The 144,179-nt window shown below is 40.6% G+C and overlaps 3 protein-coding genes across 3 annotated transcripts in view; all 3 read left to right on the top strand.

The window, feature by feature from the left end:
• Nucleotides 1-10,515: 10,515 nt before the first annotated feature.
• Nucleotides 10,516-38,530, top strand: smad3a (SMAD family member 3a). Its single transcript, XM_031744494.2, has 8 exons — nucleotides 10,516-11,257; nucleotides 30,201-30,394; nucleotides 30,751-30,885; nucleotides 32,204-32,329; nucleotides 33,199-33,411; nucleotides 33,581-33,718; nucleotides 34,531-34,675; nucleotides 35,751-38,530. Exons 1-8 carry the CDS (start codon nucleotides 11,055-11,057, stop codon nucleotides 35,872-35,874), a joined length of 1,278 nt encoding a protein of 425 aa, XP_031600354.1. The 5' UTR covers nucleotides 10,516-11,054; the 3' UTR covers nucleotides 35,875-38,530.
• A 26,875-nt stretch (nucleotides 38,531-65,405) lies between these two features.
• Nucleotides 65,406-123,755, top strand: map2k5 (mitogen-activated protein kinase kinase 5). Its single transcript, XM_031744574.2, has 22 exons — nucleotides 65,406-65,869; nucleotides 66,042-66,090; nucleotides 66,927-66,994; nucleotides 73,036-73,105; nucleotides 73,877-73,917; nucleotides 75,186-75,253; nucleotides 75,361-75,409; nucleotides 76,499-76,563; nucleotides 82,459-82,498; nucleotides 82,639-82,707; nucleotides 83,241-83,322; nucleotides 84,272-84,333; nucleotides 87,515-87,563; nucleotides 87,673-87,746; nucleotides 88,702-88,752; nucleotides 88,855-88,926; nucleotides 90,160-90,189; nucleotides 95,085-95,111; nucleotides 95,456-95,488; nucleotides 104,016-104,077; nucleotides 105,015-105,060; nucleotides 121,073-123,755. The coding sequence occupies exons 1-22, from the start codon at nucleotides 65,771-65,773 to the stop codon at nucleotides 121,181-121,183; spliced, it is 1,317 nt and encodes a 438-aa protein (XP_031600434.1). The 5' UTR covers nucleotides 65,406-65,770; the 3' UTR covers nucleotides 121,184-123,755.
• A 13,376-nt stretch (nucleotides 123,756-137,131) lies between these two features.
• LOC116323969 (SKI family transcriptional corepressor 1 homolog-B-like) overlaps nucleotides 137,132-144,179 on the top strand; it is a 7,764-nt gene continuing 716 nt past the window's right edge. Inside the window, exons 1-9 of the mRNA XM_031744476.2 lie at nucleotides 137,132-137,157; nucleotides 138,070-139,945; nucleotides 140,484-140,574; nucleotides 140,660-140,731; nucleotides 140,894-140,956; nucleotides 141,752-141,826; nucleotides 142,064-142,138; nucleotides 142,821-142,886; nucleotides 144,032-144,179. The exon at nucleotides 144,032-144,179 is cut by the window's right edge and continues 716 nt beyond it. Coding sequence (XP_031600336.1) covers nucleotides 138,182-139,945; nucleotides 140,484-140,574; nucleotides 140,660-140,731; nucleotides 140,894-140,956; nucleotides 141,752-141,826; nucleotides 142,064-142,138; nucleotides 142,821-142,886; nucleotides 144,032-144,129 — 2,304 coding nt within the window. The 5' untranslated portion in view covers nucleotides 137,132-137,157; nucleotides 138,070-138,181 and the 3' untranslated portion in view covers nucleotides 144,130-144,179. The remainder of the gene's footprint in view (nucleotides 137,158-138,069; nucleotides 139,946-140,483; nucleotides 140,575-140,659; nucleotides 140,732-140,893; nucleotides 140,957-141,751; nucleotides 141,827-142,063; nucleotides 142,139-142,820; nucleotides 142,887-144,031) is intronic.

Below are 144,179 nucleotides of genomic sequence, written 5' to 3'. Positions count from 1 at the left end.
AGACGACAGGAGAAAAAGGCACATGGATCCAATTTACTTTCCACCCGCTGCGAGAGGACCTCTCCCATACCAGAGTCAGAAGCGTCCACCTCCAACACAAAGGGTTGATTTAGGTCCACCTGGATTAGAACAGGTGCAGAGGAAAACAGTTGCTTCAAAAGCCCAAAGGCTTGCTGCGCTGCTGACGACCAAAGGAACTGCTGTTTGGGAGAAGTAAGTTGAGTTAGAGGTGACACAACTTTACTGAAGTTGCGGATAAACCGTTGGTAAAAGTTGGGATATTCCAGGAATCTCTGGACCTCTTCCCGGGTCTTGGGTTCCAGCCACTCTATGACTGCCTTCATTTTAGCAGTGATGGCCCTCAGTTGTCCCTGCTCCACAATAAAGCCCAAAAATGAGACTGTTTGAACGTGAAACTCACACTTCTCTCCCTTTACAGTCGATTCTCCAGTAGCCGGTGCAGAACCAAACACACTTATTTCACGTGTTCAGCTCGAGTCTTAGAGAAGATGAGGATGTCGTCTAAGTAGACAATGAAATCCCGAGGAACGTCATCTACCATGGCCTGAAACACAGCTGGGGTGTTGGTGAGGCCAAACGTCATAACGAGGTACTCAAAGTGCCCCAGGTGAGTGTTGAAAGCAGTTTTCCACTCATCCCCTTCTCGAATGCAGACCAGATGATAGGCATCGTGGAGGTCCAGTTTAGAAAAGATTGTGGCACCCGCTGTAGCTCAAAGGCGTATGCTAGCAGCTAGCACTTATTCTTAACAGTTTTTAATTTAACCCCTGAAAATCAATGCAGGAGCACAGGGTTTTATCCTTCTTCTCAACAAAGAAGTATCCTGCCCCGAGGGGAGATGTGGATGGCCGAATAATGCCTGCTGCAAGTGAGTCCGTTATATAGTGCTCCATAGCCACGCGCTCAGGCTTTGAGAGACTGTACAGACAACTGTTGGAAAGGGATGGCTAGGGAGAAGATCTATACGAAAGTCATAGGGACAGTGAGGCAGGAGTGACAAGGCCCGATCCTTACTAAACACTTGGGCAAGAACATGGTATTCAGTGTGAACCGCACAGAGGTCAGGCACAGTGATAACCTCTGCTGGGTTAGTGGCTACAATGTTAGGTACAGCCGACCTTAAACACTGCTTGTAGCACCTAACACTCCACCCTTGCTCCTTTAGGGGCATTTAGTACTTACTTTCGCCGAATAATAAAAAATAATCAATCAAATAAATACAGAAAAACATGGATTTGTCGTAGTCAGTGCTATGCTATCGAGACCTGCTGCTGCTACTTGCAACTGACTGCTGACTGAAGGTACAGTATCTGGGTTGGGTTGAAATGGTCTTCAGATGTTCCAGCTTTAATCTCTTTGACTAGATGACCCTCTCTTTACAAGCAGGTCACATGTCAATATTCTTCGCTGTTGTTGGCAGACTCTTCAGTCGGTCTGTTGAATGTTTTTGTCTGCTCAGTGTAGTGGGGAATGCAACTGCTTGACACTGAAATGTTCCTGCTTCGATTCTTGCTGGAGGCACAAAAGTATCCAGTCAAGCACGTGGACTGACTCCAGTGTTACAAGTAAGCACCCAAAAAAAGCTGCTACTATTAATCGTATTTATCTTAAAATGGTTAAACATCCATCTAGAGGAAAATATTTGGAATAAATTGCGATGAGCTGTGAAATCAGTTTAATGCGTTCTTTTTTGCATGTTTGTCAGTAATGCAAAACCCTTATTAGGCAGATGTCTTTTGTTTGTGTCCCTGACTTATACGTTACACATTGTTAAAGGCTTGTGGAGTCTGATAACAACTCCAACAACCAGAGTGCTCCTTCCTTTCCCATTGTTCAACTGCAGCAATACAGTGGTAGCCCAGGGACATTCTTTGCATATTGTCATGGGGTGTGTGAATGGGGCTTAGGCGATTGAGAAATGATATCAGCCACAAAGAAAAGCAATGGTCTGTGACCAAATGCTTGCTCTTCTATGCATATGTTCTCTGAGATTGAGGGCTTTAGTTGCCATATAAATGCAAATGACAGGCTGGTATATTTGACATAATGTGCAATTATGAGTCAAACTGGGATATTACTCAGTCTTACTGTTTGCAAAGTATGATGTGCATACTAGAGCATACTAAAATCCCACATAGTAGTAGGACTTTAGACATAAAGATGGCTGTTCGTCTTTAGGAGGAGAAAGAAAGATTAAGACTCTGATGTCCAGGATTAATGAGCTTTAATTATTTTATGAGATAAAATACTGACGATGTGTGCTGCTGGTAAAGTTTCAGGGCTGCCTTTCCTCATAACAGCCATCCCTCAAGATTCTCTCCATATAAAGCAATGCAATATTAGGGACTATAACATCTAGTCCTTTTACTGAATCATGAGATATATAATATTCTATTTGGTTGAGTAAGTAACCTACATTGTCAGAAAGATGATTTATTAGGTATATATGATTGTAATAAAGGAAAATAACCTCTGGGTGGTGCAATTTCAGCTTTTTCCACCCTCTGGTTAGAATACTCAGATCCCACTCTGTGTCAGGGATGAGTTGCTGCCCGAAGCGGGGAACTTTAAATAAGAGGGGAGCGGGAGATCGACAGACCGATTGGTGCTGTGGCTGCAGTGATGTGGATCCTGTACCAGTTCGTCATGGTAAAGAGAGAGCGAAGCTTTCAATTTAGCGTCGGTCTGTGTCCCGACCGTCACCTATGGCCATGAGCTTTGGGTAGTGACCGAAAGAACGAGATAAGGGATACAAGCGGCGGAAATGACCTTTCTGCGAAGGATGACTGGCCACTTTTTTAGAGCTAGGATGAGGTGTTCCGGGCATGTCCCCTAGGCAGACCCAGGACACGCTGCAGAGATTATATCTTTCGGCTGGCCAGGAAACACCTTGGTGTTGCCCTGGACAAGCTCGAGAAGAGGGCTAGGGAGAGAAATGGTCTCGGCTTCTCTGCTTAGGCTATTGCCCCCTGCGACCTGGTCCTGTATAAGCTGAAGAAAATGGTTGGATGGAATTTGATGGTTTGATTTTGTCAGATCCCTAAAAGGCCAACCCTGAGTTTAAATCCAAGAGCAGTGGGGCTGACTGAAGGATTCATCCATTAATTTACACAGACTCACCAACATTGGATAGCAGGAGATTAGAAAAATGTTATCTGATGTGATGAGTCTCGATTTCTGTTCACTTGCTACTGCATCTCAGTTCAGTGGGGAGCTTTGAGTTGTGGTGGAGTGGCAGGTTCACTTCCAACCCACAAATCTGTAGCAACTCTGTCATGCTGTCAATATGAAGCAAAATGTCTGAGGAAATGTTGTTGAATCTGTGCCACTAGCGTTCAAATGGTCGTTGAATTTAAGTCCCAAAGTCTATAAAAACAGATTTTTTTCTTTTAGGCAAAGCCAGTTAGTTTGATCATTTATTGCATTGTATTTTCCCATTTCTGCGCTACACTTTTGCTCTCCTGGTGCCTTATTTCTGGTTTGTGGTGTCCACATATGTTGTCCACATATACCTCACTGAGGTGTCACTGTTGAGTAAAGTTGAAAAAAGAGACTTGGTTGAAGCAACAGCTGTTCAAGTGTTAATTATTAAGATTGCTGTGCTAAGGGCTCAACAGTTGCTTTACACTGGAGTAAATTTAGAGTCATTAGCGAAAGGAACTGATGATAGGAGGACGGGAATCATGCTGTTATACTATATGCAGCAGTTATTTTAGACACATAGAGCATTTAAAGCTGTTTAAACAATGTGAATTCGCTGACTGAGTCACTTCAAATCACCTCATGAGTCACAGAGTTAAGTTCATTTAATGTGAATAAACAAGTTCAATAAAGTGAAGGATGACTGAAAAATTGTTCGCTTTACTCCGAGAAACATAAAATGCCATTTACTTCCTGTTATTATATCAGTTTAATGACCTACTTTTACATTTGCTACAAAGTACTTACTGCCTATTCTTTTTTAAACTACTTTATAGTAAGTACTACCTATTTACTTCTACTTGTCTAGGTGAAAAGTTCCTGCAAGAAACTGACTAAATGGAGAATATCACGTTCCCTTCATCCCTTTTGAAGTTTTCTGGAGAGTCTGAACCCTCAAAATACACATCTGTTAATATAATCATCATGTTTCTTTTGAAACAGTACAGCTATCTGAGAAAAATGAGTTTAAGGATAACTGAGCTTTATACATTGTAAAGGAGTATGAAAATAAATCAGAATTCTAGATTAATCTGATTTTGCTCAAAGTAATAATTTTAGACTTAATTAAGAGAAATGATTAGTTCCTTCATTGAATATCCAGTATATGTGTTACACCGTGGATATGTCAATATGATGAGAAATCGGTTGTAAAGCTTATTTTAATCTGACTTTCTGTCATCAAATATGCGTACGTTCAGTGGATTATTCTTCCAATTATATTCAGTCACATACTCTGCTACTTATCAGGTTTAGCACATCCCGAATTACAAGTGAAAGTACTCTAATAAGGCTGGTAGAGGATACCTAATGACTCCATGTGTCATATGGCACAGTATTCAGTACTCTTTGCCTCCAAACAGTGTCTCAAACTGAGTGACCTTAACTCAATATCCTGTCTGCTATCATTGAGATTATGCAGGCATGCTAACAAAAGGAAATTTGCTCTCACAGGGATTGACCAACAGCCATTTATAGTGACTCATGACTCAGAGGTAAGTCATGGCAGCGCTGCCTCAGACCACACTGTACAAGCTTGCATTTTATAATAAGTCATAGTAGGAACAACGGGTTATCACCAGGGCTGTCGTTTTATATGGTGAGTCATAGCTCGAGTGGAGATAAACTTTTCACTGCAGTTACAAAGACTAGGTTTACCACAGCTATATAAGGAAAGAGAAAAGACCCACCTGGACTGTGAGTCATGTGTGTTCATGTAGTACCAGGGAGAAGTCGTATGAGCAGAGTCACACTGTGCTGATGAGCAACAAACATATGAGTCTGTTGTACCAGTCAGGACACTCACACGGACCCATTTCCCTGCAGGGTCATCCTGTCAATCCTCCTTGAAAAGCTAAAAGGATTTTTTTTTTTTTTTACTGGGTTCCTATCCTTTGTTTTTCTGGTCATATCAAACAAATAGTTTAAAATTAAATATATATAATACTGAACTTTTATTTTGAGAAAAATAACAGCAGCTGCTATTGGGCAGTAAAGTTCATAATTCAGCGGGCGTAGGGGGTAATACAAGCAGTTATTACCATTTTACATTTGCGCTGAGAGGAAATCTATCTCAGGAAGCTCGGCTTTATGGGAAATGTTCTTTGCTTCTGCTTTATTTTACTAGTTTGAGTCAGCGTGCCATCAGACAGTGAAGTTTGATTCCTATTGCCCTTTTCAAACAAATAACATGCATTCAGAATGCTGTGACTGGCAAAAAGAGACATTACAATGACTTTAAACTTACTAATTTATTTACTTTTAATTAATAGCAGCAACATTGGTTTATTTTGGAGTTTATTTGCCATCTAATTTAAGCATTCTGTATCATAAAAAACTGCTTCACTGGCAATGCAAAAATAAAGAAAGGCAACACAATTTCATAAGTTTTGGATGTTATGTGGAGCACTGTTGCCTCATTAGAAGGTCCTGGGTTTGAATCCACAATCTGGCTGTTACCTTTCTGTGTGGGGGTTGCATGATCTTTCCAGGTACTCGAGCTTCCTCACACAGTCCATAGACATGCAGTTAGTGTGATCGAGTTAATTAGTGATTCTAAATCACCCGTAGGTGTGAATGGGAGCGTGAATGGTTGTCTCTCTCTATGTAAGCCCTGCGACAGACTGGCAACCTAGCCAGGGTGTACCCTGCCTCATGCCTTATGGTAGCTGGGATAGGCTCCAGCCCTCCTGTGAGCCTAAATTGGATAAACAGAAGAGAATAGGCAAGCAGTGTTGTTGAACATATTGAGTAAGAACTTACAGTACAAGATATTAAAAAAAAAAGGCATTGTCGCAACAAATGCCCCTAGAGCTACTTGGCAGTTTTTCTAATTTAAGGAGATGAGATCAGACGTTAGGATTGCAGAAGTGTCGTTATAAAAAGGTGTCACTACAAAGCGTGCTCACTAAAAAAGTCCTAAGACCAAGTATATGGTTTAACATGACTTTATTTGGAGGAAAAGTGGGTCTGCACACTAACCCAACAAAACCTCATCCCAAATGTAAAGCACGGTGGAGGGATCAGCATACATGCAAAATTGTGTCCAGATTTTATTTAGGAGTATATGAGAAGCCAAAAAAAAGCAAAACCCGAATGTTTTTGAATGATCAAGTCAAGACTAAATTCTGACCCCTTAGCCCAACTAAGATACTGTTGCTGGACCTGAAGACGGCTGCTCTATTAAGGCATCCCAGAAATAGTGAATTGAAACAGCTCTGCGAAAATGAACCTTCCTAATTTAATCATCATCAATGTGCAATTCTCATAAGCAGCTACAGGAAATGGAGGTTGTTGCCGCTTTCTATGAGTTATATTGGCAAGAGTTCACTCGTGTGATTGTTTTTTAACCTGCATTGTGTGTTAGTTCACTCAGATTGAACGCTGCAAATATTTTAAAAAGAATGCACTCTCAGGTTTTTCTTGCAATTGTATGATATATAATTCTAGTAACTGCAAACAACCAATCAGGGCATGCTTATGAAGACTGACTATGAAGATTTAGCCTAGTGACAGGCAATTAGACTGAGAAGAAAAATAGCTGTCTTCCTGTTATTCATAGCAGAGTGACTTGCGCAACAGCACTAAGTTTCAAAAGATCTGTCACAAGGGATTTGGACCGAACACCATTTCCTGTGTTTGAGTAGATGAGCTGGTAAAAAGAGTGGCGTCATATACAAAATAAGTGCCGGAACAAAACAATCTGTATACTTATGTGGAAACAGAGTCACTTTTGATGGGTCTGCATACAAAAGTGAAAGCACAAGAAGGCACAACGAACTGCCATTTATAGAGTAGTGAAGTGAGAAAGGAAGGGCCTACTGCATGTGGAAGGGTGTGTGTGTGTTTGCCTGTGTGTGCGTGATAGTTATGATGTTGATTGGTACACCATGTGCTCGCTCTACCGTCCCTGGAGGAGCTGTCATAAGCTGTTGAACGATTGATGGCTCTCTCAGAGGGAAAACACAGCGTCCTGTTATTGCCAAGAGGATCAGTGTTAACACTTTTATATGGCACCAACGGTTTTCCCTGAGCTCTGTTCACTCATGAACTGGTATATGTCAAACACACACAAACAAACGCATGCAGGCAGTCACGCCAACTTTGTATATGTTAGTGGTTCCAGGGGGAGAAGCTGGTGTGATGGATCAGGAGAAGGAATTACAAAAAAAAAGAAGTCAAAGAATATTGCATCTTTTTTTTTTTTTTTTTTTTTTACTAAAATTAAACTAGTTCCTTTTTTATTTTTAATTGACAGCAATAGGTTTATGGAGGAATATGCTTTTTTTCTCTAGCAGGGCATGCCAGAAAAACTTTGAGAATCTGTGGTGAAACATGATTGTTTCTCATGAAGAATGGTGAATGGTAGATTTTGCACGTTTAGTTTGAGAAAGATTTGTATAATCTTCATGGCAAGGTAAAATATTGTCCTTTAAAATCACTGAAGTTATTTATTTCGTTTTTAAGACCTAAAAATGTGTAATCTTCTGACATAATAATTGTGGATTTTATTGTAAAATCATACACAGGGTTGTTAAAAGGTGATCTTCTTTGACAAACTATGAACCATAAAATATGTAACATTTGGCGCAATCACTCTGTTTCATGGTCTAGTTTTACTAGTTTCATTAGTAATCCATTACGTTCGAGCTGCAACACTTCTGTGAGGGGTTTTTAAGCAGGATTTGTGACATTTACCTACATTTTTTTTTTGTGTATTTTTGTTGCTTTTCAAACATCTGTAGCAACTGTCAAATACAAAATTTTATATGTGATTATCCAAAACCAGGACCTTCTGAAAATGCTAAACAGTATATGTTACAAAAAGTTGCAGAAAATAATCAACAGAAAAAGATCTGTGTTTATTGTTGTATCCAATATATAACTTTTAAATTGATTATTTTTGTATTTACTGAAATAAAAGTGTGCGATAATTTTAGATGTAGTTGGGGTCGGTACATATGAGCGATGAATTAAACTTTCTGGTGGATGCTGACTGTATTTAAGCAGTTATTTACATCTAAGTTCAAATGATATAATCTTCAGCATCTGTCTTTTTTAAATTGGCTAATAACTGGTCATCTGCTTCCTTATCACATCTATCCAGAGTCCCACAATTTGAATGGCTCTCCACTGGGACATTATGACGTCAAAGACCCACCCACACCCACACACACACACTGGACCAAGTCCCCTGAGGTTGCTGCCAGCACAATGTCATTATCATCCATCGGATTGCAGTGGCCACTGCCCATTGAGTCTCGCTGACGTTCCTTTTGTGCTCAGTAATTCTTCTCACAGAAGCCCACAACCCCACCCCCGACCCCCACCCGTTCACCCCGTCCTCCCGCCTGTCTACAGCGGCCCATCTGTAATCCCATCCCCCCGCCCCGCACCCCCATATCCGCCCCGTCTCGGCCTGCACTTCTCCAAAACAAACCAGCTGTCTTGGCCGGTCGTCTCCCCGGGGGCGTAAACAGGTGTCGAGAGGGCCGCGGGGCCTCAGCGTGTGACACACGGCCACACGCTCCTCCAGCCTTCTCCTCCAACCTGCCAACACACCACAGAGCGAGAGAGTGGTGTGTTTTACACTTTTGTGGACTTGATTGTTACTACAGACAAGAGGCTGTTGATAGCTCGGACTGCACATAAAACCTAATCTCTACAGGTCAAAGCTGCTGCTCGCACTAAGTGCTTGTGATAGTTTCTTCACAGTGATTGATCTGAGAAGTCCTTTGTTTATTTTTTAGAAAATTTTTGCTCAGGTGTGAGAATTCATTTAACAAAGATGGCGTGTATGAAGAAAGAACCTTGACATGCCTGTAGCAGATATAAAAATACACACTGCTGTGCAACCAGAATAGATGAAAGGAGAGGGGTATGTCCTGCTGAGCTTAAAGCCAGCTGTATTTTTAGCACAAACTTCACACTGTGCATAGGAGTGGAGGAGGGGGCTTGCTGGCTGGATGCAGGTCAATGCGCCTGTACACACATACCAAAATGCTAACAGCAGGTCAATGCCACTATAGTTGTATAATTCTGAACAGTCGGTGGAGTCAGTGAGCAAAAGTTGGCACCTCACCACCATCACAATCCTCATCTATGTGTCCACTGTGGGCCATTTGAATTCCAGCTGTGTGAGTTCTTCTTCTTCTGTGTGACTCTAGAAAATTTGCAAACTGAATTCAAGCAAGTGCACCGGCTTCTTTGTGAAGAGCGTTCACATTTTACGACACTTTTTTATGTGCCTGCTAATAAGATACCCGACTTTGAAAACTGCTTGAAAGGAGTAAAGTCTTTCTTTTGAAGCTGCAGGAACAAAGGCAGCTTCACACCCTAAACAGTCCCGCTATCACTCTCTCTGCGGTGTGCTCAGCGGCACTGCACGGCCTATTGTACATCTGCCACTTGACTCCTTGACACTGAAACAGGGCGTGTGTGTGAAAGGTGGGGTGGTGGGGGTGTTTAGGCCTATGTGCATGTGTCAAGCTGTACTTGTGCTTTAGTGGAGCTTAGCCAAGCTGCGAAGCCAAACTACCACCTTGTTGATTCCTGTGTTCACGTGTAAAACAAGCTGAGGCAAGTGGCTCATCTCTTGCATTCATGTATGACTCCTATCACCTTCCATCTTTACAGCAGCTCCAGAGTTATTCACCCATCTGGAGACAAAACAAGCCAGTGGCAATTACTGGAAACCCTTTGCTCTAGAGATGCTGAATGTCAAACCTCAAGCCTTTATTCAACAAAAACACAGGCACGGCTGTATCCTTACGCAACCTCGGTTATGTGGCTGAGAGCCAGGCAATTAAGCATATGTGGATTTCTAAAAGTAAAATGGAAAAGAAGCATAGAGTATGTTTTCCAGCTGAAGTTGGAAACCTACACTTATTTTTAAAAAGATCACGTGGTTGGAGAAAAGAACAGCTCTTTTGATTATAATTATGTGTCACAGATAAACTGAAACACAACAGAGGCAACGTTTTAACGTTTTTATTTTATTTAGACAGGTCCACTATGTCCTATACAGTCTACTGAAACAAAAGAAAAACAGAAGGAAAACAAGGACCTAATTTCATCAGAATTTTTCAAGTGAAGTCACATGCAAAAAAACAACAACTGCCCAGTGTTACATAACTAAATCAAGTGATCTGTTGTGACTGCTCATTTAGACACAGCCACATGGAGGTTTATCAGCAATAACAGGGAAAAGGATGGAGATTGCGCAATATCAGCGAAACACATTTGGCCAGCTGCTCAGACTGGCCTTTCATGGGTCTGCTGTGCAGTCTGAAGTCTGAATGGAGACTCTCAGCAGCAGCTCATGCATTTGCATTTGATGCAGACTCTTAGCAGACTTCAGTCGGCGGATCCAGCACCCGCGGATGACTCTGAACTTAACCAAAAACTTTGCTCGTGGAAGGCTAGAGCATTCAGAGACGTAAAAAACCTATCACGACGCTTTCGTTTCTGCCTGCGAGCTAGCGACGCAGTTTTGGGTGTGAGTCAGTAAGGTCTGTTTAGACTAGCTCCGGCCTGAAAGAGTGCAGACGGAACTAGGTTTTCTGGCGGAGTAGCACTAAATCCACAGCGCAACAGACTACCGGTGCACAGTTCACCGCTGAGCTCGAGACAGACGGAACGAGTCCGCTAAAAGTGCTCGGTGTGACTCCGAGATGTGTTTTAAACTTTAAAAAAACAGCAACAGCAGTTTGTCTTTAGCGCCATACCGCCGTCGTCTCCACTACTCGGAGCGCTTTAGGGACACTTGTTCCTCCGTGTTTTGTCCAAACTGACGGACTTCTCGACACTGGACGGACTTCAGCTGAACTCAAAAGATGTCAATTTTGCCTTTCACTCCCCCCATTGTCAAACGACTTTTGGGCTGGAAGAAGGGAGAGCAGAACGGCCAGGAGGAGAAGTGGTGTGAAAAAGCGGTGAAGAGCCTGGTGAAGAAGCTGAAGAAGACGGGACAACTGGACGAACTGGAGAAAGCCATCACCACCCAGAATATCAACACGAAATGCATCACTATACCGAGGTAAGGAGAGTTTGAGCGTTGATGTTGACCGTGAAATCAGCATCCTAGCTAGCTGTACACTTAGTAGCTCCCCCCGGGGGGTTATTACTTTAGCTGATTTCATTACAGCTTTGTTACAAAAACTCAAAAAGGTTTCCTCCCTGGTTTCTGTCATCCTCGGCGCCTTGCACATGTATGGCATCATTGCTCGACTTGAGAAGTTGACATTTCCACTTCCTTTCTGGCGTCAATATTTCAAACTGTTGATTTCCTTTACGTGTTTATTGTGCAGCAACATGGTGGCTAAGGTGCTGCTTAACGAGCTAGCGTTGGACCATGAGCAGAGCTAGCAGATCATGTCTGAAACATCTCGGCGGCGAGCTGCTGGGGCATCATGCTGTCATCATGTGCACACTTCACTTTAAGCGAGCTGCCTTCAGCACTTTCTTATTATCACATCAGCATTCAGCTGAGAGTGTTTTGCTGAAAAAAGGGTACAGTCTATGCATTAACTAGCCAGCAGAGCACATGCAGTGCAAAAGCATTAATGGAGTCCAAGTTATATAACTTGGCCTTAATCTGGGACGCTTTCTAGCGTTCTTAGTGCGTAGGCGAGCCCATGGAGCTGGCTTCTTCTTGCTCTCAGCCTGCACAGCCATTTGTCCATCAACACATTATTTAGAACAAATAACCAACACTGGCATTTGTCAGCAAATCACAGCTGGTAGCTTCTGTGAGTCACTTCTCTCCTGAGCAGTCATTCTCCTCCCCCGATGGGAGGCTGTGCTTGTAAAAGCCTCGGAGGTGCACAATGTAAACACAAATCATGGATTTTACCCGTGCCACTCTTTAAAATGTGTGTGTGGTATTACTGCAGTGTTGATTTTTCAAGTAACTCCCAGTTGCCGGTTATTTTACTACACCTTAATCCACCCAATGTGCAGAGATAAACTGATTAGTCAACTTGAAAGTTCTTGTCCGTTACATGGGTGATCAATTTGAGTCATTTTGCATAGTTACATGTGTCAGCTTTCATGTGGTTTTTAAGGGGCATCCCTTTGAGATAAGATACTTGGCATATAATTAACACATGTGTCAGTATCTACAGATGCATCTTCTGTTGTGCAGAAGAAGCCAGTGGTCTGCAACCTCCAAAATAGCTATAAAGAGCCTGTTACATGTCCCTGTAACAGTTCTAAAAACAGAACATTATACATTTTGCTTTGGAGATGTCATATCAAACTGAATTAGTTTTAACCAGGTGCAACTGCAGCAGAAGAAAATGGATGGATGGACAGGTGGAACTTGTATTAAAGTACAGTGTGTGTGTACATGTATTTTACTTCTTCTGCTTTCTCCACTTTTACAAATAAACTCTCCAGACTTTTGCTTGCATCCGCAAAATCTCACTAGTGTTTGTCGGTTATTCAGATTTAATAGCATACTGTCAGATGAAAATTGAGCCTCAGTGGGGCACTCCCACATTCTTCATTGCCACAAGTGTGCATATCACGGCTTGCACAGGCCTGGGCCAGCGTTCAGAATTAAGCCTACCCAGAAAGTTAAATAATGTTTGCCATGATCCAGGTTTCATATTTCCCACCACTAATGCAGAGGGGAAGAGGTGGAGTGCATTAAGATGACCCCAGATCAGAGCTGGCTGTCAGTGTTGGCTAACGGAGTCCCTGGAGAGCTGCTGTTTCTATTAATTCCCCCACGTTTTGGCTTGCTGACAGCAGCTGCTTGCATGTTCAGGCCTGCCCACAGGGAGGTCAGCTTCTATCTCTCTGACACATGAACTCCCTGTTCAAGCTCATTGCTAACAGTCTTAATGGTGGTTTGCAGTGATGCTGAGGTGAAGGAAGGAAGCGGGCTCTGTGTATATTGATTGAATCAATAGTTGTATATGGTGGGGGAATAGCAGGAATATTATATCACATGTCAGTGGTGTACATTGAGATAGTTATGGGGAAAGAAAGGATCAGATCTCTGCAGGCCAAGTGACAGAATATTATATTGAAATCTCAAGCACACTTATTTCTTTTTGTGTATGTGAGTTTGGCCTGTCAGATGAATCTTAGAATCAGCTGGGGAGCTTTGGGAAAGACTAGTTGTTTTTGAATGGCTGCGACCTGCTAGATAACACTTAAAACAATTACAGGACTATCTGTGGAAACTATATAACAGCTTGGTGAGTTTAGTGGTTAAGTTATTTTTGGGGTGGAGGTCAATGACGTGGTCAATGGGGCTGCATGTGGGTGTAGGTGTGCCTTTATCTTATGAAAAAAACATTAGTCATGTTCTCAGTTGAGGTCAAAACAAAGTATTGCAGGCTTTGCCTGTTACTCAGGGAGTGCCATTGCTCCACTTGCCTTTTAGTGGTTTTTGACAATGAGCAGTTTTACTCATTTAAGACGTAAGTAAAAGTTTAAACCTCTGTCCAAGTTCAAGCCTGACTCATTCAGCAACGAGCAGCTGTGGTACTGACCTACCCTGTTCTTTTCTCCGTTGGTTCTATTAAAGTCCTGTCTTCCTGTGAGCTGTAAACTTAGGTTAGCCGAAAACACTAGTGTGTAAAGTGCGTCAAGCCACTATGAGTTTCTGATGCATGAGGGATGGATGTGTAGTGTGACAGCCTGCTGTGTGTTTGAGTGTGACAAGATGACTAACAGATGTGTGTCCTGTTGTTTACCAAGACCTTTATCTATAAACAGGAGCCAAGATATGTTTCCGTTATACCAGGGTAAACTGGGAGCGGAGTTAAATATAGTTACAAAGTCAGTATGGGGAGGAGGTCAGGTTGGTTGGATAGGTCAACAAAACCTCAAACTTTAAGACCAAACGTGTACATATACTTCCTGTTTCCTAAGCATAGTAAATGTTGTTTTTTTTTTTTTTTCTGAGCTATGACCATGATTGTTTCCTAACTTCAACCAAGATTACGTAGGCTTTTTAGCCTTAAGGAAGTAGTTACTTTACCCAGACCACAGTTTTAAAGCAAACTATTGCATTTTACAGTTTAACCCAAACCCCTGACCTTTTCCCAACCCTAACCAGGTCACTTTTTTTCTCCCAAACTCCAACCATAGTGGTGTCCATTCTTGAGTGGTTTTCTGTTCAGAGAAGTGACTTGTTTTGTTACTGTTCTGGGAGACACTACCACGTTTCACCCCCCCCGCCAAATGAAAACACTTTGTCAACTATTGCCACACAGTCAAACTTAATGTAAACATCTAAACTTAAAGTTTTTGAGGGTGAACTTTAGGTGCAAAGTAATTGGGAGGCAGTGGTTGGGCAGCACGGTGGCACGGTGGTTAGCACTGTTGCTGCACAGCAAGAAGGTCCTGAGTTCAATTCCACCATCAGGCCGGGGTCTTTCTGTGTGGAGTTTGCATGTTCTCCCCGTGTTTGCGTGGGTTCCCTCCGGGTACTCCGGCTTCCTCCCACCGTCCAAAGACATGCAGTTTGAGGGGATAGGTTAATTGGATAATCCAAATTGTCACTAGGTGTGAATGTGAGCGTGAATGGTTGTCTGTCCCTGTGTGTTGGCCCTGCGACAGACTGGCGACCTGTCCAGGGTGTACCCCGCCTCTCGCCCTATGACAGCTGGGATAGGCTCCAGCGCCCCCCGCGACCCTGGAAAGGATAAGCGGAAGCGAATGGATGGATGGATGGATGGTTGGGCAAGTAAAACAGTTGCAAACACTGTCACAAAAAATGTCATATTGATTAAAAACAATATACTCTCTTCCTGTACCTCCTTTAGAGATGTATATCTGTAGACGGTATAAAAGAAGGACATTGCAACCGTGACGTCACCTATTAGTTGCTTTAAACCCTTTTTGAAGCCTTTTGAGTGTTTGCTTCATTGCCATCTTGGTTGCAAAAAAAACAAACAACAAAAAAACCCAGATGTGATGAGGACAGGGGGATCTTATAGTCTAATGCTTTATGATTGACAAGTTGTGCTACTTTGCATAAATCATGGTAAAGTATAGAAAACTCTGTGCTTGTCATCTGTGACTGGGAATACATTCATAAACTAGAGAACACTCCAATGTATACAATTCCATATCCTAAACTAGCTGTTACTTTGAAATTTATTATTACTACAGCATCTTTTTTTGTTTGTTTGTTTGCATTTTTTATGGATCACATACATTAGTCTACAAGCAAACAGTTGACCTTCACCACACACCATTTTTGCTGTTGTGAATAGGAGGATCTCTGAGACAGACCTTGTAAAACACGTCTTAGTAAATTGGCAGTAAATACTAATTTGTGACTGTCAGTTAGGTCAGCCACTAATAACTGTTGCCGTGTTGATCATCTCTAAATGTTTTGGTTACTCAAGTAATTAAGAAGATTTATAAAATGATAGAAATAACAAATATACACAGTTTGTGCAGTCCAAGTTGACACTTTCAGATAGGTTTTGTTTAAAAGTGTATAGCATACAGATTATAATAATATAAATGACATTAAGACAAAAAATGTTGCTTTTTGGGAAGCTGGAATCAGATATCGGCTTGAATTTTTTTTGAAATAACCAATTATACAAGTTGTCATTGGAGAAATCAGTAGTTCCTGTACTTACAGTATAATGTGTGAACTAATCACAAACAAAACTTGTAGAAGATAGTGCTGTTTTTGACCTGATTTTACTTTCTGTATGATAGTTGTTGTGACAATAGGTAGACAACATCACACTAACTCAATGTGTTGTCTAGTTTTTTGTGCCAAATGTTTAATAATTATGACACAATCATGCACCTGTCCATAAAGGGTCTGTCATGTTTGAGCAGAGGTAACATTTCAATGACAAAACTTAATGGGAGTCAAGTAATCCTTAGAAAGACACACCCATCATCAAGTTGCATCTTCTATGTGTGTGCTTAAAAATATATTTGGGGTTAATGAGTTCCAACAGTTGCACTGGCAGTAAAAAGACATTGAGACATTTTCCATTGTCTTAATATCATGTGTGATGCGTGTACTGTGGACAGTGTGAGTTTTATATTCACAGAGCCTGGGGGAGTAGATTCTTCACCTTTTGTCTTAATTTTCTCTGAATTTGTGCCAGGGGCGGTGAGAGGGTTTGTCTTATGTACACACATCCCTCCTGGCACTAAGGTTACAGTCTGATTCACACCGCATGTTGGGGCAGGAGGGAGTGTAGAAGCTTCAAGTTCAGAAGTAAAAGATGGGATGAAATGAGAAAGACAGGGATAGAGACTGGACCAAGAGTGAGAAGGACTGCATCCACACTGATGTTTCTTTAAACATCACTGTTGAAAGTACTTCAACAATACAGTTCTTGATTAAGGAAATTCCTTTTGTTGATTTTTGTCAGACCATCATGTTGTTCCACCTTATCAGTGTGCAGCAGTTATGTAAAGATGGCTTTGTGATCCACATCAGCAGAATTTAATCCTGAAATGTAGACTGAAAACCAACAGATTTACTTTTGCTGTATACTTGGTGTCTTTTTATATTTGCTACTTTTGGTTAATAGTCCTTCTGGTTAGTCAATAAAATTAAAGCAGTATTTATTTTTTGCCTCATTATAAAAGCTGTGGACACTTGCACTGAAAGAGAGATGTAGAGGAAAAAAGTGCAAAAGAGATAATATGGGAATCCAGAGTGCAGAAGAGAAGTGTGGAATTCCCAGTGTTGGAAGGAAGTTGTTGTTATAATGGGAAAATGTGCTTTAATGAGGGAAGATGAGACATTAATGGGTGACCAAAAACACAGTTGACAAATGAGAGAAGTATGAAAGAGAAAGGTAAACCAGAAAGCCAAGGGATGAGATGAAAGAAACTGAGGAAGCAGACTCTTTGGCAAGCTGCAGCATCTTGGATTCTCAGGCTTATCAGAGGAGACAGTGGTTAGTGTGGTTCACACACACACACACAAAATATACCCGCTAATAGATGAGATAGAACTGGTTTGTTTACCTTCTAGACAGCATTTGAACATCAAAAGAGATGTGTCTGCATGTGTCTGGATGACAGACTAGACTTCATTAAATGCACACTGACACACACTGCCAAACCCATACAGTGTGCACAGCGGCCCTGTCATGCCATTGTGCCGTTGTCAGACTCAGAGTTAATTTTGTCTCAGTCAAATCATCTGGTGATTTTGTAAGCGTAGGCCAGTGTCACTACAGAGGAGCAAGCATGTTGATGATCAGTCAGATGTGTCTGAGGTGGGAGCACGAAAGTGAAAACATAATGAGCCTCCGTGGTTTGGGACCTTGTCTGTTAGAGAGAGATGTGGTGCAGTTTTAAAGTGGAACAACAACGGAGCTGGTATTTGCTAATTCTTGTGCTAATTATGAGCAGAGCAGGCAAAACTACCCTAGAAGCATGCTAAAGGCACTTTAAGGAAGTGTCTTAAACAACTTTACTGCTGCACACTTTGCAAAGATGATATAGAGCTGCCAGACACCTGAGCAGAACCAGGGAGATCTTTTCATGAAATTAACAGTCAGTATGTTGCTTCATAATAAAAGTTTGAGTGGACAGCTACCCTCCAGAATACAAAGCACGCCAGGCTACAGAATTGTGCAGTACATTTTTCCCCTCCTACAAACAACTTGTCCAGATTTCCTTGAGACTGGATTAAATAAAACAGCTAAAATAACTAAAGCTGAATGGACTTGAGCCTCTTATGAAGGTTCTGGTTGTTCTATTCTGCACCTTAGTGTGATTGCCTGCTCAATCAAATCGCAGCACAGGGGAAACCCTAACTAAAGGGTATGAGTGTGAAAGCACCCACAGAGGTTTGTGCCTGCTAAATTTTTTTTTTTTTGGTAGTTCCGTTCTGATTCCTCCCCCCTCCCCCTCGCCCTCAAATAATAATTTTGTAATTTTCTGTTTATTTAGCTACTTGTGTTCTCACATAATCAAATCAACTGTGTGGTTTGTATAATTTCAGAACTGTAAGAAGTTCATCTTTTTTTTTATGCAATCAAAAATCCAACTCCGCCTCAAAGAAATCGAACTTTTTAGAAAGTTATGAGAATGAAGAACACCAAGTTATCAAGGTAGGAAGCTGAAAGCTAAAATGACAAATGAATGTAAAACATTAGATTCATATTCAAGTCAAGTCAAGTCAAGCTTTATTGTCACTTCAGCCATATACAGTTTGTACACAGTGAAGCGAAACAGCGTTCCTCCAGGGCCAAGGTGCTACATGCAACATAAATTTACAACATAAATTAACAGAAAATCACTAAACTAGCTAACTAGAGACAGGACAGACTGACCTAACATAAATTACAACATAAATTAACAAAAAAACTAACTATCTAACTAAAACTAACTATCTAACTAGGTAGGTAGTGCAAAGGAAACCGTAAACATACTTGGTAGGTAGGTAGTGCAGGAACAGTAAACATAAAAATATTGTGCAAAAAGAGCATTTACAGGTTGATGTGTAACCTGTATTGTAGGCGTGGTTTAACAAAATGCGTCATCACTTTGTTAAATGAGCACACACACTTTGTCATTCACTTTCATGTCAACTATCACACCTTGGTCACCCGAGACGGTGTTGTTCAACAGGACTCGGTTCAAGACGGGTCACAGAGAGTTTATGTGTGCTGTCTGTCTGTGTGTGGTTGGCGTCTCTAATGACAGTGACAAGTCTGCCTCTTCAGGATTGGGTTCAGGATTCCTGTCATTGTTTGATTTACTTGACTGAAAGGGAATGCTGCTGTGAGTCATGACTGAAGTCTGTGTTTGTAGACAGTAGTAACTGTGTTGTTTTGCTTACTTTTTGTGGACCTTAAAAACAAGAGTTTAGTGTCCTTACTACTGTTGGGCATTAATCTCTTAGTTAAGTCACATGGTGATGTCATCCTAATATTGTTGCATTTTTGTTGAGGATATCATTGATTGTACAAACAATAACAGGATTTATTTTGGTCAATTATAGGTCTAAGATGTATATGCCATGCCTGAAGCTTGGTGTTCATCGTGCTTCTGTTTTCTGTTCCTTCAAAGAAAATAAACTGACTACTGACTGTAGAATTCAGGCTACTTAACCATACGTTAATAGATATAAATATATTTATCCCATTGTACATGTGTATGCGTGTGTGCATGTAGTTAGTCAGCTTAGAGGAATGCTCTTTCAGACTGCTGGGGCCTTGAGGAGGGTGTGGGCTGCTGTTTGGTTTGTGGCTTGCACCACGGGTGGAAGGGTTAGAGACACAGCTCTGCCTCGACTTGGCCCTAGCCTGTCTCACTATCTGCGGGGGAGTGCACATGCAGAAACACACACACACACAGACACAGACGTGTTCTCCAGACAACAAATGCTCCTTTGTGCTCCACTGGCCACTGCCACTGCCACCACCACTGCTGCCGCTGCTGCTGCTTCAGGTGCTAGGGTAAAGCTGGGGGTGTGGGGGAAGGCCAGTTGATTGGAAGGAGTAGGGGTTTTTAAGCAGGGAGAGGAAGTACAGGTGAAAGTCATAAAATACATAAATTACGCAATGACTTTTTAAGGAGGTTGTGTGATAAGTGTTTCTTACTGAAGTTGCCATAGTCGTTCAGGACTTGCTAAAAACACAAGACACAGGAAAGAAACATGAGTCTTTCTTGGCCACTGGGAAACAATTTGTAAGATTTGATAGGCTGAAACATTTTATCACAATGAGCGGTGACTGTGAGTTCTTCTTACACTTTACCGTCAATGACACCTGAAATAGTGACACGAGAAACTTTGGGCAGAAACATGATAAGAAATGCTTTAGATATTGTATTGTCTGTCTAGATGGATATATTACACTATACTTGTACCAAGTGTTGGGAAATGATTATACCACAACTAAATAAAGTAAATACAATATAGAAAAAATCAAAATACATCTAAAAGATAAAAGTTGCACAAACAAAGATCAGTTACAAAGTTAATAGTAAAGAATGAAGAGCTCATTAAATTAATACCTAGACTGAATGTTCTAGGGAGATTGATAAATAAAATCTACCAAATAAATGCAAGTGGCATGAGGTGGTTAGGATTTTGTCGGTCCTGTTGCCACTAGGACAGACAGATTTTGGAGAAAGTGTTCAGGTGCCTGTCCTGTAAGTGGTGCAGATGTGGGCCAGGTTATTCATTTATTATCTGATTTTGATCTCAACCTAAAGTATTTATGAATTTACTTAATGTTTGGTGTTTTCTTAGCTTTCTTTCTTTTCTTAGCTGTTTTTTTTGTGCGATAAATTAAGGTCATTGCGGAGCATGTGTGTGCCGTAAACCCTAGATGCTTTCCTCGCCACAATTTAGAAACCTGTGTGCTCGAATTCATACATGTCAGAATTGTTTAAAAGGTGCTGGAGTGTTTGACTGTTATCCTGACAGCTCATTCTTTATTAGGCTTTTGATTAGAATTCAAATTGTGTCATTTAAAAACTGTTGTCCTGTTCCTCAGCTCAGTTAACCAACACTAGAAAGCTTACATACACACTTAAATCCTTGCTCCAAGGGTAATAGCAACTGTTTAGATTAGGCATTGAAAAACGAGAACTAACCCAGTTCTGAGCTTTAACGATATCATCATTTGGATTTTTGCCACTGAAGAATCAACAAGTTAAGGTCAGTTGTGAAATCATACTTTGACTAATTTTTTTATAGTGGAAATTTCTCTTTGAGGGATATCACCTCCAGTCGGAGGCTGACACAGCATGGGGGTATCTGTTTTTAAGAATAAACATTAATTTTTCATGAGAGATAAACCAGCCTACACTCTGCCCTACCCTAGGAAAAAATGCAACTGGACTGTGGACTGTAGAGAGAAATTTATTGATGACTTGCATCTGGAATATTCTCTGTAATTCATCATCATGCTTCAGAAAGAGAGAGACGTACTGCTCCGCTCATTGACTGTTTGCAGTAAAACTAATGGCTCCCAGTCCTCCATTGTCTCCCCAGATTTTTGGAGTCCAGACTCTGTTATTTGTCGTCTAGCCCTGCCAGTCGTTTGTCTGTTGGTTTCGTATTACACTTTAGGCCCTCCTTCACTGGTCCCAGCACACTTCAGCCCTATGATATCACCTATGGGCCAGACACCCCCTCCTTTCCTCCTTCCTCCACCTTTGTTAGAAATAGAGAAGTCTGATGGCTTTTCCAGAGAGAGTGGGAGGTTGGTGTGTGTCTTTGTGTGTGCTCAATATGTTTTTCCGCCCGAGCCTCATCACTGCTGGAATGCATTTGCAAGCCCATATATGTTTGGACAAAAGTGATTAAATATATGTAAACTAAAGCATCTGGATGAAGAAAAACTCATCTCAAGAAAAAGTTCATTTACAACAATTTCTGATTGTTTTCACTTAATTGTTTAGGCTATAAAATGTCTTGTTTTGTAGCTCAAACCACTTTGCAAAGCATAAAAGTTACCAGACGTTACAACCCATTAATGTTCAGAGATTTAGCTTGAAACTGAAATTACTGGTCAGCTATGGAATTAGTTAGCTAACACATTTCTATTTTCTGACTAAAAAATTATTATTTCAGCTGTACTAAATACACTATTTAGTCTTGATTTAAAAAAAAAAAAAAATGGTTAAATCTGTTTCTGTAGTTTTTAAAAAATTTGCAGCTGACAGTTGTTTTAGCAAACCAGAATAGATTACAACCACAGAAAGTATTATGTGGCAAGTGGGGTCAGATGATATCAGGATATGTAAAGCAAAATAAGGAAAACTTTTTGCAGAAGTGTTGCACTACCTCCAATGTCGACACAGTTCACATGGTTGCATATATTGTGTTTATCTGGGTGATTAGAGCATATCCACTACTGGAGAGATTGGGACTTAATTATCCCAGTCCAAATGTGAAATATCTTCCATGTGAACACTGGAGGTTGTTGCATTATTGCTGATGTGGAGATGGTGGCAGAGAAACTGGGCGTCTCAGTTATACATGAACTTCTCTTCCAAACTCTACAGTGATCCAGAATCGCTGCTTTTCTTACTTTATAATATTGCCTGCCCTGGTCATGTTGTGAGCTGTATTTTTAGCAGTTGGCATAAATTTTTCAGGACCTTAGCAACCACACTCTCAAGGAATACCATTGTGCACATGCAGGCTTGTAGTTAAAACAAGTGTATTAGTGAACTAGCAACTTAGAAATTTGTTGTTCTGGATGATCCTTCATGGACTATTTAATTTTCTTTCAGTTATCTAAAACATAATGCTGCATTCTCCCTCGTATCGGCTGGCAGTGGCCGAGAAAGACAAAGGGACTTTACAAAGAGGTTGGTTGCAGAGACAGTCCAGATTGTAACCAACTTTATTTTCCCAGTTGTGTTATGTTGTTGACTCTGTGTGATTCTGCAGTTTCAGATCCTTAAACTGTTGGGATAGCAAAGGATTAATCTGTGATGACGCTTGCACAGAAACAGCTCCTACAGGGAGAAGCAAATTAAACAATTTTTCGCTTTATCACAGGGCTAACAAAAAAATGATTTAAAGGTCACAGACTGCTGAGGTAGTCGTGTCTAACCGAAGGTAGAATTGGCGAATGATTTCTCTTTACATGTTGTTGTTGTTGGAAGGCACCAGCCTCTGCTAAATGTCACCAGATTGTAGCCCTGTTGGTCGGGGTTCAACAGACTGGCCACAGACTTTATGAAAGGCACAAAGGCCATATCAGCCCAATAGCCCCTCACCCCCACCGCCCTCATCCCTCACTCAGCACTGCAATGGCGGCTGTGAGATCAGGATAGTGGGACAGACGGAGGAGAGGGAAAGGGGGGGTTTAGGGGTTCAGTCACAGACACTCTGAGCTGCCCTGAGCTGTTGAGACGGTCTGGCAGACCTATTGTGCAGCTGCAGCCCTCCTTTCTTTATCCATCACCCACTTTGTCCTCTACCCTTGCATGCTTTTAAAGGACAGACTGTGACTGATCCTGATCTTTGTGATGTGTTTGTAGGCACCTTAAAATGGTGAAAATATTCTACTTTTAAAGTTAGACATGCAAGTTTAGTAACATGATTAATAACCAGCATTGGATGAGAACAAATGTTTCTCCAAGGCCTTCAGTTTCTGACTGTGTGTGCTGGCATCTTCTTAGTGAGGTTAGGCTTTCATTTGAGCTTGTAGCTTGGCAGAGAGTAAAAAAAGTCCATGTTAAGCCCACAAGGAAGGCGTGTGTGTGTTCAACACTTCTCGGACTATTGCCAGCCTGGACACACACACAGTGTATATGTTTGTGTCTCTGAGCGTAACTGGGTATGCCTCAGGGTGTTTGTTTTGCCCCCTCCCCCTTCCCCAGCTTAGTGAAGCTCAATCTGCTCTGTCTGAGTCTGTATAGTGAGTCAGCCAAAAGCACACATATTCAAAATTTATGTATGTACTGACCTTCACAGCCACTAACATCTGCTTATATTATTTTTTTTTTTATTTCACTACTTTTGCTACACTGGCAAATGCTGAAGTAATGCATACTTCAAATGTAAAGTTACCTTAATTATTTTATATCCCTTCTGTTCTTACATTTCTCTGTACGTGTGTCCATCTGTGGAGCTCTACCATTCACGCAAACATACATGCCGGTTGGATGTAAAGCTCATGTTCAGTCTCAGCTTTGGGTCATGGGCCAAACCGATGTTGACACATTTACCCCTCTGGCAAAAATCTATACCAATTTACCCCTTTATTTTTAGACATCAGTTCCGGTCTATATTCTGAGAGCAACATCAGCTTGCATGAAAAAACACAAATATTGCCCCAGATTTCATGGGGCAATATTTGGGGCAGATGAAGTGTAGGCAAAGGAAGAATACATATTGATCTGAATCACTTTATTTTAAATTTTGTGCTCCAGGATTGGCCTTGCTGAAGGAAATGCTCCTCCTCTGAAGTTAACTTTCAGCTGAATTTTGTTTTCTCTCTAAAGAACCAAAAATACATTATAATTTTTTCATTGTACTTCCTTCAATAGAAACCTGATTTGAGGATTTGCTTGATTATGTTATGTAACAGCAAAATATACACCCACTGGTTTTATTTGATTTTTTTTTTTAAAAGAGTTATCTAATACTTAATAGACCAATGTAGTTGATACATTTAAGAAATCTCTTTCAATTCACATTTTGGTTTTGTAGATAAAATCAGTCAGTGCTGATTTGATTAGTTTCTGATCCTGTAGAGAGAAGCTGAAGAGTGAAAAATGTCTTGTATAAAGTCTTGAAGGCCCCGCCCATGTACTTCAGATCTTCAGTCTGGAACACACACGCAGAGGCCAGCCCAGCTGGGAATTTGGGGTCATGGTTATTCTCCCCTCAGCTACCTCCTGCCTCATGTCTGGAGTATTTTGAGGTCCAGATCATTTTTTTTCTTCATTTTTTTTTCTCTTCAATATCTGAGGTTGGCTGTTTAAATAGAGCTACTACTGCCACTAAACAACAAACTGAGGCTTGATGGTTTCACAGGAGTGGTTTTTGCTGTCAGAGCAGGGTTTCTCATCTGTCTCATTCAGTGGGCCACCATAAATCTCTGAAGTGAGTCACTGACATTGAGCAGGATATAATGTGTTTTGACTTGTCTCATACGCAATACTGTCTGTTGCTGATAGTGTTGGTTTACTTTTAAATCAAACAAACACCTTTGTAGGAGAAGTAGTTGACCTTGCCTGTCAGCAGTGCAGAGTAATGATCTAATGCTTGTTTACTCTCAGTTGTTCATCTGCTAAAGAAGAGTTTGCTGATCCTATTTCGCTGACCTTTGTTCAAGTAAAATTCAACCTGGATCCCTTGTTTATTGTTAATAATTTATATAAAAACTGTGGAATGTGAGCTTTTTGTTCCGGGTTTAGAAGAAGCGAAAGGTTTGAGAACCACAGAGTTGAACTCAGTAGTCATCGTGGACTAAATGATTCATCACAGTTTGAAGTACACTGACTGTGATTTGGTGCTCTCCCACATGTATAACCTATCTGACTTACTCTTCATGCAGAAACTGGGTAATAAACTCTCTGGTGTAGTAATAGAGATAGTGAGAGCTATGCCCATATAAATAATTCACTGATTAATTTGGTAATTAAACAGCAGATCAGGTGACAAAGAAATTACTTTCTTTTATGTGGAGATTGATGTTAGACATAGATATAATCATTTATGATGTAATGTACTATAATGATGTGGTGAGTGTGGTGTTTGGGTGAGGTGCAGCTCTGCATAGACTGTTTGTGGCAAAGAGAAAAAACACTGGGGAGTTTATTTCTTAATTTACAGCCTGTAACAGCAAGAGGGCATCAAGTCTCAGTTAATGTTGTTGATGGGTAGCAAAGAACGATGCAAACTAACGTGATTAGTGGATATACAGTATCAGTCAAAAGTTTGGACACACCTTCTCATTTAATGGTTTTTATTTATTTTTATTAGTTTCTACATTGTAGATGCGTACTAAAGACACCAAATGTATGAAGCAAGATATATGGAATAATGTAGCAAAGAAAAAAATGATTAATAGCTCTAAAAATGTAGTATATTTTATATCTTCCAAATAGCAGCCCTTTGCTTTGTTGACAGTGCTGCAAACCTTTGGCCTTCTCTCAATGACCTTCATGATGTAGTCACCTGAAGTGGTTTTCCCTTCACAGGTGTGCCTTGTCAGGGTTTATTTGTGGAATTTCTTGCCTTCTTAATAGAGTTGGGAACATCAGTTGTGTTGTGCAAAAGTCAGGTTGGTAAACAGCTGACAGCCCTATTTGACAAGTGCAAGAATCCCTGTTATGGCCAGAACCAATCAGCCATTTCAGGTGACTACCTCATGAAGCTCATCGAGAGAATGCCAAGAGTGTGCAAAGCAGTAATCAAAGCTTTTGGCTGGCAGTGTAGGTGGGTGGAAACTTGACAAGTGAAACAGCATCAACTCACAACTACTGCCAGATATGGTTTAGTATTACTCTTTTAAATCTCTTGCTTCATTTTTCTTTGAGGTGTATTTGTATGTGTAAAAAAAGCTGACAACAGTAGTAGGTTCATACATTTCGGTGGCTAACTTAACAGTTGTAGCTTCTGTATTAGGAAAAAAATCCCCAGTGTTTGAGTACTGAGTATGCGAGTAGGAGGTCAACTTAGACCAGGATGGACTTGGCGCAAACTTTGATCTGCATCTGATTTCAGTTCTTAGTTGGGAGGTGTTGAGGCTCCTGTCAACAAATCGTGCATTTTTAAATGAGAGGTCTCGGGCTCAGGTGGGAGATAATTGTCCTGGTTATCCAGGCTGATTTGCCCCGTGTCTTACTGAGCAGATATGAATCTCTTTCTCTGGCCTCTGTGAATGTAAGTTGTGATTACACATTTCTAGTACATATGTGCCCACTCCAGGTCAGGGATGAGTTACTACTACAGATGGAGAAGTTGGGGTACCTTGGGGTCTTGTTCACAAAAGAGGGGAGAGTGGTGCTTGAGATTGACAGAAAGATTGGAGTGGTGCTGTATCAGTTTTGTTATGGTGAAGAGAGAGATGAGGATAAAAATGAACCTGTTGATTTACTGGTCAATCTACGCCTCAACTGTGGTCACAAGCTCTTAGTAACTGAAAGAACAAGGTCGTGAATACAAGCTTCAGAAATGGGTGTTCTTTAAAGGTGGCAGGGCTCTCCCATAGTGACCCGTTGAAGAGCTCGGTCATTCGGCTCAGCGTAAAACAGCTGCTCCTCCACATTAAAAGAACCCAGTTGAGGTGGTATGGGCCTCTGCCTAGGATGCCTCCTACTGGTCGTCAGTGCTGGGAGAAAAGTTATTTAGTGGCACATGTAACAACCACAAGATCATCATCTCAGCACAAATCAGCAATTGCACTGTCTATAGCAGTAGGAAAATCTATGTTACACGTCTAAATAAAACTGGTTAGTTTATACAACATTGTATCATCCAGCCTTTTAACTTCAGGGTGCTAAATCAGGATGACGTAGAGCCATAAAAAAGTGTTATTCCTACACCAAAAGCCATGCACACTTTAAATATAGAGTAGAAGCCAGTGTTAAAAGTTATATTAAGGGTGTTTTCACAGCTATAGTTTGTTTACTCTGGTTTTAATCAGTTGATGAGTTTGTGAACTTGTAGCTTTTCCTTATGATTTGGTTTGTTTTCACACAAAGAAAATTCCAAGTGGACTCCAAGCAAACCAAAATGCGTCACTACAGACAGATTGAAAATATTTAGCGTGCTTATTGGCCAGATGTGAGCACTAGTGTTTTTTCACAAAAGACATAACATGCCAGCTCATAGTTTAATTCTAAGTTTTTCATTATGTCTCTAAAAGCCTGCCTGACGTTTTTTTCTTGTCCTGACTTTTATTACTCCACTCCTTTTTCTTTCTGGTTTATAAACTGTTGCTTTGGCAACTGTTTATGATCCATGTCCATGGACTCACAATGTTCATGTCACTGAGACATTGTTCAGCACATGTATACTATAAATTTAATAACTTCAACTGACTATTAGTTAATGCCTGCCTATACATAGGTGATGTCAGTTGTAATTACTGCAACATAAAGTCATATTCCTTTTTCCTGGTTGAAGTTATTACTGTGGCTGATATATTATTGTACATTATAACTATTTTCTTATTTTTTAAAAAAAAAAAAAAAAGCTGAATGGAAACGGGGACAGTAAGTAGGGCACCAAATGACCAGTAGAGTTTGTATGTCTGTCTGAGCCCACACAGTCCCACCCACTCAGTAGCAGAGACCCAGCAGACATACCAGTGACATCACATCAACCCTCTCACGATTCAACACATCCACAGTGAAAAATGTTTTGATCCAAAAACAAATAAAGCAGCACATCACAAAGTTATTGTAAAGTTACATTAGTTATTATTCTAACTTCTGTTCTAACATTTTGTGTTGTTATGTTGTAAATGTGTTCTTTTTTTTTTCTTTTCTTTTTTTTTTTTTTTGCCTACATGTGAATGTGGTTTCCTTGTAGATGCACTTTCCATGCATTTCCTTCATGTCATCATCGCTGTTGGTTGATTTACAGTGATTCACGATTTCAGCATCCGGTGCAGCTCTGTGTAACATTAAGTTTTTCCCAAGTTGTTTACTGAATGACGGTGCGTGGTTAAGTAGTTTTATAGAGGTCTAATGGCAGTCTAAGTGACTTCTTGATGCGTGGCTATATGCAGTGTGGTAAAAGGAAGCAGCCACAATAAGTCATGACAATAGATGCCAACACAGGAAAACCGCAAAAGAAAAGAGGAACTGTTTTGCAAGCAGACCCCCGCAGAATCAAGATTATGCAACATCTGTCTTAACATTACTATAGGTTGCTATATATATATTCTTTCAGCTGCTCTCTTGTTCAGGGGTCGCTCCAGCAGATTTGAATTGGCAGATCTTTACACCAGATGCTCTTCTGGTCACAATCCTCCCGAGGATAGTTTCCTCCAAAAAGGGGATCTTTTACATGTTGGGCGGATGTATTAAACAGTGCATCGTGGAGCCACCCACTATAGATCTTTTTGACTAAATGAACACTGGTATCTTCAGAAAGAAATATAGAACAAATAACCCAGAGATCTTTGTTTGCTGTTTAAATCGCCAGATCTTCGTAATGTTCAATGTTTAATTCACAACACTTTTTAAAAAGAAAGTTTTAAAAGTTATTTGATCAGACATTAGCTTCATTTCATGGCTCTCGACTTCCGCATGGGGAACAATAAAAGCTTTTGTCGTTGCTTTCCCAGTTCCAGTATGATACCAGTACCTTCGCTTTGGGTATCTGCGAATACACACCACAACATCACACCATACACCATTCACTTGATCAATGTGCAGTGGTTGACCTAGATGAGGCACAACTGAGCTTTCCGCAGTTGGGCGTGGCCTTGTTTTTATTTAGAGAGTCATATTTGTCCTTCTAAAGGGCTTTATCTTAAGCCTTTGACCCTTACTCTGTGTGAGAGAGTGAGTGGGTGGGACAGAAAATGAGGGGACATATGTGACTGCTGCCTCTTGCGTAATATGTTGTGCAGGGATTTTTGTTTTGTTTTTGTTTTTTGTTTTGTTGTTTTTTCCTCTGTCAAAGGTTATTGTGCTCCGAGATTACAGCCTATAACCCTGTTATGTCAGTCCACAATGTCAAACTGTCGCTCATTACTATCTGCCGGCCTAAATCATCATCCTGCCAGAAGCATGCCAGATGAGTGCAGATGTTATACAACACAATGAAATTCCTTTTTAACATACTGTAATGTCATTGCCGGTTGTTTATTATTAGACATGACCTCATATCGCCTCTGCACTCACAGCTGGGACCCTCATCATGGAGAAGTAGTTGCATAGCACAGTAGTGAACACCAAATCTAGCAGTTGATAACATTTAGAGGACAGAGCTGTGTACAGTGAATTCTAGCTTTAAGACCAGTTAAAAAATTGAAGAAATATATTTTAGTTGTTCAGGACTGTCAAGGCAAAGACTGTATACCCATAATTTAGATATCATCAAGTACCAAAAATACTGTAACAATCAATCAAAAGGAGCGGTGTCACACAATCACTAATTGACAACAACAATGGATGAGAATATTTAATTTTAGGTTCATGAATTTGTTTTTATAAACAAAAGGTCACAGTAGGGCAAGGGACAGGCGGATCAAACCGTAACCAGCCTCAGAGTGCTAGTACCGACATAGCCCTTTCAGGAAAATGACATCAGAGCCAGATACTATCAAGAAACAAATTCAGCAGTTCTTCTTTTTAGTAACTATTCTATTTTCTGTTTTCAGTTGCAGGTTTCAGATATTTTTCTGCTGGAGAGTATAAGGTCGTGCCCAGGCACACTTCCCTCTCATTTTAGTTACAACACACAATCACAAACACAGAGCGGAAAAAATATAAGCCTACACAAAAAGGAAAAAAAAGCGGTGGATAACGGGAAAGTCAAACCAAATGTCTCAAACTTATGCTTCTTCTTCCTCTTCGTGTATTTGCAGATCTTTGGATGGCCGTCTTCAAGTTTCCCACAGAAAAGGTCTGCCCCACGTCATCTACTGCCGTCTGTGGCGCTGGCCCGACCTGCAGTCCCACCACGAGCTGCGGGCGGTGGAGCTGTGCGAGTATGCCTTCCACACGAAGAAGGATGAAGTGTGTGTCAACCCATACCACTATCAGAGAGTAGAGACACCAGGTACAACAGCTCGGAAAAACAGAGTGCTTTCTTCAAACGCTGTTGTGTTGTTTGAAGAAAAGAGAAATAATTCATCATCAATCATCAAATAGTTACATACATTTTGTCCAGTGTGCTCTAATGGCTCTTGGTTAGTGGAATAGGCTTTATTATTTTAGTTTTTTTTCCCCACTGGATGTTTTTATAGGTTTTTTTGTATCCACAGGGCTTGTTGATCAGCTGATCAACTGTTTATTAATTTCTGTTCCAATAAATATTTATTTTACCCAGACATGAAATCAGTCATTGCTTTATTACTATATTCTGAGAAAATTACTGTGTGTGTGTGTGTGTGTGTGTGTGTGTCTGTTACTTAGTACTCCCACCAGTGCTGGTCCCCAGACACACAGAAATCCCCACTGAATTCCCACCTCTGGATGACTACAGCCATTCAATCCCTGAAAACACCAACTTCCCTGCTGGCATCGAGCCCCAGAGCAACTATATACCAGGTACCAGCGTGTCTCCCAGCATGACTCACACAAAGTACCTCCTTATGGTTTATGCTTTGTGAGAACTAGTTTGTAAGGTGGGCTGTTTATGCTGTACTGAAGAGTTTGGTGAAAGCTGACTGTCATAGAGAAGGAGTAGTAGTAATGTAGTTAAAATATGAGGATGATGGTGCACACTTGTGGGTTGTTTGTCACAAAAAAGGCAGAAGTACAGCTCTTGGAAGAGACCTACCTAGTTTGTGATTGCAAAGGTGTGCGCTGACCAAGTGTGTAATTAAACTAGCTTTACTATAATTTTCCTTTTGAATCTTGAGTTGGATGAAAAGCTTTTACAACATCGTCCCAAGACAGGGGCATCAAACATAGGGCCTGCGGTCAGAATTGGCCTGACAAAGACTCCAATCTGGTCCTATGGAAAGCTTTGGAGTATTTGAAGGAGGGCACAAACATTGGACTTCTTCTTCTTAACTGCATTTTCATACATTTAACAGCTTTTCATACTATTAAGGACCTCCCCTTTAATGAAGTTATAGAAAATGAATTAATTGACAGAAGTTTTTGTTTTTTAAATTTTTAGTCATTTCTTTCTTACAATTTAAGTCCAAAGAGTTGTGCAGTTTAATGTGTAGTTATACTCCTTTATATGGAGCGATCAGGCAGCTGCATGACTGGCCCACATAAGGTCAAAGTGTGCGTCATGTGGCCCACAATGTAAAAAAGTTTGGTGTTCCTGTTTCAAGATCAAGCTTATAACATTATAAAAGGTTAAATGTGGCTGTATGTTTATTAATTAGTTGGAAATTGTCAACCGGTAGCTGTTGAAGTGTTATTGATCCTTTCCCTTACTTTTCTTTTGGCTTTTCTGTTCAAAAGTCGAGTTCTGATGGATTGTGAGAGAACTGAGAAAATGGCCTTTTGACTGTGAATTTAGGAAGGGATTTACTTGCATAAGCTGTTTTTCAACAGGTTAACCATTATTAAATTAGCGTGGTGTAAACACACTCCTTTCACTCATTCATTTGCTGACTAGAACCTTGTTACTATTTAGGAAGTTTTGTGTAGGTGATCGTACGGTCACTCTTTGCATCATTAATTATGTTGTACTTCAGAATAATTAAAGCACAGCAGGCCAACTGTAATAATAGTAGTAATACATACTGGATTTAATCAAATTATTAAATGTCAGTACTTTTGGGCTGCTCTCATTCCTCATCTCCATCTGTTATTTTTCCCTCAGTGCAGCTACAATGCTAGGTTAGTGATCAGGGACCACCAACATGTCAGTACGAGTGATTGTTTGTGTCTTTGTTTGTCTCAGAAACACCTCCACCAGGCTACCTCAGTGAGGATGGAGAAACCAGTGATCACCAGATGACTCATAGCATGGACACAAGCTCCCCAAATCTGTCACCTAACCCAGTTTCACCCACACACAATAACTTGGGTAAGAAATGCGTGTGTCTGTTTGTGTACTTTTCTGTTCGTCTGCCTTGATTTGCAAACAAATGTTTCAGGAGCGTATCTCCCCAGTGGGAATTCTGTGTTTGGTTTAACTCATTTCTGTAAGAGGAAACCAGATGATGAAAGAAGCCTTTGTGTTCCCCGCTCACCATGTGAACTTTTGAACAGGTCAAGACACCACGCAGCCCACACTAACATCAATAACAATATCCTAGGTTTATTCTATCAAGACGGAAAAGCGCCAGGAGGCTTGGCTGGAACGCAGTTGGTGAAATAATAAAGCAACACCAGTTTCATTTGGCAGTGCTGTCCGGTTGTGTTCTGGACTTCAAAGCAAAGGACAAAATGTTTCTCAGCTGGTAGAGGGGCTGTGTTGTGGGGAAAAAAGGAGCAAATTACCAGAAACAGTTGAATTTACTGATGAGTACCATGGACAAGTCAGTACTCTGACCAATTGGGCTGCAGAATCCTTCAAGTGAGGGTTGAGTTTCCACATTTTGTCTGGTTAAAGCTTCTGGGAAACCGTATGGGTTTGACATTTTGTGACGCAGGCTCTCTCTGTATTTTTGTTGGTTTTCTCTTTTTTTTTTTTTCTCTCTCTGCAGCCGCTCAGCCCTTTTCTCCATATATTTGCCTCTTCTTTGTTATCATTGCTCTTAATGTATGTTTTCTTTACCATCTGTATGGTTTTCTGTCTATTAATTCTGTGATCTCTGTCTTACTATTCTACTACTTTGACTTTGAGAATAAGTTCAAACATTGCATTAGTTTAATTGTTCTGCACATCTGGGCCTGTATTAGCAACAGTATTGAACTCAGTTCTTTCTTTTTTGGGGTCCTCCTCTTTCTCAGACCTCCAGCCAGTGACGTACTGTGAGCCGGCCTTCTGGTGCTCCATTTCTTACTACGAGCTGAATCAGCGAGTCGGGGAGACCTTCCACGCCTCGCAGCCCTCGCTGACAGTGGACGGCTTTACGGACCCGTCCAACTCGGAGAGATTCTGCCTGGGTCTTCTGTCCAATGTCAACCGCAACGCAGCTGTGGAGCTGACGCGCAGACACATTGGTAGGCCAGGCCTTATGACTCCATTCGGATAATAACTCACGTGATTTCTTGAAAGACTATTAACAAACATGATTGCGTATTGCTTTAGACCTGTTATACAACATTGTACTTTTAATTATTGTCGTTGCTGACTTGTTTTGGCTCTCTGTCTCTCACTCTTTACCTCAAGGTCGTGGTGTAAGACTGTATTACATTGGTGGAGAAGTGTTTGCAGAGTGTCTCAGTGACAGTGCAATTTTTGTCCAGAGCCCCAACTGTAATCAACGCTATGGTTGGCATCCTGCTACAGTCTGCAAGATCCCTCCAGGTATGTGTCCAGCTAACACTGGGAGCAACGAGAGACCTACAGATAAGGACAGGAAAAAGAGAGTGAGACAAATGAGTAGGACGAAAGACAGTGTAATAGAGAAAGACGAAAGTTCACTTTTCACAGAATTGGCAGTTCGATCCCCAAAACGTGTGTGTGTGTGTGTGTAAATGGTTGAATGTAAAGTACTGGGATTGAAGTGCTATATGATTCCATTCAGTTTTCCAAAGAGAGGCAGAGGCCAATGTACAAAAAAAAATTGATTGATGATTCAGAAACGATTCCCTGAGGCTCAATCATCAAATGAGGCCACAACACATCGCGTACCTCATCACCAGCCCGTCAATGTCTCCTTTGGCTAAACTGTGGTCGGGTTAAAAATAAGGGTTTTTTCCTTTCCACACTGGTCTCTTTACTTTTACCACATGATCGTTTTGGAGTGTTAAAAGCTTTCCTCAAGCACATCTGTAAATGTTAACAGTTTGTTGTCTGAAACAAGATGTTTATACAATCATTGCAGCATTTAGTTGAGTCAGTAACACATTCAAGCACGCATTTCTTTAATTTGGCTGTTTTCATCCAAGTCACTGCAATCTGATTCGATAGGACCACGAAAGATATTCCTCCACTTTTGACACCGGTCTGAGTCGAAAGCCATCAGATTAATAACGTTAGTTTGACTCCTCATGTAAGATAAATTTAAATTGTTTGTGTTTTGTAGAAGCTAGAGATCAGCTTCATCTTGATTTTTTTTTTGGGGGGGGGGTTCCAGCACCTCTAATTGATCTGTCCTGGTTTGTTGTTCTCATCAGGATGTAACCTAAAGATCTTCAACAACCAGGAGTTTGCTGCGCTGCTCGCACAGTCAGTAAACCAGGGCTTCGAGGCTGTGTACCAGCTCACCAGGATGTGCACCATCCGCATGAGCTTTGTGAAGGGCTGGGGAGCAGAGTACAGGTAAGCTGCAGCTCTGAGTTAATGCTAGCCACTCTCTGCTCTCCTGTTTCTGCAACAGTGTAGCAGTGTAAAATCCATACGAGGTCTGCATGTAAACGCAGACAATAGACACAAACAGACTGTGAATTACATCCCAATCTACCCGCCCCCGCTCGCTGGCGTGTGCACACTGGTGAATCTGGTCAATGATGTCACAGAGCCCTCGTCTATAGAAACGGCCCCAGTTGGCAAACCAGACTATTTTTAAGCAAACACACATGTGGTGTGTCAAAAAGAGATGTCAGACTTTCCCTCTTCCATTCCCTCCCCTTTTTCCACACAGTCTGACTCACTGATAGTAAGAAAGGAAGAGATGGAATTGAAGGCAAGCAGATGATTGGCTCAAGGTTGGCCGTGCTCAGGCGGTTTCCACAAGGGAGAAACCTTTGAGCTGGGAGTGACTGCTCAGCAGTCCTGTCCAGACCAAATGCCCACATGTGGAGACACTTAAACACAGGATTCAGGTTACTGGAGCAGCCAGGCCCTCCTTCTCTACCTCCACCTTCACCTCACTCTCACTGCCTGTTTCCATTGTTGGCTGTGTCTGTTTAACTCTTTAATCCCTTGTGTTTCTTCACTTCTCTCTGCTGTGAGAAAAGCAGTAAAGGAAAATTTTTTATGGCCCTTTTTTTGTCTTTATCAAGAAAAAAAAAAAACTAAAGAAAGGAATCTTAAGAAACTGCATCATTTTGTAGTTTTTGTTTTTTTGCAGTTGCTGCAAGACTTCCAAATGATTTCTTTATTTCAGCTGTACAGATTCAAGAAGTATGTGTCATTGATTAGAACTACAAATACATATTTTAAGAGGTGAAAATCAATAGTTGCTGTTGTTGGTTTTTCAGTCACTAGAATTTTTGCATTCTATCTTTAGTGGCACAGTGTGTTAAAGTGTAACTCAGAGAAGCTGTGAAAACTGTCTGTCTTACATCAACGCTGTAATGAAAGCAGAGCAATGTGACTTTGTAAGTTTGCTCACACTCTTAACAGCTGTGTCTGTTTACCTCACATCCCTTTGTGCCTCTTTGGTCTCTCCCAGGCGACAGACGGTGACCAGCACCCCCTGCTGGATCGAGCTGCACTTGAACGGGCCCCTGCAGTGGCTGGACAAGGTGCTTACACAAATGGGCTCCCCAAGTCTCCGCTGCTCCAGCGTCTCTTAGGGAGACCGTTCACCTGCTCATTTCCTGTCAATGACTAGAAACATACAAACTGCACATGGACGAGAACGGCTACACAAGTACTGAAAGATGATGAGCCCCCTCATTCAGCCACTGTTACTTTGTTCTTCCTCCCCACCAGCTGTCAGTAGCACTTTTTATTTACTTGTCTGTTTTGAAAGGGGACGAGTGCATTAAAACAGTTAAATGTTAGAAGGATCTCTGAATTTGACACAGCAATTATCTTTTGTTACCTAAAGGACCGAAGTTATTGCTACATGAGCTTCTTTCTGTCTGGTCTTGTTTGTTTAAACATTACTCTCATGGTTTTTACCTGTTTTGTACAGATGTTAAAGCAAATGGCTGATTTAAGAGAAAAAAAAGTTTTAAATTTTAACCATTACTTTTGAATTTGTAATGCATGTGTATGCGTATGTTAAATGCATTTTACATGATTTAGTTTCTGTTTTTGGGCATTTAATACTTTATGAAAATGTGACCCAGTCAGAGGGCTTAAAAAAGAATTGTATAATGGGAATAGTCAACCATCATTTATAAACCTACAGCGTGAAGGAATAGGAATATATTTAAGCTTCTGACTGGATGAATAACAGGATGTTTTAGCTGCACAGTCAAACTTCAAACAGAAACAAAGGAAAGCAAAGCTTCAGTCAAACTTGCTGCCGTTCAGGTGGTTCTTAATCAAGCGCTGATTTGAACCACTACCTGAATCACAGTTACATATCTCACATGTGGGATCATTCAGGATGATGCACTTTTGTAAAATGTGGATTCTCTGGTAAAGTGGTGTTGCAGCAGCTGCAGTGGTGCTTGTCAGTGAATTATATCCTGCATTCATTTCAGGAAGCTTTGCCAATTTATATTGTAGTGTGTTACACATGCAGACTTGAAAACGTCTCACATACTGTACATTTCTGCATTGTTAAAGAGGACCCGTTATGCTTATTTCTGCCTCCAGGTTTTTATTGTTGAGCTCACTGGTCAAAATAATCCTCATTTTTGTCGCTCTGATCCTGCATCCAGCAGCTCTGGTTGTGCTTTGACAGGAGGAGACTGTTACCTCCTCTACTCTTGAGGCCACCTTTCTTCTGATTGGCTGACCTTTGCAAACTGAAGGTTTGAATAGGAGGTGGAAGGCGCTTAAGAGCTGTCTGCTTGAGATTACCTACTGTGTGCTCTTACTGGCTTCATACATAGCTGAACATGGTTAAAAAACAACAACAACAAAAAAAAAAACAGTACAGGATCTGAAGTAATGGCCATGTTTAATAACAGCATGCAGCACTGTAAAGGTACGTGTGTGTGTATAAGAAAAATATAATAGGTCCCCTTTGAACTGCAGATTGAACAGACTTGTGTGTCTTATGTATGTATCTGCAGAATGCTTTGAAGTGCAAGGAGAGCAAAGGATGCCTTTGCTTTTGCTAATATTCTCAGCCATCCATAATATTGGTCTTAAATTTAGCCATGCTGACTTTGTGCACTCAGGACTGTAAAAAAACAAAACAAGAATAACATACAGAAACCAATGAAAAGAAGATATGTATGACCTTTGAGACTTTTTAGTCTATTTTGCTATCAATTAGGTTTGTAACATGATACAGTGGAAAATAACTGCTGGCAGATCTGGGGGGGTAGTAGCCCTATATTTTTATTTCTTAATAATCTGTGAGGATAAGACAGTTTAAGTACAAAGCACAGCTTTTAACAAAGGGACATGTTTAGATAAATAAGAGGCGTGTAAATACCAATAGCTTCTCAAAATCCCTTTTTTTTTCTTTTTTTTTAGGCCTGTACATATAGTATATACATGTGTTTTAATAATGTGGCCATTAGCCTTTATAATGTTGATCGTTTTGGAAACAGAAGAAGAAAAAAAGATCAAAAACTGAAGAAAAACAAATGTTGGGAAAAGCGATCGGAGAAATAGAAAGACAGTCAAAGCTTTAGTCCCGTTTCCTTTCAGCCACCCACTGTGATGGAAGTGGAACCATTTCCTTCTTGTTCTCTAACACTAGACAAAGACTCAGTGGGTGAGCATGAAAAATATTTTAAATGTTTTTACTGTGCTTATTTACATTGTCCAGGCTCTTGATGTTAACGGCAGCCCAGTGGTGCTACTCTTTAACATTTTAGGGACTGAAGAGTAAACAACAAAGGCCCGAGAGTTTACCATCAACGCTGGTAGAGTTTGATCTCTTTGGAATGATGATGACTTTTAAACCTGCAAACTTTAGTGGGATGGTTTCAGAAACAGTAGCATCTACCAATCTGAGACGAGCCAGCTCTTTGTAGAGCTTCTAGTGTCCTCGAATGCAGTAGTCTCGATTCTGATGGGCTCATAGTCATTGTATTTACCCGGTAAGGAATATTTTTAAAGCAAATTTGTCATTTTTATACATTCTGCAAGTGGTAGTGCTTGTGTTTTGTTTTGTTTTGTTTTTTTATCCCCTTTGTTTAAATCCCACTCAGTAATCTGTATTATTAGTTGTGATTTCTGCTTCTGTGCTCTGAATTGGTCTTTTTAGATGTCTTGTACAAAACCCTTTATTTTCTCTGCTTATAAAGAGTTGATGTGATGCTTTATATTTCTGTGTATTATTGTTGTTTCGAAAATAAAATATATATCTTGTGGTGATACGCGAGCGTACGTGCTAAGTACGAAAGAAACTGAGGCTGGGTGGAACTAATCTTACATGACAAACTGCATCTTTATTTCTTGGCTGTGCATAATTATTCAAACATCGGAACAAATCAACATTATGAATCACAGTTAGCTGACTTTTGTAGTTAAATGAGATTTGCTCGCATGAAATGTACTTAAAGCCCTTTATTAACATTTCCTTCAGTGTGGGGAATTCCTCGTCTGCGGTGGATAATTTCATACCGTCTTCAGAAGCAGACAGAGACGGTAATTACAGGCCCACAACAGCCCTCTCTTGTTTCTTTACTTACTGCTACGTTACGAGCTAATTCAAACCATAAACATTTGTGCCGTCACAGAGGCGCGGCGTGGCTTTGAACATGAAGGCAGGCTTTGTTGTTGATGCCCTCAAGGGGAAAAGGGCCGGAACAAGCTGCTTGTCGCTGCAGAGACCTCGCCGCTGTGGTGACAAATAGTTTGTGTGGAAGGACCAAAGCTGGCTCACAAAGGTCTCCTGTATGTGCATGCATTTGAAAGGCAGTCAGCGCAGCAGTGAGACTTCATTATTAATTGTTTCTTCACGATTGTATAAGAGGAGACAGACAAAGAGCTGAGTGGATGTCTGTCTCCACCATAACCTTCTACCTGAGCAGGAGAGGAAAGTGTGTGATACAAAATGAATTTGTGCAGACAATTAAGCCCTCTGCTAAACATCCTGTTTCACATTTATCTGAACTATACCTGAAGGCAGATAATTATAAACTAGTTTCAGGTCAAACCACGTGAAAAACTGAATGGATTAATATAGAAACTAGAGAGTGCTGCTCGTGTCTGAGCACTGATAATCACTTTTCGTCATGATCATCGAAGTCATTTAAACAGAAATGAAGATGTGTGAGCGTAACTTAGAAAGTTTTTTTGTTTGTTTCAATAGTAAATTTGCTGAATGTACAGAACATACAGATGAATGGAAAGACTTTCTATTGCATCTTATTATAAAAGAAGAATTGGGGAAAAAAAGATGAAAGGACATTCAAGAGAAGACATGAAAATCAAAGGTATGTATTGCAAATACAGTAAAACATGGACATATAATATAGATATAAATAATATAAATAGAGCAGTTTGTGAGATGTACATGGACAGTGGTGCGAATGCTTGTAGCAAAGTGCCAAAAAAACCAGTCTGCAGCATCAAAAGATTTGAATGTTCTGGGTCCTTGTGTGGAACCAGCTAACACAGAGTTGTGGTAGCGTGTTACAGGTTAGGGGGCAGAGAGGAGGAAGCCATCAACACAAGATCCATAGAGGCTGGGGTTTTCCACACCAGGCAAGACCACAGGTGCAGGCTGTGTAAAGATGGCCCTGAGACCATCCAGCACGTAACAGCAGGGTGTAAGATGGTAGCAGACAGGACATAGAATGAACACCATAACCAAGTATACTTGAACATCTGTGCAGAGTATGGCCCGGAAGGTGAAAATGTGACTACCAAGCTGGGCGAGTGGCTCCAGCAGATCCCAGGAACAACATCCGAGACCTCTGTCCAGAAGAGCGCAGTCCTAGGAATAGCAAAGATACTGCGCAGGACCCTCAAGCTCCCAGGCCTCTGCTAGAGGACCTGACAGGGGAATTTACATTTTTTTAATGTGTAAAAAAATAAATAAAATAAAGCTTTCACAGGAATTAAGGGTGGTAAGTAGCAACCAGGGGTTGCTAACCAAGCACCTCAATAGAAAAACTGAAGATCTGGGAGTCTGCTGGTGTAAACATTCAGATGTGTTACCACAATTATCCCAGGAGTGAAGAGTGAATATCCAAACAAATTCACCCCAAGGTCAGACCATGTTCAGCAACACTACAATACCCAAGAGCTGCATGTCAGACTCTACAGTGCTGTGTTAAAAGGTTAAAGTTAATGGAATTAAAACTATGGCTTCTTTGAGTCTCGTGGTAGCACGGTTTCAGTTTACAAAAGAGCATCTGAACAAACCACAAAGAAATGTTACGTGTAGCCACCAATGTTGTGGTGGGACCTTAGAGCTGTGCCCACAAAGAAGAGCGGGCCAAAATGAGTTTATATGATCTCATCACACACACAGAAGAAGTGCACCCATAATGAAATGAGTACCCTAACAGATATAATAAGCGGTCACAGTGAGACTGGAATATTTTAAGATGTACTCTCCCTGTATGTGCCGATCTTCACATACAGGCTCGGTAATAATAAACTGTTTTAGCTCAACACTGCCATCTATTGCTCGCACAGAATAATAGCAGGCCAGATACATTGTTCTATTGATTTATTTCAATCTTTTCGCCTTTATTTGCCATCAAAGAGGTGGAGTGTGCACAAAAACATTTTTTGTCTCTATTTATATAAAACTGATCAGGAGATTTTGCACTTAACTATTAAACCTTTGAACTTAAAACAGCTGGACGCAGTCTGCTCGCGGGGCACGGCAAACCACGTGACTTTATTAGGCGGGAAAGCAAAGGGCACTTACTTTGCATGTGATAAAATTAAGGCCTATGCTGTGAGACAGCAGACAGGACATAATGGTCATAATATTCAGGTGCAGATTAGTGCCACACTGAGGTCATTTCATTCAGATGTTGTTGGGGAAATGGATAGTTTGGGGCTGCGTGCTTACAGCTAACAATGATTAAATGAAGATGAATACGTTCAGCAGAGAGGAAGGGCTCGGTACATCGACCGGCACAGCAGAAATGAGGTGTCCCGTTGATTTAGGAAGACTTCGAGCTGACGATTGGGCGCAAAGATGGGAACAGATGAGTGGCATCAGCTCCGTCTCCGCGTGAAGGTCACCGTGACGCAGGTTTCGACAGTGTGAATGTTTGTTGGTAAACAAATCCATCTTGACAAAGGTCACCATTTGTTTCTCACTCTCCTTCTTTATTACTATTATTATTTTTAATCTTTTCATCCCCCTCACTGTCATGTACTCACTCTCTCCCATCTCTGGCTCCTGCCCGACTTCTTTCCACCCGTTCACTGGCTGCCTCTCTCTGTAAAGAAAAGCGCAAACCGCTTTATTATCAGCACTCAGAAGCCTCCAACCTGATTGCACGGCCACGGGTGGCTACGCTACAGCTGTCTCTGGACAGCAGCAGGTACCCAGAACTGCATGCCAGCAGAGATGGGCACCCATTTCTCCAACTGGCTGCTGTTGGCCCTCTGCCTGCTCGTCACCCTGCGTGCAAAGCTAGCCAGCACTCATCCCCCGCTCCCCCGTCAGCTGTGCCACCCTATGCAGGAGAGAAAACTGTCACACTCCCTCAACTGAGTAGACGCTTCATTCAAAAGCACCTGGCCAACACTTATGTTCAGTGAAAAAAAAAAAAACATGCATATAAAATGCTCAGATGCAAGCTGGCTGTAAGAGAATGTTTGGTGTAGAAGGAAACGAGCGAAAAAAGTTTAATTTTGTGCCTCGAAGCAATTTTCTGCTCCTTGGCGCAACGTGGTTTTTCTGCCAATATGCTTCAGTTTGTCTCCCGAAGCCAAACTTTGCACTTAAGAGCACAAATATCTGTTTGTCTGTCTCGTGCGTGGAAGTTTCTTTGTTAAACCCTTTGTTATAATTAATAAAAAGTCAATGCTACATAGCGGGAAAGAAGCGCAGGGGAGAGAGTGGGGAAGAGAAGTGGCGGGAAAAGGAGGCGGTGAGGGAAACATATTTACTGACATCCATGGGCTGTCACCGCTCTGATTAATGGTGGCTGGAATCCCTGCCTGGTGAAAAGGTGTTGTTGGGGTGTAGAGAAAGCCCGGGCTCTGACCCAGAACTAATAGCATTCGACTTGAACAAGCTGTCCAACCTGAGAGAGTGAGTTTCTGCTGCTGCCAGTGTGGGCTGCAAAGAAGCTGAAATAACAAAAGTCAGAAATGTGGAGGGGGGTAGATACTGCATCTAAGTTTACACTGCAGCCTTTGAACTTGGAACAGCTGGCCTCCATGGCACGTGCCTGGCCTCACTTTGGTCCTAACTTAATACATTAGGAATAGTTCCTCAAGTTTTGAGCAACAAATAAAAATTTTGGATACTTGGGAATTAATCATTAGACACTATCTAAGGCTGAAAGAAAAGGTGGTGTAAAGGCAATAACATGTAAACATGTAAACCCTTTCAAAGCCTGATTTGAAACCAGTAACCAGTATTCTCACATGTCATCAAGATGAGTTGAGAACTATACTTTTTATTGCATGGCAAAAATACATTAAGTTCACAGTTTCACAGATAGGCTGTATCGAGACACGGCACTGTTCTGGCTTAAATGTTGATTCACGTCAAGTCAATTCTTTTATATAGCCCCAAATCACAACAACAATGGCCTTAAGAAGCTTTATACTGTAAGATAAAGACCATACAATAATACAGATAAAGTCTCACGCAATCAGACGCCCTCTATGAGCAAGCAATTGGTGACTGTGGGAAGGAAAAACTCTCTTTTGAAAGGAAGAAACCTTCAGTAGAACTAGGCTCAGGGAGGGGGAGTCATCAGCCACGACTGCTTGGGGGTGAGGGGACACGACAAAAAATACACCATGGAAGAAATTTAAAAAGTGAATTTGCTGGGGTATAAATTGTAGTATATTTAACATGTGTGCTAGCATGTCAGCACCTTAGCACTGGCACCAAACAAAGCAAATCTGAGGCTGCTGCGGATAATTGACTTTTCCAGGTGTGTGATTAGAAATCCAAATATAGGTTAAGTTAAACCTTTTGACCTTGGCCACAAGGGCTCTTTTTGTACGCTGTTGACATGAAAGTAGAATGTGGGTTGTGGGTTTGTTTAAGCAAGAATACATCATCTGCCTGCATGGTTCAGACCTGCACCTGACCCATGGTATGTGCATTAATGCACCTCAACACAATCACAGATTCTCGCTTTTGAAAGTTTGGCTTTAAAGTGAGAGCTTGTGCTTTCTATGAGTTCCAAAAACTATTGAACATTTTTATTGGTTGGGACAGTTTTCCAACTCACCATGGTCCTTGGACCATCCTAAATGGATCATACTAATATCTGGGGTTTTTTGTTGTTGTTTGGTTGGGGTTTGCATTGTCGTTTTTTAACTTATATTTTGGATACGTTTTTCAGCATTACAGTAACTCCCACTACAGAATTGTATCTGATTTTAATGCAGTGCTCCCTGAAGGGTCACAGCCATTCATTAGTCGTGGTCTTTTGGCCTTGAAATCTTTTAATGCTGTTATGTACCGTATATAATGAAATCCTCTAACTCTCGGCTCTTTCATGTTGAGACATATAATTTGCTAAATAATTTGCCCTCACAATCTTCAGACTGACAAACCCCCTCCCTGTGACAGTCTTTTTGCTTCGGAAGATTCCTTACCAATTGAAATAACGTGAAAGTAGCAGCTGTGTCCTGGTTGAATTCTCTAAATGCTGAGAAAATGTGCTTCATTGCTTCCTTTCTTATGTCCTTAAGATCCTGATGAATGGGCCATCCTTTAAGAAAGAAAAGGAGATAATTAAGTTTGCCTGACTAGCAAATACTGTACTTGTATTCTCTTAGTTACAAGGCTACAATGTATTTTCCTGCAGTCCTGAATTCTCCTTTCATCTTTCCTTGACCTCAGTGAGTAACATACAACGTGGAGTGTTTAGGAAAAGACAATGAATGCAATCATTGTTTTGTTTTGTTTTTTTCCCCTATATAAATTCAATCTGAGCCTTGCAGGGATATTCTGTTAGTTAGATCTGTATGTTTTTGGACAATGACAGCACCACAGAGTATTTTAAGTCAAACAATCTGCATGTGATTGAAGTACCTTCAGGTTTTATTCAAGGATCTTCAGTTCTTTTTCATCCTTAGATTTATATTACTATGTTGAATCACTGCCATTTTTGCATTTGTACTTTGCATTTATATATTTCAGTTATTACCAGCAAAATAGTTGCATGTTTAATTATCTGGGAATTTACCCAGATTTTTTTTTTATTTATTTAGACAGAGATCTTGACCCCCCCAGTGTTCAGCACAAAGTTACGCCAATGAGCTGGTTACAGTTACAATCAATTTATGTTTGTTTCAAAGTGCTATATTACTATCAAACTGATCCATCGCCATTGTTGAAGTCTGATTTGCACGTTAGATTACAGTGTAAGGTAACACAGTACTAAATGAGGAATGCATGTGGCCAGATCTTTGAACCCAAACCCAGAACCATTGCAGACCGCTCTTGATTTTTTCCACAAAGAAGTATTTCACACAAAGGTAACTTAACAAAGGGCATTAACAGAGCTCTGGGAGAATGCACGGGTCATGGAGGTGAGTCGTCTACGAAACAGGTTAATTAATCCCAAAACTATCCACAGAGAATTGTCCACAAAGATGAGAAGTGACTGATCCAGATTGCTTGATTTTTACAGACGCAGATGTCCAGGAGCGGTTTGGGTCCACAGGGTTATGACTGGAGTGGTGAGTATTCAGTGAGGGTCCAGATTATGAGGTTGTGGAAACAGGTGAGCATTCGGCAGAGGGTCCACTTCCACAGCCAACGAGGAGATGGAAGTGGAAGAAGAAGGAATGTTAAAATACATAATACAGAAATCCTAAACAGTTAATGCGATATTTTTGTCACATCCCTTTAATTAAAACCAAAATCTGCACTTTGGTCACATGTTGATTGTTTGACCTGTCATTAAACCTGTTGCCTGTTAATCTAACCAGCTGTTGTGTCTCACCATGATTAGGGTTTAAGGATTTGATATGTGTTAGTGTCACAAAATTCAGAATGAGGTTATAGTATTTTTTCAAGATATTTTTGAAATTTTCACAGTAATATGAGGTAGTGGGGTTGCATTTACTGTAGTTTTTATTTACATTGCATCAGTTTTTAGGAAATAGGGGTGTATTTCAGTCAGCACTATCATGTGGGGTATGATGTCACTGGCACTGCCACCCTTACAGTGTAATGTTTTTGAACAAAGCACTGGGACTGTTACATTTCTGCATTTTGTTTAAAGGACTTGGGAAGTGAAAGCAGTCGTAGCTACCTCCCTGTTCTCCTCCTACAAAATGCCACATAAAAAGGGTCTTCGCTTCAAATAATCTGCAGCATACTTGCCAGGAACATCATCCTGCCGAGGCTGTTTTTTTGCTGAGGGTAACAGCAAGCCCAACAGCTGGGACATAATGAAGCTTTCAGGCACTTGTTCTCCCATCGTGTAGCACCAGCCCCTGTCTGCTTCCACCAGATGTTCCCTGCTTTCCTTCCAAAAGGCTCTGCTGCCAAAATGGGCACAAAAACTAGCTAACTCCACAGTCAGTTCATGATTGTAGGGTGATAGTTGGGTTAATTGCTTGTTTCGTGTCTACTGGGCGGTGCCCTGCCACTTTGTTGTCATCTTGTATGTAGCTGGGAAAATTAGTTTGATGGTAACCCGAGCTGCTGTTGTCAGGCTCTTTGGTCGGGAGTCAGCTGGGAGCAGATAAACCCAATGTTATTGACTTACTTTCGGGGGAGCTGCCATTATGAATGACTATATTGTCTGAGTTTTGATGGAGGACGTGTCACCGTGTGTCCTAAAAAGCACACAGTCCTCTTTTCCACCAAATAAAATGAAGATGTTAGGGGGACATGGGTGTGACTGAGCACTGATCAGATGCTGCTCACCTCCTCGGAAGCCTCGGGAATATCTCTTCACCAACTGCGCAGTTGCTCAAGAATCTCCACCTGCAATGAAAAAGAGGCCTCTGAAACCTTATTAGAGGTTCAAACAAGTTTATATCTGCATGTGTTTGGACATAAGCAAGCTCCCATATGCAAACAACCAAATTTCAGGTTGAAGAATTGGTCTAAATGTATGGCTAGTTTCAACTTAATGCCTTCTGAAGTAACGAAAACACAATTCTGTTCCCGTGTGTGCATGGGTGTGCCGTTCTGCAGTGCATTTCCTGTTAATTGCTTCCTCTGATGTCACCCTTGCCAGTGGAATCATGTTGCAGGCTCACAGAATTAATTGAGACTAGATGTTACATATGTAATTAAATGAACTCGTATCATTTATGCTTCGCTCGGTTCCTGTTAAACTGGTAGCACTCGAACCTCGCTTTTCTTTGGGGCAAATGGAGAAATCTCTATGGGCCATCCTGTCACTGATCAATGCACATTTAGATGTTTAACATCTGGCAAGCCACTGGAAAGTGGCTTCTATGGCAACACTGCGTTGCCATCATCCTCCCATCATTAGCTTTCACCATTGCCCCAGGGTTCATAATGTCGTTAGAGATGCAGAAAAGTGGCGTTACATGGCGTTTCCCAGCTCCTTTTATTGAAGAAGCCTGCTATGCAGCCTGCTTGTCCTATTCCACGGACACCACAGGGAAATAAGACATGACGAGAGCGCACAGACGCGAGGTTTAAAATTTCCTGCATCAAATCTATTTTTTGGGGTGGGGGTGGTGGATTTGGCAAACAAACGGGGTCACACAAGCTCGTGGAAAAAGCTGTCATTTCTGAGGGTGCTTATGGGAAGTGGACTATAAAGGATTTAATGTTGTTGACCCAGTTGGCGCGTGCAAACATCAGTACTGTAGATTTTCGGTCCCTCTTTTACACCCAGAGCCTCGGTCCTCTACATTTCCTACTATCAGCCCAGGAACCGGGGCCATCGCTGCACTAGTTTTAATCGAATGTGCAGTCAAAATGATCAGCCACAACGACTGAAATTATGTAGTTGTAATTACAAACAGATGGGAGGCTTTATTTGCACTTAAGGCGGTGGTGTGCATGGGAAATGCAGTGTGAACAAGCATAATTAAGAAGTTAAAGTCCTGTTTTTGTTTTTTTGTGGGGTTTTTTCCCCAAGTTGTGTTTAAATATCAACACTACGATGTACATTTGTTTTAAATTAACGGTATATTAATGCTTGGCCTGGAGCAGCCCTCACCTTCAAGCCTTTACTGTGAAGATATAGATTTTATTCTATTTATATATTTATTTTCTGAGACTTCAGTGTGTTTATTTGTTTTGGAGGAAAGCAGTGTGTTAAGGCTGTGGTGCCCCATGCAGGAGATGCTTCCTGATACCTGAGGACTCCCTGGGGAGGAGACAGCAACTCACTTTCTGCTTTGTGGCCTCTTTGTGGCGCATATAGGAAAACACTGTCACACAATGGGCACTGCTAACATTTAATATAATGACAAGTTAGACAAATGTATGCTCATTTTGCTCCGTTATGTGGAACTCTCAGGGTTGGCCTTATCTTATGCGGTGTAAAGAACACTGCAAACTCTAGAGGCTGCTAGTGGACTTCAGACTGCATTCAACCTATTAATGAGAGCAATTATCAATTAACTTAAAACGGGCCATTTTTAATCTTTAATTTGGATTATGTGCGCACATGTTTTGTGGAGCCATATGGAGCACTTCGTATTTTCTAAATATTCGGATATCTTAATTATGCAGCTTTGTTTCGGAGTGCTTTAGAGTAGCTGCTTCATTGCTCAGGACTCCAACTGTTTGCAGTTCACTTGCTGTCTGTGTACAACAGAGGTCACCAGAGGCTGCTCCTGCACGTGAAACCGGTACATCTGCTACGTCCCGAGCTGTGAACCGAAGTTCCCAAAATGTGTTGCAGTTGTGTTTGTTGTGTAGTGTGTGGGTTTTTTTCCCTTCAGCTACCATTCTGATTCAGCAAACCTGCAAGCGCAAGAATGCTTTATTTACGATGCTTGATTTTTATGTATGACAGTTTTGCTGAGAAGAAGAAGAGGAAGAAGAGAAAAAGTTCCTCCTCCCCGTCACCCCCGTGTTTCCCCTATTGATTTTGGAGCTTGGTTGATGTGAATCCGCGCCAGAAGTGTCACTTAGATGAATCACTGTTAGCCCAAGCTGGCACAGCTCAGCACTGGTGACAGAAGGAAGAATTCCACGAGGATCAAAAAAATACAGATGTGAAGTAATTAGATGTATTCCCAAGAAGACCATCGCGGGCATGTTAAAGATGGTAGGGATCAGCATTCCCACCATAGCAGCTTTTATCAGTTTAAACAGGAGCAGAAACTAAGCGGGTCACAGCCCAGGAGCTGACTTTTATTTTGGAGGGATTAGCAATAGAGGTGGGCGGATCCATCCTATTATCGATACTAATGCTACTATCGGTACTGAATCGATAATAACGCGATAGGATCAATACTGTTTTTATCCAATTTCAATGTTTAGCTTAATGGACTGTGTTAAATTAATTATTGAAAATGACAAAATATACCCCAAGACCAGAATTTAGAGTAGCACAGCACTGGTTAGCAACGAACGGGCTTTCAAATTTTTCATATTAACCAAACATTATGTTAACAAATCAAAAAGTTTGTTAAGGTAAAAGTATAAAAGCATAACTACAGCTCATGAATTAGTATTGTATTGCTAAACCTGGCTTTATATTGAGTTTTTTGTCACTGATTGCTACATTTAACCTTGATCCAAATAATTTGAGACAGATTCTTATATTTAATTTTTTTTTTTTTACAGAGTCATCCTGCAGGGGCTGACAGAAAGGAACAAAACACATTAAAACACGTCAAACTCCAGGAAATGTCATTGCACAGAGAAAGATATGGACCTGTACCCAGCCTACGTATGGCATTTCTATAAAATCAAACAAAGGCCGTTATCAATTCGATTCCAAGAATGAAGCAAAGTACAGTATCCTGATGGCCCTGAACAGATTGGATCTAGAGGGAAAATGCTATTGCTTTGGTGCGCTGTAATATTGTGAACGGGGCACCGCATCTGGGGTCGGGTGGGGGCCCTCCACCAATTTATGTAAAACACACTTTGATCTTCAACCTAAAAACACATTTGAGAAAATCGCTGCTTTAAGTGCAGCATCTTATAACAAAGGCGGTGTACATTTGCCACATAATACTGCCATTACAATTAATGCCACATCCCTGTGAAATTGAACCCCACTTTTTTTCTTTTTTTTCCTCCTCTCGCAATTATAGGCCCCTTCAGGAGGGGACGTATTTATGTCCGGCAGTTAGCAATGCATTGATTTAATACGTTTCTAATCAGGACATGCAGCTCCGGGGCCTAAAATGTTAATTTTTCCTGCTGCTTACAAAGTAGCCTTTGATTTTCTGTCATGCCAGTAATTACAGCATTTTGCCACTAGACAGGGGGAGAGCTTTGTCTCGTCTAATTATGAGGTAATCATTGCTGTAGTGCCAGCATGTCGTTCTCACCTTTTTTTTTTTTTCTTTTTTGGTTAATACTATTTTGATTTTATTTTTACAGCTTCCAGCTATTACCTTCCCTTCACTGTGACACAGTTAAGACTGTGTGTGTGTGTGTGTGTGTGTGTGTGTGTGTGTGTGTGTGTGAGAGAGAGAGTGAGTGTATATCTGGAGTGTAGTAGCCTAGTGACTGTAATTGTTGTGGTATGGGTGCTGTTAATTACTGGAGTAAACGGTTGAATCACGGCCAGGGCCCTTTGTGGCTGCAGAGTGGCGGGCAGCAGAGGAGAGAGACAGAGGGCTGGAAAATTGTTTTTACCATCTGGGGACCGAGGGATAGAGAAGGGGAAGCAGAAAGGAGAAAAAGGGGAACAGCAGCAGACAGAAAGGCCCAATTGGTGGCCAGAGCCTAAGGGTCCGGGGGTCCATATGGAAGGCAACACTTTGCCTTGCGCTTTATTGCACACCTTGCTGTTTTAATCAATGGCAAGCCTGTTCACAGAGCCTAAAGCTGCAGTGGTTGTTTCTCATTGTCATAGTACTGCTTCCACTTTTCCTGCTCCACTACGCCCCAGCACGCCTTACCAAATCTCAGAGGAGCTGTGCGGCAGCACTTTCCAGGTCTCTCTCTCCGGAAGTGAGAAATGTTTGCACTTTGTGTGAGGTTAAAGCTCCTCTTTGGTAATGATGATTTGATACGCTTTAGGCTCCTGCCTGTGCAGCTCTAATTTCCCAGCAAAGCGGGATAAGAACGCAGACGCCCGCTGCGCTTGGAGTCGTTTCTTAAAATGGACGACACCATTCCATCTGAATTCCATTTGAGTGCTGAACATAATGGGATTAGGCTACAAAAGGCGGCGAGACAGTGGGATATGTGCTAATAACGCCATAAAAGTGCCAGTCAGCAGTGGGCTGACTCCCTTGAAACCCCACACTGGTTGGAGGCAGTTTAAGCACGTGGTGAGGGATAAAGGCCTGCGTGGGGGGTTGAGTGTTTTATTTTATCACAGAACTCTTGCAGGAACATCAATATTGTATTAAATTAGTCCACTTTTGTTAAAAAAAAAAACCCTGCACACACAGAAAACAGGTGAACGCTGTTTCTCTAAAGTAGAAGACCAAGTGTATTAGCAGGAGCATCTGATATTATATAATTACTGTAAAGGACATTCAAATGCAGATTCCCTCTGTTTGATCTGAGCATCTCCACACTTCAGCATATATCCCTGCATAATACTGGAGTCTAGAAAACCTCAGCTGGTCAGTAAACTGGTCGGGTTACATTTCTTTTCAAATATAATGTTGCCACTCTCACCCTCCCTCATCGCATTACAAGTAATGCGTTACTGTAGTCTGATTACTTTTTTCAGGTAACGAGTAAAGTAAGAGATTACTATTAAAAAAAAGAAATTAGATAACTGCCGTGATTTTGTTTGTGAGAGTGTCTCATGACAATGACGCAACAACAGACGTGTGCAGATCAACAATGGATAATATGGAGCGCGGGAGAAAGTACGACCATGCAGCGCTTAAAGCTTGGAAGTACTCACATTACTTTGAGTTTGATTCTGTAAAAAGTGACAAAAAATTAGCGTGGGAAGAAAATTTCTTTCTACGGTGAAAAATTTAGCTTCAAATCTGAGCAAGCACCTAGCAAGCTGCCGCGGTAATGTGAAATTCACAGAGAAACCCTGGATTCCCCCGCTGACATGACCGCTGCAGCACCGGGCAAACCTCCACCCGCCCCACTCCTGCTAAACAGGTGACAATAGAGCGACAGGACTTAGTGCCGCTGAATCTTTGATTTTATTTATTTTTTGCTGTGTTTTACTTGCATCTATTTGAAAGAGTGAATGTAAACAAAAAAAACCCCCATTATTTTATATGCTGGAATATGCAGAAAATAGGTTTAAATGTTAAACAATTTCTTCAAGTCAAAGACAGTTGCATATAATTTAATTTTTTCTTGATGCAATGTGCATAAAGTTAAAAGATTAAAACTAATAAAACAAGTTTTTTAAAAAGAGACATTTGATTATTTGATTTTATATGTTGGATTATGCAGAAAAAATGGAATATTGATTTGTAACTATTCAGCTTGTGTATCATGTTGTTAAAAAGTAACTAAGTAATAAAGTAACTAATTACTTTTGAAAATAAGTAATCAGTAAAGTAACTGGATTACTTTCTTGGAGGAGTAATCATTAATTAGTAACTAATTACTATTTGAAAGTAACTTGACCAACACTGGTCGTCAGTTTATTTTGTTTTAACCTTAATAAACTCATGAAAGGGAATCACACTAATGACCCCAAACTTATGAAAATGGCAGCAATAACATGTAGAGCCTGTATCCTGTTCAGCTGTCAACACGTTTCCTCTGCAGCCAGGGCTGGACTGGGACAAAAAATCGGCCCGGGCATTTTGACTAGAGACCGGCCCACCAGGATAGAGATTGAAAATGTGACGTCATTCAGGGGTAAAACCGCAAAGGATTCTGGGAACTTGAGGCAAGAGGTACTAGCGCACGCAGGCTTTCAATTGAACTCAGTTACACAGCGATAAAAAGAAACCCAAAAAATGGCAAGAAGCTGTTGTATTATTAACTGCAATAGCCGGTCGCATGACAGCCACGGGAAGCCGACGGGTAAAGAGATCGGGTTTTTTTTATCGGATTATGTCGTTGAAGAGAAATTTTTTAAGCCATGTTTCCGAAGTAAGAGCCAACGGATGGTCTAGATATACCAAATATAACGTCTCAGAACACTCCAGCTCACATGTTAGTCTGCTCCAAGCATTCCCACAAAGGTCAGTGTTTTGTAGTACTTAATACGTCATTTTTCTTAACATAATTGGTGATATAGGTTACAAGCAAGTCTGGCGCTGAACAGAAATTGTCACGCTATGCTTCTTTATTTATTGTATATAATATTGCGTTTCGCTTCTGTTATTACCAGGGTACATTGACAAAAACATATACTTTTATTCACAGGATAAAACAGTTGTTTTGTATCACTAATTGTCCAGTGCGATTACAACATACAATATTATTGTCACCAGAAATTATTTCCACTACTAATTAATTACCGTTGAGCTCAAAGGTTATATTAATAAACGGTTAACGATTGTGTATTTATGAAGACGATTTGTGAGACTGGTAAACTTACCTTTGTTTGTACATGGTCTTTCGTTCTACACGGTGCATTTCAAGGTCCTGTACCCATCCGTCGGTAAACTGTACCCGGGCTTGTTGCAGTGACCTGAAGTTACTAAAAACTTCATGAGTGTATGCACTCACTCCAAGATCCATATAATTATAAATCTGAGCGTGGTGAAAGTTGGGCAGCACGCTAACGTCTTTTGTCCACTTTGTGTGCTCGTAAGGGTCTGACCCTCTCACTCCTTTGATTTTTTCCTCGTATCTTTTCTTTGCCTTTTCGTCGAGTCTGTCTTTGTATGGTCCGGCATTGTTCTCCTTAGTTTTGTACATTCCTTTTTTGTGCGGCAAAGAAAAACCAAGAAGGTATTGGAACCGGAGAATGAACGTTTTGCGGTGCTGCAAATGCTTGCATTTGATGCGGTATTTGGATTGTTTTGCCACGAGTTCCTGGCATGCAATGCGCGAAAGTCACGTCATCTGTCAATCGCTATAGGAAAAACCATAAAGCCTTTGCATGAAAACAACTGCTTTGATGTACACTGCCTTGTTGGTATATATGTATCAATCTAATAAACTTAAACCTACACCATCCTCCCTATTCTGGATTTTAAACAGTACATAGCGGAAACAAAAAGACTGCTTGGTCGAGTTAACCTCCTGAACTATCTACAACACATGGTAGAAACCTTAAATTAAGACCAAGAACACTAGAGGTGAGACATGATCATTAATTAATATTAAAATTAATAAATGACAGATTTAGTGATATTTTCATAAACACCTCCTTTCCTTTTTTTGTTCTCCATTTTCTTTAGTTCGTCTATAACAGTGGTTCCCAAAGTGTGGGGCCCGCCCCCTAAGGGGGGCGCAGAGCTATTGCAGGGGGGGCGCGGCATGAAAAAGGAAAAAAAACAAAAACAAAAACAAGGCTTGGACAATATAGCACGGGGCGCCCACACAAACGCAAAGCAGGAGATGAAGCATTGCTGAATATGTTTCCAAACCAACTTCATTCTAAGCCAAAGACTAGAAAATATGGTGAAGCATATCTTCCCTTTGGTTTCACCTACACAAGTGCTGAGGTAGGTCTCCCTGCAGAATTAGTTTTCCCTGCACCGGGAGCAGCGCTGGGCTGTTCAAATCACGGACAAACAGTATCCCACAGTTGTTTATGTTTTTGAACCCATTTTGTAGAGGTTTTTTTTGAAAAATGTATTGATAGCAATGTTGAACATTATTACACAGGAAAAAAAACAACTACATGTAAAATAATTACACCGTGATGCCTCTGCCTTTCTAAATGCAGGGACAGTAATGGCCTGTATATGTAAGCGTGTAAAACCTGCAGAGTCAGATTAACAGTATTTTGTCTCTATCTGCCATTCTGCAATTCATCTCATGTAAACAATAACGTGGCGCACAGTGTGACGTGAAAAAGGCACATACCTTTGACATTGCGTGACAAACTCTGTATTCCTTGTCCACAGGTAAACGCAAAAAAAAAGGAGTTTTAAAAAAATCTCCGTTCTCGGTGATTCGATACGCCGTTTACATGTGCCCGAAACAGCTGCGCGTTCAAAAATACCCGTGTAGGTGCGGACGGAGCGTAAAAGAGTTGGTAGTTTATTTTCTTACTACCTGTAATTTATTGCAGATTATTTGTATTTGCTTAATTGTTTAATAAATGTTTGAGGTGTGAAATAAACCGCAATGGAGCAAAATATGGGTGTGTGTGGTTGAAGGATGTGTTTGTGCGTGTGCGTGCGCGCGTGCACGCGCGGGGGTCGGGGGGCGCGAACATTTTTCTTGTTAAACAAGGGGGGCCCAGCAAAAAAAGTTTGGGAACCACTGGTCTATAAGATTGCTGAACAAGGGGGAGGGTGCATTCGGCCTCCTCGGCTGTAATTGGTCCAGCCCAGAGTCGATCATGACCAATTGGCCAATCCAACACCTTTCATTATATATACCCTTCCTAAAAAAAAATAAAAAAAATAAAAAAATCCATCGGCCCATAAAAACAAAAAATCGCCAGCGGCCCACCGGGCAAATGCCCGGTATGCCCGATGGCCAGTCCAGCTATGTCTGCAGCAACAAAAGAGACTGCAACAAGGGGAGGTGATTGTGGCAAAAAACCAACCTTTCTTTCATATTTTTCCACAATTATTATCTGCCTCTTGTCTTCAGATTTGGCTTCTCTCCATCACTTACTCTACAAAAGGCACCGTTGCAGTTGCATGTGTTGAGAGTCAAGCTCTACATTTGCTTTGTTATGGCTGCCCATGCAAGGAAAACAAAATATTTCAGGAACTAACATACATGTTCAGGGCAATCTGACTGTGGAAACTGGCAGCCTCTTACTTTAAGACAGGGATGCCAAACACATGGCCTGGGGGCCAGAATCGGCCCGGCAAAGACTCCAATCCAACCCAGTGCACCGCTTTGGAAAATGTGAAGGAGGGCAAGGAGGACTTTTGACTTTTAACTCTAACTCTACTCTTTTATGTTAGAGTAAATGTCTTCATGCGGACAGAAAAGGAGAGTTTCACTGTTCTGGCTCACCTCAGAGCGGTGTGCTGTATGTGGTCCATGATGTAAAATGAGTTTGATATCCCAGCTTTAAGTCTTTAAGGATTTACCCCCATATAATTTCAATAATAGGATGAACTAACAGAGTTACATAGAGCTAAAAAAAACCCAACATGTTTTTATACCGGGCTGTAAACATGCTTGCAATATTAACATGGGAGTGTGAGGAGACCGACTGTGTTTTGAGAGCTCGAATCGCGCTGGACCTTTCACTCTTGTAACGGGCTCTCACTTTTGATCATATTGCTTGGGAGGCATCTTAAAATTAAACATCAGAGATAGGAGTTTTATTGAGGCTTAGCGTTTAAAAATGTTTGAAATAACCTACATTTTATCTACCCTGTGGAGAGTCTCTGCCTTTTTTGCGCACAACAAACCAAATCATCCCTAAGAATGCTGACTGGCGTGTGCTGACACAGCTGCATGATATCATCCAGATGTCTGCATTGTGCAATTAACAGCATGTTCAATGGAAACAGTCCCGCATTATGTTTTCCCTACAGAAGTCAGACTGCAACAGGCTGCACTGACTCTGCTGCGCTGACACCGTTGCTGCTGTTTGGCTCTTTCTATTACACCCTCTGTCGTTACTTGGATTTGTGATTAAATTTAGCAAAGTGCTGCCGATAGCCGAATTGTCCAGCCACTCTCAATTACTGTCTGGGGAAGGTACCTGAGAAAGCTTAACACAGCAATTAACAACTTAATTAAGTGCCACAGCCATTGTGGCATTTCTGGAGCCATGCAACAAGGGGCATATTGATTGCAGGGGATTGCCAGTTGGTCCCCAATTGATCGCCCAATCGATTGGCTTGGATAGGCACTCCTCAGTGACTCGGGGAAAGGAGTTGGTGTGTGTTGTGTGTTTTGTCTCAGAGGAAGTAGCCGTCATGCCACTGCATGACACACTGATAATGACCTGCCAGACTGGCTGCGTGGCCCCTACCGATCCCCCTGGGTGCAACACACGTGTCTGGTGTCAATCATTCACTCGCTCACTCACTGTCTCTCTCTCTCTTTCACATAAACACACACAAAATGAGGCCTCAGGACTCTGCCTGAATCCTAAGTAACATCTGCAGTCTATTCATTCTAAATACACCTGACAGGGATGCAGTGACACAAGCGCAGGCATAGCAGAATGGACTGAAAACACTAGATACAGGTATGATACCTGAAATCACAGATACATGTTAGTATTAATTTCTATTGGGATGTTCAGAATATGATTAAAATTAGGTCAGAATATCAGAGGCTTTTCAATAAAAAAACAAGATCCAATGGATTCTGTTGTAGTAAAAAAACACAGAAAATGACAACACAGGACTGAACAAGGATGCACCAGCCAGCCTGCACACATTCACACAGATCCAGTGCTCCCCAGGGAGCAGTTAGGATGCAGGACGGGGGTGGGGGGTGAGGGTGAAGCGGTGGTAAGATGTCAAATAAAATGTCATCTCTTATTGTGTCAATGAAGTAATTCCCTTTTAAAGGCTTGACCCTTCGACCCTGGAGGAGCTCGGCCAATTGCCCAGTGCAGCCATGAGGTGATAACAAATGACTCAAGCGAAGGGGGATGGAGGGGGGTGCACGGTGTGCAATGCTGGACTCACCTCGGGCCGGTCTTGCCAAAGAGAGGATGTGTCTGAATCAATTACAAACCACTTACTCTTTCAGAATCACTCATCCTACAATTTGGATAATCTACAGAATGTAAAATGCATTTTTATTATTTTTTTTAAATGGATATTGAACCATTTTATTTTCTTGGGTAACTCTTGGGTAAGGTCCTACTAATTAGCAAGCCCCCTTTCAGTTAAACCTCATAACACTCTGTGCTTTAGTAGTTTCTCATTTTGCCACTGGGGGGCAGTATTATATGGATGAACTTGAAGGTTGCACCCATTGAAAAACTCTAATTCCTGCTTTGGGACTATGCAGCCATGCTCTGCGGATGGTCGTACAACTCGCACTGTAATGTTACTCGATTTTGAGTGAAAAAAGTGTGTGTGTGTGTGTGTGTGTGTGTGTGTGTGTGTGTGTGTGTGTGTGTGTGTGTGTGTGTGTGTGTATTTGTGCATGTCAGAGTGGTTGACAGGCTCAGCTCTGCCCGCACCCGCTGCGGTTCTGAGGTGCTCAACTTATGACCTGTAATTACATTGCTACTTTGCTCTCAAATCTCAACAGAGCAGGTTGGTCTCAGGCACTTCAATTACCACCCCTCAATACCTCACTTGCTCTCACATTCCCAGCAAAATCATAATGATAATCCAGGGAATGGACTGATCCAAAGTTTATTGCACATAACATGGAGAGAAAGAGACAAAAGATATGTTGCAATTAAACAGCAAAGAAAAAAAAAAGAATATCATAGGTGTTATTCTTATTGTACGGTTTTCCTAGTTATTATTAAGCATGATTTTCAGGGGGAAAAAAGACCTGTGACCCCTCTTCACAGATTTGTAAATTCTACTAACCATTTAAACAGGAAGACTTTTCAATACTTAAAGAAGCGCTTGTGAAAACAGCACGGCAAGGCCAACAACAATACCCCCCACATGTCCCATAGATTCTTTGGAAGCGGTCTGCATCAATTTGCATTCAAACTTGTTGTAAAATAGAGAAGAGCAAAAGATCTATCTATTGGGGCACATTTGAAGGTTGGGTCCAGGTCGCATATGTTTGCCCTTGCATAGTTCTGGCACATTGTGGTGTAACGGAGCCTCAGCTGCAGGATTGCAATTTTTAATGAAAAAGTGGGGGGCCCCACATCCAGGTAAGACCCCTGGAGGTTGTATTTCCACGGCTTTGTTGTAACCCACAATGAGGCTGTGTGGACGAGCGCACGCATGTACACACACAGACACACACGCGCGTTGGCGCTCACGCACACAGATTTAACCCAACAATGATGATGGCTACAGCAGCGGCTGATAAACACTCATGTATTTCCCTGAAAAAAAGCAAATTTTGGATGTATCCTTGATCATCTGAAAGACTCTATCAGACATTAAATATTAAATGTCTCCAAACTTCCATTAAGTATATGAGGAAACAGCTGAGGTTATTAAATGCCCACCAAATACAACTTTGGAAATGAAAGAATTGCTGTATTTTTTATTTTGGTGAAAACCTGAAACAGGCAGTCAGATATTTTAGGGTTCTTTGTGGGCATTCTTTGCAGATCAAGGACAGTCTTATCGCTATTACCCATAAAATATTTAAATATTTTCTCAGCGGCATAATTATAGTCATTTTTTGTACTCATTTAGGCTTAGTTCAAACATCTTCAGTGGATTTCATCAGTTACGGTGAATGGTACAAAATGAATCTGTGCTACTGAGCACTGATTTAAGCTTACAGATAGACTTACTTTACCGTGTGTATGCAATCACATGTATCCAAGAAGCATCTCTGAGTTTCACCTGCAAAAAAAAAAAAAAAAAAGTAAGGAAGCTCATCAGTCAATGAGCCATTGAAAGTGTTTGCTCAGCTGTTCAACTGGACGGCTGATCCTAACGGCCTGAAATAGTCTGCCTGGAAAAAAAAAGTGCAAATTACTGGCAAGCGTAGCAGTAGTATAATCTGTCTTGCGTTTTATAAGAAACTGAGCTCAAATCTGTACTCTTGTTTCCAGCCAGCTGTTTATTACCATGCGGGACTTACACACACACACAGACACACAAACACAGATCTTATCTCAACAGAAAGATTATATTCCTTTCATGAGCCACCCCCAACCCCCCCCCCAAAGAAACAAACACAAATCTGCTGGTAGCAGTAGTACCACAGGGCGTACCGTACCTTGTGTTATACCTATCAAACTATAAATATGATTAAAAAAAATATTGCAAATCAGTTTACATTAAGGACAGCACGCAGCAGGCTAACAGTCATCAGGGACCTATTACAAAATGTACTAGAGGCATATAGTTTAAAAAAAGTTGTAAGTGATAAATAATTAAGAGTGTGAATGCTGTCCTCTTTTGTTCACTTCATTTCATTTCAATGCAATTTTACTTATATAATGCCAAATCACAACAACAATCACCCAAGGCACTTTACATTGTAAGATAAAGACTCTACTATAATAGAGAGAAACCCCCAACAATCAAACAACCCCCTATGAGCAAGCTTGGTGGAAAGAAGTGGAAAGTGGAAAGAAAAAAACGTCCTTTTAACAGGAAGAAACATCTGGCAGAACCAGGCTCATGGACGAGAAGCTCTCTAGTTATTGAGGACCTTTTACATGAGGAGAAAGATCTTTCTACTCCCTGTCAGGACTCTTGATGCAGCATTTTGGATCAATTGAATGTTTTTCAGGGAGTTTTTAGGACATCCTGATACTAAGGAATAACAGTAATCCAGCCTAGAAGCAATAAATGCATGAACTAGTATACGATTGTGCAAGGCAGCAATCTTACATATTTATATTTACACATGAGTCTCCTCTCTGCACATCGGAAGCCACAATGGACCAGAAAACACACAGAAATGTTTTTAAGGATGGTAACACTGAACACTTTCACTCACAATAACAGAGCAGACGTACCTCTTTATGTGGGACTGCATAGCATTTTTATTGCTTGTCCCCTCCGTCCCACTTCTTGAGATGAAATGTCCCACATTTTTGCTGGCTCTCAAGGACGTGCACTTTTCTAAAGTGTGGATTGCATCAAATGCATGCAAAGGGACAGCTTTTTATTAGCCCGTGTAATGCTATGACCATTTGTGAAATTTACAAGTTACCAAAGAATCACAAGCTTTGCAGATTTTGGCAAATATGATGAAAATTATCACAAAGAAAGTAACTCAGCAGTATATGTACATAGTAATAATGTTTTTCCCTTTTTTTGCTAGTTATTTTTATTTGTTATTTTTCAGTTTTGCACAGGAAAAAAATGTGTGACACACAGTACATGTGTGCCATAACTATAACCTAATATTTATAGTCATAGTTATTGCATAGAATTAGTAGAACAATAGAATTCATAAAATAATCAGATATGGTGCAGAAAAGTTTTACCAATCTCTGGATGAAACACAAAGACTGTCAATAAAAACGATGGTGAAATGAGAAAATATGAAGACTAATAAAACCATGAGAACAAACTTCAGCTTCATTGTATTCTTATTGTATTTATTTAGCAAAAGAATTGTGAAGCTACATTCAGATATAATATATTTGACCACCTCCAGCACAGTTAATGCATCCTACTTTGTCCCCAATCAAATAATGTTAAAGATGTTTAGTAATTTTTATGTTACAGGCAGTATTGCATTAGTATACGAGAGGCTGTCACCTGGAAGGAAGGGCCAGCACACACACCAACGTCACTACAGCTTTCCACTGATTCACCACAGTATTGGGTTTGTCATCTGCTGTGAACGACTAGTATATGTGAGTGACGATGGCCCACTTGACATGTTGCCACCGCGCATACTGTTAGCACAATAACACGTTAATATGAATTTGATTTGATTCTACTAAGAAATGTTTTCCAATCATGGCAGGTCATAAGTCAGGTTAGAGACTATTTGTGAAAATTAAATTAATTACTGAGCTTTCAATCGCTCATACACAGACAATAAAGGCACTTAGAGATATTATCCAGTGTGAGCACAAAACCAAACCAATGAATTTATCAATTTCATCGTAGCATTTATTTCCTTTGTTACTTTCATTGCTTAGTTCAATGCGTCGGTCTTTATATGACACATGCTCGCTCGCCGTGATGAGTTCTTTCACACAACAAAGGTCAGAGGCATCACTTACAGAAAGAGAAGGACCCCCACAAACACTCAGTTGCTCCTCTATCAATTATTGAGCCGCAGTTGTCAGTTGAAAAGCCAGCCAGACTTTCCGTTGATCTGTTTGATGAATATTTCAGCTGACAAACCGGCCACCTGACACTCCTCACCAGAGCAATGTGTGGTTAGAGAGAGGTCACGCATCCTGGCCACAGTCATGCACAGGTGCATGCACATGTATATACAGTTACAGTGTAGCTGTTGTTGCTATTCTATTGTGAATGCTTTTAGTTACTGTTTGTTTACATTACTTTCCCCCCAGAGCTCTCTGTGGTGGTGTTTGTGTTGTCTGTGTTGACTACAAACAAGCAAATAATAACATATTTCCTTTATATATGTGGACACTACACGTTGGAGGAAAATGCTACTATAGCCTATAGCCGGTATAGAATTTTTTGGCCCAATACCAACATTTGCAAACATTTATTTACTTTTTCAAACTCTGCCCGACTCTGCTTGGATCAGCTAGTTATTTTGTGGCATTCCCAACAGGAAAGTTGCAATGTACAATGTACTCCGTTGGGCTAACTATGCAAAGTGAACTTTATGCAATGTCAACACTTAACATAATGAAGGGTGTCCTGTCTGTATGGCTGTCTGCCTCTGCTTGTCCACCACTACCACGTCAGGTTGTTCTTCCAGGCCATACTTGGCACAAATGTTCCGATGCCAGCCACTTGGTTATGGCGTTCCATGTATGCCCTGCCTGCTAGCATCTTGCACCCTGCTGTTATGTACTGGATTGAGTCAGGGGCATCTTTACACAGCCTGCCTGGTGTGGTAGACCCCCATCTTTATGGATCTTGTGCTAAGAGCTTGTTCCTGTGCTGCCATGATAAGTGCCTCTGTGCTGTCTTTCAGTCCAGCTTTGTCCACTGGTAGAATTTATGGATGTCAACCAATGCCGATGGTACACACCATGCAAGAGCCTGTCCTTCCATGATGCTTCTTCTCTTGCTCCTGTTCTCCTTGCTCCTCTGGACGATGGCTCTGGCACTCACTAGTCCCCGGCCTCCTTTCTGCTTAGCGTATGGTCTGAGGGTGCTGGTTTTGGGGTGAAACCCTCCATGCATGGTAAGGAGCTTCCTTGTCTTGATGTCAGTGGCTTCTATCTCCACCTTTGGCCAGCTTCTTATCCCATCGGGGTATCTGATCACCGGCAGGGGGTAGGTGTGGATTGCCCAGATCTTGTTCATTCCATTCTGCTGATTTCTCAGGACTTGCCTTAATCTCTGCAGGTACTTGGTGGTTGCGGCTTTCCTTCCTCCTTGTAATTCTCAGGTATTCGTAGCTGTCCTCAGTGTCCCCTCAGCTCTGGGACAATCAAATTTCTAGGATTAAACTATCAGCTCACTGCAAGAATGTTTCATGAAAGGGAAAAGATTCACCAGTTTGAGCATTTTTAATTAAAAAAAAAAGAAGTCATATTTTGCATTCAATTTAATGATTTGACCACAGCATGAAAGAAAAGCCAAGAGAGCTTGGATGAACTAGTGATGTGTTATTTATGTGGGGCTCAGCTCAGATGCTACCTCACTAAAGGAGACATACCCCATAAATTTTTCTGTGGCCACTATGAGCAGGTCAGGAAGGCACCAATATTTCCTCTTTATTAGAAACAACAGAAACAACATACAGCCATAAAAGGGGCCCTCTGAGGTGAATCTGAAAGACTGGAAATGGCAGGAAAAGCATGCAGTTCGAGGAGCTGAGAGGTAGTCACACAATCCATTTCTCTCCAGTCAGTTCATACGTATCTTGGTGCATTTCCTCATAACTCTTCCACCAGTGACTCACAAACTCCTCGTGCTTCATCACAGGTCAACTTGGAGATGAACTTTAAAGGAAGAGGTAACAAATGATCACAGCCTCTCGGGCAATTCATATCTGCTGAAGTGCCATAACCGTCTACGTATCCTGACCTCAATTTGGAGGCTGCGTGTTGTGAAGGCCCATCTGAGTGAGATGGTATCGATCTGAGCGGGGGCTCTGGCAGCATCAATAAACAACAGGCTTCAGGCTTCAAGGCTGAGGAGACACATCTCTATTTCAGCTGGAGGGTTTGCATCTGGATACCTGAGTTGGGACGTGGCCCTGGGACAGATGGTCGGACATGTTTTTCTTGCTGAGCTCACAGCTCACGTTTGTGAGACCAAGCCAGTGATATTTAGCCCACCCTGCTGGATCTATGAAGGTAAATAAGGCCCTAAACTACAAGCTCACACATTTTTTACTCTAAATAATTACCATTAAAGTTAAGGGGCACAGTAGATATAGAAAGATACCAAGTAGCAGCCAATATAGCAGAGAACGATCAATGCTTAACGGGCAGACAAATAGCATTTCAAGATCTTCTATATCAGCAGTACAGCAAGAGAGGACGCTGCTGACTTTGGCTTGTTAATCAATAAACACAACGAGCCGCCCAATATGTTTGACACAGACTAATGAAATGATAATCATCAAGAGAAAAAGAGGATGTGAACAAAGGCTGCATTTCTTAATCACGATAAACAGAAGAAAACAAAACTAAAGTGAAAGGAATTTGGCGGTCCTGCCAGGCAATTTTGTTGCTGTCTTGTTTACTTGCTTTTCCCTCTTTGCTGAGAAAGTTAAATAAGTGTGCTTCATATATTTAGAGTCAAACTGAGCTCTCTTTGCGTTAAGCAGCTTGTCAATAGCAAGAAAAGAGGCATGGAGCGAGAGAGGAGGCCTGATAAAACGGCTTTTAATTACCAGACAGTGAATGTTGGCCTTCCTCGTCCACTTTCCCCTCCCAGCTAAGTCAGGAGTTTGATTTCTGATAATGTGGATTGCTGACTGGGCTTCATCCTTGTTGTCCCTAAAGCAGAAGGATCTAACGTCACGTCCTGGGAGAGCACGTCTGACAAAGTGCCATATAGATCCTCTGCTTTTCATCAGAAGTCAGTGCTGGTCGAGGCATTAATCTGAGCGCTTGATGGCCTTGCTTGTGTTTCCCCTTTTGTATCCAGTTGCAATTAGGCGGAGTAATAATTTCAAGCATTGCATGGAAATCAGTGGGTCTTTACCCAATTGTTGGTACAGGTGTAAGATCAGGAAGGATCAGTGCAATGAACTTGTAACATCCCTCTGGGGGTGTTTTTTAAAGGTTCAAATACAGACAAGTAAATGAATATATGGTAGATTCAGTGTTTTACATTTCCTTTTCTTTTTAAATGAGATGGTAAACACTGATAGAGGAGTTCATCCTCTGGCCAATATGGGGTGGAGACATTTTTTGTAAGAGCCAATGAAACCCAGCCTAGCGCAATGGCCAGCACAGCACACACACCACCACTGAAATTGTTTTCAACTGGCACATGTATTGTATAGCCAAATTTGAGCCATGGGCTTTAACAGCTTCTTATCATTACACAGAACCCAGGTGAACAGACTTAGGTATCAAGGCTGTGGGCAGAGCAATGTAAATGAACAACATAGAGACTTCACTTTACTCAGGGATCAATGTCTTTTTTCCGTGAACTGCAATCAGAGCTGTTTATAGAGTGGACAGAGCAGCTGCTCACTCATAGGGCCGTGATCAACAGAGGTTTTAAGAGCCCTTTTGTTTTACACTCAATTATATGCTAATGGCGAGTGCAGAGTGGAAACCTTTAAATACTAATGCTGTTTTAATGTCAAGTGAAAGAGGGAAAAAACACTTTTTAAAAGACTGGGGTGGTTTTCATCTCAACAGTAGTAGATTTCCGTGTAAGTGAGGGCCATTTACGAAACATTTACAATTGTGATCTAAGGTCATGTTTTTAAAGGAATATTTATCCATAATACCTCAGAAAGCTATTGTATTCTCAGTATTGTACTCAACTTATCAACCTTGATCTCAGATCAGTGTTATCTACAGCAAAAGCGGTAATAATTCCTTTTCAGTGCAGAAACTTTCAAAAACTGTTTAAACCGTATGTATATTTCATTTTATAACATAGAAAAAAAACCCTAAGATCCATAAGAATAGCAGCGTTCTCTCAAACTTTGCCTATTAGAATTTGACAGATTGATATAGATAGTGTGCAAGTCTTTTATTTTGAAAAGGCCACGAGCGGATGTTGATTCGGAAGCGCTGTTGTAGCAGTTTCCTCAAAACTAGCTACACAGCTAAACACCTCCGTTAGTACAGTGTAAACTTTGTCTCGTGGAGCAGTGGTGTACACGTTCACACTTCGGGATAAGCCTTTCATACGGTTATGACTTGACTGTGGTGTCGGCGGTGACCGACCTCAAAACCTTTTTGTTTTTTTAAAAAGCTCCGCATCACTTAAATCAAGAATCCGGACTGAGCAGGATGCTAGCATGTGTCGTTAGCAAACTGCTGCAGGAAATTAGCTGGTTAGCTTCCACATCCAGTCAAGTATTATGAGGCTGAACCTTCCCTCTTATTGCTCTCACTGAGGTTAAATACTGACAGCGCAATGAACACCGAGGCGATAGTGATCCGTATAAAAACGCCGTCAGGAGACATGGACTCGTCCGTGGACTGTCCGTCTCTTCTGAACTTCAATGACTTACTCGTGAGTCTGCCTCATGCCAACTATCACTTTTCACTCATAGACACACTGCACAAGCCAAAAACACACGGACTGTTTCTGACTCCGCGTATCGTAACCCTGCCTCATTAATATCTGTCAGTCTAATAACCATCCTTAGCTGTCTGGTCCTAATTCAACCTGTCAAACATTACAGGTCGCAATCAGAGATGTCATGCCTGAAGCCACTGTCACGGCCTTTGAATGTAAGTACCTGCTTTAGAGTTGGACTGCTGTAATGCTGCAAGAGGAAATGGGAAGCTTTGAATGACTGTGTTTACACACCAAAACAATAGCCCTGTAATGTAGGGACTTGTAATCAGTTATCGGGTTGGTCTGAAGGAGAGGAGATCTCATGCAGCTGTGTGGGACACTTGTTTATCCATCATATACTGTAAGCACCGATCCCTGCTGTCATGGGCTAGACTCTAGCCATCTTGAACTGGCTTCATCTATCTGAGAGAGTAAAAAGCTTCACACATTTCATTTTCATTGTGTTAGCTTCTCTCTTCTCTGTTCCCTTTTTTACTACCCGTGTTAACCTCTACCTGCGTTTTATCCAGAAATGCCATAGCTGCTGTACTGACTGACTGATTGACAGGAACAGTTGAAGTTTCTCTCATTCAATCAAATTAAGATTTAGGGTCTTGGAATAGGCACCATTCAAGCCTGTTTATGGATAGAACATGCAAAGAGTTTGATTGACATACAAACATCAAAATAACGCTTACTGAGTGCTTTTATATGTTATATTTTATTGTATGATTTTGATTGTATGTTTTGGCTCCCCAAATTTTGCTATTGCATTAATACTTAATATGGAATGATATGCTTTCTTGTTTGCTTGCCTTTTTTTTTTATTAAATGTTTATTAAATACATAATAGTGTTGTTTTACAGTATCCTCTGTTTATATTTATACCACACTTGTTCTGTTTTGAATTTTCTCTGTGATTTCCCCCCTTCCCCATTATTAGTATTTTATTTTTTACAGTTGTACTATTTTTGTTTATGTGTTGTTTTTGTGTTTTTTGTTTTTTTAGATGAAGATGAGGTGGGAGACAGAATCACAGTAAGAAGTGATGAAGAACTCAAAGCCATGTTGTCATATGTGAGTACATAAATGTTGCATGCAGTACTTTGGCCAAGTCAGGCAATAATACCCACAAATTACAATACTGTGCAAAAGTCTCGAGCCACCCTTGCTTCATCTTTATATTTTGTTTCCAACAAGCTGAACTTTGTAAGTCTTTAAAGTGCTCTTGAGCATAATTCTCTAGGCTATCTGAAGGTCAGGATATTGGCTGATTTTTATTTTTTACTCATTTTTAGTTCAGTCCTTCTACCTGACCATTTTCAGAGGACTGATGTTTGTTGTTTTGAGCTATTAGTCAAAAATCACATATCTCGGCAAGGTTTGTCAAGAAATCAGAAATGGAGAACAAAAGAAGATGTGGTAGGCCTAAAAATATTATCTACAGTAGATGAAAAGTATCTGAAAGCCCAAAGGAGTCATTAAGACATGGGAAAGCGAGGGTCAGATCAGCATGAAGAAAGGTAAAGCAAAAAAGAGACAGAGAATTTTTTTTAAAAAGGGTGGGAAAAAAAGACACAAAGGACAATAGGTCACCAACTGCTGCATCTGTAACAAAACGCATTCAACAAATAAACAGCACCTGATAGGGGTTAGATACGCAAACTGAATATGGATATGGACTGAAACTATGTGGCAACAGGTCTTATGAAGTGATGAAGCTAAATTTGTTTAAAGTTGGTTGAGTTTAGGTTAAAGGTAGAACAGTGAGTTTCTACAGCTATCTGTTAAACGCTGTGAAGGCTCCGTCATGGTTTGGGGCTGCAGTTAAGCCTGTGGTGTTGGAGATCTTGTCAAAGCTGATGGAATCTGAGTGCAGAAAAGTGTGGTCGAACTTTGATACACCATGCAATCCCATCTGGAAAGTGTGTACCTGGGAACAGCTTTATTTTTCAGCATGACAATGATCCTAAACACACTGCAGTAAAACATGTCTGCACAGAAAAACACACAATTGAACACAGTCAGTCATGGATTGGCCTCCCCGGAGCCCAGACGTCAACATTATCAAAACAGTGTGGGATCATCCTGACAGAGAACAGAACAAAAGGCAGCCAACATCCAAAGAAGAGCTCTGAATGTCCTTCAAGAAGCCTGGAGAAATATTCCTAAAGTCTATTTAGGCAAATTAAAAGACAGATTGTCTAGGAGAGGTCACACTGTTTAAGAATAAATACGGTCACACCAAATATTGAATTTCAGACTTGTTAGAATTATACAAGCTCTATACATATGCTGTATTTCCAGGTATGTCTGCACATGTGTCAATAAATCACTGCATCTATGTCCTAATTTCCTAGAAAAATATAAAGAAATGAGGGGTTGATCAAGACTTTTGCACAGCACTGTACATGCCAGGGTTGTGTTTTCCAGTTATGCTGCTGTATTGTAGCATTCTTACTATGTGCCGATTCCTCATTGGAAAGTAGTTCTGACAGAAACTGTTCACATTCAATCCTTTGTGCAGTTTAGATGAAATGGCCAAGAGCATGTCTGAACTACATTTGAGCATTTTGAAAGGTCATCCTCCTTTATGTGTTCTGCACTATTTTGGTTAATTTTTTTTGTGCAGCTTTTTAGAGCCATTTAAGTGTCTGGGTTTTTTTTATATTGTATCGTTTGGAAAGCTCTCTGAGGCACGTCAAATTGACATGACACAGTAACAAGGACGTTGTTCAGATTTTCTGTATTTTTTAAGTGCTTTGCACAGCGCGATAATAAAGCCACTCACCTCTCTTTTCATTAAGCAAAACCTTAGACCCAGGCAATCCTCAGCAATCCTGAACTTTCAGTTTGAGTGTTTACCTTTCTAGCTCGCATGGACTTAAGGTGTAAATAACAAGTCATTTTAAGAATGGTTTGAAAAAACCTTTAATATTAAATATGCTACACCAAAGTTTTTAATGTTAAAATAAAAGGGGTTCTTCGATAGCCACCAAAACCTTGGTGGCATTCAAAATGACCTCATCAGTCCGGTATATCAAATACTATAAAATACTTGGCCTAGAACGAGAAGCACCATTTTTCAGTTAGCAAAAAAGGAGACAGTAAGATGCTGATTTGATGGCAATCTCCACTGACATAGTTATTTATAATATAACATGAAGAAACTGAAGCCATATAGCCTCATCTAGTAGCAGTTAACCTATGGCAATATTCAGCAGCACACATGCAGACACACGTCCCACATCCCCTTCAGCTGCCTCAAATACTGCAGTATATTTTCATATTCGACCATACTTACTGTTCATGCCGCGGACAGTAAGAGTAATGGCGTGTAATGGGTTTTCTGTATGAAGTACACTGTAAACTAAATGAACTGTCAATTTTTATTATTTATTATTCAGTACTTAAAGTTTTGCCTCATTAAAGAGCAGCCCCCCTGGGCTGCAGAGTTGTTCAAAATCTACTTTCATCTGTGGATGTCTTTTACCCCCCATCAGCTCACAATGATGCTACTAGAGCCACAGGCACAATTTACACTCCCTGCTTTTTTTTTTGTCCATTTTTGTCATGCATTCACTTGTGGTTGCTTTTTAATCATTAAGTAGCATAGGGTAGCAGGGTGATTAAGCAAAAAGAGACAGATGTTGTGCCAAGAAGTGTTGTTAAACAGACGTGGAAAAGGCTTTGACCTCAGCAAGTTTTGTTTTCCACAGATCCAGCGGATGTTGTTCTGTGCACTGTCCTGTTAAAGCTGGAGTAATGGTTGAGAAAGGGGCAGTGTTTACAGTGGGACAAATTATGATTTGATCTCCTGCTGAATTTGTAAGTTTGCTCACTTACAGTGAAATCAACAGTCTGTAATTTTTATGGCAGTTTAATTTTAATGGAGAGACCAAAATTCAACCAACGTCCAGAAAAAAACCTGTTGCATAAAAGTTCTAAATTGATTTGCATGTCATTGAGTGAAAAACCATTTGATCCCCAAGCAAAACAGGACTTAGTACTTGGTAGAAAAACCCTTGTTGGAGAGTACAGCAGTAAGAGGTTTCTTATAGTTGGTCTTCAGGTTTGCACACATCTCAGGAGGGACTTTGGCCCACTACTCTTTACAGAAACTCTCTAAATCCTGTAGGTTTCTTGGCTGCCTCCTGGCAACTCAAAGCTTCAGCTGCCCCCACAGATTTTCTGTAGGATTGAGGTGTGAAGATTGGCGAGGTCACTCCATGACCATAATGTGCTTCTTCTTTAGCCACTCATGTGTTGCCTTGGTGGTCATTGTCATGCTGGAAGACCCATCCAGCACCCACTACCCATCTTCAGTTTTCAGGGAACGTTATTCTTGTCCAAGAGTTTAAGGGTGCATGGCCCCGTCCGGTGTCATCTTGATGTGGTGAAGTTGTCTTTTACCCTTAACAAAAAACAGCCCCAAGACATAATGTTTCCACCTCTGTGCTTGACGTTGGGGATGCCGTTCTTTGGGTCATACCCAACATTTCTCTTTCTTCCTACACGGTAGGTCGATGCCAAAGAGGTCAGTTTTGGTTTCCACAAAATTCCACAGCAGCTCCAGACTTCCATGATGCTGACCAACGTCGACTGATGGTCATTTTATATTTCAGATTTCAGCAGCTATTAATTTCTATGTAAATTTTGGGTGTTTCTATTGTGATGTCAGCCCAAGAAGTCATACGTCTGTGATTTAAAAAAAAAAAAAAAAAAAAAAGTTGTCATTTGTCATGGCCTAAATGTTTAGTTGTATGTTACATGGAAAATATCACAATTAATTACAGAACCGTGCAGACTTGTTTTACTTGTTAGATAAAATTAGGCCGACACTGTGTTTTTGTTTTTTTTTAATTTCATTTTTATTTGTCTAAAAAATACATGTCCAAAAACCTTGAGTTCCTTGTAATTTGTTGCAGATGAAATGAAAATGTGTTTTATTTTGAGCAAAAATTGATATTTTGTTAAAGAAACATTGAAACGTGTATTTGCTGGCAGTTCTACTTTTTGTCTTTATTCTGACATGCCTTAGGTGTATATAAATTTATGACTGACCCCTGCCTCTTTCTACAGCACCCAAAAGAAATATTAAGTATCCACAACAGTGCACAGCTTTTCCCACAGATTTCAGACCCCATTTGTTCAGTGAATTTTTGGCAAACAAATCTCGGAGCCTCATAATGGCTTTCTACTCATGGGACTGCCAGCTGTACAAAAAGCTGCTGATCACCTGGAAATACTGGGCTCACTAGACTATAATTTACGCTAGCCGTGTACTTTGAATGTTTTATGCAAGTGTTATGCATTTCAGCTCTGGATTGCATTTGTATTTAGGTTTTTTTTTTTTTTTGCCCTGTTGTTTGCTGCCTTTTGGCCTCCGTGGAGACTCTAGTGGGGTTTTGCTTGAGTGTTATTAATTCCAGGTGAGCAGACAGCCATTATATGAAATTAATAGGAATTAAGGGAAGCAGCATGTTAGGTGAAATGTGGGATAATTCAGTTTCTTCACGGTTGCTTTGTGTGTGTGTGTGTCTGTGTGTGTGCGTGCGTTTGGGAGGGTGTGTATATTTTTATTAGGAAATGTATAATCAGGCTTTTAAATACGCTGTCAGTGCACGATGTTTGCTTTCTTTTTTTTTTGTCTTGTTCAAGATCTTTGCTTTAACATTGCCCTGCGAAAAATTCACGCTCGTGATTACTGAACAAAATTAATGCTCAAATTCAGCACTTAATTAACATCAGTCTACAGAGGGCATTTATTGTGAGAAGTATCCCCCAGCACTAAGAACATTGATTGCTACATGCTCCTGCGAGACCCGCTAGACTTCCAGGCATTTCTAATCATTGTTCGACACCTTGAAAGACAGACGCCCCCTGTTCAAAGTTAAAGACCAGCCTATGTCAGGTGCTAAAAAAAAAACAAACATGTGACCTCATCCCTTCCTCACTCAGCTCCCCCTGGAGGTAGTGGCGCTAATTCCACCGTTCCCATTTGCTCTTGGTCTGCTAATGATGATGAGACTCACACTTTCTCTCTCTTGCACTCTGGCTTGTCCCTTACGGCTGAGCGATGGTATTTGGGATCGGACACTGTTTAGTTATTGGCCAACAATGGAGAATGTCTTTTAATAACACACCTACTACAGATTAGGTGGTAATTGCAGCCTTAATCAATAAGCTAGCTGAGCGGAAAATTAAAGGTACGTGAAGCCCGAACACCCCCAATCGCCCCCCCAACACACACACACCACGTTTTTTTGCTATTAAGACCCATTGTTCAGATGCGGCCTATTGAGAATGCTGGAGGGCGAAAGCAGAGGGCTAGGAGCGAGGAGGGGATCTGACAGTGATAAATAGGCCTTTTAATAACAGCTGTGCCACATGGGTAGCCATTCTGATCCATTCCCATCCAAGCCGTGCCCATCGTCCTCCCTCCTGCCTCCTCAGTGAAAGAGCATTTACATTGTGCTGCAATGACTCGGTACTAGTTTGTAAATGAATTACAATAAACTCGTGTATGTGTGCACAATATAAAGACATCGTCTCAAACTCAACCCCTTCAAAACCAGAAGACATCAACAAAACGCACATAAGTAAACACACACACTCTCTCTCTCCCTCCCATGCTCACACACACTTGCGGTTTAACAGATGGTTTGGTTAACTGAAACATCAATTATTGCATTGCCTTGGCAAGCAACCGAGAGGCTCCAGAGTGCGTGCATGCACGTGTTAGTCCTGTAGGATATGAGTGTTTGGTGAGCTGTTGACCTGGAGGAGAAAAGGGTTAATGCTACACTCCTTCAGAACAAGCCCACAGGGCATTGGTCCTCGTCTGCAACAGATTTCCGCACAGCATGCTCACGTTTTTTACAAAAGACTGTGGATTAATTCTGGTGGCAGTTAAATAAACATTTTGTGTGTGTGTGTAATACTCTAAAATTAGGCCATGTAGTGTAGGGTCAGATCTTCAGATTTAAGGTTTTTCTCCCTCTGTCGTGTGCCGTTGACATTCTTGTACAGATATTATCTGTGAACTTAAATGCATGTAAAGTCATTTAAAATTAGTGTCACACTCGACTGTTTGTCATTTTCTTTTCCCCTTTTAGTACTGCAACACAATGAATGAACAACGCATGAATGGACTGCTGCCGGACCCTTTGCAGATTTTTCCAAGAGGTACAAAAGTGAGATGTTCCATTTTTATCATGGGCTAGGCGATGCTAAAGGCTGCTTTGTAATTAACTTGGTGACAATTAATCACCAGCACCATTTAAATATATAAAAATATTCACTCTTTAATTGTAAACGCCTATTTTACTAAAATTAGTGTACATGACCTGTGCTGTTTTCACAAAAATGTGAGCATTTGGTGAGTAGGAGTAACAGTAGAGCCTCTGGATAACATTAAAATTCAGCGGCTGGCTTTGTTGTTGAAAGTCATTCATAAATCTACATTTCTTTTGCTCCAAGGGCATTCAAAGTGCATGCTTGTGTTCAGCTCAGGCTAAGCCTTGCCTGCATCTCCGGCATTGTGCAGTTTCTGTTCCTGAACTGGTTTTCATAATGAGGGCCTTTTCATAACATAGTTTTTCTATATTTTCAGCTAGTTTTCACACCGCTCAAAGACATACATAATCTCTAACAGGCCCTAGGGGAGATGTGATGAAACATTTTATTGTCTCCCTTTAGCTCTCTGGCTCACTCTGTTTCTCTCTCTATCTGCCCCTCTTTCCTCTAACGCTGTGATTGTTTTCTTTCTACCTAACTACCAACCAACCATCTCAAGAGACCAACAGCTCAATCACTCTCTTGTCCACAACTAATTTTTTAGTAACTCTCATTTCATTTCATCATTTTTTTTTTCCTTCATAAAGAACTGATTCCTTTTCACCACATTTGTAAATGGCCCAGTGATGTGTTCTACAATCTAGTCAATTACTGTTTCAGCCGGCAAGACTCCAGGGATCCGGAACATACATGGCCTGAAGGTACCTATCTCAATAATTGTTTCGGCTGCCTTACACAGAGAATGAGGGGAGGGGAGGGTGAGAAGTTGAGTCAAATGGATTGATAATGCTGTGTTCCACTTATTGAAATGTCAATTGAAGTCAAGGCTCTCCTTCTCTTTCACTCATTGTCTTGCTCCCCTCGACTATGTTTATGCATTAGCATATCTGGCTGCGGCTGTAGCAGGGCCTGTCTCTCTGCTTTTCCATCCGTCTCTCTGTATTCTTGATTCTCATGCTGCGATAGTCATTTAAGAACAAGGTGTTATCTCCCCTCCAGAGTATTATGATCCTCTCATTCCCTATGATAGAAAGAGTGTCAGCGTTGGTTAGAGAAAAAACTAAATCGGGCAATAAGAAGATGTCATTGTTCAACCATGAAATTGTCATTACAAGCCCCCAAATGGCCTCTCGCAGACCTTCCCATTTTATGTTAGGCATATGTTGCTATTGAAACTCACTGCTAATTACCATGGGTTAAATGACTTGACACCTCCTCCATCTCTCCAGATGATCCATATTATATCCATCTGCATTTCAATGATAAAATCACCCCCCCACACACACACAAATACTACTTTATGTATCCTCTGAGGAGCTTTGAGAAATGCTACTGAACCGAGTCAGTTTTTTTTAAAGGTCAAGAGTCGGTTTTGAGAATACGATGTTCTTTCCAGAAAACCTTTAGTCTTTTGCTAATCTTTCCCCGCTTTTCTCCTGCTTTAATACAAAAGTAATTGGCCGAGGGAAGCCCTGTGTGCCTTTTTAAATGAGGTTTTCTTGGGCACTAATTAAAGAGACATTCCCTGTGCTTTAGTGGACCCAACGCATTGGCCTTTTGATCTCAATTAATATGCTATTTTTAGTATCTCCTTTACAGGGTCTTGTCTCTCCTTTTGTGTTCATATCTAGGTTGAGTCTGAAGGTCTTTGGAGTAAACATAGATGCAGATGCAGATGAATAGATGTAAAGAAAAAGTCTCCCACGAGGCACGAAAATGTGAATGTCTTAAGTTTTCATCTCGACTCTCCCAGCTGATTTTTGCTGTCTTTCTGGCTCTCGTACATTCTTGTGCTTTTATGCAAATAAAAATTTTCTTCTTCTTCATTTGGATTTTTTTTTTTTAAACAGCCAATTGACTTCACAAGCTGAAGCGAGAATCTTGTGTTTTATTGTCCATGTGACTGTGTGCCGTTTTTTGTGTGTGTGTGTCTTTTTACATTCTTATGCCTGTCTTTGCACACCTTCAGGTTAATACAAGGCCTAACCCAGCAAATGACTGCAGTCACGCTGTCCCAGACTCTATAGCTAACAACAGGTGAGCTTTCTGGGGCACATGGATCATGTTACACTACCTGGAATAAACAGCTAAACCTCTGGTTGGTACATTTGGTGAAGTCTGATATACTGCTTTCTGTCCTCCAGCTTAAAAAAGTCATCTGCTGAGCTGAAGAGGATCTTGACAAATGGCCAGGTTAGTGTGTGCTTTGGGGTTTCTGTACGATTCCAGCCTGTAATCTTACTGCTGTTGCTCTGATACCTACTGAGGGGCTGTGGGCATGTCATACAGGGTGTGTATTTGGATGTTGTCTCGTCACGCTGACTGCACCCAATATATAGACTCGCTCTCTCCTTTCTCACTCACACACACTCTGACTCTGTAACTAGTGTACGCATTCAGACACAGTGGCTATCATGTAGGAAGAAAATTAGACATAAAGCCTTCCTGGTTTCTGTCTGATTTTTGGGGTTTCACTGTATTACTGTAGGGTCTTTATCTTAAAATATAAAGTGCCTTGAGGTGACAGTTGTTGTGATTTGGCACTGCATAAATAAAATTGGAATTGAATCCTCCTTTCTCTTTACCTCCATCTTCTCACCTTGCTATCACATTAGTTGTGGTTAAATTAGGGAGGGTCCATTATCGCGTGTTGTGTGCAGGCATGTTTACATGCTTACTGCACAGCCTGAACCTTATCAGTACAGATCCACAGTCTAAATATCAAAATAAAGGAACTTTTTGAACTAATGTATTGTTAGTCTTTATGGATCTTATTCTGCCTTCTTCAATGCTTCGTTGATATTTATATTTACATGAGCTCTGCCTCAATCAATTATTTCATCGTCCTGGTTGGAAAAATCTACAAAATGTACAAGAGGAGGAAGCTACATTATCACACTCTGACTTTAAAAAACAAAAATCAAATAATTATAAAATGACTGAAAACAAATCATCATTAAATCCTAAAACATTCAGTGTCCCACTCGCCCAAACACAGTATTGTTTCTTTGTTTTAAATTGGACAGCAAAACCTTGTATTGATCTCTTCTCCTCCCTCTCTTATTTTGTTTTTCACTCCTTATGTCGCTGAACTTGGACTGACCTGAATTCTTGTCTTGTTTATTGCCTTCAATTACAGTGCAGTCCCATCTCCCTCACGTGCTCACATCCCTGTCTCTCTGCCAGTTTACTTACACGTGTAATCCAGCGGTTGCATTGCTTCTCATGTTATAACATCCAGTTACAATCAGTGTAATCCTGGGTGTGTTTCCTTCTCTGCAGATAAATGCCCAAGATATCCACTATCAGGAGCAACTTGGCCATGGAAACGGAGGCACAGTTTACAAGTAAGTGTTTGTTGGCTCTCACAATGAGGCACCAGCATTACAAGGCCAAAGCACTGTAATGGATAGTGACACTGAAGAGATTATGGTGTATTCAGTAAGCCAGAAAAAACTGTACCTGGCAGATATTCAACAAAAGTGGCTACTTTTAGATTGAGTGTGACTTTTATCATCTTTCTGTCTACTTTTTCTAACAAAATAGGACTCAAAACTGCATTTTGTGTGAAGGGTTTTCATTCCTCACGGCACTCTTTCTGTTCAGTTGTGTCTCCATCTATCGCTCACTGTTTGGTGGGACATCTGTCAGGCTGGTTTTTGTCTGTACCTTCATTTTTTTTTTATTCTGGGTTGAAGGTTGCAAACATATATGATATCGATTTGGGGCTGTAAGGTATGACAGCCATTGACTTAATTGGCCTATAGTAGAGCACATAACCTACCACCAAGAAGACCTCCATCCTTTCTGGCTAGACAAATGTATGACTGACCTGAAAACGTTGTGACAAGGTTGGCATTTGTGTCGCTCCTTCTATCTTTCTTTCCCCTACCTTGTGCTTTCTCTTTCCCATCAATCCTCAGCTATTGAGCTGTTTTATTGAGATATAAGTATTGATCACTGCGCAGACTAACCTTGGCTTGACGGAGTGCTCTGCTTCTGATAGTCCAACAAATCCAAACGTCTGTCTTTTTTATTTCTTCATCCTTTTCTTTCCAAACACCTTTCACTGTTTTATGATTTTTCTGAGGTTTTTTTTAAATATATATATAAAGCAGCAGTTTCTTATAGTTGTCATAGAATAAGATTGTTCATCAGTTTGGCACCAGAAGTGGTTACACTGCACAGGGGAAGGCCAATACTGCAAACCCAACAACTTTTCAGTCAATTTAGCCCAGCAAAAAATCTATATGCAATGCTGCTGAAATTTCTAAGGTTGAAAGGAGATGATTTTGAAAAAACAAAACAAGTAATGTTTGTTATTTGTGTTCTATGTATGTGTTCATCTCATTTTAATTTGGCTTTTATTAGTATTTAATGAACATGTTTTAATCATTTGACAGATGCTTTTGTAGGTCAGAATCATCTAGACAAGCAAAGGAAACCAAGTGTACTGAAAAATGTGCATGTTGACTGCTCACTCTCATACCATCTTTACTATGTATGATGCTAATTCCATTTAGCAAATTTTGTGACCTCGAAATGAGGCGATGCTGTGCCCTCTTCAGGATCTGCTGTTCATTCCAGCTTATATTGGGCCTATCACTTGTGAATAGCACTACGATAAGCTCCCCACCTTTTAACCTCTTAGCCCATTTATGACCTAGAGCCATTTAGACTCAATTGGATGTTACCAACATCTCAGCTCTCCATAGCCACATGCTGACCTAACCATCCATCAATGTCAGCCTTTGTTTTTTATTACACACTCTTTCAGAGGTCCATCTTGTCCGCCACTCCTACTGACTCTACGCCTTATAAATACAATAACAAGGACACACAGGCTGTACTTGTGACTCGTGGCGGTGCAATTAAAAGAAGCACATTTGCCTGGCTGTGGTGACATCTACTTAGACATCCACGGCTCCTTTAGTGTCTCAGCCCATTTTCTCCATTGATTTTATTTTTCCCTTATATTGATCATTGCATTTCAAATGGCTGTGCTTCACTGGTTGATTGCTCTTAGATTTTCTAGTTGTCTGAAGAACCAGAGGCATTGTGTTTCCATATATCTGTCATTACAACGACCCTTAAAAAGGAACACCTTTTTTTAAATTTTTTGTTTCCTTTATTAAATTTGGTCCAATATATCAATTTTTGCAGTGATGGGTAAGAACTAGAGCCTTAACAGGTATATCAAATACATTTTGGGGATGGATGACTTCACCTGTAAATGCTCAAGCCTTCTCTGAGTGAAACTGTTTCCAGCTGTGCTGCAGTGTTTGCCGTGATTCATGGATGTCCCGCTCTAAACACTTCATCTGCATTTTTACCAAACTCGAGAACAGTGTTGGTCAAGTAAACCTATTTAAACCTATTTTCTGCACATTCCAGCATATAAAATAAAATAGTTGTTTGTGTTTACACTCACTCTTTCAAATAGATGCAAGTAAAACACAGCAGAAAATAAATAAAATCAAAGACTCAGCGGTCCTGTTGCTCTATTTTCACCTGTATAGCGTGAGTGGGGCAGGCGGAGGTTTGCCCTGGTGCAGGTGTGTCGCAGCGGTCAGTGGAAGGATCTGGGAGTTTCTCTGTGAATTTCACATTTCTGTGGCAGCGCACTCGGTGCTTGCTCGGAAGTTTAGGGGTTTTTTCGCTGTAAAAAGAAATTTTCTTCCCACGCAGTGAACAGCGGACGCTAATGTTTTTGTCACTTTTTACGGAATCAAACTCAAAGTAAGGTCAGCATTTCCACGCTTGAAACACTGCACGGTCATACTCTCTCCCACACTCGTTATATTATCCATTGTTGATCTGCACACAGCTGTTGCCACGAACGTCACGGTCGCTTACGTCATTGTCATGAGACACTCGCGCAAAAAAATCACGGTTTTAGTAACGCAGTACTAAAACCGTGATTTACTGTTACTTACGGGAAAGTAACAGTAATCTAATTACCTTTTTTGCTATAGTAATCGCTTCCTTTACTCGTTACTTGAAAAAAGTAATCGGATTACGCGTTACTGCCCATCTCTGCTTGAGAATAAAAAGCACCTTTTGCACCAATCTTAATGTTGAGGTTGTTGATCCAAAGACCAAATGGCAGTATCCATTGGAGGAGCCAACAGTGGCTCATAAAGTGTGCGCAACACTTTTTTTAAGCATTCAAGGTGAGGGTCAGACTGTTGGTCGTACTATAACTTCCTGAATCATCTAAATCAGATAATTTCCCGCATTTGACCTCAACTTTAGTGCCTGCAATCATACCCGGACCTACTGCACATTAAAAACACAGGCGTACTTTTTGACTATACCAATACATTTCTCACTCATCGCCTAACCTTCCTTCAGGTTTAGCTTCCTATCATCACATCCTCTGTCCTAAAATCAAATTCAACTTGATGGGTTACCTGTGTGCTTTGTGCATGTGCTGAGCCCAGGACGTCTATGGAGCAATGTACAAGGCTGATTTTGAAGTGGTGATTATAATTTAGATGAGTTATGGTTTTTGATATTTGTTGATATTTGTATATGAAGACCTGTTAAGCTAACTTGGGTCTCATTAATGCACATCTATTTCTGTTTCATCCACAAGAGGCCTGTCCACAAAAATAATGACCTTTTTCACACAGTGGCAAAGAAACCTTTAAACACTTTTTATTTGAACTTTGAATTTCTGCTCATAATGTTTTGGATAATTAGGGAGCCTTTTATGTCTCTGTGTTTGGGTTTCTGTCAGTCTGTGGCACTTGGGTGACCGATGAAAGCAGTATCAGGTGAGGGAGTCAGGGAGAGAGAAAGGCAGCTCGTCGTCCATGTGGCAGTGTAAGCATAGCACGTTAGCCCTGATCCAGGAGGCCGATCTCTAACCCACGGCCCCAACTTCAGAGACACAGAGAGAGGCCCTATGAATACTGCATGATGAAGCTTTTATTACAGAGTGAGCTGGAGTGTAAATAAGATCCAGGCAATGGGGCACGTTTACCGGGGTCAGATCAGGGGGAAGTGGCAGGGGGTGGCTATGTAACCTTGTCCCCATGTCTCCTGCTGTCACAAGCCTGTCACTGTAACTCATACAGGGATGTTCGGCCCTGAGGCAGTCAAGGACAACCTCAGAATAAAGCTTCAGTGCAGTAGAGGTCCTATTGTGTCTCCACCCCTAAAACATGCCCTGAACGTGCATTTCTTTAAACTTGGAGATTAAGAAACTATTCACTGTTTCTCAGATTTTCTGGCCTCCTTCAGCAGCAAAAACTGCCATCGGATGTTTCCAGTAGTTGAGATGTTTGTAACTTGAGACTTGCATGATAAGGAAATAACTTGCAGAGGACCACTCTTCCTCCAAAACCATGCAAGTCCATCAATATTTCCAGACTTCATAGAACAGCTCTCTTACAGCTTGCTATGCATCATAATTGGCTGAGGTTAAGATCATTGTAGAATTTGTACTTTCTTTATTATTCCTGAAAAGCAGTGTTCAGTTTTCAGCATTCTTAGCCTCCTCAGTGAGAACAATAAGTTGTTTAGCACGGTGAAGACGTGGTTTAATCTCCTTTCAGGCTGCCAGACTTACACAGCCTGCCCAGTCAGTATTTAACATGTCTACCCCTGCAATCTTGCCTCAATTAACATCTTTGTCTTAATTAAGAAGCAGCAGTCATGCTTAACTGATATTGATTGTAGCTTAAAGGAAGACCGAGACATCAAAATGAAAACAAGGCTATCAGCCTTCGTGTTCAAAGAGCTCTGGTCTAGAAAGATGACGCTTAAATTCTTAAACACTGTATCCGTCTCAAGGCAAAACGAAATGACAGTGTGAAATCAGAAGAAGCTAAGGGAAAAAATATTTAACAAAAAACAACAAAAAAATCTGGCCTTCTTGTTTTATCTGTAAAATTTGGCTCATGGCAGAAGTTTGTCATGGGTCCTGCCACAAATTGAAGTTGTAAGTAATTCAGAGGATTATTTAAGCAATACTGACTCTACTACCTGTAGATTCAAGTGTAGCTATCAGTGAATTTAATAAATTGTTTAATATGTGAGGTTACTGTTTCTTCTCTCGACAAATGAAATAAATGACATTCTCTTAAATGTCTGAAGTTTGTCTTTAATTAGGGGAAAAAGAGAAATGTGGCATGGCTGTAGTCAGAAAGCCAGAGCCAAAGTTAGCTCTAACTGTGGGTAAAAACCTGAAAGGCACTAATAGGTGCTATTAATTAAAGGCCTGGGACAGTTTAGAGGTATCTGTCCGAAGAGAAATGCGATCCTCCAATCTTAGACACATTAATCACACCTCGTGCAATGCACATTCTCTCTGGATGACCCACAGACGGTTGAGTAGCCAGGTATCACATTTACTAAGCCTGTTTGTGAGCTAACCAGCCTGTGTGATGTACACTGAAGCCAGCTCATCCCCGTCACCTGACAGCTGTTGGACAGTATTTGTCCTTGAGGATTGTATGTTGAGAGGTCCTGAGGTATTGTCACCGGTGCCGTAAACTAACCTTCAAGGGCTGTAACTAAAGCCGATGTTTGGCATTAAGGAGTTTGATAATTAAATCATTATGGGGCCAGGTCGGTGGCTGCTGCTTTACTTGCAACTCAAAACTCTGTCTGGAGCAACTAGACAGAGGGCTGACTGCATCGGGTTTTGCGTGATGCTCTCTGACCTTGAAGAGAAATAACAGCGGGATTTTGTCAGTCTGGTTTAGACTCTGCTCAAAAAGTCCGATGTGGATGATTTATAGTCAGTTCTGTTGGTCAATAAAACATTATTGAACTAACTGTAGCATTACTCGCATCATCACAGCTTGTGGTGGTTTTAATCAGATAGTGTTGCAGGTTTTTCTTTCAGAACAGAGTCTAGAGCAGCTTCGTGTAATAGAAGTGTTAAAGGGAGTAAACTTTAATGGCAAAATATGAATTTATGAGCAAAGTATGGCCTCACATTCACCAGATATGAACATCATTGAAACTCTATTAAAAAATGCTGTAGAAGAATAAGAAGCTACTTTCGGCTGCTCCCTTATTCACAAGGGGTGAATATGGGACTATTTGTATGAGGCAGGTTTATTAAATACTGAGTAACGAGGGTGCTCAAATTTGTATAAATGCCACATTTCTTTCATTTTATAAGTTCATTAAATAAAAAAGTAACAACATATGACTGTCTGAGACTGCATTCCCTCTTTTTTTCAGTGTTGTTTTAATGTTATTGTCTTCTCTTTTGACCCATCCAGAGCATACCACGTTCATGGCAAACGGGTTTTAGCTGTCAAGGTGAGAATTCCTTCCATTTACATAACGGTCATAGTACTTACTCTTTCATTTAGTCCGTCCCTTTGAAACATCAGCGGAATTTGTTGGTGTCGAGTTTATAATTTGGCTGCCCCTTTTGTCTCGCCCATGTGTGATTGCAGGTCATTCCCCTGGATATCACGGTGGAGTTACAGAAGCAAATCATGTCAGAATTAGAAATTCTCTACAAGGTTAGTTTTGAGCGACTAGTTTGCCTACTCTTCTTCACCAAAACATTTTTTTTCTCCACTGATGTCTGATGTCCTACCGCACCTACATTTTTAATTAACCATGAGTCTAACTAATGAAATGCCATTTATCACCTCTGGTCTTACTTACTAAGCCAGGGATCAGTGATACATGAACAAACACAGACACACACAAATGTGTGTGTGATCTGAGCAAGAATATATACTTAGTCTGTGTGTGTGTGTGTTTGTGTAATTCAGTGATGAATGTAATACTTCTTTCAGCAGTTAGACTTGCAATGGATGCTGCAGTGATGCTTTTGAATCATGGACTGAAATCTTAAAATCTGATCACAAAAAGCTTTTGTGCAATTGTTGCAACTTAACACTCAAATTCCTGATCATTTTTCTTTTTTTCTTTTCAAATTTATTTATTTGTATTTATATTTTTTATTTTTTTTTATTCTTTGTAATCCTGATTAAATATTTTTGGCATGCTCTTATATGATCACATTTTCTGTGCTCTTAAATTGCAGTGTGATTCTCCCTACATCATCACTTTCTTCAGTGCCTTTTTTGTAGAGAACAGGATATCAATATGCACAGAATTTATGGACGGTGAGTTTCTTTGCGACTTAAGCAAGTAGCTCCTGTTTTTTTCCTTTGCTAGCTACAGTTGTATAAAAGAGACTTTGGGGAAAAGTCCTCTTTCTCTGCCATGTACCCATTTACACTTCTGCAGATCAAGAGAATGTCTGATCGCTGTAAGCTGTTTAGCATGGCTGTGTGCTAAAAGCTACAAGGGCGTGATAAATCCTGACTTAAGTGCAGTTGTAGGTGTATTTGTGTGTGCCTTTGCTGGTGTGAGATGGAGAACTTTTGGGGGGAGGTGGGGGAGAAGCTGTATATGTTTGTCAAAGTGTGTGTTAATGCAGTGATTTCCCTCGATTCACACATTTTCTAGCTTGTCAGCAGTCTGTATAACTTCTGAGTACTCTGTTAGTTCGTGAAACGTCATGAAATTTCTGGATGTATGTGTACAAATGTCAACAGGTTCACATATAGCAAACACTGAATGATGATTGGATATATTTGTGTATAGTCGCTGTAATTTTGCAGCATACTTGGATGATATCCTCAGTATCACTTTATCTTAAATTAACTGGGTAGCATTTTGATAATGTTAAAAAAATGACTGATTAGACTTTTATTTTTATTATTACTACTACTATTATTATTATTACTTTTATTATTTCATTTTTATTTATTGATTATTTATGTATTTAAATTAGTTTTGTGTACTTTTTGCAGTGTATATGTAGATCAGCATTGCTCTCTTGGCAATGATGCCAGTTCAGGATCTGTGGGATATAGATCTATGGGCTAGATAAGTAATATAAAACCTGGATTAAGATAAAATGAGCATTACTTTTTTTACTTTTTTAATCTGACTTGTGCAACATGTCTGTATTACTGTAACGCTCTAAATATACATACGCACATACACTTATATATACATACATTGACACTGACTAACCTGTGTCAATGGGAAATCTGTGTTATGCAGGTGGCTCACTGGACGTCTACAAAAGAATTCCAGAGCACGTGCTTGGGAGGATTGCTGTGGCGGTAAGTGTTCATAAAGTATGCAGAGTTTCCCTGCTGTAAAGTTAAAACCTTTTTTTACTCCATATACAGAGCTCTAGCTGTGAGCACAACAGACCCCACCTACCTGCTATTCAAACTTTGTTTGCAAGAAATCAGCCAATCAGATAAAAGTTGGTTTAAAGGGATTTGGTGCGGCACTAAAAAAAATTTTTTTTCAAATTGTGGATGAATAGAGGCTAAACAATTGTCTAATATAATATAAATATACAATATTTTAAATAGTGAAGTAAAATTCAGGATTCTTTATTTTCCCCTCTCTTAGCCTGGTTCTTCCAGATGTTTCTACCTGTTAAAAGGGAGTTGTTCCTTCCCACTGTCACCAAGTGATTGCTCTGATTGTTGGGTTTTATTTGTATTATTGTAGAGGCTTTATCGTAAAGTATAAAGTGCTTTGATGTGACTGTTGTTGTTGTGATTTGGCACTATATGAATAAAACTGAACTGAAGCGAATTACAAAATTACAGTTATACTACCAATACTAAATGAGTTACACATGTTGACATGTATAAAAAGTATAGCATCGACAAAATGTGTATATACATATCTAAGCATATATAATATGTTATGGCAAAGCCATTGAGGCGGTTAATTTGTACTACTTGTACTTTTTAAGATAGTGCTGTCGACCCTCTATAGTACATATGTTTCAAAGCTGTGGCCCAAATACATCAGTGGTCCCACGTGCTCCATGACAGACAGTCGAATAGATGGATGTAATAGAAGTATTTTAACTATTGCATTTTGTGCTTAAGGTAGATATTGCATAGGGATCAAACATGAACTTGTTTGTGCGTACCCAGACCATGAAAGTATAGTGATGTCACTCAATATAATTGAATATTCATATTATTTTAATGCTTTATTATGAAAACATGTATAAAAAATGGTTTTCTGACCACTGTTGATGTCTGGGATCATCGTCATTCATCAGGATTGGGTATTGACAACATTTTTTTTTTTTTATATCAATGCCAAATGAATAAATAATATAAAATCCTGCTTGTAAACATGAAACCATCGCTAAAAGCTTGGAGGCTTACCGTTACAATGAATTGGACATTTTGTAACTGTTTCTCAGTCGCACCTGGCTCTCGATTCCCTTTTCTAGTCGGTGGTTTTACCTCTTGAATTTAATTGCCCATGCGTGCGTGGCACTCAGTTTCAATCTGACCTGTTATTTGTTTGCTGCAAACAGAACAGACCTGAGACAAAAACTCATTTAATGTATTAAAGAAATAAAGAAAGGAGAACCACAGGTGTGAATTTTTCAATTAGCCCTGATTAGGTGAATGATGGACAAAGTGAGTGTTGTTTTCCTCGTACCGGCCCCGTGTCCGCTTCTCCTCCATGTTCTCCTCTCAGTTAAAACTCACATTTTGATCGTATTTGGCCTTGATGTTGATTAATGCATGCCTCTTTTCCACACTCATTACCCCTCTCCTGTCTCCACCTCCTCTTTTGTCTCTCTCCTTTAACTTTGTCCGTAATCAAACAATGACAGCTATTTAGTCAGTGTTAATTCTAATTCACAGCTTTCCTTCCTTTCCACTGTCACAGTTGTTAATTATCACAGAAGGAAAAGCACCCAAGAGGGTGCGAGTGGAGCTGCAGACGCCAGTTGTTGCGCTTGCACCACAACCTTTCAAAGCAGCAGGACTTCAGAGAGCTTTTGTGATTTCTTAATTTATCACAGAGGTTGTTTTGCACGAATGCTGGATGACGGGAGCCTTGAAGCTAAAATCAGCTGTCACACCCCGTAAATGAAGAAACCACCACAAAGCAGCATTACACATTTGCAAATGACTTTAATACTTAATTCTTACTTTTCTAGGTGCCCTAAGCTGGCTCCTTCCTAATTCTTCAGCTATTTTCTCTTTTCTCTAGAGAGAAAGTCAGCTTGTTCAGAAAGAGTTTCTTGTGTCTGTATTCAATTCTTGTTGGTTGCTTCCTGATTTGTAGACTTGTAGACAGTTTACTCGAATGCACATCATAATTTTAGCCAATTTGATGTCCATGTTTCCTCAAATGACTTCATAGCTTAACACTGTTGTTGGGATAGACTGTAGAACTTGCCTACAGTATTGTGCAGAAGTCTCCTCCCATTTCCCTGTGCAGTGGGAAATGGGAAATAACAGTTTATTGAAATGTGCACAAGCATAAATGGAAATACAGTAAATAATGCAAAACTGGAGTTTGTACAATTAGAAAGAGTTAAAAGTCAGTATTTTGTGTGAACACCTTTATTCTTAACCACAGCCTGAACTCTCTGAAACATCTTTTCCACTTGCATCTACTCAGCTCGACTCTACTGGATTCTACTTGGTTTTTAGGGTTTTTCATTACGTGCTCGTTTTTAAGTACAAAGTTGGCTGGGGTTGCAAGCGAGCCGAGTCTAGCCAAAAATGTGATATCAACAGACTTCCAGGAAGTGATGTCACTGGATGAGTCGTGATAGTGACTCCGTCACAAGAATCAAGCCGAAGCAGAAGTAGACAAGTACTTTTGGGCAGCTCTGTTGCTCACAGTGTAATTATTTGATGAATTCTGTGAAAGGTGAAACCACGGCTCTCGTCCCATTCCCTCATAGGAATGGACTGAGGGGACTCAATGAGCCTTTGAGCAACACGCTTTTAAGCCGTTTTACAGATCTAAAAGCCCTATAGACTAGAGAGACAGATATTTCACTGCCTTATTCACCTGCAGGTCTATAATTAAAATGCTCTGTTACTTAAATATGGGAACTAATATTCACTGAAACAAGGAAGCAACTCCATACTTGTCTTTAAAATGATGTAATTCACAAGTTGTTTGGCTAATACCATCACGCCATACTAGTTCTTGAGGTAAGTCTGGTACAAACTTGATAGATTGTGCAAGCTGGTCTTAGTTGAATCTCCTGTAATCACCACTTTATTATACAGTGACAGTTACTCTCAAGGAGTCCTTTCATCATGCCGCATACTGGGATCCTGGAGCCTGTTCACCTCCTGCTAAATTTTGTACTTTATAACTGAACTCTTTCAAAGCAGAGGTGGCGATAAACCGAGTTAATGTGAAGTAGTTGTTATTCACCGGGGTGTGCTGGTTACACGCCTCATGCTGTCAGAATTGATAGTTGTTTTCTGCCGCTTGTGTCTCTAGGTAGTCAAAGGCCTGACGTATCTGTGGAGCCTGAAGATACTTCACAGAGGTGAGTAAGGTAGTGCACGGCCTCCCTGTTATTAAAAAAGAGCAGGGTTGATAAAGACAAGCCGCGGTGTGCTGATGTTGCAGTTCTATGAAGCAGTTTGTCTCCACAGATGTCAAGCCTTCCAATATGCTGGTGAACACCCGAGGACGAGTCAAGCTCTGTGACTTTGGTGTCAGCACACAGGTACACTGATTTGTTTGTGCGAGCATGAGTGAGAGAGGAAAAGAGAATGGAAGATAGAGGAGAGAAGAAAAAGAACAGTTGTCTGTGGCTTCAAAAACCGCAGTCCTGTGCTCTCGGCGTGTCTGTGTGTGCGTGCATATGGTCAGCTTGTCAATCACCACATTCATTTTCCAACTCAAGACATCAGCGCTGTCCCAGGGGTCTTCCTCTCACATTAACCCCCCACCTCCATTGTTCTGCAGCCTCTGAGAAAAATCACTTGTTATAATTATGACCCACACACACAACGCCAAGCCTCATTGATATGTATTCAGTAGATTGGGGGAAAGCGTGGGTGACGGACAATGGAGTCTGTGCGTGTGTGCAAGTCTGTGTGTGCATCAGCGTGCGTTTTGTAGTGTAATCATCAGGGACAGACCTTCACCGTTCCCCAAAACATCAACCCGAGGTCTGCTTTTTTAACACACATCGCTTCTGTGGTAAATTGTTATTCATTTTTAACCTCCACTTCCTTGCTCAACTCCAAGGTGAATTTACACCCTCACCGACTTGTCTTTTTAACTATATTTTTCTGTTGAAGTCTTTTCCACACATGCACATGCTTCCTCACTCTTTCACGCTCCAGAGGGCATGCTCACAAAAAAAGGAGAAAAAAAACCAGCCTTAAGGGAACAGACACTCATTATCACAGTCCTGTCATTGATGGCATGTGCCATTGTGTCCAAATGCACAAACTCACTAATGTCTCCTTGTCTCACTCCTGTTCCTTTGTGCGATGGTTTAGTGCAGCCCAAAATATCAACCTGACATATCAGTAGGTTTACGTAAAGAAGCTTAATCCCCCCCTTGTTTTTCTTTATTCCTTGACATGATCTTAGTTATATCAAGTTATTTATGTTGTGATCATTTGAATACTTTTTATTGTTTACTCACTTAAACGCTGTTTTATTTGCAGCTGGTGAATTCCATTGCCAAAACATACGTGGGAACTAATGCATACATGGCGGTGAGACACCACTTGAGTTTATTCTCAGATACTTTTGAATTTGTTTTAATTATACGTTGGCCTCTGACTTTGTTTTTACACTTGTTTGTTTTTGCTTCATAGCCGGAAAGGATATCAGGAGAACAGTATGGGATCCATGCAGATGTCTGGAGTGCGGGCATCTCTTTCATGGAGGTATAACAGTTTTTAAGTGACTTTATGATACACTTAACGGTTACATGAGCGGTCCATTTAATGGCAGATTTAGCTGCAGTGTAATTAAAATGTAATAAGTGGTATCGCATGTGTTAAGTCTTGTCTGTTCCTCATTGTGTGTGGAGGTTTATCACTGTCACTGTTCTTCTCTCCACATAGCATCGATAAAGTGCTTAACTGACAGTGTGTGTTCAAATAACATTTTAATTTCAGCATCCACCTCCCCGGTCTTTTGTCCTCCTGCTGACATTATTGATTCTCCATCTGTTTCTGTCTCCAGCTCTCCTTCAGCACTATAATAAACGATTGTGGCTTCTGCCTCACCTTTGTTAGTCAATAAATTTGATATCATTACAATTATAACTATAATGGAGTTTGCAGTGATGTCAAACTTATTGACGTAAGTTTGCGTGATTAAGACATATAGTTGTTTTATAAGAGTCTGGTCTCTTTGTTTCTAGCTGTGGACGTGCGCATTAAGCCAAATGAATTGGCTTGCAGTCCTGCTCCCATCTTTACTAGTTAGTCTGTTTATGTTCAAGAAAAGAGCTGAGCATTTTGACAATTTAATAAAGTAATGTTGCCAATAAGCTGCCCTTGACCAAGATGAAAAATGCCCACCCCCAAGTGAATTGCAAAATGTCAGGGAGAGCTGACACCCAACACCCCAGTGAAAACAACACACACACACACACATTATATGCAACTGCCCTCCAACGGTGTCCCCCTTCTCTTTATCCCTCTATTCTGTTCTCTGCAGGTGGTAATTGTGCGTGTGGGGGGGTTATTAACTAATGGCTGATGTTGTTTGATGAGGAAGTGTTATCAGCAGGTGGGCACTAAGCTTACCTCAAAGACTGAAAGTCTCAAGTTCTGCATGCTCGAGTAGCTTCAGCTGCATTCTGCTTCCTTGTCTACAGTTGAGATTTTATGCTATCAAGACACTGCTGATGGCAAGGTGTTTGTACAGTAACGCATAATGATGGATACACTATCATTGCCCTTTACAGTCTAGTGGAATGCAGTCCTGTGGTCATACAGGAAGTTTTACCTTTGTGAGGTTTCATTTGTCAGAAAAAGTATTGCCTTGTGTTTTTGGTTGCGTTTTAATCTGAGACTCTCACGCAGGACTTCTTAGATGGATGGATAAAACTAAATTTGTTTATTGTCAGATATACTTGAGAATTAATTGTTATCATCTTCTCTATACAGCTGGCGCTTGGCATGTTCCCGTATCCACAGGTAAGGGCTCTTTTTAATGGATTATGGCACTGATGAATAAATGCTGGGAGTTTTCATCTGCTTCAAATAATTTTTCTGGAAGGAGTTCCTGTTGGATTTTTATTCTTGTAATAGTTGTCTTGATAGATAACAGTTTCTCTTCTTGAAATAACTTAATATGTTAAGACAAAATAAGAAACAAAGAAAAATTGCAAACAACCTGAAGACCGCTCAGCACTCTGCTGATTAGGCTTTTTGTTGGCCAGCTTCTCCCACCCGATTCTAAACTGCTGGATAATTTTCTCTTTATTTTTTTAATTGTAGTTTTCTATTTATAGGAGCAAACTAGAATCACAACCCCTGGAAACTGATTTCCTCTTGTTATCAATTCATCTAGATCAGTTTTTGATTTACAGTTTCAAGTGTATGAACTGCTGTTTGGGTTTATTTTTTTCCCGTCATTACACTAAGTTAAAATCCCGCTCAAATGTAATTGCTACAGAAGTGGCTTCCCAATCCCATCAAGTCTTAATTAGCCCTTTTAAGATGGGTTTATCTCACTAATCCCTAGCTGAGCAATCTCAATCTGGTTACCTCAGGTTACCTCCTGGCTGTCCACCTTTACAAAATTTGAAGGGGCAGGTCTTATTTAGGGATGTTTGTTTCTGAAATTAGACTGATTGTGTGAGAGTATTAGTTATTTATAGAAGAGCTGGGATTTTCCATTTCTATCCGTCGGCGCATTTGACAAAAAGTCTTACACGGTGAATTAGTTATTTTATTTCTTTAATGGTTTGTTGTGTGCAACAGTTGGACTGCTCTGTTAGTCAAAACGTGCTTGAAAATAAGTGATTTAAAAGGCAGACTGTTTGGTAACTGCTGCACCATCTGCCCATGGATTGGCGAGTTACTGATTATTTTCAGGAACGCCAGTTATCCTTCCCGAGGAGAGCAGACATTCAATAAATGAACGAGCCGGACATCTTTTATAAAGCTTAAAAATCTCAGGATGTATGCATAAAAATGTGCTCTTGTATGCCATTGGTGTTTTGGCTGATAATGTCCATTGCCTCTGTTTAATGATGTTCTCCAGTAAAAGCCATTTGTCATGTGTTTTGACAGGAATTTATTCAGCACCTCTCTTTGTGCTTTCACAGTAAACATCTGTCTGTGAGACTGATTAGAGTCACGATGTAGCTTTTGACTTATTTTCGGTGTCGATCGTTAATTCTTAAGTACGATGAAAAGCAAGTGCAGGTCTTTGTGCAGGAAAGCAAAGGTGTAGATCGTGTAGTAACGTAAATGTCATACAGTGATCGATCTCTGCGCCTGCAGCCTTGGGTGTGTCTGATTTGTGCGCTCTCCTCTCTTCATTTGATTCCATCATTATCATGTTAATCGCTAATGTACGAGAGGCACTTTAGTCCTCCCTCGTTGGTATAAAAGGGGTGGACAAAATAGAAACACCTCTCTGTTTTTGGTAAGGCTCTCTACCATCACGCAGCTTTCCTCATCTCGGTGTTAATTTTCCCCTAACTCCATATGGCACTGCAGACAGTTCACCTGCAGGCTGTAGCAGAGCAGTGTGGCGAGAGCGCTCGGATCCAGCTCGTCAGGCGCAGCCTGCCAAAGTCCTCGGGCCTAAGCTGTCATTTTTGCAGACGCTGGCACAGCTGTCTGTGCAAAACCCCCTGCTACACTTCACAGAGAACATTTTAGCACAGGCTCAGAAAGAAGTTGTAGAAGATTAAAAGAGTGAGGAAAAATTAGAAGGAAATCTGTGGCGTCTGAATTTTTACTTAGTGAAAAATGCTGGATGACTTATTAAAGCGGTGTGGCGTTTAGATTTCAGCCTTTGAAGGAAGTAAAGGAAGGGAGCGTGTGCGCGTTCCACTTGCTTTTATTTGTCGGACGTTGTTTAGTTAATGGATTGTCCTCCATTCATTGTTGTGTGAGTGTGTATGCATGCACAGTGGAGTCATCACCTCATGTTTGTCATGATTAGAGATTGTCTCTTTAATTCCACTTCACCACATGTCGGGATTCATTTGCATTCTTTGTCAGGAGTTAATGGAGTTTTGCACGGCTCGCTCTGAAAGTCTTTGAAGACACCAGACCTGATGTGATGTGTATACAGCCGCCAGCAGTATTGTATCTGATTGATTTGTTGTCTTTTTTGCTTGCTTTATGCTTGCTTTTGTTTCTCTTCATTTTGTCATGTTTTTTTTCTCCCCCCCCTCAAATTTGAATGGATTTGTGGATGAAATGCCGTGTCAATCTTTAGTGTGTCTGTTTCAGGAACTTTCATTACACGTCAGCGCATCAATCAGAGAGTATAGATGCTTTCCTTTTGTTGCTTTGTTTTTTCACTCTGAAATGAAACGGAGAGGAAATGGTATCTGTTCCCACAGTGTAGTGTGTGTTGTAAACAATGTTTGCTGTAATTTTTTAGCTCGCTACAACAAATCCAAACTGCTTCATACTTTGTTCGATCACGTGTCCTCCGTCAGCAAGCTAGTTAACATTTTGTTTCAATAGATAAGTAATCAATATGTGAGTCTTAACATATTATAGGACCTTTTGTTTATTGCAGTGCTAATTGTTGTCGCTTGCACATTTTTGGACGTTTGGCTTACAACTCATTTTGGCTCATCTGTGCAGCCGAAAACTGATTTTAATGATCTGTTGTCTTGACTTGATAGCGCTTCCTTTAATCAATCACGTTGCAAATCTAAATTTAACACTTAGAGAATCTAATTTGAGCAGTATTCCTGTGGCTAAGGATGAAAGGCTGGCAGCTGAAGGAGATCAGAGATGAGCTGCTTTCATTGCATGATGTTTAATAGCCTTCATTTTCAGGGAAACGCATCTCAGGCTAATGCAACAGCATGCTTGTTGTTGACCTAACAGCTACGAAAACAGAGGTGCAGACCTCTCATTATATATATAAGCATATCTTCATTTGGGGCTGCCCTTAATCATAATGAAAACATGCCTGTCAGCTTTTGAAAGTGATGTATTTTTTTCTTTTATTATCTATCTAAAAGAGTTTTTCAGATTCCTTACCCTTGAAGAAATGTGTTCTTTCAAGAGGGGAAAAGCCATCTGATCTTTTAGAAGTGTTTATTGAGCGGCTCTTGAAAGGGACAGAAATCATTTGACATCTAAAAATTGATTTTGTGACTTCTTATTTTCATGCTGAGCACACTGTGATGGTTTGAAGTAATGAGAGAAGCTCTAAAACTTGAGTGGGCTCTCCACCTCAAAGACGCGAGAAGGTGGTGTTTATTTCCTACACAGCTACATTTGCATACACACACACACGCAGAGAGTTTTATACACTCGCTTACACAATGCACGTGTTTGTTCATCGCTAACATACAAGTAAAAAAAGTCTGAGTCCATCTATTTTCTTCTGTTTATCTAGTTCAGGGTCATGGGGTGGCTGGAGTCTATCCCAGCTGTCATTGGGTAAAAGGTGGGGTACACCCCAGGCAGGTCACTGGTCTGTCGCGCGGCTTACAAAGAGAGAGTTTATTTCTGTGCACACTTAAGCCAACATGCATTTTTTTTATGCCTTTGGGATCTAGCTTTTTGATTATTCTTTTTATGGGTTCTTTCTATTATTATTTTTTATTTTTAGGGTGGGATACATCCACAGTCTTCAGCACACTTCCAATCTCTTATTAATTCACTATGAGTCACCGCCACAGAGGTTCATTTACATCTTCCACTGTGCGCTATTTGCGTGCTAGTAGTTTAGTCAGATTGTGTTTATGACTTAGGAGAAGATCCGACTCATTTCATGATGAAATACATTTAGAAATGCGGCCCATCCAAAGGTTCACTTCATGGGGAATAACAGGGAGGTATTTTAAAATAAAAAAATCTTCTTTTTGATGTGTGGTCAAGCCACCCAGTACAAGAGGAACACGTGCTCATTTATGCTTGAATAAGTTGGTCTCCCACTATCCAATTCCAACTCCTGGAGCAGCACGCAATTTTGTTCTAGTAATTATTTCTGAACAAATTAGTTTTCCATAGTTGCCTTTAATGTGTCTGAATCAGGCAAAACTGGATATAGAGGCAGTTTAGGAGTCTCTTGGTATTTACAGAGTGTAAAAACCTGTATTTAATCGAGTGGATCAATAAGTGCTCTAATGCACTGTCAGAAGGCCTGGAGAAATGAGCAATTTATTCACCAAACATTATTAGACATTTAGCTGAGCCTAGTTTTTGAGCCTTGTATCATTTAGTCTGTGTGATGAAGTTATAAATTTAGATCTTTAGAAATAAAAGCAGGTTTTCCTCATGAATTCAGCCCCGGGGGGTGTTTAAAAAGGAAAACTAAATCCTGTCTATAGTTTTGTTACTGCAGCGTCGTACATTTTAAAATGAAGGCTCTTATTTTTAAGAAAAGTTTCTTTATTTTTGATTCTGATCAAATGAGGTGGCGTCTTAGTAAGTCAAAGAATTGGATTTGTGTTTTTTCCTCCTTTTCAAGATCCACCTTGTTGTTGTCATCGTGTGTTTAGCTCGTTCGGTGTCGGTGTGTCACCTGGGAAACCGCCACAGTGAGCACGCTCTTCTAAAACCTCAATACTGTTTGTGACAGTCACTTTGCATCCCAGCACATCTCGATCACCTGGAGGGCAGGAATGAAGTGCAGCTCTGAAAATTAGCATTAGTGGATCTTTTACCCCCATTCTCCTCAAATGAGAACGAGGCCATTAACATTTGTGTGTTTTCATTATGTAAATGGTGTTAACACATACTCACAAATTGCCAACAGGAAAGCAATAATTTTCTCCCAGTGATCATAATGTGTCCAAGTGCATCGTCTTGATTATGACACGCTAATTACATATTGCCTCGTCTCTTTCTCTCTCTCTCTCTCTCCCTCTCTCGCCCTACAGATTCAGAAAAACCAAGGATCTTTAATGGTAAGTTTTATTGCAGTGGAATAAGAAGCTAGAGGTCTACAACTCTGAAGTCTGTTACTCTTGGTTGACTCTCTCATTTGAAATAATAATAAAAAAAAAACCCATCAAATTGCATTTTTGCAGAAAAATATTGGATCATGCTTAAACTGCTAGTATTACATTAGGTGCCATTATGGAATAATAAAAACATTCAGAAGCTGAATGGTGGCTTTGCCTGAGCTCACTGAATTTGATTAATCTAGGTAGATACTTTTTTTTAATATCACACTATTGATTTTCTCCATTGCCAAGAAATTCCATGTAAGCTAACATGTTTTTTTCTCCCTGTGCTTCTCCTCTTCCAGCCTCTCCAGTTACTGCAATGCATTGTTGATGAGGTGAGTCGTCGTCTTATGTGCTTTTGCATCTAAAGTCAGCCCTAATGGCCCGGAAAGCTTATATTTTGTTTCCTAATGAAGCAAACCACTCAGGCGGCTTTGCTCCCCATTCACTCAACCCTTCACCCTACACGACTGCCTCAGGCAATACACATATGCACATGCACATTACTGTAGAGGTTGGACCTGTCATGAGTAACACATACACACAAAGCACAGCTCTGAATTCTGTGTACTAGTGTATGCAAAAATGTGTTTAACCAGGCTTTCTCTCCTTACTGCACTGGGTTTTATTATTGTGTCTTAAAAAAAAAAAAGTCAGAGAAGACTCACAGGAGCATCAAACCAAAGACTCACAGGACTGATAATGATGCACGCACACTGCAGACCACAGCGACTGATTAGCCATCCAATAAAGTTTTATTTAATTTTATAATAAGCAAAAGGATGTCAAAGATGGAAAAGACATAATAATGACTTTATAAGAATTTATTTAAGCCAACGGATCAATCTCCTCAGTGACAGCGTTCAGGTACCCGTTCTCATCAAATTTCTTTATGCTCTAACACTTTCCATTTTCTAATACAAAATGCAAGCTTGGACAAAATATCATAGTGAAACCAAACCTTGTTCAAGTCTAACTTGAACAGTTTCTTGATACGTTGAGATGCTGCTGTGCACGAAAATATGCATTATATATAAGCTCACACTGTCTGCATTTACATCATAAGCAGGAATAATAATCTTCCCTCCCCTCTTCTTCCTTTAAGCTGGCTTCTTTGCTGATGTACAGTCAAAATGGCTACACAGCATAAAGCATTCCTGCAATGCCCCCATCACCAGCTATATCGCACATTAAACATACAATGTCACTTGTCCTTAACTGCCTATAGATTGGCCGTAATTAATAATTAAATGCTTTCGGTTGTAATGGATTGACCTGGGCTGAACTGTTCATTAGTCAGCTAGACGTAGCCATCACTCAAACTATTTTTCTGTGCCCTTTTTCGTCTCCCCCTTGAGGCAAGAGAGCTCTCATTGTTGTCCGTGCCTTACCGTCCCAGCTAGTGCAGTGCTTTGGAGGAAGAGACAAGAGGATAACCTCTCTCTGGACAGTTGACGCTGCATAGATGAAATCTATCTGTTCCCACTTACGCCCGATTTAGACTTGTGCGTTGAGTCTTGGCAGAGCCGATGACATAAGCTACATAAAGTGGCTGACATCGTTGCCAGCGTTTATGGCTGTATGTGGTGCATTATGTGTTAATTATGTGTTTTACATGCAGTGCCAGCCGATAGAAACAAATGAAATGCCTCGACTTTCTTCCCTCCGGGGTCCTCGCTCTTTGTTGTTTTCTTTTTTCTTTTTTTTTTCCAAAGGAAAACACATTTATGCATCAAGTTCGTACATTCAGATAGTTTCGGCTCCCTCTCCCTCCAGGAATTTGCAGATTTTTTTGAGTCCTTATGTTTATTGTTTCTTATATTGAGGCGATGATTGTAATTCTTTCCCTGTCGTGTTCAAAAACTGCCAAAAAACTCGCCAGAAATGAACAGGGGAGAGGACTCGACGGTTCTGAACAGGCCAGGTGCACATCAGGTTACACTGTAGGTTACGTCGTAGCGTTTTAGAGCTATTTGCGGTTACGGTGTACCTACAGTGCAGATCTCCCACTGAAGCATAAATTCCCACTTGGATGTTCAGAGTCTGGCACAACTTGTAGAAACCCTTTTTTATTTTTGTTTAAACCCAAATAACTGGGCTGGGACACGTCACATGGAGCAGCTACTCTAATACAAAGGTATTTTTAATTAGTTTAGACACACCTGACTCAACACTATGGCAGGTGTGATAAATTACACCTGACTCCCTGGCATTTTGTAAATATTGCTCATTACTATATACTGTACTGTACATGTGAACCTTTTTTGGATATTGTATGTGACTTAACCCACTGGGAAATTGAAAGTTGCTTTATTGGCTGAATGAATGTGCTCTTGCGAGTGGAGCTTTTAATATTAGGTACAAATGTGTGTGGTTTGGCTTCTATTTCTTTCATTTTGAACCTAAATTGAGGTATGCCCTCAACATATAGGCCAAATAAACAAGTGATAACAATTAAAATTGCTGATTCTCTGTAGTGTAGTGGTTTACACATTTATCAAACACAAAAGATTTGCTCCCCAGGAGGAGATGCAAATCTCCGAGAAGGTTGCGTGAGGAAGTAGCATGCGGCATAAAAATTTTCCAGATCATAAATCTGCTGTCTGAATAAGGGAGCAGCTGAAAGAAGGGTTTACTTACACAGAATAGTAGAGGTAGTAAGAGCTGTGGTTTCAGCTCAAGTAAAGGAGTTTATTTTTCATTTATTTAGACAATGAAAATGAACAAAGAACATGTAGTCATTGTTGACAGCTTACCACACAGTTAATTTGCCAGCATTAGAGAAAACACATTTTTGACTTACCTAACATAACATTACACCACCCCCACTTTATCTTGATTTCATTTATAAGGTTGTTTTAATGCTTTTTAAAAAAAAATTTAGGTTGATTTTGGTCAATATTTGGAGAACGCCAAAATGTTCCATAACCCAACAGCTATAAAACACTTGAGGCTGAATCTCATTAGTAACACACTGAATAGCTCTAAGGACTGTTAGTGTTCACTCTCAAAATGACACACTTGTATGTAAGACACTTAAAGGGACATTTGCACTTCTGCACTGAATCTATGCTGCCTTTATGCCATAAATACAAACCTTTCATCAGCAAAAGTATAAATACTAGTATATACTGCTCAAAGAGGAATCAAGGGAACACTTGAACAATCTTAACTTTGATGTTTGATGTGATCAGAGCTGTGATGATTTTGTTTTCCACTGATGTTTCATCACTTTATGCTGATCAGATTGCACAATGCATGTCAGTAAAGATATTCAACTAGAACATGTGTTTTAAGTGTTCCCTTAATTTTTATTTTAACATGCCCGTCCCCCACTTAAATCCATCGTACTTGCATCTTTGGAAATCCTTGTTATGAGTGGATGGTAGAGAAACAACATGCTCACCCTGCTCAGCCAGGGTCTTGAATTAGAAGTTCTCTGCAGTTGTTGCCACCATCTGTAAGCTGTCCTCCCTCATTAATGCGCCTCTCTCCTCTGTTTGTTGAATAGCAAGTGGCTCCACTAATAAAGAACTCCCACTTTATTTTCAAGCCTGTAATTACTGATCTAATTTTGCCTAATAATTGCTTCATGGCAATGACATGTATATTTACTTGTACCCTTGTACCCTCGTAGTGTGTGTTCTGTCTCCTAGTGGTGCACATTGACAACCAGAGGACTAATTCACGCAGACTAGCCACTTTCATCAGCCTGCCTGTCTTTTGTGCCATTGCCTGCTGCCACATCAAAGCTGCAGCAGTGTTCCTCTCAGGTGGAAACATGAATACATGCATAAATGTGCATGTTTATATCTGCATGCAGATTTGTGTGAAAAGTGCAGAGAGAAATTTTGCATCAGATTTAGCCTACATGACACATACATTAATTGTATAGTCAAGACTTTGTGTGTGTGGTGCACCTAAGTGATTGTTGCTTTGTGTTCGTGTGTGTGTACACCAAAATATAGCGATAGCAAATTATTTGGTGCTCTGTCTCTCTAAACAGTGTATACTGACGTTTGTGGGTTTTGGTGCTCACGGGCATTTGTTTGTGCACGTGTGTTTGTGTGTGTGCGCGCTATGATATATTGCTCATCCAAGCAGCGGCAGAACTGTGAAGTGCAGTGAGATTAGAAGGAATCCATTCCTTTGTTAATTTAAATGGGTTCATGCATCATGCTTTGCGGGAGCCTGCCGATCAGAGCATTAAGGAATGGCGAACACTGCCCAGAGGTGTTTTTAATGGCACAGCAGGGTCTCGGATGTAAAGCGGTTTAATTCTTTGCATTTGAATGAATGCATGGTCTTGAACCTGGGCTGTATGAGTTTTGTGCATATCTGAGTAGTTGATTTATTTCATTTTTTAAGACCTCTTTGCATCATCTCTGTATGACGCCGCACTACATGTTTTTAAAACTTGACCTACACCTGCCGCGTCTACCGATCTTACTACATCCCAGCACAACACATTGTGTGTATGTAAAATTTTAGAGGTACAGATAACAGCATCTTCCAAATGTATGTACAACAAAAACTGTAATGTTGTTAATTTCACACAGTTTCATACTTGGTTTTCTGCTTGCTGGTATTGTTGGAAACAAAGTGAATACAAATGTTAATTTAGCAAGGTTGCTGCTGTAAAGTGGTTTAGACTTTTCCTCCAAGTATTTCATGTGTAAAAATAATAATATACTGTGTTGGGAGGTTTTCATGCCAGCAGCCAAAGGCAGGGATAAAGCAAGAGTGGGAAAGTGGATGGAGTAATGAGGTGAAGGGCTGTAATGGAGGGTCAGTCGGGCACAGCTGTTCTACATGACACGGTTCATAGAACTTCGATTGACAACAGGCAGCGGGCCTGACACACTCAGGCACACACACAGAGGGATACACACATAGATGGCTTCAAAGTTTTTGACATCCTCTAACATTAACATAACGTTAACTCTATCTTAAACGCATCCTTATACTAATCCTAAAGCATGTCTTTGCTTTTGCTATTGATTATCTCAGTGTAGGTAAAAGATTCATAGGAAATAATATGTTTGAAAAAATGGGTAAATAAAGCTCAGACTCTTTATTAAAGACTAATGTAGCCACCTTACGTGACCTATTGGTTTGTTAAGTTTTGTTTTGTAGCCTTAGGGTTAGCATTTTTCTCACCACTGTGTTGCTTCTTTCAAGCTTGATCGGGTTTAGTTAGGAAACTGCATCTATCGGCTGCAATGCACAAACACACATATTTACTAATTATTCGTGCAATACTAGTTTCACCTCCGAAACCCACACAGCAAGCCATAATATTTTCCAGATAGCTTAATTAAAATACTCCAAGTAACGAAAAACACCACACGCACCTTGAAGAGGCTTCATCTCTGCTGACTTCGTCATCATCCACCTGTCAGTGAAAGTGGTGTTCTCCTAATTTTAGTCCTTGATAAAACATGTGAGTTATTGAGAAAAGAAAATCATCACTATACAGTTGTGATGAAGAGGTAACTTGGCTATAGAGACCAGGCTGCTTTAAAGACGACTGTTTTATCAGCCTGTGTGGACTGATTCAGTTTTGTAACAGCTGCAGTTTGGGACACTTATGTGTTTGTTCCATTTTCCAGCCTCAGAGCTTACTGCTTTTTAAAGGTGTGTCAAATATCTAACAATGAAATTAAAAGGGATGTCAAAACATCTTTTTTAAATGAAATAGCAATAATAACACTTATAGAAAACTGTTTGGTTCTAGGTTTAAGTTTTTTGTCAGTGTGATACGCTTTTTCAAGTTTAAATTTCAAACATTAAATACTGAAATAAAAAATATTTCCCTCTTCAGTCACCACAGTCACCTCTTTCCCAGATCTATACAACAAAATCCGCATTGAAAATATTTAAGAACAAAGTAAAATGAGTTCATGGACTACTTGGCCACTTTTTTCTATTTGTCTTTATTTTAGCTTCTTATTTATCTGTTAAGTTACATATTTCCCTGGAACAAAAACCTGCAGTGATAAAAGTGAGGTGAACTGCACAAAAGATTTGTGTACACTGTCTATAAAGTAAAGGAGTGCAAAAAACCACAATGTCAAAAATACTGAATAATCTTTCAGAAATTTCTCCTACATAAATCCTTGAATGCTACAAATTTAACATTCATCCTGGTAGCTTCAAAAAGCTTTAAAACCCTTTCGTTACCAAAACATCTTTGTGTCTGTGTGCACCTTTAGATATCTGCTAATATAATAAAATATAATAACATTTTTGCATTCTCCAAGCACCGTAACACACTCCTTTTACTCTTATACTTTAAAATGGGTTTAAATAGTCCATTTTTCCCCACCAGGCTGACTTTAAACATACTGTGTGCCAGCAGGTACCTCCACAGCTGTTCACCTGGCAGGCACAAAGAAAATAAAAAGTAGAAAAAAGTTTTTGCTTTGCATCATTTGGTTGTTGCAGTAACCATCAAACAGAATTTCTGTCCTGTTTTCCAAAAGGTGACTCTTAATTAGTTGTGTGCGTTGTGCTGAGGGCTCCACACCAAATATACAGCTGTTTCCTTTAAAGGTTTTTCCCTTTGGTCTGATGATCTTTTCATTAAGGTCCAAATCTTGTCTTTTTCCACCTCTTTCTGTACTGGGCTCTGTACAACCATGGCGGTAGACAATCTGAACCTTACCAGCTTTAATGTACAACACTTTCTCTTATATTAACACTTTCACTTGGTAGCTCGTCACATTTGTTGATTAGTTGGCCCAACCAGAGAAACTCCAAAGGTGCAACACATGTATTACAACTTGACAGCCAATCACCACGCTGTCCTGGCATGATAAAGAGTGCGGCCTTGAGGCCAGACACTAAAGTCTTTATACAAGAAAAGTACTGAACATCACTAAATCTCTTCAGCACTTTGATATGTTTTATCAGTAATAGTAGTTGATCGAATGTTATTGTTGATCAAGAGTTTGACTTCTTACAATTAAAGAACATGATCCAGGGATATTGATATCTAGTAAGCGCTCCCTGCATCGACACCTGACCATGTGCCTGCCAATCACAGCTGGTCCTTGCACTGTGCAGCTTAAAGTTTCCCAGACTAGTGTGGATGAGTAACATTGCATTAACACAGATGTACAACTAATTTCAGATGTTTGGCCCAGCAGAAAAGCTTGTCCCTCAAAGCAGAAAAAGGGCCAATTGACTGGACAAGAGACACGTTGTCCTCTCAAAACCTGCAGTAAATGCAACAAGCCACAGGAGAAATGCAGTGGCATCTTTCTACAAGTGACATTAAGTGTCACCTCCATCATGCAGGCGCAGTGAATGGCGTGAAAGACTTTATATATTGCTTCTAGGAAAATGTACTTAGGTGAAAAAAATCTGGCAGACCTTATTCATCTACAGGAATGTAGCAGTGCCATGTTGATTTAATTTTTACTTTTTGGTAATAGTTTTTTTATTTAGATATTTTATTTTCTGTTGAAAAGAAGCCCTGAGTCTAGGTTCATAAATAGGATCTGTTTTGTTTTGAAAGCAGTGTTCTGTTAACATGACACTGCATGAAAACATTTTTTGTACTAAAATCAGTGAATAATGATGACAAACAATCTCAATAATCTTGTAGTCCTAAGTATGATGACTTGATCTCATTCAGCTGGAGCAGTGGTCTCCAGCCCCCGGGCCACGGACCCGTTTGGTACCGGGCCGCAAGAGTTGAGGCTCAGGTGTGAAATTTATTGTTTTTAGGGTTTTTATCGTTAACTCGGTTTTCCTGGGTCTTTTCCCGTGTGTTATGAATCAATCTTCTTTTTTTTTGCTACCGGTACAGGTTTTATTTTGTTGTATTTATCTGCGACACCTTAAAGGCCGGTCCGTGAAAACACTGTCACAAATACACCGGTCCGTGCTGCAAAAAAGGTTGGGGGCCGCTGAGCTAGAGCATCTTTGAGACGAAAGCGTGTGGAAACCTTTTTCTAGCAGCACCAGCGCTTTCTCCCACGTGGCACATTTAGTGTTGTTGTATTGTTGCTGGTTATGCTATATGCAGACGCGGTCAAATTATTTCTGTTTTTCTTCGTGTTGTGTGTGTTTTTTGTTTTTTTCTATGTCTGGTAGACAAAACATTTCTGCTAAAACCTTAGACCGTAACTAGTCCCCTTGGCAGAATTTCAGGAGAGAAATAGGAAAAAAATCCAATGTTATTTCTAAACTCAGACTGCAAGCATTAAGTGTGTGAATATTTTCTGCGTCACACATTGTTGGAGAATAACAATAGCACAATAAAAACAAGGTTGATCTTGGTGTCAGCAGTGCTTTTCACAAAATGGGGCACATCATCAAAGTGTGAAATATGTGTTGAGTTGAACCTAAGTTCAATTTCCTGATGCTATTGTATATGGCTTTTATTTAAGTTAAATTCAACTTGGATTGTTTCTTAACGTTACAAAAGTTTAAAACATTGTGAAGTGTAGGGCACGAACCTTCTGAGGTTGGGGGCTTGCCCTGTAAAAGTTTGATAATACATACAGAGCAGTGTGACATCATCACCCCAAGTTTGATTAGTGTTTTTTACATATTTCAAAAATGAAAAAATCTCACAAAACAAAACTTTAATCTAGCCAATGTGTTCTGTGGATACATGTCATCACTTGGTTGATTTGTAATCATCAGTCATAACACAAGTCACATTTCAGGATTTTAAAATTTTCCTTTAACAATTCTCAACTTTCATCTCCAGCCCTAAAATCTTGTCAGTTTCTTCTTGGTTTAGTCATTTCAGCCGACCTTGACTATGACAACCCTCGTCTTAGTTTTAATATATCCCTGCTGATGTGAGGTAAATGTTTGCTTTTTTGTTTTCTCCTCTTTTTACAGGATCCTCCAGTTCTTCCTGTCAGCCAGTTTAGCGAAAAGTTTGTTCACTTCATCACTCAATGGTGAGTTATTTGTTTAAATGATCTGTTTATAGAAATTGAAGCACTAGATTAATTATTTAAATAAAAGAGACACTTTATGTGTAGTCAACAGCTATTGACTGTGAGGTCCTTTAATTTGTAAGTTTGGTTTGTGCTGCCTTTAAATGTTTGTCATGGTCAAATATAGAAAGACTTTTTGTTTCGTTCAAATTACTGTAGATGAATATGAAGTATAATGGTATAATAGCGTAATGGAAATAAACTGCATTAGTGTTAATGCATTGTGGTTGAAATAGCTATTAGCTCTGTTCTCCTGTGTGTTTGAATAGAAAGCTTTTCTTTATTTATGAGGAATGATTGATTTATCTAATGCGTCAGGACACAGAAAATGTTTACCCTGCATTTGCTTGTGATTAATTTGCCTCTTGTAACCTTTACAGTTAGACAAACATCTACATACACACCCTAACCACATGTGTATACGTGTGTGTTCAGCACTCACAAGCTGATTATACCAGCTGCTGTTTGTCCCCGATGGCTGTTGCATTTACTTAAACAGGGCATTTCTCTCTCAGGACCGAGGTACTCCGCCCTGCCTGTTCAGTGGTGGCACTATCCTCTCCCAGTCTGTTCCTAGATGGTCATAATGCTTTCAAAGCGATACTTTAACAAGTTATCTGACTACACACCTCACAGTATGAAGGACGCTTGCAGAAAATCACACAATACTCCCCTAATCTGTCTGAAAGAAATGTACTGGGTTGTAAGGGAATTAAACTCTTGCTTTTAATTTCTGTAGAGCGAAGAGTTTAGTTTCAAGCCTCCCTCCTTTTTTAATATTCGTTTATAAATAAAATTAGGCATGAATTGTAAGTTAGAACTAAAAACCATCTCTTGGGCACTTAGAAACTCAGTTTTAATAGTGTCTGGCTTTAAGCTGTTGTATTTCTCTTTTCAGCATGAGGCGGAACCCCAAGGAGAGACCTGCACCCAATAACCTCATGGTAAGTTAAACCAAACCTCCTATTGAACACTTCCAAGGACTTCAAAAATATAGGTTTTGAATAAATGTGTACAGAGAATGATCATATTCATGCATTCCAATAAAAATTCAATTAAAGATAATTTTATTATCTCTGTAGCTTTTGGAATATGCAGTTGTATTTTCCGCAATGATTGAGGTGTTTCAGGTCAAGGACCCTCCAACTTAGCATTGATGTGTGGAAACGGCAGTAATGAACTTTTTGCTTCGGATAAACAGTGTCAGAAAGAGGTCAGCCAGAAACCTTGAGGAAGGATTGAGACCTACTCCAGGAATAATTCATTCATTTCACTCTGCTGGAGTCAGCATGAATAAATCAGGCTGTTGTTCAAGAGTCACATCATTCAGGTTAACAAAATCAAGTTTTAAATTTGACCAGCTGACAAAAGAAAATTATTTTAGAAACTGTAAGTGTGTGTGTGTGTGTGTGTGTGTGTGTGTGTGTGTGTGTGTGTGTGTGTGTGTGTGTGTGTGTGTGTGTGTGTCTGTGTCTTTGTGCATAAATCAGTAGGAGTCCAACACTTTGTAGAATTATCAGCTCAACCCTTTCCCAAAATTTAAAAAAAAATCACTTGGTCAGTTTCACGTTTTTATAAATTAAATTTTCCTTTCAGTCATCTACATGCACACTTACCATTTTCTGCAATATTATTGCTGCTCATTCAGGCTACATTAGGACACAGATCCCTTTGGGGTTGCATAAGGCGGGTATCCGGCATAAAAATGTGCTAAATTGAAGATGTTGAGCTACCCACTTGTGAATATGGGAGTAGCTAAAGGTAGCTCTTTTCTGGCTGCTTAACTTGCCTTTGGCACATTGTAGCTAATACTTTTACACTAAAATGTTGAAATTTCTTCAATTCTTTTAGAAAAAATTGACATAATCCAGGAATCAAGCTTGGCGGTGAACAACAGCAGCAACAAATTAGTTACTGGCATTTAAATTTAATGCTGAAAGGGCAGTGTCCCTGCTGTAGTATATAAATAAGGGACAGGCATACAAGCCAAGTCAAATGGCTCCTTCCATTTGTGAACCTGACGATTGTCTTTAGTTCTAGCATTAGCACACAAAACTGTCAGTTTGTAAAGACTGCCTTTTAAGAATTTTAACACTCCAGGTTTTCTGTGTGCTCTGTTCAAGGACACTGACAGTTATGTCCCGAGAGAGGTGAGGGCTAAAGGTTTGTGTTGTGGGGATGGTGAGCTGGAGAGGGTAAATGCAGAGCTGCTAACAGATTGCATGTTCTCAGTCTCACACTAGAAAGAAGGAATATCGGGAAGTGTTGGCTGTACAGGGACTTCATGCTTCTATCCAAAAATGAAGCTCAGCTTGATGTTTTTGTTATGTGAACCAAACTTGTATTGTTTTTCTGGCTCAAAGGCAGATTTATTGGTATGTTTTTGATTTATTTTTTCTCTTTACCCGAATGCATAGTTGGCACATCCTTTGATATGTCATTTCTCATTCACATAAGGATGATTATAAGTGTTTTACAGTCTTTTGTGGTTTTCATTTTTCCTCGTTAATATTTCTGACAACAGTTGCATTAAATATCAGATTCTTGTCAGACATTACCTTTACATTACTTTACAACCTGCCTGGCTGAACACTCGGTTTTCATTGGCTACAGGGCGTCCGTAAATCCTTGATAAAAAGACGCCTACTGAAGGTGTAGTCACAGGTTTGACTGTCAAAGTGTAGTTAATTTGACTAGTGTGATCGCTGTGTGTCTTGCCCAGGTGCAATTGATTGAGTCATGTTTTCCAAGCGTGCTTTTCAAGTGTGCAAGTGCACGTGAAAAAGAGACAAACCAAAGCATGCTCAGATTGTCGGACAGCGTGAGCACAGGCTAGCAGTGGAGCGGGGAGGCGGGTCAGTCGTGCTCGGAGACGCTACAAGGCACTCATCCCTCTCTATGAGTACACCCTCAGTAGCTGTTAGTGAAACTGTCTCTTGAATCAGTACGCTGGCTCAGTCATTAAGTGGATAAGTGTAGCAATAGGAACACAATGCTGGAATTAAAGAGCCAGTTCCCTTGTATATTTTCCTTTTTAACATTTTCAGTTTACCTCAGTTTACCTGTTATATTTTCCTGTGTAATAATTAAACTAGTCAAAGTATAATAATGTTTTGCTTGGTGAGCAGGGGGTTGATTTGGGCCATTAAGAATGAACTGGATGCCCAGTGTCTGTATTCTTTATTGTTCAGAGGAAAAACTAAACGGCTCTTTGTTTAATTATGTATGTATGCATGCGGCGTGTCTTTAAGAACAAGAAATAATATTTGTTTCATAGTTTACCGAGATTATTCTCTCCACCCGTGAGGTTGAAGTGTTTTTCTAATTTTTAATTTCTGTTTCTTCTTTTTAATATTTTGCTTTTCAGCAATAACACATTTTTTGATTTTATGATTTCCTTTCTCAGTCACTTAGTGCTTTTTTCCCCCCCCCATCCTGTGTTTTTTTTGGGTGGTGGTTGTAACTCACTTTCATCCCTGTTCCCGTCAGTGTTTCTTTTTTGTCACTCCTCCTATATTGCTACTGTGCCCCACTTCTTTCATATTCATACTGTGATCCTTGTGCTCTTTTTCAAATTTTCACAGTTCTCCGTTTTCTATATTTGTCTCGCTCCATCCCACTCATCTTTCCTTTACCTATATTTTGTCCTCCTGTAGGCCTTTCATTTCTTTCTGTGCCCATGATGAACTGAGATATAAGGTCATGGTTGCCTGCCTTTGTGACACCAGCCTGCTGATTGTCTTTCTCTTTTCTCTTCTTTAGTCCCTTTTTCCTCCCCACCTCTCATGCTGCCTCTCCATTCCCCAAGCCTCCTGAGTGCATTAAAACTCTTTGCCTATTCTATCTGTATGTTAATGCACCCAGCCGTTGCTCCCCCCTTTCTCTTTTCTCTGCTCCACTATTTACTCTCACTTCTTATCTGTGGAAGGTAATGCAGGAGATGCACACAATAGTGTAGACACTGAACAAATAATGTTTTGTGACCATACAAAGTGACATAGTAGCTCCAGTTTGCTCATCGGGTTTCAGCATGTGGTTTGTCTAATCACTGGTGTAGCTTTTACTGACATCATTGTCACTGGGATTTTATCCTATTAGATGTTCTTAAAAAGGCTGCTGTTTGATTGCGTGCCTGCTCGTAGGTTATGTCCCTGAAGCTCGGGTTATGTCTGTTATATACTTGACGTTTTGCGCATGAAACTATCTTCTTCTATTAGGCAGCTTTATCATTGCACAGTGTAAGAAAAAAGCTTTTTAAATGGTTCATGCTATGATCCCAACGTGACCAAAGGAAGCGCAGTGTTTTGATTACAGTACCAAAGAAAAAAGGCGAAGTTAACAGAAGCTAATGGTAACAGAAGTAGTATAAGTGTGTCCTTCATTTTTATTATTGTCTGGTGAACCGTAGGGCATGTTTTAAACATCAATGCAAAACGTAGTCAGCTGACTGAAATATCCCCCAATTACTCACTGGTCACTTTGTGTTCGACTGCTCATTAATGCAAGTATCTAATCAGCCAACCACACTGCAGAAACTCATGCATTCAGACATGTAGACATGGTCAAAGCGACCCGCTAAAGTTCAAACTGAGCATCAGAGGCGTGGAAATGGTAAATGGACTCGTTCTTATATAGTGCTTCTCTACTCTACTTGAGGACTCAAAGCGCTTCATATAGCATGCCTCATTCACCCATTCACACCCACTCATGCAAACACTTTTTTTCCTGCATGTAAGCGCTTTCTATCTAATATTCACACACGCTCATTCTCTGATGAACGGATCAGAGATCTTGCCAAAGGATACTTAGCGTGCAGACTGGATACTGGATAACTGCTCTACTGTCCATCAGAATGGGCAAGAAACTTGTTTTTAAGTGACCTGGTTGGTAGTGCCAGACAGGCTCGTCTGCGTATTTTGGAAATCTGCTGGGATTTTCAGCACTTCCTTCTCAAGATTTAGAGATGGCAGTATGAAAACAGAAAGCATCCATTAAGCTACAGTTCTCTGGGTAAAAATGCTTTATTGATGTCAGAGAAGAATAGCCAGCAAGCTGATAGGCTACAACAACTTAAATAACCATTTGTTTCAACCAAGACATGCAGAAGAGAAGCAGATAAGCTACAGTAACAGACTACTGTACCAGGAGCCACTTGTCAGCTAAGAACAGGAAACTGAGGATATAATTCACCAAAACTGGTCAAAAGATTAGAAAACCGTTGCCTGGTTTGATGAGTCTCACTTTCTGTTGCTATGTTAGTATGGTAGGATCAGGACTTGGCTTGAACAACATAGCATAGCTCCAACCTGCCTTATATCAACGGTTCAGGCTGGCATGTCAGTATGGACCAAAAAAAATCTGTGAGTAATGTTTCCATTACCTCGTTGGATCTATGCTGTGAACAATTAAAGCAGTTCTGAAGTTAAAACTGGGTCCAACCCAACACTAGCAAAGTGTAACTAATGTAGTGGCCGGTGGGTGGATGTTGATAACAATAAGATAAATACTAAACAATATCAGTCTACCCAGTGACATCAGTGGGTTGTAATTTGATACATTTATTTATTAATTAAGGATAATGGACTTGATTTAATAAACTCTGGCTGAGGAATCTTTCTTCTTTAGTTAGAAAATCACATGATGAGCCATAAGAGAGGCAAGTGTGTGTGTTTTTTCTGTCCTCATACTGATGCATCTTTCATTGTGGACACCCAATCCCGTCGTCATAAGCTGAGTCAGTTGAGGAGACTTTCCGTTGGCTCGCTCCCAGGACTTTGGCTGCCGGTATTTGGTGATGACCTGTCCGGTCTGGGGTTTCTTGCTTTTGGTTCTGGCCTGGCTTATTTATTAAGCTGTGGAGCAAGAAAGAGTTGATGAGGGTTTCAAACATTTGCTTATTTCTGGGATTTACATGGACACAATATCATCATGCGTATTTGTTTCCTTCTTTTTATGTGGTTAATTTGTGCATATGAGTGAAGAAAAACTAGAGCAACGATCCGCACAACCTTATGTTGTTTGTTTGGGATTTGATGGACATTTCATTTCTCCCTCCCCCTTCTCCCTCTCCTTCGTTGTCCCTTGTTCCCCAGCCAGCAGCCTTCACGCAGCCTTTTAGCACCCTTGTCAAAGCAGTCCTCCTATTCTGCTTCTCTATTCATAGACGCACACACACACATGCACACAAATTTCATAGCCCCCTTTCAACCCCAGAGACACCAGATGAGCCCCTCAATTTTTTTCACAAAGGAACCCCCTCTTGTCTCTGACTGTCCTCAAATCTGGTTTGAACTTGCGCACACACACACACACACACACACAGAACCACAAACGCACCACAAAGACAGGAAGACACTAAATAAACTATGTTAAAATCACAGTTTGACCATTTGAATCAAAAACAGTGGATGTTTGTGATTTACTGCAACTAATTAATAGTAATCTGCCTACATCTACTTTGCTTTTTAGCTCCACTTCCCTCAGTTTGCTCATTGATTTCTCTCTATTTTAACTCACGTTAGAGAGCAGGGAAAATGTGTTAACTGTAGTTGCATGCCTTGCACTTATCATGTGTGTTAAAACTTTGGAAACAGTTTTATCGTCCGAGGAATTGGCCTGTTAATGTTTACATTGTTGCATGTGCAAAAAGGATTTTCACATGCTCGCTTGTGTATCAAAGCACCTCCTTGGAGACATGCACCAAGCCACCAGCGTCTCCTCCTCCCTAAACTTTTCTGTCTCCACCTTCCCCTTCAAATGTTTTCACATTTCACCCTTGGGTGTTCACTGATGTAAACTCCATTTACACATACTCAGACTACAGTGCTTCAACTCAAGTCATTCAGACGTCAGCCAAGTCATTTTAAATGATGGCTGAAATCAGAGTTACATATAAATCAATATATGGAGCTTGTATAATAAAAACAAAACATTATCCTTTTTAATATAACATTTCCTGATTTGACCTTTTTTGTTTAGGTGTAGAAAGAAGTTAGATAATAGTGAATGCTATTGTTTAACTGAACATGCCAACTTAATTGAAAATTAAATGGGCGTTTGTGTCATTGACTTGAGGATTAGAGAGCAAGCTATCAGTTCAAAATGTAAAGTTAGTCATTCTTCATTCTTTTTCTCCCTTTTCAATATATCCCAGAATACTTCAAAAGTTCTGGGAAAGTAATAGGTTTTTCCCCTCATTTTCTCCAGTGGTGGACATTTGTACTGTTTTTATAAAACTCCGACATAATCCAGTTTACTCATGAAAGTACCTGCACTTTATTACAACATGTTGATTTGTACTGGACTTATTATTAGATTGTATGAGAAATACCCTAGAGAGACCACTCTGGTTTGTAAGTCATAGTGTGAGGCTTATTGTGCAGTGCATATAAAACTTCATTTCCCATGCACCTTCAGTTGTATCTGCCTGTTGTATTTAACGACACTAACAGGTAACTAGCTCTGAGTGTGAATCCTGGCTACTGATTTGGTTACTTGGTTGGAAACTAAGACATGAGACTGACACTGTCACTCTTTTGGGTTTTAAACATTATTTGGTGGATATTTGAAGAACAGCAGGTTCTCTTGAAAGTAACATTAAATATGTATATTATTATGTTTTGAGGTCACATGCCACTGTAACAGTGTAGCTTTCTCTGGGAACTAAAATTGGTGCACACATCCCCACACACTGGCCATTCATACACTCACCCAGGCAGTTTCCAAAGGGAGCGAGTGATTAGCATGCAAATCTGTAAAGTCCCAGTTATTCTACCTACCTCTTTACCCTTCTCTCTTACTCTCTCTCTCTCTCTCTCTCTCTCTCTCACACACACACAGTGTTTTTTCCCAACACTATTCTAATGAGGTGATGACCAGTCTCTTGTTATAATTGCCTCAAACTCCTTTTAATTTCTTCTGAGCGTATTAATCATACATTGAGTTATTTAAAATCGCATAAATTAATCTTAGATTAAACAGACCCTTCAAAGGCGTCAAACAATTAAAGAGTTAGGTAGTATTTCCCCTGGGTGTAGGCCATTTCTATTTGAGCGGAGCAGTTGCAGGTGATTATCCCAGTTTGATATGGCCAGACGGTGATTAATGCAACTTTTAAATGAGTCCTTCCCCCAGCTCACCTCTGTCCATGCTCTGCTACAGCAGAAAGTCAGACACCTTCAATGACCTGACTAAGAAGCACTTGTTCACTCTGTGTTTAGAAACTCTTCCCTCACAGGTTTCATACTTCATTTAAGCTGCAGAGTTTTAATTATTAGACAGCCGTGTAGAAGTGCACCAGACCAAGTGCACGTGCAGTACATTCAAAATGACATATGCCAGATTGATATAACGGTCATTAGGTTAATGTAGGGTTTGTTTATTTTCTTAGGCATGTGAGCAGTGTGGTAATAAACATTTTGTCTTCAAAAATATTATATTGAACTTCTTGAAGTCTTATGCTTTATTTTCACTTCTGCTCACAGCTCATAGATATGCTTCATGTGACAGAGAACTCAGTAAAGGCTTTTTAATTAGACTATCTGCTGTGGATCCTGTTGCTTCAGATCCTTTAAATTTGATTGGAGGGGTCTAGTCACTCAAACATGCTATTATATTTATTTAGGCTGCCTCTGATGATCTCAGGTGCCAATGACTTAATTTTTATACTCTAGGCCTAAGATGATGAGAAATATCCCATAATAGACTGAGTACTTCAGCATTTAAACACTGCTACTGCATGTAATATTTAATACTGAACTATAACTTAAGTCTTTTTCAAGAAAGCAATTTTTTGTTCAGTTTTCATAAAAGCGTTATTTTTATGGATTTACTACTACTGGGGAGAAAACATATTAGGTTGAAGGCCTGGGCAAGTTTGAAACCACAATGTAAAACTGTGGAGGACAAAAAATAAAACCATGTATCATTTATCCAGCTCCTAATTTTGTAAATTCTGCACTCAGCTTTGGAGTCTCCAGTGTCATTGAAATGCAGCCAGATGCTGCTCGTTTTACATTTTCGCTTTTTCGTTTCTTCACTTTTTCCTGACACGCTTGCATTTAAATCGGAATTGCCTGACTCAAATGTATCCGCGGGCCGGATATAATTGTATCCAGCCAGCAGGCTGTACGTTTGACTCCCCTGCTTTACAGTGTGAAGTGTACTCAGAGTACTTATTCTTTGAATTATTGCTGTTTTTAAATATAATAAAGCCAAAGAGCATGATGGTACAGTGGTTAATGGTGTTCCCTCACCGTAAGAAGGTTCTAGACTATATGGACAGAAGTCCTGGTCCACATACAAATCATACCTACGGTAACGGCTCAGCCATAGAAACCCATGCTATGAAGCTCCTGCTGCACAGTATTTGTGCTGATGTTAATGCCAGGGGAGGTTCAGACCTTTGCGATTATTGACTCGGCAAAGCATTTCTGACTTTAACACACTATGCGCCTCTGCACTCGGCAACATGCTTTGTGCTACATGATGTGCCACTTTGTGTCTGAGTTGCTGTGGTTCCTAAATACTTTTATTTTGCAATAACACAACGTACAGCCGATCATGGGATGTCTAAGACACAAATTGATTTGCAGCGACGTTCTATTACAGTAAACACATTCAGTAAGCTCTTCAGAACAAGACATTCTTGTTTTCAAAGGATGCAATCAAGCACCCAACCATATCTGCATGTTTGATTTTATACACCTGTGGCAATGGGACTGAAAACACCTGAAATATAAGGTTAACAGATGTGGCCCAATACTCTTATCCATGATGGATCCTGCTGCAGAGCTGAGGCCTGTCTCTGTGAAGTTTGCATGTTTTTGCTTTGTCTTTGTGGTTTCAGTTCAATTCAGTGTTATTCATACAGCGCCAAATCACAACAACAGTCGCCTCAAGGAGCTTTATATTGTAAGGTAGACTCTACAATAATACAACAGAGAAAACCCCAAAAATCATATGACCCCCTATGAGCAAATGCTTTGGCAACAGCGGGATGAAAAACTCCCTTTTAACAGGAAGAAACCTACAGCAGAACCAGGCTCATAGAGGGGCAGCCATCTGCTGGTTGAGGGGAGGGGAGGTAGACAGGACAGAAGACATGCCATGGAAGAGAGCTTGAGATTGATAACAAGTATGATTCAGTGCAGAGAGGTCTATTAACACAAGAGTGAGAAAGGTGACTGAAGAAGAAACACTCAATGTGTCATGAGAGTCCCCCAGCAACCTACAGGTCCTTCTCAAAAAATTAGCATATTTTGATAAAGTTCATTATTTTCTGCAATGTACTGATAAACATTAGACTTTCATATATTTTAGATTTATTACACACAACTGAAGTAGTTCAAGCCTTTCATTGTTTTAATATTGATGATTTTGGCATACAGCTCATGAAATGAAATCTTCATCTCCATAAAGCTTTTCAGCAGATGGAAGCATGAAGTGCTCCAAAATCTCCTGATAGCTAGCTGCATTGACCCTGCCCTTGATAAAACACAGTGGACCAACACCAGCAGCTGACATGGCACCCCAGACCATCACTGACTGTGGGTACTTGACACTGGACTTCAGGCATTTTGGCATTTCCCTCTCCCCAGTCTTCCTCCAGACTCTGGCACCTTGATTTCCGAATGACATGCAAAGGTTGCTTTCATCCGAAAAAAGTACTTTGGACCACTGTGCAACAGTCCAGTGCTGCTTCTCTGTAGCCCAGGTCAGGCGCTTCTGCTGCTGTTTCTGGTTCAAAAGTGGCTTGACCTGGGGAATGCGGCACCTGTAGCTCATTTCCTGCACACGCCTGTACTAGGTGGCTCTGGATGTTTCTACTCCAGATGTTTCTACTTCTACTGTTTAGAGTTAATTCGTTGATTCAGATGATTAGGTTAATAGCTCGTTTAGTGAACCTTTTCATGATATGCTAATTTTTTGAGATAGGAATTTTGGGTTTTCATGAGCTGTATGCCAAAATCATCAATATTAAAAGAATGAAAGGCTTGAACTACTTCAGTTGTGTGTAATGAATCTAAAATATATGAAAGTCTAATGTTTATCAGTACATTGCAGAAAATAATTAACTTTATCACAATATGCTAATTTTTTGAGAAGGACCTGTACACCTATTGCAGCATAACTAAGGGAGGATTCAGGGTCACCTGATCCAGCCCAGCTATATGCTTTAGCAAAAAGGAAAGTTTTAAGTTGCCTCCTGAATCCAAACTGCAAGCTGGTTCCATAGAAGAGGGGCCTGAAAGTTGAAGGTTCTGCCTCCCATTCTACTTTAAAATACTCTAGGAACCACATGCAAGCCCGCAGTCCAAGAGCGACGTCCTCTAATGGGGTGATATGGTACTATAAGGTCATTAAGATAAGATGGGGCCTGATTATTTAAGACCTTGTATGTGAGGACCAGCATTTTGAATTCAATCCTGGATTTAACAGGAATGCAGCCAATGCAGGAGAAATCTGGTCTCTCTTTCTAGTCCCTTTCAGGACTCTTGCTGCAGCATTTTGGATTAACTGAAGACTTTTCATGGAGTTTTTAGGACATCCTGATTATAACAAATCACAGTAGTCCAGCGTAGCAGTAATAAATGCATGAACTACTTTTTCAGCATCAATCTGAGACAGAATATTTCTAATTTTAGAGATATTGTGCAAATGGAAGAAAGCAGTCCTACATATTTGTTTAGTATGTGCATTGTAGGACATATCCTGGTCAAAGATTTCTCACAGTGTTACTGGAGGCCAAGGTAATGATCCAAGTATCTGGTTAGATACCATATTTCTGAGATTTTTAGGGCCAAGTACAATAACCTCAGTTTAATCTTAATTTAAAAGCAGAAAGTTAGAGGTCATTCAGGTCTTTGTGTCTTTAAGACATTCCTGCAGTTTAACTAATTGGTGGGTGTTATCTGGCTGCATGGATAGATAGAGCTGGGTGTCATCTGCATAGCAGTGAAAATGCATGCTATGCCTTCTGATGATACTGCCTAAGGAAAGCATGTATCATGTAAACAGAATTGGTCCTAGCACAGAACCCTGTGGAACTCCATAATTAACTTTATTGTGTGAAGAGGACATTTGCATGACCAAATTGGACTCTATTAGATAGATATGATTCAAACCATTACAGTGCAGTACCTGTAATACCTACAGTATGCTCTAGTTTCTCTAATAAAAAATATTATGGTTTACAGTATTGAACACTGCACTGAGGTCTAGCAGGACAAGCACAGAGATGAGTCCACTGTCAAAGGCCATAAGAAGATCATTTGTAACCTTCACTAAAGCTGTTTCTGTGCTGTGCTGAGCTCTGAAACCTGACTGAAACTCTTCAAATAAGCCATTCCTCTGCAGATGATCTGTTAGCTGTTTGACAACTACTCTTTCAAGGATTTTTGATATAAAAGGAAGGTTGGAGATTGGCCTGTAATTAGCTAAGACGGCTGGGTCAAGAGATGGCTTTTTAAGTAACCCCAGCTTGGAAGACTGTGGTACATAGCCAATTATTAGAGATAAGAAGAAGAAATTTTATTTAAAAGCGCCTTTCAAGAAACCCAAAGACGGTTAACAGTAGAATAAGACACATCGTAGAACAATGACAAAACAAAGAACAATTTTAAAAAAACACAAGATAAAATAAACAAACAGTGAGTTCACAGATAGGTTGATCATATTTAAAATTGAAGGATTAATTAATGGCAGGATTTCTTTGAGCAGTCTTGTAGGAATGGGATCTAAAATACACGTTGATGGTTTGGAGAAAGTAATTACTGAAGTTAACTCTGAAAGATCAATTGGAGAAAAAGATTCTAAATAAATATCAGTGGTACTGCATGTACCATAATGTTAGAATGAATGGCTCTGACTTGGCTCTGCATGAGACTCACGTCTGGCTTTTTGTCAGGCTGGCTAACGCGCTGAAGAGAGACCTAGGGTTGTTCTTATTTTCTTCAATTAATGATGAATAGTAAGATGTTCTAGCTTTACAGAGGGTTTTTTTTTTATCAAGCAGCAAATTACTTTTCCAGGCTAAATGATGATCTTCTAAATTTGTGATATGCCATTTCCTCTCCAGCTTGCGCGTTATCTGCTTCAAGTACTTCTGATTTGAAGCTCTCTTTTGAACAGGAGCTACAGTATCCAGAGTCATAAGTAATGAAGAAGTAAAATTATTAACAAGATAATCGACTTCTATGGGAGTAGCGTTCAGGTAGCTGCTCTGCTCCAAGTTGGTACAAGGCATTAAAGATGATAACAGTGGGTGAAATTTATCCTTAGTTACAGCATCTAGTGTGATAAAATCTATTCTCCACTGCTGTGTAATCCATTATTCTAAATTTAAACGTTTTCAGGAAAGGATCAGATTCTCACTGGGTGCCCAGTTCAAAGACATGCATGTTAGGTTAATTGGTGTAGGTGTGGATGTGGGAGTTTGTGGTTGTCTGTCTGTGTGTGTGTTAGCCCAGTGTTGGGCGGGTGACCTGATCAGGACATTTCTCAACGTTTTTTTTGTGTAGGATTAAATTTTCAGATTTAGGTTCATACTTGACCATGGAAACAGTTTACTCGCTCTCCTTGAACTTTTGATGTTTAGTTTCATTTTGTGGACTTCCTGTGATGTCTTGTATACACTGTTTACTTCTTTTTTTCCTCATTTTAATCATAATTCATCTATTCCTCGGGTGTGATGGGACGTGATGAGAGAATAGAGGCTAAAAGAGTGCTACGAGAAGTACCTTCATCGAGGTCAAATTCCAGCAGATGTCTCTGGCCTTTAGGGTTAATTTCTAGAGCGGAGGTTGGAGAGCCTGATTTTAAAAACATTACTCAGGACTTCCTTCTTTATTTCTGTATCACTCCCTCTCTACTGAGGGAAGGAAGAATGATTGATGAGATGGGTATTCAGCACATAGGGGCACCCAGGAGCGTCCATTCCACCCGTCTCATACTGACACACACACACACACACACACACACACACACACACACACTCACGCACGCTTACAATGATATGAGAGTAATTAACCTCAGACTGTGTTAACCCCAGCTGGCCATTAGAAGGACAACAGGATTGATGGGACTCCCCCCTAGTCCTTAACAATCTCTACATTTTGTGCATGATTAAAACACACTGCAAAGTGTTTCCATTTTCTTTGAAGTGTTCACAAAGGAAACGGCAGCGAGCAGAGAAAGCAGAAAAGTCAAAAATCAAACAAATCCTGAAAATCCTGATACTGTCTTTTTTTAAAAAAAAGTTATCACTGTATTCCCCCTCAGTGTGATTTTTATTTTTATGAACATAATTGTCACATATTTCCCCGTGTAACCACAAATAGACAAGAAGGCTCTCAGGAGGAAAAAAGTGGACCAGCCTGTCCTACTTTATCACTAATCTTATATTGTCTGCACCAGTTTGGGTGTTGCTGGCGGGTATTAAAGACCCCAGAAGAAACAGCTGACAACAACATTACTCACCTTGGAGTCACTTTCTGCCTCAAATTTGAATCACACTAGTAATGTCATTTTTGCAGGGAGATGTTCTTTTCATATTGACAAGATTTGCATTTTGCTTTTGACCTACAGCCCTGCAGATCAAGGAAATATAAATGTTAAAGTTTTATTTTAAAGAAATGTTCAGGTTGGCAAAGAAGATAGAACTCATCTTGATGTTTTAAGGTCAATATTAATATGCGGCAGTTTAAAATAAAATCACTGTAGCTGGCTATGTGTTCTGTTTATGTAACACTTGACGTAGATTTGGATACAAAGTTTAATAAGACTGTCGGTGTGTGATGGTCACAAATTGCAGTTAAGGGCTCAATAACACAGCCATAGAGACTCGTTGGCAACCACTTAGCTGCTCCTGGTCGCTAGTGAAAAGTGTGTATTCACTGTTTCTTAGATGGCAGTTGCTGGGTGAGATTGGTCACAGATCGGGGTGCTGCAAACCAGTTGTGGGATTCATACTTTTCTCTAGCAACCACTGGTTGCCAAGGGGATTGCTGACTGGGCTGTAGATGTGACTTGAGAATGCAGGTTTATCCCTCTTGGTCGGTGATTGCCAGATTGGTGCCAGTAGGCCTCTGAGTCTGTGGGACTGATGCTTGAGGCAGACTGGGTCATGTTTTCCTTTGCAGGTATTTATACTAGAAATAAAATTTGACTTGATGTTGGCCAAAAAAGAGACAGGTGGAGATCAATCCTGATTAATTTCTTCATAAATTAATGGGCAGAAGTCTCTGGTTAGCCCTCAGAAACATAGATGTAAGCATCATAATTGCATTAACTCTTTAACCCTTTAAAGACTGTTGAGATTAACCCTTGAAGCTCTCGTCTTAACTGAACTTCTAAATTGGTTTCTGTCATATTTCAGGCCTGCTTATTGAACAAAATGACTTGGTTTCCATCAGAAGTTAGTGAGTTTGGTCTCTGCCTATGCAGTTACTCTTGGAAACATGGAAACTATTCGAATGTTCATCAAATCGTGCCTTTATTGATATATACAGTACTCAGGGCATCAGATGTGGTCTTCATGGAGGAAAGATTCAAAGGTGACTAAATGTTTGTACAGACTACATGCTGCTAACATGGCTGAAATCAAACTCTTCAGTATTGGTACTGTATTTAAGTGACTTTCAATATATTTTTTATTTTGTTATGTTGTTTTGTTTTAATCATTGGCTGATGTATGTTATTGTCGCCTGTTATCCCAGATGCATTAACGTAGCTCTGTGACAAGAAAAAAGTGGAGCGTGTGTCTTTGTCTTTTTGCTGAGATTGATCTTCTTACTTAGAACCGAACTCCTCCAAACGGCGTGCAACACTGACAGCTTCTTGTTGTTCAGGACAGAAATCACTGAGATCAGTGTTGACAAGTTCATTTAAACCGGCCGGCCAGAGCGCTGTTTACCTAATTGGACATCTAGACACTCAAATAAAATTCCTGGTTAGTCCGAGTTGATTTGTCTCATTTGCAGCCTCCTCCCCTCTCACCTCTTGACCCTCTGTGACCTCTGCAACCTCTGGTCCACAGTCCTCCAGATGAGTCTGGTTACTGGGACCGCTGACATGTGACATCTCTGTTTAAGTCCTGCAGCAGTAACAAGTGAATGCTGCTGGAGTCTGACGGCTCGATGGGCTACAGGGTCGTGTTGTTGGGATTCCCGAAGCACAAGAAGGCTTCAGAGTTATTCTTTATTTTTTATGGAAAATGTGTTCAGAAGGAGCGTTCATGAGGGGGGTCTGTTTCTGCCATGGCTATCTTTTATTACAAAGCTCATCCCACATCCTGTTATGACTCACGTAGCTCATTAAACTCAAAAGATATTTGTTTGAAATGCTCTGACAAGCCATTACTTAAGTGTTCTGTCTTTAAAACCAAATCTGTTGGACATTAATATTTAAGAGGGTTTTATGATGTTCCCGTTTAAGTTGTTTGCATTTTATCATTTTGTGAATCATGACTCAGATGCAAGTAGCTGCTACACCATACACTTCGCATAAAGATGTAATAATGTTTGTGGCTCCAATCTGTTTGATAATAAAATAATATTGTAAAATGGGTGGAAACATTTGAGTTTTCTTTTTTTTTTTATGAGAAAGCTCATTACTTGTGTTTTTACAGCCACTTTGGTTCATTTTTTACCACATAGCAGTTATTATGAAGGTCATATATGTTGTATTTATTTTTATGTTTGTTAAAAAAGTGAAAAGTATGATTTACCATTTAATCCAGTAAGTTTTGTTGGAAAAAAAAAAAAAAGTAAATTATTAGTAGAACCTTAATTTAATTGGTTCATTTTGATTCCCAGCAGCCTTTATTTACTTACAAATACCTTTTTATTTCTTAAAATTGAACTTTGAGTCTTTAAATGCGCTCGCTTTGTTCTCCACAACCTTTTCTTAGATTTTCTAAATAAAATCATTAAGCGCTTGTGTTTTTCCTTCATACAGGATCATCCCTTCATCATACAGTATAACGATGGAAATGCGGAGGTGGTGTCGATGTGGGTGTGCCGCTGTCTGGAGGAGAGGCGAGCTCAGCTGGCTCAGGGACGCATGTGACTTCTTCCTGTTGGCAAACTGTGGTGGACCCGAACGTTTGATCCCAAACACACATCAAAGGATTCAGGGTCAAATACGCCCACGCGCACTGTACAAGTACCTTATTATGAATGGACCGAAATCACTAGATGTTACTTTATGTGAACGATTCTTGATGGAACAGACACCCAGGAGCGCGCTCCGTTGAACTGAATATTAATCTCTGCATCGACGGGTCTGCACATGGAGATCCTTTCCATTTCAAGAGAATCCCAAAAAGCAGTGACCATTAAAGTCGGCTGAACGGAGATCGATGGTCCTGATTTTAAAGGATCAGAGACGAAAAGAAACTTCAAAGCACAAGACTCGGGCGCGCTGGTGGAGTTACGCTCTGCGACGATGATGGCATCCCAAATAGCCGTCTTGTGCTTTACTGTTGACAGCCCTCCCATGAATGTTAAGGTTTTTTGCCTGTGAGTAACTACCCATCTGTGTGCCTATTTTTCCAGTGCTATAATTTCTTACCTCAGCAAACTTGATTTGTCACTGCAATATCAAGACACCCCACCCCTACCCCTGAAAATGTACTTACTTTTAGCTCCTGGAGTTGAACATCTGCATAGAGTTTTTCCTGAACCGGTGAGGCTGAGTGTCACCTGCTATATTCTAGAAGCCATTAAGACTGAAGGAAAATACAGCTAAAAGCATAATCTCCCCTTACAAAGCACCACTGTTTAAAATGCTCTTTTATTCACGTTGTGACCACTAAGTTGCTTTAGAATAAAATGTCATTTATTATTCCGAATTAGACATTTCACTGGGTTGCCTAAGAGATCGCTTTATTTTGCTGTAAAGGGAAAATGTTAATGCAGTGTACTTGACACCAAAGACGATATAGACGGTGAATTATATTGATTTTTCATGAATGAGGCAAATGTAAGAGGCCGAGTGACTAAAATGAATTGTTTCAGAAAGGTTTTTATGAAATGTGTAATGCTTAAGTGCAATTAACTGGCATTGCTTCCACGTATTCACAGCCAACGTAGCTTACAATGGCGCGACCCGCACGGCGTGTGAATCTATGGAAACAAATGCAACGGGAAAAAACAAACAAAACATGAGCCAGCGGTTTATTATAATTCAGTTCAACGCGGTTTCATCCTTTAAGTTGTAAATCAACAACCTTTATGAATGATCAGAAACTGAAAGTGCATGTTTATTGAAGCGTCACAGATGGGTAATCGTGTTATTCTTAATGTGGGAAATGCTGAAGGCTGCTGTGTTATTGAGTTTTGATCATTTTGCACTTCATGTCAAAAATGGACAAACAATTAGCAGGTTTGTTAGCAGTGACCGTAAAGCTCCGAACAGGCTGCTTACCTGTGCGTGGCATTCACGGATCCTCCTTTTTATTTCAGCACCCACGTTAGAGCAGCTGCACAGCCTGCATGAGACCCACGTCTGATTGAACCTCCTCATGTAACAAAATTAGGCAAATACTGCTCTTTTCTCATGGTAAAAAGTGGCAGCACAAACGCTGTGGACGTGCACTTACAGTTTAAGGTTTGAGTCCATCATGTAGAGGTAAGAGTAGGTGAGGTCAATCACAAGTCCAAATAGAACAGGTTTTTAAACCCATGTGACTGATTAAAATTTGTGTAGAAATCCATATTGGAGCATTTAAACTGCAATTTAATTAATGTTCATATTTGAGTATTTCTCACACACAAAAACAATGAAAAAACCAAAAATGTCTTGAAATACAGTGTAAGCTATGTACTGCATGCTTTCGGTACAGTCGCTGTACCGCAGCCGATGTTCCAGCTGTGAACATCAGACAAACACTGGACGTTTATCGAGTGGAAGTTGTGATTGCGCCCTCTTCTGATTTCCGTGAATTTGATGTGGTCACACCTTAAATTATGTTTAATATCAGTTTAACTGATCTGGTATGAAAAACATGACATCACAGTGTGGTTTTTATTATTATCATTATTATTATTATTATTGTGTTACAGCAGGTAAATCTTTTTTTAAGATATTTTTCTGCCTTTATTAGATGGAAACAGTTGAGACAGAACAGTTGAGGAATGACATGAAACAGCTGCGGTCAGAACTTCACGAGTCCTCCCACCATAAATCATTTATTGCCACTATTTGCCTCAAAAGCCTGCAAAAGGAAGTCCAACCTTTTACAAGTTGATTTTTTTGTCTAGTTTAGTTTTTTAGAAGAAATGTCTGTGCAAGATGCCATTTATTTTCCTAAAGTCCTCACCACTCTTGTAACTGGTGAAAAGTATAATATGAAGATGTTCCAGTTGCTGAAATGTCATCAATGGGGATTTTTCAACAGTTTCACAAGGAGTAGTATATGTTTTCTGCATTATACTCTGTTTTTAATCAGCACTTAATACTGTACATTGGTGGGACATCCACATGATACTAGGCTGCCCTGCTCATGAACAGTGTGGTGGCTTTTCTTGCAAAGCAAATGAAACCATGAAGATGGCAACATTTCACATTTCTGAAAAGATGTGCACTGTGATGATTCAGAAATGGTCTCACAGACTTTTAAGTAAGAATCTGTCATAAATTTTAAAAAAAAAAAAAGCTCCTCTCTCGCTCTGTTTCTCTTGTTTCCTCCTAAACTTCAGAACAAGTCAGTGATGAGACCCAGCAGAGATACTCGTGCTGTGATGTTGCTGTCTGACTATGGCCTTCCTGTAATTATCCATGTTGGCACATATTCCAGCCATAATAAATAAAATGTATTTAAACGGTAACTTGGCTACATGTGAATTTTTATCGTTCCCTTGACATTTGACTGTTGAAGGCTGCTGCTTCTCAGTCAGGGTTTTATTTTGAAGGAAAAACGAGGTGCATCAGTTTAAAGGCGTAGTTCTGTGATGATTTAACGCTTTAATATAAATATCCTTCTGACTTATCCAGCACTTATTTTGGGCAGCTTGTTTTTTTTGGTTTTGTTTTTTTTACTTTTCTGTTTCTGTGGGGGAATTGTAGATCTTTTCAAGTCTGGCTATGAACTATGAAGGAACAAGCTGATCATAAAGTTAATTTGTGCAGCTAAAAAGCTAAAGCTGTGGTCCATCTCCATGATGTGTGAAACATTAAGTAAACTGAGTGTCTCTTGTTGAATTTAAGCAAACACCTCAACACATACCTTTACAAAGGCTGCAAGACTGTTTCATCATGCTACCGTCACCTGGTTGGACAACATGGCACAATGAAAATTAGTGCGACTGCATGCAATGAGCATCTCAGGGACTAGGCCTACAATCACTCGCAGTCTGTTGTTGTCTACAAAGCAGATTTGGTGCTTTGGTGCAGGATGCACAAAGTTACACAGCATTCAGAAACCTTGCTTTTATATGAGAATAGAATCAGAGAAGAGACACGTAGCAGTTGTGCTTATTGGCAACCTGCTTGTATTTATAAATTGGACGACAATTATTTGCCAATCTGTCCCAGAGTGACTGCAGTCATTCCGTTGGACCACAGCTGTTTGGAGACAGGTTGCCTCCCACCAGGCAAACTATGCAATGCAACTCCACCTCTGAGCAACCAGCTGTTCACCGCAACTACATGCAAGAAAAAAAATGTAAATGCAATGCAAAGACCCGGCCATCGCGTTATTACTCTAGTGTGATCGAGCCATTAGACAGCACTGGTTCTAGCCTGACGTCCCTAATAAACTGTCAACAGATGATAAAGCATAACCAGCCTGACTGTGTTTTTTATTCCAATTATAATACCTAGACATTAAAAGTCTTTAGGACACGGCCCAAACTCTTCTCGCGGTGTAAAGTATGTAAGAAAATGAGGCTTTCTTCATTAGGAGTTTGACATTTACACGTCTTGCCATAGAATGACCCAAACCTGAAAGCACCCATCTCTCCTAAGTTCATTTATAATTTGCATTTCATAATTAATCTCAGTCAACCTTTAATTAACATCTGCTTTATTCTTGGTTATTAATTTGTGCCATAGCCTGGGAAAAGCAGCTCAGCACAGACAAACGCAATCCCACAGAATGACTGTATTTAGATAACGTTTTATTTTTCCTCTTAAAGCATCAAGGACATCCTCGACTTTCCTTTTCCTCAACTTAAAAAGAAACAACACATTCACGAAGGAGACCTTTGGATAACCCGGCACACCTTCTGCTTCTGGTGTTAAACTTCATTACCTCCAAAACAAAAAGTTCTTATCTCTGCTGTAAGCCCTTTGTAGTATATTAGATGAGGAAAAGTAAAAACATGGATGTTTGCCCACAGAAGTCAAGACTTCCAACTGATCCTGATAGAACGATGTTATGAATTAATTCATGTTTTCATAAAGCACACCAGTAAAAACAAAAGCCAGGAAATTTCTATGGTACAGTGCATTCATAAATACATCACTGCTGCCTCATAATGATACAAATGCTTAGATGTGAAGACTCTGGATCTGAAGGATGCGGTCATGAAAGATCTCCAAACAAGAATGTCACAGAATTTAAAATATACTAATGCAACCCAGAGCTCAGATAAATGCAATGGTTGTTCACAGTGGACATACTGTAGATGGCTTCTTTCACTCCTCTTTCAAACCATCTGCCTTCTCTTCCAAAATATGAACATTGGCATCCTCAAAGTGACCTTTGCCCTTTAGATGCAGATGGACAGCCAAGTCTTGTCCCGTGGAGGTGGCTCTTCTATGCTGTGCCATGCGTTTATGAAGTGGCTGCTTGGTCTCTCCAGTGTACTCAATAAACTCATATTTTATTCCCAATTAAAAAAAAAGTCTGTATATGTCAGGGATGTCTAACCCTTAACATTTATGATGGCACAGTGCTGAGCCCATGCAGTCATCTAAATGCCTGTTTTTAATGCACTGCCGCCTGAAGGCCTGAAGATCACAGGTGTCCAATGCTGATTTTCAGCCTCGTCCTTTGCGCACAGAGATTTCTCCAGATTCTCTGAACCTTTTTGCCATATTATGCACTGCAGATAATGAATAATGCAAAGTTTTACACTGAGGAGCATTTTTCTGAAATTGTTTCATATTTTTTTGGCAGATTGAACCTTGCTCTTTTTATACCCACCGATGTTACTGAGCTGTTGCCACTTAACCTAATTAGTTGTAAAAATTTCCTCCAGCTGTTTCTTTTTACCACTCCTTACTTTTCCGGCATTATGTTGCCCTCATTCCAACTTTTCTAAGACACGTAGCTCCAATCAAATACAAATTCAGTTAATATTTTTCATGATATATTAAAAAGTCTCAAATTAAGCGTTTGTTATTTTGTGAATAAATCATTCAAAAGTCATTGCATTCCTTTCTTATTTACCTTTTACACAGGATTCCAACTTTTTTTTTTTCAATTGTGGTCGTAGCCTTTTGAAAACTATTAAAACTATCTAATTGTGTACACACATTTATTTTAGTTTCTAAGTGAATAAAAAAAAACCCTGTTAATTATCTGAGTGTCCATCTGGTGCCACGAAAGGTCAAAATCTGATTTGTTTTTCCTCCATCTTTGCTGACAGTTGAACTGTGCCAGACGAGATGTTTCCTCATTTCTATTCTGATGCAAAGTTAACTTACACCCTGTCAGGGTTTAAGTCAGTGACCCCCTCCCAGACCTCTGAGCTAAAGACAAGCAGCAAAATCTAATGGAAGATGAGACAACTCCTGTGATCACTGAAACAGTAGACAAGGTTGTCTCAATGAAGTGCTCAAATAAGAGTGCAAACAGTGTTTATCATTCATGAAAGGTACAGTTTGAGATTACATTACTTTATCCAGAACCTCAAATAAAAGAGACAATTTTGAGATTGGTGTATAATTACAGGGTGCAAATTAGGTGAATTTAGCAGTGGGTGAATAACCGCATGTTTTAAAGAGAATTTATTTAAAATCTGCCGGGTTAAAGGTGGGAAATGCTTTGAGCAGACCGGTGTGATGATGTCTTGGAAGCAGGAGGAGCAGTTCTTTGTTAGACTCCACTCTCACTGAAAATGTAATTGGATGAAACTGTTAAAACGAAGCAGAATTAACACGGGGAATAGACCGAACTCAAGGATCAGGCTGGATGCGGTAACTGTTTCTCCACCTCGTTTACAGAATTAGTGAGAAGGTTTTCAGATTGCTTTGCGTTGAGGAAAAGAGGATGAGGGTCCACCAGTAACAGAATCAGTTACTTCAACAACTACTTTTTGATTGAGGTTAGAAAAGTAAACCAATCTTGTGTATTTAACATCAGTCTGATGAGTTTTGAACAGTAACTTGTGCTGTTTTTAACTCGTCGCGCTTCAGAATTTCTTCATTTAAAGGTTTAATTGTAGTCTTTCAGTCAGGGGAATTTATTGAATTTTTGTTTCTTTTGCAGTTTGGTTGAAGGTGGATATGTACTGACTGTTAAACAGTGTATCTGAACTCGTGCAGTTTAATGGTAATTGAAACAAATCATAGCTTTTAAGTGCAAAATTAGCGTTATGAATGTGAGAACTAGATATATAAATACAAAAAAAAATAAAAAACAGACAGAGATAAGCCTCAGTTAGAGGCTTAATGCACATAAAAATCAATTCAATTATTATTAATGAAGGACTTATTGACAAAATATCTTCCATTTATTTGACCCTAGACAAGGCTATCCTGCCTGTAGACTTGAGTTGGACTGACAGTATTGACGAAGGAAATGACTTTAAAACATGAAAACTGCCAATAAGACGTGCACCCTGACACTGTGTTTGTATCTTTTTGCCATGTTTAAAATCTTGTACATCTCCACAGTGGGAATTAACAAAACCACTGGAACAACAGCAAGTTTCTGAATCCAGAAGGGCTCAATTCATATGGAAATATACATTTTAAATCCACCAATAACTACTACTTGAAAACAGCTAAGAACTCTGTAAAAAGTGATTAGCCCAGTGAGCAGTCAAGCTAGCACATAAGCGGTCCAGTGAGTTAATTCCAGATCCAGATGTCCAATGACTAAAATATTTTTCTCTATTTAAATATGTAATTTAAATGTGTATGTGTATGTTTTCGCGACCCCGCCCTCTCCCTGATGCTATCCCTAAATTTAGCTAGCCCCCAGTAGGCCCCCAACCAACTTTCCGCTAAGCTAGCAACCAATCAAACTGCCTCCTTCCTGCCCCAACTTTCAGCTAGCACCTTCCCACCTAGTCCTGGCCTCAAAAGACAGCTGCTTTTTAAAATGTCCTTCAGAAGGAAGTGTGGGTTTGGGATAAATTGCACTTCTCGACGGCTTAACAGTCTGTTGATGAGTCAGGCAATGCCACACCTGTCCACAGGAGGCTACTTCCACCTCACGCGGCTAACCTGTTGCCATGTACAGAGTTATCCAGTCATCCTGTTCCCACCCTCCCTGCACTCCAGAACCCCCCTCTGCCTCTGGATCTCTGCGCACCCACTGCCAGCTCGCACACCCAACTTCCCCAGACTTACCTCTCTGCTGCTCTGCATTCGGTCTCTTCCTGCGCCTCCTGTTTGCTATCCCTTCTGGTTTTATAACATTTGTAAGTAAAATTGTAATTTTTGCTTTACCTTGTGGACTTTTGCCGCATCGAGCTGAACTCTGACATTACAAGCATCAAGTGCGTATGATCTCAAGAAAAAGAGCTAATGTAAAGATCACAAAATCATTATTTTTGCTGTCACTCTTATATTAAATAAACTGTCTAATGATTATTCATATCCTCCCCGGCCTCCATACAGAGCTGTGGCCTTCACAGCTCTGTTGTGGCACTTAATCTAAGTCATACTTTGCTCCTCGGTCAGAGACCTTGTACGGTGCTTTTCATAAAAGTTTCTGTTTCAAAGCAGCTCTACAACTATTGGCAGGCAGCTTAATTTGATAATTATGCAGCTGTGTGTAATGCAGCAGAGCTATGAAAGCATTTTGTGACATAGGTCTAAGCAGCACGCTTTCAGTCAGTGCTGTGTTGTATTGAATGTATAACAGCTCTTTGAAAGAAGTCCCAGAAAGGAAAAGGACAGTGAGAATTAAAAACCCGTCTATACTTTGGCATGATCTGATTATGCAGAAATTCTTTCCCAGCTTTATTTGGTCATTTAATGAAATCTGTCTTCAGCACAATGATTTTCTGATTGAGGTTACCCGATCCTCAGGAGGTGAGAGATACTTTACCTACAATAGTATCTTTAGAAAAAACAACCTTGGACACACTGCTATAAGATCAATGAGAGAGTTGTCCTAAAACATGGGACGCATGGTGCCAATCAAGAGACTTCAAAGTTCCTTATAATGTAGTTAATAAACTCTAAATATGCAGCAATAAAAAAAGGAAAACACTTTACAGCGCTGAATTTTATAAGCCAGTAATAAGAAATTTAAAAAAACAACTATACTCACTAAATGCTACTAATACTCAGTACTGTGTACTGTAGCTAGACTAGAAAATAGAACAAAGATTCTTGAAACAAAAGACGAGAAGACATGCATGTTTTATTAATAAATGGCATTTTTAAATAAATGCATTCCGGGAAAGGGTTTGACCTCCTCTCACGGCTCACACGGACAATTGAATTCAATTAGTCAAAATCAGAATTAATGTGGCCAAAATAAAAATCACAAAGTGTCTGGTAACCAGTGACTAATGGAGATATGGCCTTGTCCTCTGGTATCAAGTCAAGGCTCTGCTAAAGGCATGAAATGCATTTTGGACTCAATCGAATTTATGATTATAGTAAGTGTAACACATTACAATGATCTGTTTAAGTTGAACAATGAGTGAGCATAAGTGGAACGTGTTTTTCAATCAAAAGTTCAGTATCAAACAGTCGATATAGACTTTATAAATGATGGAAGTAGCTGAAAGGTGAAGCCAGTGTGCAAGAGCCTTGAACCTGCAATCTGTCTTATGTCCAGCAGGGGGCAAATCTTTTGTTTGCCTAAAGCAGTCAAATTGTATAAAAGTCAATGAAAAAAATAACCAACTTCTTTCTTAATTTGATAACTCAGTAAATGCTCCCATGATGAAGTTATGGCCTCAGTCGTTAGTTTCAAGTCCTGTTAAACACAACATGGTGTCAAGTTCTGGAAACTATGATCTTATTTAGAGTGAAACAGAAGATAAAGCATGTTGTGCTTAACTCTGAGTTTTCCCTACTGTAAAATAGCTCAGTCACACTGGAGTACAAATAAGACGGCAGCTTCTGGGCAACTAGCAAGACTTGTAAGGTTGCCCAGTGATTCCAGTAAGTTATTTTGTTGTTGGAGACCAATTGTAAGTAGTTTTAAATACCAACTGGTTCCCTAGATGTTGACTGTGTGACACCCTCAACTTTTAGGCAACCCTTTCGATCCCAAGGTGTTTGAGCGAATCACCTGGTGGAGGCAACCTGTCACCAAACAGTTGCCGTCCGACTCAGACTGACTACAGTCACTCTGAGACAAACTGGTGAAGGTTTGCAAATAATCTCATTTATAATCACAGACAGATTATCAGCATTTTCAACTAATCTAGTCTGTGATGCTTCTCTGCAATGGGGGAATCCACTCAACTGGTTGCCAGCTGGTCGTGTTCCTAAAGCCAGGTTGCCAAGCATCGATGTCATTGCAGTTAAATCCCCCTCCTGCAGCAACTACGTGACTATTTAAGGGGTAATTTTTGAAATTCTGCTTCTCAATGAAGTTCTACCTGGATATCTGAAGGTTAGTAATTATTGTGACTATATTGTATGTGTTTGGAGATAGGAACAGAATGTGATTTTCAACACTTTATCTCAGTTAGTTGCAGCTTTATCACAAATACTCTAAATGCCAACTTGACCCCATTCAGTCACAAAGTGATAGCTGACTGATTCTGCCTTATTGCCATTTTTCACCATCTTGATGCACCAAAGCTGCTTTGAGGACAGAAGCTGACTGCGAGGGATTGCAGACCTGGTCCCCGTTTTCAAAGAAACCACGTCAAAGGCAAATTCATTGCAGGTTCATTGATCGCAGTAACTTTGGTCATGCTGTGGACTCCAACCACTGTTTTCTCTACTGTGGCTCTAGCATAAGTGTGCTCTACCCTCAGTTTCTCATCACATCCTTGCTCATGACATCTGTTTTCAAAAAGGCCACAATAGCAACTGCCAAAATCCCGAACTCAAGGCTTTAAAATGGTAATCCAACAGCACTGTTGAAAATCAGCAGACACTTGGCTGTTATGCTCTTTGAAATTAAATAATAAGAAATGAGATTGATGGAAATGGCTGAAAAACACTTGCCAATGTCAGCCTTTCACAGCACTTTAAAGTTCTGGTGTCATTTTTAACCTGTTTGCCATTTTACATTGTGGTGGGTTTGTACAGTGGTGCTGTGGTTAAGTTTTCCTGCTGCCCAGGAAAAAGGTTCATGGTTCAAACTCCAGCTTGGTCTTTCTGAGTGGGATTTGTATGTTCTCCTTGTGCTTGTGTCAGTTCCCTCTGGGTACTCAAACACTGAGAAGAAGGTTGAAGCTCTAATGTACAAAGAGCTGAAGTGAAACTGAGCGTTAAACAACAATGAAAAGCGTCTACTGCAGCCACTCTCTGTGATCTTTTCCCCTTCATCATGAACTCCTCCCGAGGCTCACTTTTTCAGCTCATCATCATCCAGCCTACACATCGTGTCATTCATGATCGGACCCTCATCCGGCCAAAGCACTGAAAAGCTTATCTCATGGCTAATCATCTGTCCCTCTGCAATTCACAAGAATCACTCCTCCGACGAGAATACTGGCCAGACTCTTGTGAAACTTTAAGCTTCTGTGATCTACTGCGTCAGACATGTTCTGGTCTGGAGACATGCACGCAAGCCCACCTGTGTAGGTTGCATACCCATAATCCTTAACTCTGCATAAGCAAATACCTACACAAAAGGACACGAGTGCAGTACCATGAATCCCATCTGAGTGTCCTTGTTAGTTGTAAGCCATGTTAATGAGCCGTTCATTAAGTCTGGGGATTAGGCTGAGGGAAGGCTGTCTCAGACTGTTAGCTGGTCCCAACTTGAAATATGCAACAACATTTGGATGGACTGTGTAGAGAAGATGGCTGTGTAGAAAGTAACACACATCTTAAACACTCTGATGACTCTTACACTATTCTCCCAGCACAGCTATTCCTTAAAAAGCTGTGAAATTTGGTGGAAACATCAGTGAACTGTTCAACACTTTGGTGAACTCTTGACTTCTTGTTTCAGATATGAGCACATAAATATTGTTCTGGGAGGTAAAAAGCTGTCACACTAACCCACGAAGGGTCCCAAACCACTGTTTGCACCTGCATGGGCTCAACCCAGATGATGGAGGCCTAGCTGCACTACTTCTTTTATTTACATCTGAATCTCCCTCATAGTCAGTTTTCAGTACACCAGATATTTTCTCAGTAGCTGCTTTAGTCTAATAAAACCTATTTTCTCAATCGGGTAGTTATTTTGAGTTTTAACGCTGAGCCAGAATGCAGTGCTTTATGGGTTTAGCCACATTTAAATCAATATTAAACGGCAATAATTGTTTTACCCAAGCTTTAAATTTGAATCACAGCAGCTCAGGCTTGATGTGACAGATTAAACCTGAACGGTTTTTAAGTGGTCAAATACTCCAACAAAGAAACACAAGCTTATTTTTCTGGATTTCGTCACGAATAAAGGAGAAACCCTCAGAATTTTGAAGTATTATATTTTTCCATATCAATTGTAGTCGTGGGCATGAAAGATTTATAAGAAAAAAGGGATTTGTTAGTGGGTAATGCAACGATTAACTCCGGAGTATTTAAAACTGTGCTAGCCCCTTGATGTTACATGAACTTCTAACACACACGTGCTGTCACATCACTGTATTTCCGCAGTCTTCAGCCTGCAGGGAGCTCTGACGGTGACAGTCCAGCAGTGTTGCAGCAGCTCTGCCTGTCACAGACGATCTCTGGCACATGTAAATTGTAGCATCAGATGATCTATGGCTGCTGCTTCGTGTGACCTATAGCGATAATATGTCTGGGATTAATATTTGGACGCTCCATGATCTCATCTGGCGGGCCTCTCTCCGGGATATTGACCGCGCTTTTGTTTGGAGATGCGTCTTCATTTCTGCCACTCCCGGACCTTCATATTCCCAAAATCCCACCGAGCTGCCTCTGCGCTTTTGTACCGGCCGGTGACCTTTTTTTTCCCAGAGCAGTCCGACTTGATTAGCACATCAGGCGGGACAATGAGTGGCCGCCATGTACACAGCCATTACCCAGATCCCTTTATCAATGTCCTGTAATTAAAATGTCACCGTTTAATTTTCGAGGCATCGCTTCCCCGCACTCTTTCCTCCAATAAAAGAAGTGCGATCGAAATGCTCTTTTCACTGGAAACAAAACAAAAAAAGGATGCGGAGAAAGTGTTTAAGTGAGCCGAGCAGGGAGGGATCAATAGGCCCTTTAGTCCGAGAGGAGGATTGATTGGTCTCTAAAATGGGATTTATAGGGGTCACGCTTTTATAGGGTGCTGATACAACTGTTAATTATAAAACATTTGGCCTCTTATTAAATCTGTCCTGATTGAGGTGGGCTTGATTTATCTCTGTCAGTCACGTGACAGGATTCAAGCATAAAAGCATAAAAGTATGAATATGCTTTAGCTTCAGTCCCACAAAGGCAGAAAAAAACGCAGTGTTTGAACACTGCAGTTTTTTCTAATGCACTTTTTTTCTTTTTAGACACATTTGTTTCCCCACAGTGGGGGTTTTTGACAAGAGCCTTCAGTACGGACATTTTATTTACTTTTTTTTCTTTTTTGCACTGGACATTACAAAAAGTGGTAAAAAACAGACGATTAAATGGGAGGGTGTTAATAAGACAATAAATCAATAAAATTAATCGAGCTTAAAAGAAAAAAAAAAACAGACATAAATTGTGTCCCAGCTGAATATGATAGAAATCACTGTCACATTTCTTCAGCACAGAGTTTAAAGGAGGATGATGAAGCGAGGTTTTTGTCTGTGTAAATTCTTTTATTTCAAAGTGCTCGACAGAACACAGAGAGACGCTTTTTAAGCGCCTAAATACAAAAAAAAAATCATAATGAGCCAAAACAAAGAGGATGGAAACTTTCCCAGTGCAGAGTGGGAAAGGTTACATTCTTCGTCACCACTTTAAATTCTGAATAAACTGGAGCAGATAATAAGAGTGAGAAAGACAGAAGACAGTAAAGAGAAAAGGGAGAGAGCCGAGGACCAGGATTTGCCCACGTGGTGTGGTGTTTTGTCCCCCTGGACTTTTGCGCCAAAGTCTCCAGTGTTCCGGTTATAAATGAGCAAAAAGAAAAAAAAAAAAGAAAAAAGGAAAGAGTACAAAGTGAGAACCAAAAGATGATTAGACAGAACAATCAATAAATCAACCAGTCGATAAATACAAAAATAAATAACAAAACGCTGTTGTGTTTAGGCCAAATAGTCCCAGCAGTTCACCTGTGGTGAGCTGAGGCGCATTAATATTTTAGGTTAAAGGTTTGTTTAAACAATTGGGCGCATATCAATGAGGCCCGCTAATTTGTAGGCCATCCAGCAGTAAGAGCTCGCCTAAAATTACCGCTGAAATGTCTAATTAAAAACCCCCTCGCTGCTGAGCCAGCCACGTCAGCTCACGTTTCCCCCGGAATACGCGGCGACAATGGCTGCATTCAAGTCGGCGGTCTAAATAATTAAAAAGAGAGGAATAATTACAGTATAAAATTGTAATTATTGGCGGGGGGGCTGCTGGGGGTGGGGCGGGTGTGTGTGTGTGTGTGTGTGTGTGTGTGTGTGTGTGGGGGGGGCTCTTGATGGTGAAAGAGGAGAGGATGCGCTTAGGATCAGGTTCAGCATCAATATTGCAGGGAGGTAAAGCTGGGGAGCTCAGGCTGCACGCGGGCTGATGATACTTCATACACGCTCGTCACTCGCTCTGCACTTCAAGCCACACTTCATGCACTCTCCACGCGCAGGCACTCAGCTCGAGAGTGTGAAGCATGTCCCAGTTTTATTCGCCACGAGCTGCTCCGCTTCCTGGCTGCTCTCAGTGCGTGTTTGTGCAGCGGTCGGGGCGACGGCAGAGCCGGGCTTTGCTCACCCTCCACCCCGCAATAAGTGCCCAGTAAAGTTCTCATGTGCGGGGCACTCTGGGGATGTTCTGCAGCTGGTTTGTCTGTGAAATGAGCCAAAGCACCGGCTTCAGCCCGGCTTTTAACACGTCATCATTTACAGAGGAAACATCTGAGCTGATCTGAGGAGCAGGTCACGCAGGAGCTGTGAGACCTTTCTGTCTTTTTTCTGCAAATGTTCCTCAAACCGCATCAGAGAATTTATTTGTATCGAACGTAATGAGTCAAATCTGACTCCTCTCTGATTGTTGATTAGAAGTTAATGTTTCATCTTCCACAAGTGAACTTTTAGATGAACTTCTGTTTTTTAGACAGTGTAAATAATGGAGTCCCGATGCTGATTAGTGAGAACAATAAACATGAGAAATAGTGCATCAGCATGTCTCTCTCTGTGTGACTGGAACTGGGACTAAAGGTGCATTGAGTGAGATGTTTTATGGCCGTGTAATATCGCGCTGTCAGGTAAGCGCAATGAAAAGGCCGTCTTTATGTGACATCACAGTGCTGGATGTAGGAGATGTGTTTTGTTTTGTTTTGTTTTGTTTACTTTAATTTAGCCTCTGAAAGGATGTAGTCCTGAGACAAAGGTGTGGCTGATCATCAGTGTGATGATGTAGGAAAGCAAATCTGACTTTGTATCATTTACTTGATTTCCAAATATTGCTCTAAAACGGCGTGGTATTATCTCAGTGACACTATTATCCATCGATCCGGTTATTACAGGACTAAATCAAGTATTCTGTGGATCCGTGTGTGTGTGTGTGTGTGTGTGTGTGTGTGTGTGTGTGTGTGTGTGTGTGTGTGTGTGTGTGTGTGTGTGTGTGTGTGACAGCCTGAGGCGCCATCATCATCATCATGAGCTCACTCCAGATTACACGCAAAGACTCTAAACACAGTCACTTCCAGGTCCAAGCGTCTTTCACTGCTTTCTGTCTTTCATTTCCCCCCTTTCTGCTTCTTTTTTAAATCGCCAAAGCCTCGGATTGATTTGTGTGGCCGGCGTGGAAGCCGAACAGATGGCCGTGTAACTTGATAGATGAGCCCGGGCCTTTACTCATTCCTGGTGCCCTCCACTGTGCCGTTTGTCGGTGAGCTCCAACTTCGGTGGAAATAATACAAGATCTGCGTGATTAGATCGGAGCTTATCATTAATACACACCGAGCCTGATCTGTTAAGACCAGCGGTGATTACCTCCCCGACAACATTATGGGATCCGGGTAGAGGCCCCCTAGAGGGTCCTTGACTGGGTTCAGAAAAGGGTCACGACTGCGGCGTTATATTTTTAATTTATTTTGGTGTCTTTGTGCAGATATCTCCGATGATGTCACGTTTCCTTGTTAATTTATATATAATAGCAAATAAATAAATATATAAATATATAATCACAAGTCTGAGGGCCAAAATGATTTTCCATCTGGGGTCAGCAGGGGCCTAATTGATATTTTTGTTTCTGATCATGTTTGAGCTGCAGAGAGAGAGAGAGGGTGAGACTCAGAGAGAGAGAATGGCAGAGAGAGAGAGAGCTATTACACACCAGCATGACAAGACACAGAGAGAGAGAGAGGGGGGAGAGAGAGAGGTGCCATGTGTTTCCTGTCTGCACGCCAGTCACCTCCCCGTGCTCCGACAGGATGGAGGTCCCGCGTGCTGCTGCCTGCCCTGAAATGCACTGAAATAAAGGCTCCTCCTCAGCGCTTTCACTGCCAGTGCGCCTTCTTTTCTCCATCCTCTCTCTCTCTCTGGACTCTCTCAATTTTTATCTGTTTATTTTCATTTTATTTTTTGTTAATATTGATTTCCCAGCCTGACTTCCCCTACGGTGTGTTGCTTTTACAGGAGAGTAAGGTATGTATCTGTTTTTTTCCCCCTTATCACCAAATTCAGCCTAAAATTAAAACAACAATTTACAACAGTAAATTTAATTTAATTTAATTTCTCGCGATTTGACCGTAACTCGGCTGTATAAGTGGCTTCGTAATACTTCAAAATAGTAACAAAATAAAAGCAGGGGTTTGCGTGCGTTTTGGCACAAGAGACGCAGAAAGTTAAGTACGCGCAGGGGAACGTGAGATAGGCCCGCTTCAACCTAATTTCGAGCAGCCGTCTGCGGCTAATCTGCGCAGAAGCTTTAATTATATATGGGCCTGGTCTTTTATTAACAATGCAAAGACGCACGCTTGGACCTGTGTAATTAGCTCCCGGGAAAGCGGCTTATAGTTGTTCTTTTCCTCTCCGCTAAGCGCATTGGCGCAGCTCAGGCTGCATTTTCCTTCTGTCCTTATCCACCTATAAGATTCTTATGTGACCCTTAAGTAGTTCCCCCTTAACTGCTGAGCCGATTTCAGGATAAAGAGTAGAGGTAGAAGTAGATCCACCAACGCGCAGGAGCCTGCAGGACAGGAGAGGAGAGGAGAGGAGGCCGAGAGCACGGAAATCATGCTGAAATAATAAATACGTCTAATTCATTTCACTTAAAAAGTATTATTATTATTATTATTATTATTATTATTATTATTATTATTATTATTATTATTATCATTATTATTATTATTCCAACAGTTAAAAGGCCCTCTGCTATTGCTTCATTTTAATTATGACACAATAGTAATAATTACTTTTATATATATATAATTTTTTGTCAATGCCGATTATAATAATACGGAAATATATGTTTAATATTTGCTTTTTTTAAATGGTTATTATTTAGGCGTTTTAAAGTATTTTTTATTCGTTTTCTGTCATGTTTTTTTCTCGCAGACTTGAGTCATGCGAAGATTCAGAACACGGTAAACGTATTGTGCGTGCGTAAACAAACCCACGGGCCTCCGGTTCACCGTCTTGTGGCTCTTTGACTCACAGGCTTCCAGGGATGGAGTCGATGCCCGGACAGCTTCGAGACGCGGGACGAGACGCCAGCTCTTCCCCGAGTTTAAAGCAGGACGCGCAGAGCTTTTCCAGCCCCGGCTCCCTCAAACCGAACCAAGTGAGTGAGACGTCCCTGTACGGGGTGCCCATCGTGTCTCTGGTCATAGACGGCAAGGAGAGACTGTGTCTGGCGCAGATTTCCAACACCTTGCTGAAAAACTACAGCTACAACGAGATACACAACCGCCGGGTGGCTCTGGGCATCACCTGTGTGCAGTGCACGCCGGTGCAGCTGGAGCTCCTGCGCCGGGCCGGGGCTATGCCCATTTCCTCCAGGCGCTGCGGCATGATCACCAAAAGGGAGGCCGAGAGGCTCTGCAAGTCCTTCCTGGGAGCGCACAGCCCGCCAAAGCTACCAGAAAATTTTGCATTTGACGTGTCTCACGAGTGCGCGTGGGGCTGCAGGGGCAGCTTTATACCAGCCAGATACAACAGCTCCAGAGCGAAGTGCATAAAGTGCAGCTTTTGCAACATGTATTTCTCTCCCAATAAATTCATTTTCCACTCCCACCGCACCCCAGAGTCCAAGTATCTGCAGCCGGACGCGGCCAACTTCAATTCGTGGAGACGCCACTTGAAACTGACGGAAAAAAAACCCAATGAGGATATTTGCCACGCGTGGGAGGACGTGAAGGCCATGTTCAACGGGGGGAGCAGAAAGAGGACTCTGCCCATGAGCGGCTCGGGGATGTCCTCGGCCATGAAATCACAGGCTTCGTCCAGCCTGGTTCAAAGCACCTCCCCGGAGATCCCCCACAAAACATTGCGCTGCGACGAGGATCAGGGGAGCAACAACCTGAGTCTGGCGAGGGGCGAACGGAGTTACCCGGTCATCCCGGTGCCCAGCAAGAGCTTTGGCATGCTCCAGAAAATCCCCCCACCTCTGTTCCCTCACCACCCCTACGGCTTCCCCAGTTATGGGCTGTGTCAGAAAAAGAGCGACGGGGTGCCTGACGCGAACAAAAACAACGTCCCCGGTGTGTTTTGGCCCGGCACAAAGGATCCGATCTACCCGGCCTTCCCCATGTTTTGGCCTGGAGCTGGAGGCCTACCGATGCCGCCCTACCCGGGCTCCCCACCCAAACCTCCCCCGGAGCTGCTAAGCGTCCGGCAGGCCGAGCTCGACCTGTCGGACCAGAGCGAGAGGGGCGCGAACACACCAAAAGACACCAACCACCACCCTCACCACCAGCAGGACGGTGGAGAGCGCTGCTCCAGCTCCCAGTCCTCCTCCACCCGGAACGACGAGGACAAGTCCGGGGACGAAACCTCTCAGAGGAAAATCAGCTACATCTCCGCCTTCAGACCCGTCGTCAAAGACGCAGAGACCATTGCCAAACTGTACGGCAACCGGGACTCCTACGGGATGCGCCCCGGCTACCTGTCCCCGGATTTTATCAGCGAGAGCTCCAGCTACAGATCGATATCACCGGACAGAGACAGCGTGGTGGACGACGACGACGACCCGGACGTGGACGTGGAGTCCAACCGGGGACAAGACGAAGAGGAGCCGATCCGGATATCACCGGGAGGAGACCACCGCGACTCCCCTGTACCGGAGCGGGTGTGCTCGGGTGCTGAGGAGAGTCAGGACCAGGCCGATGCAGCCTCAAGCCCCGGGGCGGTCGCAGCATCACCGGAGGACTCCGCTCACACTGGGTCATCGGATGAGGACAGACAGATGCGTAATGGCTCCCCTCTTCATGAAGTAAGATTAGATTAAATGAAACTTTAATGATCCCCTCGGGGCGAGTTGAATTGTCACAGTTGTCGAAAATAAGATTAGAGAATTAGAGAGTGCATAAACATATTAGCCTCATTCAGACTTTGAGAAAGGAAACTCCAGATGTAGATATGTGATTATTATTTATTATAGATATTAGTAGGAAGAGTGGTTAGTGGGGAGTGTTTGGACCACCTGCAGTGAAACTGCCTGAGCAAACTGTCGAGGCCCAGGATTCTCTGTAAATTCAGTTACAGCAACATTTTTTAATAGACACACACACACACACACACACACACTGTTTTTTCTGTTTTCAATGTTAATTAAACCACTGCATCCCAATTTGCACAGATCTGTAGAAATATTAATTCAAATCAAAATACTTTAATAGCCCCGCTTCTTTCGCAATCTTCACATCAAGCCACTCCTTTTATTTTCTTAAAAAATAAAAGAGCCTAAATTGCGTGCGCCAAATGACCAATAATTGCTGTGCCGCTATTAAACACGATTGTTCCTTTTACAGGTGTACGCTCATGAAAAGGACGTCCACGTGCTTTTGAACGAGCCTTCCACGTTTGGGTCCAAACAATCGAGCAGCCCCCGCAGATCAAACGGTAATTACCGATCCGGGTTATTAATGCGAGCGGGAGCGTCTCCTCGTCCTTTAACTGAAAATGTTTGTGGCTTGTTCGCTTCTAGGTGTTCACCACGTGTCTGAAATACAGACCCAGCGCACTGCAACGTCCTACCAGGAGCAGAAGGACAGACAAGGTCGTTAATCATTCTGTTATCTGGTGTTTTAAAAATCATCTTTACTTTTTAATATCGCCACATCTGACCGCTTTGAGCTGGTTTGATGCTTTTATTCAGCAGCTTTTTACAGTGTTACAGTTATTCAGGTTTTTATTGTTAGTCTTTTTTATTTGTGCGCAGCCGATGGAGCTTTACGCATCGACATCAGCGTGCACGAAAGAGACCTGCAGAACATGGCTAAAGGTAGGAGGCCCTTTTCAAGCCCAGATATGGATTAGAATAGACAAGGAGGTGATATAAAGTGCCAGTAATTGTTACTGCAATTTTTTTTAATTTGAGTACACACAGGGTGTGTTAAAAGCTGTGCTGGTCACTGCATCTAATCAGGACTAAATTTGTGTTATTTCAAATGTTAACGAGTTTGCTTAAGCAGGTTGGATTGTATTAAATCTAACAAGACCGCAAACATTTTCAAATATAGTATTTTTATTAAATGAACATTAAATATTGAGTTCCACCCAATTTTAAACAGAGCTAAATACCCCCAGCCTGTTAAAGATGGCGTGCCAGAATCCAAATGTGCATTTCCATTTTTATTTATTTAAATTTTTTTTAGGCCTAAAGTGTTTCCATAGTTGTTAACCACTTAATCACAAGATGTAGGAGTTTTGACTTATTATTATAAGAGGAAATCGTTTAGAGGCTATTAATATTTTAACGAACAGAGCCATAACCCCGAGGCACGGCAGCTAATTATTTTACAACGCTTGGAAAAACCCTGGGACTCCATTATTATCGTCTCCACCTCCAGGCAATGCATGGCAATTACTGTGGCAGCGAGAAAGGAAAACAGTGAAAATGGTTGTTATCGAGGCTGTGAACGCACCTGAGAGTGCAGCTCGCATAAATCTTTATGTGCTGAAAATTCAAGAATATATCATAGTAAGTGGAAGTGTGTGTGTGTGTGTGTGTGTGCTATTTCTTTAGGAAAAGCTGCTGATTTGTGGTGATCGGTGATGCTTTTTTGTTTGTGTGCAGAGGAATTGCAGAAGCAGCTCGTGGAACAAGTGGAGCTGAGGAAGAAGTTGGAGAGAGAATTCCAGCATTTAAAAGGTGGGAGCATCACGAGTGTGTTTGTGTGAGTTAAAGTGACACAGACAGAGAGATTGAGACAGGCATTTTACATCCCTGTCTGGATTTTTAAAAAGAGGCCGTGCTTCACAGCCAAACTATTTGCAGGAGAGGGAGTTTTTATTCTTTTTTTCTCCTTTGAATCGTGGATTGTGTCTTTAAATGTATCCCCACAAAGTCAGAGAGTTTCCATCTGATGTGGCCTTCGGTACTCTTCAGATAATTTTCAGGATCAAATGAAGCGTGAGCTGTCCTACAGAGAGGAAATGGTCCAGCAGCTGCAGATTGTTCGAGGTTTGTCTCTCTCTCCTTCTCTCTCTCTCTGTATATACACACATATATTGTGCGCCTCCATAGACTCTGACTGTAAAGCAGATGTAGATCAATGCTCTTTAAGTTTATGAGGGGGAAAAATGGAGCCACAAAAACGTTTAAATATCATAAAGCATTGTAATCCATCTGAAAAAAAAAAACTATGCACTGAACTAAACAGGAAAAAAGAAAAAGAAAGGAAAAGTGACACTTGCATATTGAAATATTGGCAATCTGTGTCCAGGCTTTTTCCTGTAAATTTCATACTTTTTTTGTCTCCAGCAGTTCAGTAAATTATTAGATATGAAAAGGTGAAATTGAAACCGCATTGTTTTGTTTCCAAAGGTTATTTTCTCCTAAATCATGCTCTGGAAAATTGAATAGACAGACCATTATGTAGTGCTGTATCGGTTACATGCAGTAGACAGCAACTAATGCCACCCGTTAAAGGATTGGTTTAGTGTTACAGTAGTTTAAATACAGGGTTCAAGTACACAGAGGGGTCACTCTAAATACCACAGGGGCAAACAACATACATTACACTCCTCCACCTCACATCCTCCAACAGCAGTTTGCATTTTTATAAATCCATTTTTTAAAATTCCTATTTGACCACTTATTTTATTTATTTATTTTTTTTATTCATTTCATTTTTTTTTGATAGACACTTTGTGCAGCGAGTTGGACCAAGAGAGAAAGGCTCGTTATGCAATACAGCAGAAGCTAAAAGGTAATTTTATCTGGTCCAAGAAGGAATACGTGTGATCTTTGCCTTCAATTCTAAATATGCAAGTGTAACTTTTTATTAAACATCTCCTGTGATCAGTGATCAGTACACAATATTTAAATTACCAACAACAACAAAAAAAGCAATAAGGGGTAGGTTTACAATTTTCAAAACAGTCTCAAGGCAGTGCTCACATGCACACATTAAAACACTGAAAGCACCGCTGTGTTCCTCCTGGTGGCTCTTCAAGCGATTTCAGTGTAAGTGACCAAAAAGCCACAGCAGGCAGCACTCAAATAAAGTGCCCATCTTCCAAACTGGCACTTATTTACAGCTTATTTTCCCTCTTTTTGTAACTGGCCCTCCACCACAGCTCAGCACAGAAACATTGTGTTTTTACGACCTTTGCATCCACCTGATTTTCTGTATATTTAATCTGTGCGAACAAAAACAAACCCAGCTGCAAATGCATTTTGCATAAATTTGTCCTAAATGGAAAATGCTTATTAATAAAGGTGAGATGGAAAGAGCATTTGTAAGTCATATGACTTTAACACCCAGTGAAGAGAATGAAAATTATGGCCCAATTTGCAAAAAGCAATAAGGAGAATATGGCCAAATTCAAGCAAACCCAAAAAAATGAGTGGAAATGCCCTTTATTTCCTGTCTTCTTTCTATTCCTTTTCGCATCTTTGTCCAACGTTTTGAGGTTTTACTGCTGATTTTCTGATTACGTCTTCTTGCTGCTTCCTCTTCTTCTGCAGTGGTTTAATGGTGGCGAATGGGGAGTTAGCTCCACCAACTGTTTCATTTAATTAACAGAAATGTTAATTAATTCTCTTCGAATTTGAACAACATTTGGTGGGAAAGCTCAAATTCGTGGAAACAAAGAGTAAATAGGACTTGGGAGGCGGGGGCGAAGGGATTTTTGTCCCCTATCACTTACACTGAAGTCATGTTAGGACACGAGGAACATTTACAACAAGTAGAAAGAAAATAAGGGTTGAATATGTGAGTATTGTTACTCTTTACAAGATCAGAGGAGGCATAGATCCAAATCACACTTCATTATGTCATCGGTAATTTGTGAGGTTGCATTGTCTGCATTTCCGCTGCATGTTCTCACTGATGGACTCGTTCCTCCCCAGAAGCTCACGACGCCCTTCACCATTTCTCCTGCAAGATGCTCACCCCCCGTCAGTGCACCGGAGCCTGCACCTTCAAACCCCCGCTGCTGCCACCCTAGTGCCTGGCACGACACAGCACCTGACCCCAGCGCAGCCCAAAAAAAATAAA

Source organism: Oreochromis aureus, linkage group 1 (genome assembly GCF_013358895.1).
Source record: "Oreochromis aureus strain Israel breed Guangdong linkage group 1, ZZ_aureus, whole genome shotgun sequence".
Lineage (NCBI taxonomy): Eukaryota > Metazoa > Chordata > Actinopteri > Cichliformes > Cichlidae > Oreochromis > Oreochromis aureus.
The sequence above is the reverse complement of the archived record's forward strand: the minus strand, read 5'-3'. Positions and strand labels throughout refer to the sequence as shown.

Bases quoted from the DNA above. Each gene is read 5' to 3' on its own strand.
- smad3a (XM_031744494.2), top strand. From the start codon at position 11,055: ATGTCAATTTTGCCTTTCACTCCCCCCATTGTCAAACGACTTTTGGGC. The intron at 30,886-32,203 runs GTACCAGCGTGT...TGTTTGTCTCAG, and splicing joins CCAGAGCAACTATATACCAG to AAACACCTCCACCAGGCTAC. The intron at 32,330-33,198 runs GTAAGAAATGCG...CCTCTTTCTCAG, and splicing joins ACCCACACACAATAACTTGG to ACCTCCAGCCAGTGACGTAC.
- map2k5 (XM_031744574.2), top strand. From the start codon at position 65,771: ATGAACACCGAGGCGATAGTGATCCGTATAAAAACGCCGTCAGGAGAC. The intron at 82,708-83,240 runs GTTAGTTTTGAG...CTTAAATTGCAG, and splicing joins AATTAGAAATTCTCTACAAG to TGTGATTCTCCCTACATCAT. The intron at 83,323-84,271 runs GTGAGTTTCTTT...TGTGTTATGCAG, and splicing joins ATGCACAGAATTTATGGACG to GTGGCTCACTGGACGTCTAC.